The sequence below is a fragment of the Rhineura floridana genome, chromosome 3, assembly GCF_030035675.1.
Source record: "Rhineura floridana isolate rRhiFlo1 chromosome 3, rRhiFlo1.hap2, whole genome shotgun sequence".
Taxonomy (NCBI): domain Eukaryota; kingdom Metazoa; phylum Chordata; class Lepidosauria; order Squamata; family Rhineuridae; genus Rhineura; species Rhineura floridana.
The window spans coordinates 230104684-230212442 of NC_084482.1; the positions used below are offsets into that span (position 1 = coordinate 230104684).

At 46.3% G+C, this 107759-nt stretch overlaps 3 protein-coding genes and 1 pseudogene across 4 annotated transcripts; 1 reads left to right on the plus strand and 3 right to left on the minus strand.

Moving 5' to 3' along the window:
* Positions 1–5779: 5779 nt before the first annotated feature.
* On the minus strand, positions 5780–13392 carry LOC133379110 (zinc finger protein 91-like). The gene is made up of 2 exons (XM_061613718.1): positions 13350–13392; positions 5780–8161 (listed from the first exon to the last, which is right to left on the minus strand). Exons 1-2 carry the CDS (start codon positions 13390–13392, stop codon positions 6069–6071), a joined length of 2136 nt encoding a protein of 711 aa, XP_061469702.1. The 3' UTR covers positions 5780–6068.
* Positions 13393–20102: 6710 nt separating this feature from the next.
* On the minus strand, positions 20103–43148 carry LOC133381903 (zinc finger protein 883-like). 2 transcript variants are annotated; one of them, XM_061621479.1, is made up of 2 exons: positions 43050–43148; positions 20103–23150 (listed from the first exon to the last, which is right to left on the minus strand). In XM_061621479.1, exons 1-2 carry the CDS (start codon positions 43090–43092, stop codon positions 21253–21255), a joined length of 1941 nt encoding a protein of 646 aa, XP_061477463.1. In that variant the 5' UTR covers positions 43093–43148; the 3' UTR covers positions 20103–21252. The 2 variants fall into 2 exon arrangements, with proteins under 2 accessions (XP_061477463.1, XP_061477462.1); XM_061621478.1 differs by lacking the exon at positions 43050–43148 and adding an exon at positions 40209–40297.
* Positions 43149–66035: 22887 nt separating this feature from the next.
* Positions 66036–76433, plus strand: LOC133381915 (zinc finger protein 239-like). Its single transcript, XM_061621495.1, has 2 exons — positions 66036–66484; positions 72967–76433. The coding sequence occupies exon 2, from the start codon at positions 73035–73037 to the stop codon at positions 73728–73730; it is 696 nt and encodes a 231-aa protein (XP_061477479.1). The 5' UTR covers positions 66036–66484; positions 72967–73034; the 3' UTR covers positions 73731–76433.
* A 20179-nt stretch (positions 76434–96612) lies between these two features.
* LOC133379111 (basic proline-rich protein-like) overlaps positions 96613–107759 on the minus strand; it is an 18927-nt pseudogene continuing 7780 nt past the window's right edge.

The window sequence follows — 107759 nt, forward strand, 5'->3', positions numbered from 1 at the left end:
TCCACAAATTATTGACACTATGTCAGAATCAACCTATCATCTTTCCCCCATAGAAAAGAGGAACTTGGGAAAATCTCAGAATCAGGGTCAAGCTCAGGTTCAGAAGACAATCTGTCTGAAGCTTCAGAAGAAGAATAAGGGGTTGGAGTGTTGGGCTCTCCCAGAATGGAAAGAGGCTTATATGTCTTCCAGACTCAGAGAGCCTACTGGATCAGAGCACTTATAGGATTATATTCTTTATTATTCCAAGAAGGGAAGGGGATTCAACAGGGTAGGTGAACTCCTAAGATGGTGCTACCCTCCTTGTTGTCTCTTAAATCTTCCTAATTTAAAGCTTTATTGTTTTAGGATAATATGAATAAACAGGCTGAGGATCTTCCTGATTCCAGTGGTGAAGAGACCAGTTGTAACATCACCGACAGAACACTCAATGAGGATATTATCCAGAATGACAATTTAAATCTATTGGCTGAAATAAGAGATAAACCATTCAAAATAGATCAGGGAACTCAAACTGAACCTGTAAAAAGAATTCCATTAGTTCCTATAGGTCCAGTGAGCATAAATGCGTTAAAACCAAAGAAGAAAACTTGACATCGTTGTGACTATAGCTGGTATGCTTTGCAGTGTGCTGTAGAGGCAGTAATAAATAATACCATGAGTTCAGCAGTAGCTGGAATGGTTTATGGTGTACCTCGTACCACCATATGGGCAAGAGCTAGGAACTGGAGACTAAAATATGGGGATGTACCTCCCAGTCAAGTTGAAGTTCCCATTTGTCCATGTTCTCCAGGAAAAGCCTGTCGCAAATGTTTCCAAGTCATGGATCTTTCTGGATGGAATTATCCTCCTGATCAGGATGAAATCGAAATTCTCCGGTTGAACGGAACGTTCAAAAGGGAGGATTGTGGAAGGAATTTTGATTTTATTCCCTCAGGTCAAAATATTTACTCTGTTTAGTTTAATATGGCTAAAATATATTGTTTGCAGTGTTCAATATCATAAATATATTGTTTGCAGTGTTCAATATCATAAATATATTGTTTGCAGTGTTCAATATAATAGGGAAGTTTTTGTTGTCTCAATGTGTTGTAGTCTCAATGTGTTGTTGGACAATGGTGTCAGGAGGAGGGGTTTGGATTTGTAAGGCACTGGGGAACATATCTGGACAAGCCAGGCCTGTACAAAAGGGACGGGACCCTCTTGAACCAGAATAGAACCAGAATGCTGGCACTTAAAATTAAAAAGGTGGCAGAGTAGCTTTTAAACTGACTGAGGGGGAAAACCTGACAGGAGCTAAGGAAGGTTCGGTTCAGAATAAACCTTCCCCCTGGGATAAAGACTACAGAAATGATGAAATTTTAAAAGGGGTGGCCTAGAAGTAGGCATTCTGAGAGCAGGGGCAAAGGATATCAATTCAGAAGGGCAAAGTTACCACAGGCCAAACCAGAAGTGCCAAAGACACTTAAAGAGAGACACTACTTACAAGTGCCTGTACAATAACGCTAGGAGCCTCCGAACCAAGATGGGAGAACTGGAGTGCTTGGTCTTAGAGAAGAGCATTGATATAGTCAGCATAACAGAGACCTGGTGGAATGGAGAAAACCAGTGGGATACAGTTATCCCTGGATATAAACTATTTAAGAAGGACAGGGAAGGACATATTGGTGGCGGTGGCAATCTATATGTGAAAGAAGGCATTGAATCCAGCAAGCTTGAAACCTCAAAAGAGGCAGACCCCTCCACAGAATCATTGTGGGTGGTGATACCATGCCCCAGGAGGGATTTAATACTGGGAATGATCTATCGTCCCCCTGAACAAAATGCTCAGGGAGACCTTGAGATGAGATATGAAATTGAGGAAGCATCCAAACTAGGAAATGTGGTAGTAATGGGTGACTTCAACTACCCGGACATAGACTGGCTGCATATGTGTTCCAGTCATGACAAAGAAGCAAAATTGCAAGATATTCTAAATGACTATTCCCTTGACCAGTTGGTCATGGAACCGACCAGACGGATGGCAACCCTGGACTTAATCCTCACTGGAAACCAGGACCTAGTGCGAGATGTAAGTGTTGTTAAACTGATTGGGAGCAGTGACCGGAGTGCTATTAAATTAAACATACATGTAAATGGCCAATTGCCAAGAAAATCCAACATGGTCACATTTGATTTCAAAAGAGGAAACTTCACAAAAATGAGGGGATTGGTAAAAAGAAAGCTGAAAAGCAAAGTCCAGAGGATCACATCACTCAAAAATGCTTGGAAGTTGTTTAAAAACACTATATTAGAAGCTCAACTGGAGTGCATACCGCAGATCAGAAAAGGTACCGCCAGGGCCAAGAAGATGCCAGCATGGTTAACGAGCAAAGTCAAGGAAGCTCTTAGAGGCAAAAAGTCTTCCTTCAAAAAATGGAAGTCTTGTCCAAATGAAGAAAATAAAAAAGAACACAAACTCTGGCAAAAGAAATGCAAGAAGACAATAAGGGATGCTAAAAAGAATTTAAGGAGCACATTGCTAAGAACATAAAAACCAACAACAAAAAAATATATAAATACATTGAAAGCAGGAGACCATCTAGGGAGGCGATTGGACCCTTGGATGATAAGGGAGTCAAAGGTGTACTAAAGAACGATAAGGAGATTGCAGAGAAGCTAAATGAATTCTTTGCATCTGTCTTCACAGTGGAACATACAGTGCAGATCCCTGAACCTGAACTAACATTTGCAGGAAGGGATTCTGAGGAACTGAGACAAATAGTGGTAACGAGAGAGAAAGTTTAATGGACAATATAAAAACTGAAAAATCACCGGGCCTGGATGACATCCACCTGAGAGTTCTCAAAGAACTCAAATTTGAAATTGCTGATCTGCTAACTAAAATATGTTACTTGTACCTCAGGTCCTCTTCCGTGCCTGAGGACTGGAAAGTGGCAAATGTAACGCCAATCTTCAAAAAGGGATCCAGGGAGGATCCCGGAAATTACAGGCCAGTTAGCTTAACTTCTGTCCCGGGAAAACTGGTAGAAAGTATGATTAAAGCTAGATTAACTAAGCACATAGAAGAGCAAGCTTTGCTGAAGAAGAGCCAGCATGGTTTCTGCAAGGGAAAGTCCTGTCTCAGTAACCTATTAGAATTCTTTGAGAGTGTCAACAAGCATATAGATAGAGGTGATCCAGTGCACATAGTGTACTTAGACTTTCAAAAAGCGTTTGACAAGGTACCTCACCAAAGACTTCTGAGGAAGCTTAGCAGTCATGGAATCAGAGGAGAGGTCCTCTTGTGGATAAGGAATTGGTTAGGAAACAGAAAGCAGAGAGTAGGAATAAACAGACAGTTCTCCCAATGGAGGGCTGTAGAAAGTGGAGTCCCTCAAGGATCGGTATTGGGACCTGTACTTTTCAACTTGTTCATTAATGACCTAGAATTAGGAGTGAGCAGTGAAGTGGCCAAGTTTGCTGACGACACTAAATTGTTCAGGGTTGTTAAAACAAAGAAGGATTGCGAAGAGCTCCAAAAAGATCTCTCCAAACTGAGTGAATGGGCGGAAAAATGGCAAATGCAATTCAATATAAACAAGTGTAAAATTATGCATATTGGAGCAAAAAATCTGAATTTCACATATACGCTCATGGGGTCTGAACTGGCGGTGACTGACCAGGAGAGAGACCTCGGGGTTGTAGTAGACAGCACGATGAAAATGTCGACCCAGTGTGCGGCAGCTGTGAAAAAGGCAAATTCCATGCTAGCGATAATTAGGAAAGGTATTGAAAATGAAACAGCCGATATCATAATGCCGTTGTATAAATCTATGGTGTGGCCACATTTGGAATACTGTGTACAGTTCTGGTCGCCTCATCTCAAAAAGGATATTATAGAGTTGGAAAAGGTTCAGAAGGGGGCAACCAGAATGATCAGGGGGATGGAGCGACTCCCTTATGAGGAAAGGTTGCAGCATTTGGGGCTTTTTAGTTTGCAGAAAGGGTGGTTCAGAGGAGACATGATAGAAGTGTATAAAATTATGCATGGCATTGAGAAAGTGGATAGAGAAAAGTTCTTCTCCCTCTCTCATAATACTAGAACTCGTGGACATTCAAAGAAGCTGAATGTTGGAAGATTCAGGACAGACAAAAGGAAGTACTTCTTTACTCAGCACATAGTTAAACTATGGAATTTGGTCCCACAAGATGCAGTAATGGCCACCAGCTTGGATGGTTTTAAAAGAAGATTAGACCAATTCATGGAGGACAGGGCTATCAATGGCTACTAGCCATGATGGCTGTGCTCTGCCACCCTAGTCAGAGGCAGCATGCTTCTGAAAACCAGTTGCCGGAAGCCTCAGGAGGGGAGAGTGTTCTTGCACTCGGGTCCTGCTTGCAGGCTTCCCCCAAGCACCTGGTTGGCGACTGTGAGAACAGGATGCTGGACTAGATGGGCCACTGGCCTCATTATGTTCTTATGTCTGTTCCATGACCAACTGGTCTAGGGCATAGTCAGTCCAGAAAAAGAGTCGTTCTTAAGGATCAGTCCAGGTCAGCCCCCAGCAGTTCCACAAAGGGTGAGAAAGGCTCCCTCTCTGAAACCCCAGAGTGATGCTGCCATTCAGTGCAGACAAATCAGTCTTCAATGGAAGACAAGTCAGAGCACAGCACAGGTAAAGGTAGGCAAGCCTAGCCAGCTGGAGACCCTCACTCTATCTCCCTTATATTAACAGAAGCATAAGAACAAAAACAGCAGTGGCTCTTGCCCCCCTTCCAGTACTGCTAGCCGTGAGCATGGATTGTCTCCGTAGAGATTTTGATGGCATGGCCCATGTGCACGCCCTGTTCACCACCTTTTCTCTCTTATCCTTCCACGTTAAAGTTAGAGGTTGAAGCCTTGTGGAAGTACTGATGTGTATTAATTGAGGCTGTTAGAAGATTGCATTCATAGGTCAAAGAGGCCTTTCCAGAGCCCCTCATGGAGCCTGGTCATCCCACTCTCCCTGGGGATTGGTGGCAAGGTCCATATCTACTGATGCTGATGGCCCGTTCTGCCTGCAAGGTGCAAACAACTGCACAAGTGTCACAGCGCAGGAACGGAGCTGAGCTGAACCAGCTGTGACTTTGACCCATGAAACAATTTCCCTGTTGACCTTGTATCTTCCACACTCATTGTGGCTGGATTCCCAGGCACCTTAGACACCGCAAGGAAGAGGTGTTCTGGTGCCACAGTGGAATTTGGCTCGTGTTTCTCACCCTAAAACTCCTGCTGGATCGAGGAAGATAAGTGACAATGAAATCTTGAAGCGTTGCCAAAATAATAATGGAAAATGGGGAAAGGGGGGTGTTTCTTATATACATGTTGGTCTCTTTCACTCTAGTGTGAGTAACTGTTGGATATGCTCCCTACTCCCTATCCATGGGGAGGGAGGTGTTGCCCTTGTACCAATCCCTTTGAATGAAGAGAACCTCACCAATACGGCCCCCATTTTTATGCCTATGGAATGGAAATGGTTCAGCGCAAATCCAACCTCGGACTTAGCCCCTGTGGCCCAATAAAATGGGGTTTGGTATGTCCTGTCAAGATTGGGTGAGTTCTGCTTTTTGGGAAACAAGACCAAAGGAAAGAAAGGCACAGAGGTTGGTGTAAGTAAATGCAAACATTATTTCACCCTTGAAGGGGACTGGAGAACTAACCACACCCAGAATCCCACTTTCTGCCAAGATTATCATGATTTTCATGCTTCCTGTAACTATTCTATTAAAATATTAATTTTATTTTGAAGTCGGACTACTGACTCCACCCAAAATTGCTTCCGACTCCCACTCCCTGATTCCAACTCCACAGCCCTGGATGAAGGGAAGTGGAACAGTCTGTGGTTAAGGTAAGAGAAGGACACTGTCGGGGGTCTGAAACTCCCATAAAAATCTTGTTTGAAGCCCGGCTTCCCCGTATGGATGCAGAGAAAGAGCAGAACTCTGCTTAAAGTTCTTTCCACTTCAAAGCATTTATACATCTCTTCCCTTAAAAGGATCTTTTGATGTGACTGAAGGTAGCCATTCTGACAAAAGGTCTTTCAACACTACAAGCACGTATAAGGTTTATTCCCTGTATGCGTTCTGTGATGCAAAGTAAGGTGGCCACTCTGACTGAAGCTCTTTCCACACTCCAAGCATTTATAAGGTTTGTCCCCTGTGTGAGTTCTTTGATGCGAAGAAAGGCCGCTACTGTCACTGAAGCTTTTTCCACACTCAAAGCATTTATAAGGTTTGTCCCCTGTGTGAGTTCTTTGATGCGAAGAAAGGCTGCTACTGACACTGAAGCTTTTTCCACACTCAAAGCATTTATAAGGTTTCTCTCCTGTATGAGTTCTGTGATGCAAATTAAGGTGGCTACCCCGACTGAAGCTCTTTCCGCACTGAAAGCATTGATAAGGTTTGTCTCCTGTGTGAGTTCTGTGATGCAAAGTAAGGGCACTACTCCGACTGAAGCTCTTTCCACATTCCAAGCATTTATGAGGTTTGTCCCCTGTATGAGTTCTTTTATGACTACTAAAGGCACTACTGTCACTGAAGCTCTTTCCACACTCCAAGCATTCATAAGGTTTGCTCCCTGTATGTGTTCTGTGATGCAAAGTAAGGTGGCCACTCTGACTGAAGCTCTTTCCACACTCCAAGCATAGATAAGGTTTGTTCCCTGTGTGAGTTCTTTGATGCACTGTAAGGGTGTATCTGTTACTGAAGCTTTTTCCACACTCCAAGCATTTATAAGTTTTGTCCCCTGTGTGAGTTCTGTGATGCGAAGTAAGGGCGCTACTCTGACTGAAGCTCTTTCCACACTCCAAACATTTATAAGGTTTGTCCCCTGTGTGAGTTCTGCGATGCGAAATAAGGTTGCTACTCTGACTGAAGCTCTTTCCACACTCCAAACATTTATAAGGTTTGTCCCCTGTGTGAGTTCTTTGATGAGAAGAAAGGTTGCTACTCTGACTGAAGCTCTTTCCACACTCCAAGCATTTATAAGGTTTCTCCCCTGTATGAGTTTTGTGATGCAAATTAAGGTGGCTATCCCGACTGAAGCTCTTTCCGCACTGAAAGCATTGATAAGGTTTGTCCCCTGTGTGACTTCTTTGATGGAAAGTAAGGGTGCTACTCTGACTAAAGCTCTTTCCACACTCCAAGCATTTATAAGGTTTGTCCCCTGTATGAGTTCTTTGATGAGAAGTAAGGGCGCTACGGTCACTGAAGCCCTTTCCACACTCCATGCATTTAAAAGGTTTTTCCCCTGTATGAGTTCTTTGATGAGAAGTAAGGGTGCTATGGTCAATGAAGCCCTTTCCACACTCCAAGCATTTAAAAGGTTTTTCCCCTGTGTGAGTTCTGTGATGCAAAGTAAGGGTGCTACTCTGACTGAAGCTCTTTCCACACTCCAAGCATTTATAAGGTTTGTCTCCTGTGTGAGTTCTTTGATGCGAAGTAAGGCTGTCACTCCGACTGAAGCTCTTTCCACATTCCAAGCATTTATAAGGTTTCTCTCCTGTGTGAGTTCTTTGATGCGAAGTACGGATGCTACTCCAACTGAAGCTCTTTCCACACTCCAAGCATTTATAAGGTTTCTCTCCTGTGTGAGTTCTTTGATGTGAAGTAAGGGTGCTACTCCAAGTGAAGCTCTTTCCATACTCCAAGCATTTATAAGGTTTCTCTCCTGTGTGAGTTCTTTGATGCGAAGTAAGGCTGTCACTCCGACTGAACCTCTTTCCACATTCCAAGCATTGATAAGGTTTGTCCCCTGTGTGAGTTCTTTGATGCGAAGTAAGGCTGTCACTCTGACTGAACCTCTTTCCACATTCCAAGCATTTATAAGGTTTGTCTCCTGTGTGAGTTTTTTGATGCGAAGTAAGGCTGTCACTCCGACTGAAGCTCTTTCCACACTCGAAGCACTTATAAGGTTTGTCTCCTGTGTAACATCTCTGATGCCTAGTAAGGGTGCTACTCCGACTGAAGTTCTTTCCACACTCCAAGCATATATGAGGTTTGTCCCTTGTGTGAGCCTGTCTCTCTTCTTGTCTCTTTACTCCATCTTGACTCCTCAGTTTCTGCTCCTGCATCTGCTCCTCAGCTTTTTCCAGTGATACTTCAGATGGTTTTCCCTCAGCCTTGGACCCCCAGATGTATCCTGATGGAATGAAACAGAAAGGAGATAAAATGCTGTGGAGAAATCCTGTGAATATATTATGATTTGTACTTCTGGGAGCTCTGTTGATATCAGAGTTTAACTGTCAAAGCTCGAGGCCTTGTACGGAGCTAGTTTAGTAGTAGGTGCTTGGTAACAGGTTTTCAAAAGAGACCAGAGAGAGACAACTGTAACAAAAATGTGCTCCCTTGTACCTCCATTTAAGGTGGACAGCCCAGTACTTATGCACAGCTGGAATTTACAAACATAGGATGTATCCTGTCTTACAGGAACATGGCCCTTTCCACTGCCTAGAGGGCAACTCGCATCCCCTCCCTCCCTCACAAAATGTTACCTGCAACACGACACTCTATTTGTTTAATCTATATGTAGAACATATTATATAGAAAGCTGGATTGGAAGAAGATGCAGGAAGTGTGAAAACTGGAGGGAGAAATATCAATAATTGAAGATATGCGGGGTTACCCTTGAAAATGGTCTGGAAGCTGCAACTGGTACAGAATATGGCAGCCCGCCTGATTAAAGGCAGCCGCCAGCGAGATCACATTACTCCAGTGTTAAAGGAGTTACACCGTTTACCAGTTATTTTCCAGGCCCAATTCACGGTGTTGGTTTTAACCTTTAAAACCCTGCATGGTTTCAGCCCAGTCTATTTGAAAGAGTGCCTCCATCATCATTAGAGATGCCGCTCAACAAGATCAACCTCAAAAGGCCTTCTCTCCATCCCACCAGTTAAAACAGGTAAAGTGGTGAAGACTAGGGAGAGGGCTTTTTCAATTGTGGCCCCCACATTGTGGAATTCCCTCCCAAATGATCTGCGTCATGCCCCCACTATGATGAGCTTCCGCCGGGCGTTGAAGACCTGGCTCTTCAGGCAGGCTTTTGGGGTGGGCTAGGTTTTACTATTACTGTTGAGATTTTAATGTTTTAATGTAATTACACGTTTTTATTTTGTATGTCGCCCAGAGTGGCTGGACAACCAGCCAGATGGGCAACTAATAAATCTAATAAATAAATAAATAAATGCAGACGATACCATACTCTTAGCAGAAACCAGTAATGATTTGAACTGAATGCTGATGAAAGTTAAAGAGGAAAGCACAAAAGCAGGACTACAGCTGAACATCAAGAACACTAAACTATTGACAACAGAAGAGATATGTAACTTTAAAGTTGGCAATGAGGACATTGAACTTGTCAAGGATTATCAATACCTCAGCACAGTCATTACCCAAATTGGAGACAACAGTCAAGAAATCAGAATAAGTCTTGGACTGGGAAGGGAAGCTATCAGAAAAGATCCTCATATGCAAAAATGGATCACCGAACACCAAAGTTAAGATCTTTCAGACCATGGTATTCCTGATCTCTATGTATGGATGTGAAAGTTGGACAGTGAAAAGAAAAATCAACTCATTTGGAATGTGGTGTTGGAGTAGAGCTTTGCGGGTACTATGGACTGTGAAAAAGACAAATAATTAGGTGTTTAGAACAAATTAAACCAGAACTGTCACTAGAAGCTAAAATGATGAAACTGAAGTTATCATACTTTGGACACACCATGAGAAGACATGATTCACTAGAAAAGACAATAATGCTGAGAAAAACAGGAGTAGAAAAAGCGGAAGGCCAACAAGAGATGGATTGTTGCCATAAAAGAAGCAACAGACTTGAACTTACAAGATCTGAACAGGGAGGTTTGGGATAGATGCTACTGGAGGTCACTGATTCTGAGGGTCGACATAAGTCATAGTCGACTTTAAGGCACATAACACACACACACCTATACTATGTGAATTCAGCTTTAATTGATCCGAGAGAGCCCAGTGCCCAGCAAACCTCTGTGGGAAGAAATATCCTTAAAAGGTGGCCTGTGATATGCAGCCTTTGTGCCTCATCCACCATCAGGAAAAAGTCTGCAGTGGACCAGCCAAACAGCTTTATACCTGAGAGGACCAATATCCTGGAGGTAAGGAGTGACTTAGGATCAGGTAGATACTTGGCTGGGAAGCGCAGGGTGTGCTGTCCCTAGGACCACAGAATCATAAGTACTAAATTGGCCTCCCAGAGTCCTCCTGTCTGGGAAAAGGGGGTGTAGGAAATGATGGCAGCTCTACAGGATAATCTGAAAAGCATAGTGGGTCAGATTTGTGAAGCAGGGGTGGCAGAAAGGGAGTAAGAACGCTGTGCTTAACCTCTCCTAATTCTAACAGAACAGATCACCATCTCCTGAATCTCCCACATGAGGGCTGGCAGAATGGCAGTACTGAATGAAGAGCCTCACTATTCAACTCTCACAGCTGAACCAAAGGACAGGGGCATTACTAGGGCGGTGCGCCAGGTGCGGGCCGCACTGGGTGACACCACGAGATGGGGTGACACCACGAGCCAGCGCCCCCCCCCCGCCCTAGGCACCGCCACTGGGAAGCGGCAGGCGCAGCCAAGGAGGAGAGAGAGAGATCAGGAGCGAGCACGGGGACTGCCCTCTTCCCTCAGCGCCCGCCCTGCCGCCTCACAGGCTGGCTCCTTCGCACTCCCGCATTCTAGATCTGCTCTCAAGTTGAGTGACGAATGTGAGAGCGAGCGGATCCTCCGGTGGAGGAAAAGGTCAATGGAACTCTAATGGTTAATGGGCCAAAGGGGTAGGGTGGTCCTTAGACTCCGGAACACTTCCGGTTCCCAAACGAGAGCAGCAATGTGGAAGGGTGCCGGTCCAAAGAAACGCAAGGAGGGGGGATGAAAGAGGTACACGGCAATGAAACCAGTTCCAGCCTCCGAATGAGGACCGGAAGGCTGCATGTCTTCCACCCCTTTTCTGAGTCTGTGGTCGTTGCACCTCCCTGTTCCGGCCTGGTCAGTTTCCTTCGCAAAGAAGGAAGGGAAAGCGGGATGGAGGAGGGGGGAATAAACTCCCAGGCTCCACCCCTTTGAAGAACCTGAGGGCTTCTCCATGCAATCAACTCCAATCCAATGTCATGCAAAACAGAGCCCAAACTCCATTGCTTCCATTGCCTGGTTTTCTTGCAACCTCCAGATTTTTTGGGGGGGGGGCTGTCCTGGTGCAGAGTAAGCCGCCTTGCATGGGGCAGGAGGAAACAGCGGCTGCACTTTGGGATGCCCAAGAGGGTTGGACTTGATGGTCTTATAGGCCCCTTCCAACTGTACTATTCTATGATTCTATGCCTGCCAACTTGGATGGCTTTCAAAGCGGGTTGCACACGTTTCTAGAGGCTCAATGGCTGCTGACCACGATGGCTGTGTTGCTCCCTCCGCTGTCGGAGGCAGGAAATGTCTCTGAATACCAGTTGCTGGGAATGTCATTTGGGGGTGAGTGTTGCTGTTGCCCTCGAGGCCTGCTTTCACGCTTCCCAGTGGGGCCTCTGGTTGGCCACTGAGGGCACGATGCTGGGCTCTTGGCCTGACCCAGCAGCCAGGCTCCTCTGATGTTATGAGAGGGGTTGGTCTAGGGCTGGCAACAGACTTTTGGGGGGCTGTGAGCCCAGGGCCAGTAATGGGCCCCACGAACACCTGCCTCCAACAAGGCCAAGGTCCGCCCTTTCTCTGCCCCCGCTTTGACATCGAGGCTGCTCACCCCCTTCCACCCCCTGGATACACTTCAGCAGTGGACAGGTGGTGGCTCTTTTGAAGGGGGGCTCACCATTTGGGGAACGAAACGAAGCTCATTAGAAGAGCATCTCCTTGGATGCAGAAGGGCCAGGTTCGATCACCGACATTTCTGGGAAAGAGCCCCTGCCTGGAATCTTGGAGAGCTGCTGCCAGTCAGGGCAGACAATACTGAACTAGATGAACCAATGATCCTCAGTCTAAAGCAGCTTCCTGCGTTTCAAGGTTTTTGTTGTTATGTGCCTTCAAGTCGATTATGACTTATGGCAACCCTTTGAATAAGCAACCTCCAGTAACATCTGTTGTGAACCGCCCTGTTCAGACCTTGTAAGTTCAGGTCTGCGGCTTCCTTTATGGAATCAAGCCGTCTCTTGCTTGTTCTTCCTCTTTTTTTACTCCCTGCTGTTTTTCCCAGCATTATTGTCTTTTCTAGTGAATCATGTCTTCTCATGATGTGTCCAAAGTATGACAGCCTCAGTTTCATCATTTTAGCTTCTAGTGATAGTTCTGGTTTAATATGTTCTAACACCCAATTATTTGTCTTTTTCGCAGGTCAGTGTCCTCATTGTCAACTTTAAAGTAGGGAAGGGCTAAGCTGGCATTGAGGGAGGGGGATTTGCTGCTCCCCCCACCTTGCAATCCTGTGCATGTTTACTCAGAAGTAAATCCCACCCTGTTGAATGGGGCTTACCCACTAGGACTGGCGTCAGCATTGCACCTGCACCCTTTGCCCACTCACTTCTCCCTGCCTCCCATCACATCTGTGGCTCCCACTGGCCCTCAGAATTATCCCCAGGCCAGCAGAACAGTGAGTGCTTTTCTACCCTATATCTCAGTGGTAGGCTGAGCATGTTCTTTGCGTGCAGAAGGTCCTGGGTTCAATCTTTTGCATGTCCTTGTGAAAGGGAAAAAATGTTCTAGGCTGTTTTTGTGATGATCCCACAGCTGGCTCTGTGTGTGTGTGTGCTATTACATTCAGTGATATACGGGAATTACAATTTACGAGTAACATTAGTACAAAAAACATTACTAGGTTCTAGGTTGCTTGTGTGACGATCCCACAGCTGGCTCTGTGTGTGTGTGTGTGTGTGTGTGTGTGTGTGTGTGTGTGTGTGTGTGTGTGTGCTATTACATTCAGTGATATACGGGAATTACAATTTACGAGTAACATTGGTACAAAAAACATTACTAAGGATTCTGTCTGGTCTGGTACGCGAGGACGTCCATGGGGGTGACACCATGAGTTACCGCACCGGGTGACACCAACCCTAGTGACGCCACCGCCAAAGGACAAATGAGACACAACTGTCATCTCCTTAGCTCTGTTCCGACTATGGGGCGCCTCCATCTCCAAGCTGAAGGCCACGAATTTCATCCGCAGATGTTCCAAGGGATGCTTCGATCCGGCCCCCCACAGCCAGCCCAGCCCAGGGGAGAGGCGGACGGGACGGGGCAGAGCTGCAGCCTCCGATCGGGAGGGTCTGTGGGGCGCTTCAGGGGGGGTGTCTCCCCCTCTCCCACCCTCCCCTCCGCCCCCATTGCCTACCTTTGGCTCCAGGCTCCCCCCACGCAGCTCGGCTCGCCAGCATCGCTGCGCGCACGAAGAGAGCTCGGAGCTTCCAGCCTGCAGTTCTCGCAGGCAGGCGGGGCAGGAAAGGGACGTTTGCGCTCCTTCCTTCGGCTCTGTCGTCGTTTGTTAACCCTTCAAGAGCAAAGCGGCTGAAACTCCACTGCTGCTTCACAGGTGGCAATGCCTTCCTTCTGGGACTCTCGTGTTACCTGTGAGCACCGACAGAGCACTCCTAAGACCTGCGAACAGCCTGCAAGCAAATCAGGAGGAATGCTCCCTTGTGGCCGCATCACCCACCCATAAAGAAATCCGAGCAAAAGCTACACCAGGATGTTCCAGGTTACCATGTTACCATTTCAAGAGGATTAAACTATCCCCCAGCTGAGATACAAAAGAATACAGAACTCATTTATAGCTCATGCAACTGGAGTTCTTTGCATGGATTCCTGTTGGCGCTGAAGGAGAGCAGGACTCCCATGCCTTTCACAGCTGAGTGGCAGGCAGATGTTAAACAGAGTGCGCCTTTTCTAATCCAGAACTAACATGGTGGGGAAAGGTTCACCTGTTCGATATTGTATGTGTAAGGCATCTTGTTACTTGTGTGTGACCCCCGATTGATCTTTGGGCTCCCCCCCTCCATCTGCAAAAGAGGGTGCACATTTGCTCATGACGTGAAGGGCATGTACCTTTGTGTCATTGTCTGTGAGTTCAGCAGAGGGTGCGATCCACATACCGTGGACCGGGCCCAGAAAATCCTCTTGGCAGTTTGGCACCCCTGGTTACCCCAGGGAAAGATGTAGGAGTGGTGGGAGTCCAGGCCTTGAGGGAGGAATCCCAAGCGAGTGAGGAGTGGAGGAGGCCAGCGCCAGACCAGAATGAGAAGACCTGCAAGGCTGAGTCACAGGAAGCAGAGAAAAGCTGTGTCAGAAGGGGCTTGAAGATTGGAGGAGGTGCTCAGGAGAAGCAGAACCTGATCTCTATTTCCTCATCCCCAACATAAGAGAAAAGATGAACCACTCTCATTCTGCCTGATGCAAGGCAAAGGAGGAGCTGCGGCTGAGAATTCTCACATGTAGCCCGTGCATGCAGTAATTCTAAAAAGTTCTACACTCAGGAAAAAGACACCAAATGCACAGTTATAAGATGGGGGATACCTGGCTCAGCAATATGACATGTGAGAAGGATCCTGGAATTGTCGTTGATCACAAGCTGAATATGAGCCAACAGTGTGATGTGGCTGCCAAAAAGGCAAATGCTATATTAGGCTGCATTAACAGAAGTATAGTCCTCTTCTCCCAGGCATTTTACCTTGAGATTTTAAATCGCCTTTTAAAAATATGTTTTTAAATGTGTATATTTGTTTTTAATGTTTTTAATTGTTGTAAACTGCCCAGAGAGCTTCGGCTATGGGGTGGTATACAAATGCAACAAATAAATAAATAAATAAAATTGCGTGAAGTACTAGTTCCCCTCTATTCAGCACTGGTTAGGCCTCATCTTGAATACTGCGTCCAGTTCTGGTCTCCGCACTTCAAGAAGGATGCAGACAAACTGGAACGGGTTCAGAGGAGGGCAACAAGGATGATCAGGGGACTGGAAACAAAGCCCTATGAGGAGAGACTGAAAGAACTGGGCATGTTTAGCCTGGAGAAGAGAAGACTGAGGGGAGATACGATAGCACTCTTCAAGTTCATGAAAGGTTGTCACATAGAGGAGGGCAGGGATCTCTTCTCGATCGTCCCAGAGTGCAGGACACGGAATAATGGGCTCAAGTTGCAGGAAGCCAGATTTCGACTGGACATCAGGAAAAACTTCCTAACTGTTAGAGCCATATGACAATGGAACCAATGACCTAGGGAGGAGGTGGGCTCTCCGACACTGGAGGCCTTCAAGAGGCAGCTGGACAAGGTGTCTCCTCTCTCTCGGACAGTCAAAGAAGAGAGGAAGGAAAGGGGGGAAGGAGGAGAGGCAGATCAGCAGTCTTAGGAGGAAGGATGTCAGTCAGAGCATGACAGGTAAAGGTAATCCAGCCTATCCATCTGGAGGAGCCTCACTCTATCTCCCTTCTGGAACATCAACAAAAGAACAAAACAGGAGTTGGTCTTGCGCCACTTCCAACGTTTCATAGCTATAACATCAGTATCTTATCTGTATGCAACCTGTATTTATCTATTTAACAAAATCTATATACTGCTTACTTGACAGAAAGCCTCTAAGTGTTTCACAAAGAACAATTTAAAATACGCATTAAAAAAAAGAGAAATTAAAAGAGAAATCTAACAGGTAAAGGAAACAGGGTTTAGGCTCACCTAAGCTGTTCCCTCAAAACCTTTCTTAAAAATGTGCATGGCATTTTTATTTTTAATGTGCAAAAGGGTCACCAGCCAGAAAGGGGCTTCCCTCTCCCCTCGCTCTCCCTGCGAAGCAGCCAAGCAGCTTCAGCCACTTTGCTCTTTAAGGGTTAACCAGTGAGGACAGACCCAAAGGAAAGAGCCCAAACGAGGGACTTCCCTTTCCTGCCCCGCCTCTCTTCAAGAAATGCGGGTGGAAGCGTGGAGCACCTCTTAGTGCGCAGCGATGTTGGAGAGCGGAGTTGCACTGGGGGCCCCTCAAAACAAAGGTATGCAATGGGGTGCAGAGGAGAGGGTGGGAGAGGGCGAGGACCCCCTTAAGCCCCCCTCCCTGCAGACCCTCCAGATCGGAGGCTGCAGCTCTGCCCCATCCCGTCTGCCTCTCCCCTCAGCTGGGCTGGCTGTGTTGGAGCTGGATCGAAGCATCCCCCGGGAACATCATGACACTGGATTTTGTTCCTAATTCCCAGTTCCAGTTTTGCTCGAAAGTTCAAAACACTAAAAAGAAGAAAAGTTGACAGCTACAGCAACTTCAAGCCAAAGTTAATATGTCTCTGAACCCCAAAATATATGTTGGGGTACCCTGTATGATATATCACTGCGATCGGGGGACTCCCCCGTCAACTATAACAATACATTTATGTGATCAAAATCATCAGGCTTCTGATATGATTATAAATTCATAATGATATCATAAAACCAAAAAAAATAAGTAACTGATGGTGCCCACTTGAAAATCTGCTCTGGGCCAGGACAAATCATGCACCCCAGGAAAGGGGAGGGTGTCCTCTAGGAGATGCCAGTGCATCCCATCCACCCCAGAGGTTCTGCCGGCCACAGGGCACGGATGAGGGCATCTTCGCAAAACCAAAATAGACAAAAACAGAAAGGGCAAAATAAGTAACTGGGAGTGCCCACCCAAAATCTCCCCTGGGCCAGGACAAATCATACACCCCAGGAAAGGGGAGGGTGTCCTCTCTAACATAACAGTGTGTATAAAAAAGAAGTAACTGGGGGTCTACAAGAAAAACCTTTCGAGGCAGGAGGCAGTGGCATCTCTCAGAGAACAATATCCACTTCTCTGCAGTGAATGATTTTTCATAGCCCACAGCAGATTTTGCGTGGTCACCGCAAATTACGTATTTTCCCCTATTTTCATAATTTTAGCTGGGAAAGACTGGCATATAGAATACACCCTCCGTTTTCCTGGGGCATATGATTTGTCCTGGCCCAGAGAAGAGTTTGGGGTGGGCATCCCAATTACTAATTCTTTATGCTTTTATGACATCATTATGCATTTATGATATGCATTCCGGAGCCCCCAGCAGAGAGAGGCTTCTTCATGGGTGGGGCTGGGGAGTTATCAGGTTTGCTCTGGAGCCCCGAGCCCTGTGCGGTCTGTCAGCGCCTGACTCTGGGCAGGGGACCCTTCCCTTGAGGCGCTCTTACGGTGGGCTGAACGAATCGTCCTTGGCCCAGCAGTGGCGGCCACCCCTGCTTTTCTCCTCTTTTTCTCGGGAGGTCGCTCTGGGTCCCGCAGCAGAGGGAGGTGCCAAGAAATGGGTGCAGAGATGAGTGGAGCTCTTCAGGGCAGGGGAACTTTTGCTGCTGTATGTTCCTCCCTCCGATCCCAGCTACGTTGCTCCCCCTTCCCCCCAGTAGCCTCCAAGACCAGCATCTCCTTTCCACTCCACCCACCACCCAGTCATTTCCTCCCTCCCTTCCCAGAGGGATCAGCCTTTCCAGCACTTGTCTGCCTTTGCAGAGGTCTGATGGCAGCTGCAGGGATTGCAGGAGGCATCAACTGAGACGCTGCTTAGAAAGATGGGAGCAATGGAGGATTCAGCTGCTTGGGGAAAAATCCCACCACACTGGATTCATTGGAAAAAACCAAGCCTGGTTTTCTGGCCACTGTTCCGTCCCCAAGCGGTGGCCTCCACATTCATTCTGCCCCACAAAGCTGGCTCTAACATTGACACAGTTGTGACTGGAGCAGCAGGAACTGGGCAGCCCTGGGTTCGATTGTGCACATCTTGTATGGCCTGCCTCTGTTCTTCTGAGCGAAGCTGGATAGGAGCAGTGGGGCAGTGTGTGGGGGGGGAACAGAAGCAGAGGTGGAGGGGGCCATATCAGGAGCCTGTGCCTTCAATCTCCTGAGTAAGGCCTCTGCCAAAACTTCAGTGGGCTGCTTATGGAACTGATCCATATTTTCTCCCAGATTTCTAAGCGTGGACCAAAGCTGATTACGGAGGGGATCCCCAAAACTCACCAGTTCATTCCCCTGTCGGGTCTGAGTAGGGTCATTACTTTGGTGGGAGGGAGACAAGTTGCCGTGATTGCTGCTGCAGTTATTGAACCCAAGTCTCCTGTCTCTCCCCCCCCACTGATGTGAAATTACCCCGATTGGAACCAGGGGACAAGAGAGGGTGGCAAGTTCCTCTCCCCTGGGGTCCCCAATTTGCATTGGGTACAACAGATGAATGAGGCCCTTGATTGGTCTGTGTGACACTTTGAATTGGCTCGAGCTGAACCTTCTTCTGTGTAGTGGCGGCTTTCCCCCCTCCAACCTGTCGAAGGAGCTCAGAGACTTGCGAAATAGCCACACTCAACTCCTGCCAAGTAACACCTTCGAGATCCATCCTCCCTATTGCTAACTTCGTTTGAGCATTTAACCCCATGTGCACGGCTTCCAGAAAGTCTCTGTTATACTCACACTGGCCATCTTCCTGACGTCTCACATGGCCTGATAAACATGCAAGGAATTTCTTCCAATTTGCACAATATCTTGCCACCTGCATTCGATCTCGAGCATCAGCAGTAGAATACATTTCATCTCCCTAGTTAACCAAGTCCAAACTGTGTCCTTATTCAAAGAACCCAAAATATCAGCCACTGCCTTTGCCTTGGGAGGGGACCAACATACAATCTCTTGGACAATTTTATAACGAGCTGGCCCCAACCCAGTGGTTTCCACCACATTTTTCATTATAATGAGTGTCTTAACGAAAAAGCCCACCTGATTTTTCTCCTACCATATTCATTTGTTCAAGGCCAAAATTATCAGTCGTTTCTCCATCCTTCATTCAAATCTACCAGTTCCTTCAAACTCCTTCACTCTTTGGCATAAACCTCTTTCCTTAACAAAGGCCTCCTCTGCCTGCGCCAACTTACTCCTTGACTCCTTTCAAAGATCTGACAAATCCTGACATGCATTATAAAATCCCCAAGCTGCTGCAGCATTTTCCTTTCATTTGGAAGGCTTGTATTCTTGGCAATATTCCTCATAGGCCCCATTCATGATTTGCATGGGGTTCTCTCTTTTAAAACAACTATTACCCCACATGCACCTTCCCTTATTCATCAATGATTTCTCTATTTTCGTTAGGCGCTCTACTGGATTCATAAAGCATTTGGTTCCCTCCATGGCTGCCACTTTTGCCATAGCTTAGAAATCTCCAACACCAAAAGCCAAATGCAAAGAGTTCAACAATGCAGACACAAAACAACCAAACCTAGTTTCAAAATAAGTTCAGGGATGAGCCAACTTCAAATGCCACATTCCCAGGTCAAGTCACTCATGAGGAAAGCTGTTGCCCACCAGCTTTTTCTCCCAGATTGGCTCTCAAAAGGAAAAACAAGACGGGGGTTTCTAAAGGGACAGGAACCAGTTGGGAGTCTCTGCCAGCCAGAGCCCTGAACCTTCTCAGTGCAAATCTCATTTCCACTTTTCCCAAGTGCCTAGCACCACCGGCTCAAGCCACTTGCAAGGCTTCGTTCCCCAGGATTTTGCGGAAGGGGGTGGAGACACAAGTGTTATCAAGGGCTTTCAAAATGGATGGGACCCAGTTTAGGGAACCCCCTTAGTAGCTTCTGGCCACTCGTGGGTTAACCTTCTCTATCCAGTATCAACTTTGGCCAAACACTGTGCCACAATTGCTGCCACTGTTCGCCAAAGCTTTGTTGCCAGGGACAGAAGAGGAGAGAGATAACCATGTGCCAGGCAATTTCTATACCTTAACCTCTAAATTACCACAGCATTTAAAGGACATTTCCCCACTTATTTTAAACCAAGAGACAGCGAAACATAAAAATAAAGGAAAAGAAAATCACACCCATTCCAGACACATTCAGAACTTGGCTACCTGTATCCCTGGATTGCAGGACTGTTCACACGTTCCTTTATTTCCTACAACCCTTGCTGCCCACTAGTCTCCGCCAGTCTGTTACATTTGCTCTTGGGAACCTGAGTGTGTGAACACACCTCCTTGAGAGGAGGGGGATCTCTTGCCAGAGATAAGAACAAGCGCTTTGCCCTGAAGTGTGCCTAAATGGTGCGTATATATATATTTAACCCAAGAAATGCAGGTACACACCAGACTAAAGCAAAGCTTGATTTTATTGAGAAAAAGAGTAGAACAGCGTTACAGAATTACTTGGGTGCGTGGCAGCATTAATCATTGATATCCTAACCCATTCATAACTTTAAACTAAAGAGATTAAAGGACCCTATTACTATTAAAAGTAGGAATGATTACCTCTCCTAGGCCCTGAGTGGGCGGCTGAATACAGCTGAAGCTATGTGGAAGAGCTCTGGTCCAAAACCAGGAAGGAATCTCTTGGTCTCAAGGGTTTGCACCAAGACCCAGAGTCTCCCCGGTTCTGTCCCTGCAGTCCCTCCATGCATTCCTTGACAGCGTAGTACACAGGTTGGAGTTCGGATCTCTCTGGCCCCCCTTCTCCTTCTCTCTCTAGATTCAAGCCTCATTTTTAAAAGACTTTTTCCACTCTCCCCCTCCTGCAAAGGAGGGGACTGGGAATCTGCTGGTTTTGTGCGTGTGTGTGTGCCTGCATGAGAGTTTCTTACTGACCCTGAAAAACTAAGGCTCCTTATAATGAACAATGGAGGATTGTACGGTGAGTGAGGGAAGTCTGCCAAAGAAGAAGATAACATTTATGCCGTAGCTTTTGGTTAATTCTGTTTCTTAACGCTGCCCTTGTTGTTCTTCGCACAACACCTATGGAACTCATAACCAGCCATACCAGCGGGGCAGGGGTGTGAGAGGTGGGGGTGGGAGTTATAGTTCCTGGCCCTGCACCTCCTGGGTTCCACTTGAACCAAAATGGGGTTAGCCAAGCAATCGTAACACTTCTTTGATGAGAAGTAAGGTAGCTACTCTGAATGAATCTCTTTCCACACTCCAAGCATCGATAACATTTGTCCCTTGTGAGTTCTTTGATGTTGTGTAAAGGAGCTACTCCACCTGAAGGTCTTTCCACACTCCAAACATTTATAAGTTTGTCCTCTGTGTGAGATCTGTGATGCGAAGTAAGTTGGTCACCCTGACTGAAGGTCTTTCCACACTCTAGGCATTTATAAGGTTTGTCCCCTGCATGACTTCTTTGATGCGAAGTAAGATTTCCACCCTGACTGAAGGTCTTTCCACACTCCAGGCATTTACAAGGTTTGTCCCCTGTGAGTTCTTTGATGCAAAGTAAGGTTTCCACCCTGACTGAAGGTCTTTCCACACTCAAAGCATTGGTTTGTCTCCTGTGTGAGTTCTTTGATGCGAAGTAAGGGTTCTACCGTCACTGAAGCCCTTTCCACACTCAAAGCATTTATGACGTTTGTCCCCTGTGTGACTTCTTTGATGACTGAAGCTCTTTCCACACTCGAAGCATTTATAAGGTTTGTCTCTTGTGTGAGTTTTGTGATGCAAAATAAGGTGGCCACTCCGACTGAAGCTCTTTCCACATTCCAAGCATTTATGAGGTTTTCCCCCTGTGTGAGTTCTTTGATGCGAAGTAAGGGCGCTACTCTGACTGAAGCTCTTTCCACACTCCAAGCATTTATAAGGTTTGTCCCCCGTGTGACATCTTTGATGCGAAGTAAGGCTGTCACTCCGACTGAAGCTCTTTCCACATTCCAAGCATTTATGAGGTTTTACCCCTGTGTGAGTTCTTTGATGAGAAGTAAGGACGCTACTCTGACTGAAGCTCTTTCCACACTCCAAGCATTTATGAGGTTTTTCCCCTGTGTGAGTTCTTTGATGCGAAGTAAGCGCGCTACTCTGACTGAAGCTGTTTCCACACTCGAAGCATTTATAAGGTTTGTCTCCCGTGTGAGTTCTTTGATGCGAAGTAAGGTTGCTACTATGACTGAAGCTCTTTCCACACTCCAAGCATTTATAAGGTTTTTCTCCTGTGTGAGTTCTTTGATGAGAAGTAAGGGTGCAACTCTGACTGAAGCTCTTTCCACACTCCAAGCATTTATGAGGTTTTTCCCCTATGTGAGTTCTTTGATGCGAAGTAAGGGCGCTACTCTGACTGAAGCTCTTTCCACACTCCAAGCATTTATAAGGTTTGTCCTCTGTGTGAGATCTGTGATGCGAAGTAAGTTGGTCACCCCGACTGAAGGTCTTTCCACACTCCAGGCATTTATAAGGTTTGTCCCCTGTGTGACTTCTTTGATGCAAAGTAAGGCTTCCACCCTGACTGAAGGTCTTTCCACACTCCAGGCATTTATAAGGTTTGTCCCCTGTGTGACTTCTTTGATGCAAAGTAAGGTTTCCACCCTGACTGAAGCTCTTTCCACACTCGAAGCATTTATGAGGTTTTTCCCCTGTGTGACTTCTTTGATGAGAAGCAAGGGTGCTACTCTGACTGAAGCTCTTTCCACACTCAAAGCATTTATGAGGTTTTCCCCCTGTGTGAGTCCTTTGATGTGAAGTAAGGGTGCTACTCTGACTGAAGCTCTTTCCACACTCCAAGCATTTATGAGGTTTTTCCCCTGTGTGAGTTCTTTGATGCGAAGTAAGGTTGCTACTATGTCTGAAGCTCTTTCCACACTCCAAGCATTTATAAGGTTTGTCCCCTGTGTGACATCTTTGATGAGAAGTAAGGCTGTCACTCCGACTGAAGCTCTTTCCACACTCCAAGCATTTATGAGGTTTGTCCCCTGTGTGACATCTCTGATGAGAAGTAAGGGCGCTACTCTGACTGAAGCTCTTTCCACACTCCAAGCATTTATAAGGTTTGTCTCCTGTGTGAGTTCTTTGATGAGAAGTAAGGGCGCTACTCTGACTGAAGCTCTTTCCACACTCGAAGCATTTATAAGGTTTGTCCCCTGTGTGACATCTTTGATGCAAAGTAAGGCTGTCACTCCGACTGAAGCTCTTTCCACATTCCAAGCATTTATGAGGTTTTTCCCCTGTGTGAGTTCTTTGATGTGTGTTAAAGATGTTACTGTGGTTGAAGCTCTTTCCACACTCCAAGCATTTATGACGTTTGTCCCCTGTGTGCGTTTGTCGCTCATCTTGTCTCTTTGCTTCATCTTGACTCCTCAGTTTCTGCTCCTGCATCTGCTCCTCAGCTTTCTCCAGTGATACTTCAGATGGTTCTCCCTCAGTCTTGACTCCCCAGATGTATCCTGATGGAATGAAAAGGAAAGGAGATAAAATGATGTGGATAAATCCTGTGAATATATTATGATTTGTTCTTTGAAAACATATTTCTGGGAGTTCTGTTGACATCAGAGTTTAACTGTCGAAGTTCGATGCCTTGTATGGAGTTATTTTAGCAGTAGGTGCTTGGACGTATAGTGAAAGCGGGGAGGGCAACTCCCACCCACTGTCACTATAGTGAAAGGCTTGAGCCCACCAGCTGTCTGCCTTCACCATCCCAGGAGTCAATCCCCAGCTTTGGGCAATTGATCCCAGCAAGTCCTGCTTTGACAAGGTTGTGCATGCTCACACCAACCCTGCAAGGTAGTCACTGCCACCACCCTTCTAGGTGGTTAGCACTCTGGGGCGAAGGGAATTGCAGAGCCCAGTTAAAACACCAGAGCTTCTCAGGAGAAGAGTATGGATGCACTCCTTGTGCCTTCTAAAGTCTCAGGTAAAACATTCCTCTGTTACACAGGAGTTGTAGTCGAATGGCAAGGACTGAAGTTAGGAACTAAAACCCCTCTCTGGAGTGAACACACGTTGGTTAAGATAATTAAAATTTATTAAAAAGAAAATAAGAAAAGCATAAAAGTTTTACAAATAACAAAGAGGTACACACAATAAATTTTAGTAGCAATTTAGATACTGTTACCATATGCCCAAAAAGTTAAGGTTTAAAAAGGAATACTGTAAGAGACTTTTGGCACAGATTAAAATAAGAAAAGCTTCCTAGCCTAAGCTATACTTACAGACCATAAGATCTGCAGATGAATAGCCTTCCTCCCCTCAGGGAACTTGCGTGAAAGGATGAAAATGGAGCCACAACAGAACATCAACTGTGCAAGAGGCTGATCCTCTGAAGTGGGACAAACCCAAAGTTCTGAGCCCCTTGTTAAGGAAGAAATCTTGGCTCAGCCGGAGACAATTAACCAATTGACATTTTCATCAAAAGGATGAAAAAACTATGTTCCCACAGCACCTGGCGCCTCTTCTTGGTTTCCCTTAACAAACTCAAGGAGTTTTACAGCCTTGACGGAACCAGATCCCGTCTGCTGATCAGGAGGTGCTAAGCTAACTTTCACCCAATAGCGCTGTGTTGTAAAATCACCAAGTCACAGTGATGGGGGGAACCAAATGTTTAACTGCTTGCCAGCAGGTTAACAAAACAGATGTCAAGGGGAAAAATCCCCACAAGGCTTTGGTGTTCAGCCATTTTAAATGCAGGCCAGGGTAAAGCTGGCAAACTAGCATGACAGAACACAGGTTGTGAAAAGAGATGCAGAGAGAGACGACTGTAATAAAAATCTGCTCTCTTGTTCCTCCATTTAAGGTGAACAGCCCAGTACTTATAATGGGGAAATATTATATATCCATATGATGGGGAATAAAATATACATAAGCAAGATATATTCTTCTATAAAACTACTTGTATTCAAAAAGGTTCATAACATATTAATAGTTTTGTAGCAAGCAAGTCTCTTTTCTTCTTTTAGAGCAGTCTTCCCTAACTGTGCTGGTTTGTCCTTTAGATAGTTTGGTAGACAGTGCTGGGAAGGAGTCAGTGGTCGTGGTGCACGTTGGCACCAACGACATGGGGAAATGCAGCCGTGAGGTCCTGGAAGCAAAATTTAGGTTGCTAGGTAGGATGCTGAAAGCCAGGACCTCCAAGGTGGCTTTCTCTGAAATGCTACCGGTTCCACGCACAGGACCAGCCAGACAGGCACAGCTTTGCAGTCTCAATGCGTGGATGAGACGATGGTGTCGGGTGGAAGGGTTTGGATTTGTTAGGCACTGGGGAACATTTTGGGAGAAGCCGGGCCTGTACAAAAGGGACGGGTTCCACTTGAACCAGAATGGAACCAGACTGCTGGCACTTAAAATTAAAAAGGTGGCAGAGCAGCTTTTAAACTGACTGAGGGGTGAAACCCGACAGGAGCTGAGGAAGGTCTGATTCGGAATAAACCTCCCCCCTGGGATAAAGACCAAAGAATTCATAACATTTTAAAAGGAGTAGGCCTAGAAGTAGGCATTGTGAGAGCATAAATAAAAAAGAACACAAAATCTGGCAAAAGAAATGCAAGAAGACAATAAGGGATGCTAAAAAAGAATTTGAGGAGCACATTGCTAAGAACATAAAAACCAACAACAAAAAATTCTACAAATACATTCAAAGCAGGAGACCATCTAGGGAGGCGACTGGACCCTTGGATGATAAGGGAGTCAAAGGTGTACTAAAGAACGATAAGGAGATTGCAGAGAAGCTAAATGAATTCTTTGCATCTGTCTTCACAGTGGAAGATTTGCAGGAAGGCATTCTGAGGAACTGAGACAATAGTGGTAACGAGAGAGGAAGCTCTAAGCTTAATGGACAATATAAAAACTGACAAATCACCGGGCCCAGATGGCATCCACCCGAGAGTTCTCAAAGAACTCAAATGTGAAATTTCTGATCTGCTTACTAAAATATGTAACTTGTCCCTTGGGTCCTCCTCCGTGCCCGAGGACTGGAAAGTGGCAAATGTAACGCCAATCTTCAAAAAGGGATCCAGAGGGGATCCCGGAAATTACAGGCCAGTTAGCTTAACTTCTGTCCCTGGAAAACTGGTAGAAAGTATGATTAATGCTAGATTAACTAAGCACAGAGAAGAACAAGCCTTGCTGAAGCAGAGCCAGCATGGCTTCTGCAAGGGAAAGTCCTGTCTCAGTAACCTATTAGAATTCTTTGAGAGTGTCAACAAGCATATAGATAGAGGTGATCCAGTGCACATAGTGTACTTAGACTTTCAAAAAGCGTTTGACAAGGTACCTCACCAAAGACTTCTGAGGAAGCTTAGCAGTCATGGAATCAGAGGAGAGGTCCTCTTGTGGATAAGGAATTGGTTAGGAAACAGAAAGCAGAGAGTAGGAATAAACAGACAGTTCTCCCAATGGAGGGCTGTAGAAAGTGGAGTCCCTCAAGGATCGGTATTGGGACCTGTACTTTTCAACTTGTTCATTAATGACCTAGAATTAGGAGTGAGCAGTGAAGTGGCCAAGTTTGCTGACGACACTAAATTGTTCAGGGTTGTTAAAACAAAAAGGGATTGCGAAGAGCTCCGAAAAGACCTCTCCAAACTGAGTGAATGGGTGGGAAAATGGCAAATGCAATTCAATATAAACAAGTGTAAAATTATGCATATCAGAGCAAAAAATCTGAATTTCACATATACACTCATGCGGTCTGAACTGGCGGTGACCGACCAGGAGAGAGACCTCGGGGTTGTAGTGGACAGCACAATGAAAATGTCGACCCAGTGTGCGGCAGCTGTGAAAAAGGCAAATTCCATGCTAGCGATAATTAGGAAAGGTATTGAAAATAAAACAGCCGATATCATAATGCCGTTGCATAAATCTATGGTGCGGCCGCACTTGGAATACTGTGTACAGTTCCGGTCGCCTCATCTCAAAAAGGATATTACAGAGTTGGAAACGGTTCAGAAGAGGGCAACCAGAATGATCAAGGGGATGGAGCGACTCCTTTACGAGGAAAGGTTGCAGCATTTGGGGCTTTTTAGTTTAGAGAAAAGGCGGGTCAGAGGAGACATGATAGAAGTGTATAAAATTATGCATGGCATTGAGAAAGTGAATAGAGAAAAGTTCTTCTCCCTCTCTCATAATACTAGAACTCATGGACATTCAAAGAAGCTGAATGTTGGAAGATTCAGGACAGACAAAAGGAAGTACTCAGCGCATAGTTGCCGGAAGCCTCAGGAGGGGAGAGTGTTCTTGCATTCGGGTCCTGCTTGTGGGCTTCCCTCAGGCACCTGGTTGGCCACTGTGAGAACAGGATGCTAGACAAGATGGGCTACTGGCCTGATCCAGGAGGCTCTTCTTATGTTCGGAACTACTTGAATTCAAAACAAGTGATAACATTGTAAAAATGGGTAAGATGTAAAAAAAGGATTGCAGTAAAATGCTTAGCTAAATTTCTTTACTCATTTGCTGGAGCACTCAGCTCATGGTGAAAGGGTACTTTCATGTGAAGCACTGTACGTTGCCAAATTCACTAGAACATTTTGCAGAAAGCACAGTACCTAGGCAAGTACCAACGCATTGCCTATGCAAATAACTGTGCAATACTATAATGCCTATGTCATCCTGTGTCATACTGATTTGTTAAATCCTGATTGGTAGGTGCTAAAGTCTTTGTCCTGAAATGTATAAAAAACCCAGGCAAACAGTCCCAAGTTGCAGTCCTCCACCCACTAGGTGGGAGACTGACCAAGTGTACACTTGTCATCAAAGAAAGGCCTACCGTTTTGCTCCAAGTCTCTGTCTTCAATTTTTATAGACAAGGACCCCCAGCAAAAGATCCCAATGGAGGAAAATTTCTCCAACAGTTATGCACAGCTGCAATTTACAAACTTAGGATGTATCCTGTCTGACAGGAACATGGCCCTTTCCACTGCCCAGAGGGCAGCTCACATCCCCTCTCTCCCTCCCTCCCAAAATGTTATCCCCCTGTTACCTACAACACAAGATAGTGCTGGAAGATGAGATCCCCAGGACAGATGGCACTCTGTGAGCTACTGGGGAAGAACAACGGACAAGTACGAGTAGTGCTATGACTAAGGATGCAGCTGGGTCATGGCCGAAAGGATGCAGCTGGGTCATGGCCGAAAGGAAGCCCAGAGGCTGATGCACACAATGTGAAAAAAGAGTCCAGAGTTGTGCAACATACACAATAGCAACACGGCATGTGAGAAACATAAACCAGGGAAAGATAGAAATTCTCAAGCAAGACACGGAACACATCAACATTACAATAGTTGGTGTGACTGAATTGAAATGGATGGGAAAGGGACATTTTCAGGCAACTATACAATATTTTATGTAGGAAATGATAAATTAAGAAAAAACAGGGTTGCTTTAATAGTGAGAAGTGACGTAGAAAAAGCAATTAGGAGCTATAATGCAAAGGCTGAGTGAGTAATATCAATGAGATTTAATGGGAAACCTATCAATGTAACCAGCATCTACGTCTATGCTCCAACATCAAACAGAGAAGAGGAGGAAACTGAGAGATTTGATGCAGAAGTACAGGAAGAAATTAAAGGGAAATTTAGGCCAAGAGTAGGGATGTTGAATAATCAACAGGGGAACACACTGACTGACTGAGATAAAATAAAAGGAAGATGGAAGCAATACACTGAAGAACTCTATAAAAGAGATGCCAAGATGACAGATTCTTTCATGGAGGAACCATATGATGAAGAACCAGAAATTTTAGAATCTGAGGTGAAAGCTGCTCTTAAAACACTTGGAAGAAACAGATCACCAGGAATAGATGGCATACCAGTATAGTTGTTACAAGCTACTGAGACTGAATCTGTCCAAATTTTGAGAAAACTTTGTCAACAAATATGGAAAAGAAAACAATGGTCCACAGACTGGAAGCGTTCAGTAGATATCCCAACACCAAAGAAAGGGGATCCCAGGGGCTGTAGTAGTTTTTGAACATAGTGGACATAGTGTACTTGGACTTTCAAAAAGCGTTTGACAAGGTACCTCACCAAAAGCTTCTGAGGAAGCTTAGCAGTCATGGAATAAGAGGAGAGGTCCTCTTGTGGATAAGGAATTGGTTAAGAAGCAGAAAGCAGAGAGTAGGAATCAACGGACAGTTCTCCCAATGGAGGGCTGTAGAAAGTGGAGTCCCTCAAGGATCGGTATTGGGACCTGTACTTTTTAACTTGTTCATTAATGACCTAGAATTAGGAGTGAGCAGTGAAGTGGCCAAGTTTGCTGACGACACTAAATTATTCAGGGTTGTTAAAACAAAAAGGGATTGTGAAGAGCTCCAAAAAGACCTCTCCAAACTGAGTGAATGGGCGGAAAAATGGCAAATGCAATTCAATATAAACAAGTGTAAAATTATGCATATCGGAGCAAAAAATCTTAATTTCACATATACGCTCATGGGGTCTGAACTGGCGGTGACCGACCAGGAGAGAGACCTCGGGGTTGTAGTGGACAGCACGATGAAAATGTTGACCCAGTGTGCAGCAGCTGTGAGAAAGGCGAATTCCATGCTAGGGATAATTAGGAAAGGTATTGAAAATAAAACAGCCGATATCATAATGCCGTTGTATAAATCTATGGTGCGGCCGCATTTGGAATACTGTGTACAGTTCTGGTCGCCTCATCTCAAAAAGGATATTATAGAGTTGGAAAAGGTTCAGAAGAGGGCAACCAGAATGATCAAGGGGATGGAGCGACTCCCTTACGAGGAAAGGTTGCAGCATTTGGGGCTTTTTAGTTTAGAGAAAAGGCGGGTCAGAGGAGACATGATAGAAGTGTATAAAATGATGCATGGCCTTGAGAAAGTGGATAGAGAAAAGTTCTTCTCCCTCTCTAATAGTACTAGAACTCGTGGACATTCCAAGAAGCTGAATGTTGGAAGATTCAGGACAGACAAAAGGAAGTACTTCTTTACTCAGCGCATAGTTAAACTATGGAATTTGCTCCCACAAGATGCAGTAATGGCCACCAGCTTGGATGGCTTTAAAAGAAGATGAGACAAATTCATGGAGGACAGGGCTATCAATGGCTACTAGCCGTGATGGCTGTGCTCTGCCACCCTAGTCAGAGGCAGCATGCTTCTGAAAACCAGTTGCTGGAAGCCTCAGGAGGGGAGAGTGTTCTTGCACTTGGGTCCTGCTTGCGGGCTTCCCCCAGGCACCCGGTTGGCCACTGTGAGAACAGGATGCTGGACTAGAGGGGCCACTGGCCTGATCCAGCAGGCTCTTCTTATGTTCTTATGTTCTTATGTCCAGCTAAGGTTGGAGCCCCATATTTATTTATTTATTTATTTATTTATACCCCGCCTTTCCTTCCAGGAGGAGCCCAGGGCAGCAAACAGAAACACGGAAAACACTTTAAAACACCATAAAAAGACCTTAAAATACATTAAAACAAAACAGTGTTAAAAACATTTTTAGAAAAACAACTTTAAAAAAGAGTTAAAAACATTATTAAAAAAAAACATATTAAACAATTCCAAGACAGACGCAGGCTTGTTGAAAGAGGAAAGTCTTCAAAAGGCACTGAAAAGATTGCAGAGATGGCGCCTGCCTAATATTCAAGGGGAGGCAATTCCACAGGGTAGGTGCCCCCACACTAAAGGTCCGCTTCCTATATTGTGCAGAATGGACCTCCTGATAAGACGGTATCTGCAGGAGGCCATCATCTGCAGAGTGCACTGATCAGCTGGGTATATAAGGGGTAAGACGGTCTTTCAGGTACCCTGGTCCCAAGCTGTGTAGGGCTTTGTACACCAAGACTAGACCTTGAACTTGGCCTAGTAGCAAATGCGCAGCTAGTGCAATTCTTTCAGCAGCAGCAGGAGCGACATGTCGGGGATATCCTGCCCCACTGAGCAGTCTCGCTGCTGCGTTTTGCACCAGCTGCAGCTTCCGGACCAACCTCAAGAGCCTGATGCTGAACTGCCTAGTCCTTTCCCCAGAGCTTGGAAGTAACTAGTTAGAAGTAACAAATTACTTGTAATATATTACTTTATTTGAGGAACGAGTGGGTAACTTCATTACATTTTGCTGGTAATAGAACAAGTAGTGACTTCATTACTTTTGAGGCATAATTGTAATGTTTCCAGCATTACTTTTGGGCATTACTTGGGATTCTTCTGCTTCTCTGATTTGTGAATAAAAATCATGTGCTTCAAATTGGGCTTCTGTACAGTGTTGTTCTTCCTTCATGCTCTTTTGGTGCTTAGGAGGCAACAAGGGAGGAGGTGGAGAGCGAGACAGGGTGGAGAAAACAATTGTTTTAAAATTGATGGGAGTGGAAGGAGAAAAGTGCTGGAGGCAATATATCTACACAAAAAAATATGTGTGTTGGGGTATCATCATTGCTGGGGGTGGGGTGAGGGGATGTGAGTCTGTTATGCCATTCTGTTAATCTTATGGATAAAAAATATATTCTACTACCCTCTCTCTGTGTGTGCTGATTTTTAATGTTGTTTTAGGCTACTTAGATGTGCAACAGCCAAGCCAGCACCTTGTAGGCAATTTTTTTAAAGTAACTAAAATGTAATTGTAGCAATTACTTCTGAGTAAAAGTAAAGTAATCAGTTACTTTCAGAGCGATTGTAATTGCAATGGTCATTACTACTTTTGGGGGGCCATGTAACGGTACCTGTAATTGATTACTTTTTAAAAGTAATCTTCTAAGCTCTGCCTTTCCCTCAGGCACAGCTCCCCTCCCCCAATGCAGGCCCTGGAGCCTCCAGTCCAAAGTGGAAGACCGGCATATTATTAAAAGACGTATTAAAAGCAATTCTAACCATTTACTTATGGCAAACTCCCCAGCAACAGGCCAGCACCAATTAACCAATCAGGAAATTTCTTCAAGGCCCAGCAATCACTGGCCAAATGGAACATCCTTCCTAAAACTTCAAGGGATTTACGACCTTGATGGAGCCCGGCTTCTCCTGACAAGGGGGTGTTAGGGTGGGCCTCTGACTACCCCAAGCTGGGAAATAAAGCTGCCAACTCATAGCTCTAATACAGAAGCCAAATGTTAACCTGTTAAGATCCCACACTAACAAAACACAATTCTTTGCTACACAACCATCTTAAATTCAGGTTTTGAAAGTGCAGGAGTCCCCAAGAATTCATGCAATAAACGTGAAGGACTTGTCACTTCGTGGTTAAGCCCAGGCACCCTTTCTTTCTTTCTTTCTTTCTTTCTTTCTTTCTTTCTTTCTTTCTTTCTTTCTTTCTTTCTTTCTTTCTTTCTTTCTTTCTTTCTTTCTTTCTTTCAGTTGTATGCTGCCCCATAGCCAAAGCTCCTGAGCGGTTTACATTAGGGAAGCCATGGGGATGATGGTGACTTTGAGTGGGGAAAATGCCGAGGCAGTGAAGAAGAGGGCTGGACTGGGGCTGCCCAGTGACTGACATTATTCCTCTGGGGAATAGGTGTGGTGGACAAACCCAACCACAAGCGATGATTTGAGCTGACTAGGGAAGACGACGCCCGCCACCCACTCTCCCGCCTTCCCACCTTAACCCACTGAAGACTGAGGCAGGGCCCTCTAGGGTGAGGTGGGATATGCAGTCCAGGACCAGGGTGCAGGGAAGGGGGAGCCTTGTCAGCCTTTCCTAAAGCTACTGAGGACCAGCCAGCCACTATCTCTCACCTTCAGAGGAATAGAAAAGGCAAACTACTTCAGAATACCTTTTACCACAAAAACCCACTTACAAAGTTTGTATTTTACCAATCAAGACGGAAATTAAACACACCAGGACATCTAAAAAATGAGAGTTAAAACACAAAGTTTCTCTCATTCCTACTTTGATAATGTTACAAAGTTTCGCACTGGTTGGAACCATTGCTTCTACAAAATAAAGAATAAAATACATATGATTGCCAACTATTTCACTAATAATTAATTGCTCAGGATCAGTTTAAAATATCAATCAGGAGTTACATGCTCATTTGCTTCTGAACGATATACTCATTAATTTAAGTTAATTACACACACAGGCCTGTTTGCTTCATTTCATGAGTTGAGAAGTTCAAGCTGAACTTGCTTCTCTATGAGACTGGATTGTAGGGTCTCATAGGACTGTGGGCCTTTTTGCTTAGTTCCTTGTGATTTTATTATATTTCATAAACATATGCCTTCTATGTTTATATGTGTGGATATATAAAATTCTTCATTATAACCACACCAAGAATCCCACTTTCTGCCAACATTATCATGATTTTCATGCTTCCTGTAACTATTCTATTGATGACATGATCTATCGACCATAGTATCCTTCTGGAGAGGCTGGCGGATTTGGGAGTTTGAGGTACTGCTTGGCAGTGGTTCCGCTCCTATCTGGAGGTCGTCTCCAGAAAGTAGTGCTTGGGGAGCACTCCTCGATACCCTGGGCGCTCCAATATGGAGTCCCGCAGGGATTAGTTCTGTCCCCCATGCTCTTTAACATCTATATGAAGCTACTGGGGATGGTCATCAGGAGTTTTGGAGTGCGTTCTCATCAGTATGCTGATGATATGCAGCGCTACTTCTCCTTTTCATCTTCTTCAGGTGAGGCTGTCAAGGTCCTAAACCGGTGCTTGGCCGTGATAATGGACTGGATGAGAGCGAACAAATTGAAGCTCAATCCAGACAAGACTGAGATGCTGTTAGTAAATGGATCCCCTGACCAGTTGGATGTTTGGCCTGTTCTGGATGAGGTTACACTCCCTCTGAAGGAGCAGATGCATAGCTTGGGAGTCCTTCTGGACCCGTCCTTGTCACTTGAGGCGCAGGTGGCCTCGGTGGCACGGAGTGCTTTTTACCAACTTAGGCTGCTGGCCCAGCTACGCCCGTATCTGGACAGGGAACATCTTGCTTCAGTTGTCCATGCTCTCATAACCTCAAGGTTCGACTACTGCAATGCACTATATGTGGGGCTGCCCTTGAACACAGTTCAGAAACTGCACCTAGTGCAGAATGCAGCGGCCAGATTAATAACCGGGATCAAGCGATCAAGGTAACTGAGCGAGTGGTGGCCAGACAGTTACAGACCCACTTGGAGGAAACGGATTATTTAGATCCATTCCAATCGGGTTTCAGGAGTGGACATGGAACTGAAACAGACTTGGTCGCTCTGGTGGATGATATGAGGAGGGCGTTGGATAGGGGAGAATATTCCTCATCCTCCTAGATCTCTCAGCGGCTTTCGATACCGTTGACCACGGTATCCTGTTGGATCGCCTAGGGGGATTAGGAATAGGGGGCACTGTTTTACAGTGGTTCCATTCCTATCTCTCAGATAGGCACCAACGGGTAGCTTTGGGAGTTGAGGTATCAGACCCTTGGCCTCTTAATTGTGGGGTGCCACAGGGCTCTATCCTCTCTCCCATGCTGTTTAACATCTATGTGAAACCGCTGGGGGCCAACATCAGGAGTTTTGGGCTGAAGTGTCACCAATATGCGGATGACACTTAGCTCTATCTCTCATTTAAGTCCTCACCAGAGTTGGCTGTGGATACCATGTCCAAGTGCCTGGAATCCATAAGTGGATGGATGGGAGAGAACAGGCTGAATCTGAATCCCAACAAGACCGAGTTGTTGCTTGTGGGAGACAGAGGAAGGCTGGGTATTATGGACCTGATGCTTAATGGGGTGAGATTACCCCTGAAGGACCAGATCTGCAGCCTCGGGGTCATTCTTGACTCCAGGCTGTCCATGGAGGCTCAGGTCTTGGCAGTGAGTCGGGCAGCTTGGTATCAGTTACATCTGATATGGAGGCTGCGACCCTACCTTCCTGTTCATCTGCTCCCACGGGTGATACATGCCCTGGTCTCCTCACGCTTAGACTACTGTAATGCGCTCTACGTGGGGATACCCTTGAACACGGTCCGGAAGTTACAGCTGGTACAGAATGCGGCGGCACACTTGATTAAGCACAGCCGTCGCTGTGACCATATCACACCAGTGTTAATAGATCTTCACTGGTTACCAGTTGTTTACCGGGCCCAATTCAAGGTGTTGGTGCTGACCTTTAAAACCCTATACGGTTTCGGCCCAGTCTATCTGAAGGAGTGCCTACAGAATCACCAATTATGCCGCCTGAGAAGATCAGCCACACAAGACCTTCTCTCGGTCCCACCGGTGAAACCAGCTCGGCTGGTGCGGACCAGAGAGAGGGCCTTCTCGGTCGTGGCCCCCACCCTCTGGAACTCGCTTCCTTTTGACCTCCGACATGCTCCCTCCCTGATGGGTTTTCGCCAAGCCTTAAAAACCTGGCTATTCAGGCGGGCCTATGGGATTGGGGAGGATTGATTTTATAAGGTTTTAAATAGAAATTGGTTTTAAATGGATTATGATTGTGTTTGCTTGTATTTTATTTTGTATTATGTACTGCTTTCTATTATTGTAAGTCGCCTAGGGTGTCCACTAACCTGGACAGATAGGCGACCAACAAATAAAATTTATTATTATTATTATTATTATTATTATTATTATTATTATTATGTCCTACTAGAGCTTTCCATGGGCCTTTGTGGAAGGGGGAAAGACCATGTTTTCCATGGCTGAACTTACTAGCTTTGGTAGTAGGGTCAGCTATTCCCCACAAGGGACACCACCACCTGGATCATGAGGGTTGCTAGTCCTGTTCCAAAAACACGCTCCCCAGTTCTTGAGGTATTTACAGTCCCATGATTGACGACCACCAGAATTGGTAAAGGCAGAACAATATTTATTTATTTATTTATTTATTTAATTCCATTTTTATACCGCCCATAGGAAGCTCTCTGGGCGGTTTACAACCAAAGAAAATATACAATTACATTTCAATATTTAAAACACCTAATCCTCGAAACAACAGTAGACAAACAGATGAAACATATAACTAACATAGCAACATTAAATACAAATACAAAAATACAAAAATACAAGATATTAAAAATATTAAAAATATTAAAATGCCTGGGCAAGGAGGAAGGTTTTCACCTGGCGCTGAAAGGATAGTAAAGTAGGCGCCAGGTGTACCTCATCAGGAAAGGTGTTCTGTAGTTCGGGGGCCGCTACCGAGAAGGCCCTTTTTGTTGTATTCGCCTTCCGGGCATCTTTCTGAGTAGGCACCCGGAGGAGAGCCTTCGATGTTGAGCGTAGTGCCCGGGTAGGTTCATATCGGGAGAGACGTTCCACCAGGTATTGTGGGCCCATGCCGTGTAAGGCTTTAAAGGTCAAAACCAGCACCTTCAATTGGGCCCGGAAACATATAGGCAGCCAGTGGAAACTGGGCGGAAGTAATTCAGCTCTTGGGTAACCAAGGAGGGTTTTTTAAGATGGGCTTTATCACCGCCTCCTTGAGGGCTGATGGCATTGCACCCTCTTTCAAGGATGCATTTACCACTGCCTTGATCCCTTCGCTCAGTCTCTCTATGCAACTCGTGATGAGCCATGAAGGGCAAGGATCAAGCAGACAGGTGGTTGGCTTCACAGTACTGAGCACCTTGTCCACTTCCTCAGAGGGAAGAGGCTGAAACTGATCCCACCGGACCGGAATGCAACTGGCCGACCCTGGCCTACTACCTGTATCCACGGCGAATGGAATCATGCTCTTCAGGCACTCAATTTTACCAGCAAAGTGTTTAGCAAAAATGTCACAGGAGATTTTAGATTGCTCCATGGGTTCCTGAGCAACTGGACCGAACAGGCTTCGGACTACCTGGAACAATCTCCTGGGACAACACTCTGCTAACACAATAGAGGCAGCAAAGAATTCCCTCTTTGTTGCCTTTGTTGCCACCTGGTAGGCAGCTATTGCCGCTCTAACCAGTGTCCGATCGTCTTCAGTGCGAGATTTCCACCACCAGCGCTCAAGTCATCTCACCTCCTGTCTCAGACCCCGCAATCGTGGTGTATACCAGGGTGCTGTCTGAGTTCTATTCAAGGGGAGAGGATGTTTCGGAGCCACCCTATCCAAAGCCCCAGTGATCTCCCTGTTCCACTCCATCACCAGGGCTTTGGCCAGCATCCTTCAGTCAGCTCCAAATCACCCAGCGCATTCAGGAATCCCTGTGCTTCCATCAGGCGTCTGGGGCAGACCATCTTAATAGGTCCTTGTCCCCTGCGGAGGGTGTGCGGCATCGAGAGATCTATATTCACCAGATAGTGATCTGACCATGACACAGGGTTAGAAGAAAGAGCCCCCATTTTCAGAACACTTTCCCCCCTCCTGAGACAAACACATGGTCAATAGCATGACCAGCTACATGGGTGGGCCCCGTATTACTAAGGTGCAGATCCCAAGAAGTCATGGTTTCAATTGGGTCTGTGGAGATAAAGCCTATAAAGTATTGCCAAAATATTGGATTGGCTCCTGCTATGTTGCCTGCCCCCCTGTAAGACGCACACCTTAACATGGGGAGGGGGTTTGAGCATGTTGAAGAAGCTGAAAGCAATGCCATCAGGAGTCTAGACCAAGAGGCTAGACTCCTAGCAGGGCCACTCAAGGCAGAATGCTCAAAGCTGAGACACCAGACGAAGATGCATCCAAACTCAGAGGAATCTCTTACCACGAAAACCCTATGAACAGAGTATCCAAAATGCAACCTGAGATAGTGCTGGAAGATGAAACCCCCAGGTCAGAAGGCACTCAACGAGCTACTGGGGAAGAACAACGGACAAGTACAAGTAGAGCTGTGACTAATGACGCAGCTGGGTCAAAGACAAAAGGAAGCCCAGAGGCTGATGCTCTCAGATGTGAAAGGAGAGTCCAGAGGTGGACGACACACAAAATAGGAACATGGAATGTGAGAAGCATAAACCAAGGGAAGTTTGAAATTGTCAAGCAAGAAATGGAACGTACCAACATTACAATACTTGGCATGAGTGAATTAAAATGGACGGGAATGGGACATTTCCAATCAGGCAACTACAAAATATTTTATGCAGGAAATGAGGAATTAAGAAGAAACGGGGTGCTTTAATAGTGAGAAGTGTTGTAGCAAAAGCAATTAGGAGCTACAACGCAAGGTCTGAGTGAGTGATATCAGTGAGATTAAATGGGAAACCTATTCACATAACCATCATCCAAATCTACGCTCCATCGTCAAATGCAGAAGAAGAAGAATTGGAGAGTTTTTACGCAGAAGTACAGGAGGAAATTGATCACTCACCAAAACAAGATATGTTGATAATCAAGGGGGAATGGGATGCAAAAGTAGGGAACAGAGAAGAACTAGGAATTGTGGGGAAATGGAGCTTAGGAGACAGAAATGAAGCAGGAGAAAGACTGACTGAATTCTGTGAAGCCAATAATTTGTTTCTTGCCAACACAGTTTTTGAGCAACCGAAATGATGACTGTACACATGGACATCACCAGCTGGTCATTATAGGAATCAAATGGATTATATAATTGGTAGCACAAGATGGAGAAGTTCCACACTTTCTGCGAAAACAAGACCAGGAGCAGACTGCTGTACAGATCATGAACTGGTTGTATCAAAAATCAGAGTAAAGCTAAAGGCTAGGACTGGGGAGGGCAGCTATGAGAGAACTAGAAAAGGTCCTCAAATGGAAAGATGCATCACTGAACACCAAAGTCAGGATCATTCAGTCCATGGTATTCCCAATTTCTAAATATGGATGTGAAAGTTGGACAGTGAAAAAGGTGGGTAAGACAAAAATCAACTCATCTGAAAGGTGGTGTTGGAGCAGAGCTTTGCGGATACCATGGACTGCGACAAAGACAAATAATTGGGTGTTAGAACAAATTAAACCAGAACTGTCACTAGAAGCTAAAATGATGAAATTGAGGTTCTCATACTTTGGACACACCATGAGGACATGATTCATTAGAAAAGATAATAATGCTGGGGAAAACAGAAGGCAGTAGAAAAAGAGGAAGGCCAAACAAGACATGGACTGATTCCTTAAAGGAAGCCACAGACCTGAACTTACAAGATCTGAACAGGGTGGTTCATGACAGATGCTCTTGGAGGTCACTGATTCATAGGGTCACCATAAGTCATAATTGACTTGAAGGCACATAAGAAAAACAAAGTTGGCAATGAGGACATTGAACTTGTCAAGGATTATCAATACCTTGGCACAGTCATTAACCAAACTGGAGACAATAGTCAAGAAATCTTGGACTGGCAAGGGTAGGTACAAGAAAAGTTCCTCAAATGCAAAGATGCATTCAGGATGTTCCTGTATGTGAATGTAATGTAAATATGGTAAGTGCAGGTTTACTATAGGAAATATGGTAAGTGGAGTGAGTGAGAAGGGGGAGTACATGGGCTGTAGAATGCTGGAGGATGATTGGCTGTGTGTTTGAATGGCTGAAGATATAAATGAGAGGATGACAGTTGAGTCACGGTGGTGGGGGTTGGACAGGGTGGTTGTAGACAGGGAGGTTGATGTGGAGAGTAAGAGGTGGCTGTTGAGAGATTGGATTAGGAGTTCTGAAGCGAATATTAGGAATTAGGAACATAAGAGAAACATATATGAAACCATATCCTTGTCAACGAAATCTATAAGTAATCTTGTTATTCCTAGTGTTATCAATATACATTTTCTTGGTTTACTTAAAGCCTGATTCCTTAGCAGGGGTGTACAGACCAGGGGCGGAGGCAGAGTAACCAAGGCTGAAGAAGAAATGGTATCGAATGGTGGCAGCAGCAAAGGAAGAGATATTGTATTAACATCCAGTACCACAGAGCAACCCAGAGCTGTGAACTTCATAGGCAAGAGGCTTCAGGGGGGTTGGGAATTACCGATACACACAGACAAAGGGTATCAAAATAGCCAGGAAGAGACTAAGGCACAGTCTAGAGCAGTGTTTCTCAAACATTTTGTTGTTGTTGTTGTTGCTGGACTACAACTCCCATCAGCCCCAGTCAGCATGGCCAATGGTCAGGAATTATGGGAACTGTAGTCCAGCAACAAAAAAATAAAAAAGGTTGAGAAACACTGGTCTAGAGGCTATATTGGGTACACAGAGTGTTGGGTAGTGTGGCCTAGCAGGGGGATCTTTTGAGATCTGTGCTAGAGCGGAGAGAGGTAAAAGAAACATGACGATCCTGATCAGGGTGGCCAGAGGTAGGCTACATATCATAAGGTGGGCCTGACAGAGGTGAGACATCACTAGTGGTCACAGAGAAAGGAGGGAACATCACAGCATCACCGATCACCAAAGTCAAGATCTTTCAGACCATGGTATTCCTGTTCTCTATGTATGGATTTGAAAGTTGGACAGTGAAAAGAAAAATCAACTCATTTGAAATGTGGTATTGGAGGAGAGCTTTGTGTATATCATGGACCGTGAAAAAGACAAATAATTGGGTGTTAGAACAAATTAAATCAGAACTACTATTAGAAGCTAAAATGATGAAACTGGGGTTATCATACTTTGGACAAATCATGAGAACAGCTGATTCACTAGAAAAGACAATAATGCTGGGGAAAACAGAAGGAAGTAGAAAAAGAGGAAGGCCAAACAAGCAATGGATTGATTCCATAAAGGAAGCCACAGACCTGAACTTAGAAGATCTGAACAGGGTGGTTCTCGACAGATGCTGTTGGAGATCATGGGTTCATCCGGTTGCCATAAGTTGTACTCGACGTGAAGGCACATATCAACAACAACAAGGGTGGGCCTCTGATTACCCGCAGCTGGGAAATAAAACTGCCAACTCATAGCTCTAATACAGAAACCAAACGTTAACCTGTTAAGATCCCACATTAACAAATGAAACCCCACAATTCTTTGCTACACAACCATCTTGAATTCAAGTTTCCATGACACTTTGGACACATAATCAGAAGACATGCTCACTAGAAAAGATGAGAAAGTTGGGAAAAACAGAAGGGAGTAGAAAAAGAGGAAGGCCAAACAAGAGATGGATTGATTCCATAAAGGAAGCCATAGACCTGAACTTACAAGATCTGAACAGGATGGTTCATGACAGATTCTATTGGAGGCCACTGATTCATAAGGTCGCCATAAGTTGTAACTGACTTAAAGGCACATAACACACACACACATACATACACTATGTGAGTTCGGCTTTAATTGATCCAAGAGAGCCCAGTATGCCACAAACTTACCTAGGAGGAAATATCTTTAAAAGATGGGCTGAGATATGCAGCCTTTGTCCCTCATCCACCATCAGGAAAAAGCCTGCAGTGGACCAGCCAAACAGCTTTACACCTGACAGGACCAATATCCTGGAGGTAAGGAGTGACTTAGGATCAGGTAGATACTTGGGCTAAAATGTGGGTTCCCCACTTCCGAGTAAAAGGATTTTGAGGTGCTAAAGAAAAGCTGACTCTTTAGACTGGTGGCAGCAAAAGAGGGAGAGTGTTGGTTGTAGGCCTTGCAGAGTAAGTTAAAGAGGACTCTGGCTGGGAAGCACAAGGGGTGCTGTCTTAGGATCCCAGAATTATCAGTACTAATTGGCATCCCAGAGCCTTCCTGTCTGTGAAAAGGGGGTGTAGGAAATGATGGCAGCTCCAACGGATAATCTGAAATGCATTGTGGGTCAGATTTGCGAAGCAGGGGTGCCAGGGAGGGACTAAGAAGGCTATCCTTAACCTCTCCTAATTCTAACAGCATAAATCGCCATCTCATTAATCTCCTGCATGATCTCCTTGTACAGAGCTCTCTAGTCTGGATCCAGCTGAGCCCGTTCCTCCTGGGTGAAGTGCAAGGACCCTTCCTCAAAGATCACCAATCCCTGGAAGAAGAAAACCATTGCATTCTTCATTGATACTCCCAGGCAAGGCATGGACATTATCTGCCCTCCACTCATGCTCTGAAGAGAACTGGGGCAAGCAGGAACTTTTCCTTTAGAGTTCACAAATCACCTCAGGTCCAGATGGCATCTGATCTTCTAACAAAAATATGTACGTTCTCTCGAAGACTTGCTACCATATGGACTGGTATCAGGGAAATCAGAGGCCTAGTAGCTGTTCCGGGGAAAATAGTGGAAAATATTATTAAAGACAAAATTACCAAACATGGAGTGGAACTCAGCAATCATGGGATATCGGGAAATATGCTCTCATGCATCAGGAATTGTTTAAAGATCAGGAAGGAGAAAGTCGGAATAAATGAACAGTTCTCCCAATGGAGGGATGTAAGAAGTGCCCCCCCGCCTATCATCAGGATTAGGACCTGTGCTTTTAAACTTGTTGCTAAATGACATGGATTTACTGTTGATATCAAGTTCAGGGTGATTAAATAAAGAGGAACTCCAAAAGGAACTCTCCAAAGAGCAAATGCAGTTAAATGAAAGCAAGTGTAAAGTGATGCACAGAAGTAAAAAAATTCAAACTGAACCGGTGGTGACTGACAGGACAGAGACCTTGAGGTCATAGCGGATGCCTCAGTTATGTTATATCTATGAAATCGATGAATTCCATGTAAAGGATTATTAAGACACAGATTGGAAATAAAACTGCCAATATCTTAACGCCATTATACACATCGAAGATGTGATCCTACTTGGAATGTTGTCTTCTGTTCTGGTTGCCTGATCGCAAAAATAGCATTCTAGAGGTGGAAGAGGTAGAGAAATGGGCAGCCAAAGTGATCAAGGATTGCAACATTTGGGGATTTTTGCCATAGAAAAATAGCTTAGAGGAGACATGATGGAAGTATATGATCACATCAGACCTTTAAAGCACATTCAACACAAATGTAAAGCACATGGCTTCCCCCAACGAATCCTGGATAATAGTTTTTCCTCACTGCACTACATCTCCAGCACCCTTCATAAACTACAACTCCCAGGACTCTTTGGAGGAAGCCAGATGCTTTCAATGTACAGTGTGGATGTGCCATAAAGAAGCGTGGTGTGGAGAAACTGGATAACACCCTCTGATTTAGTAGGGAACTTACACCTGGAGTGTAGGAAGAGAGAGCAGGAAGTAGCTTCCACGACTTTGCACCCATTTCAGGAAAAACGTCACTCGCTAAGTAGTCTGTCTGCCAGGCTACCCCAGAACAAGGAGGGCAGGGCCACCTTTCTGCTTTCCTGAATTAAATGGCGACCTTAATTCTAACAGAACAGGAAACTGGGGAGGGCTGGCAGAATGGAATTAATGGCGGAATAACCTCACTATTCAACTATCCCAGCTGAACCAAAGGAGAAAGGAGGACACATGAAGAAGCGGCACATTTAGTGCACTGGTGTCTCCTTAGCTCTGTTCTAACGATCAAGCTTCCACATCTGCAAAGCTTAAGGCCCTGAAATCCATCACCAGACCCACAGATGTTCCCCGGGCAGAGCTGCATCCTCCGATCTGGAGGGTCTGTGGGGAGGGGTGCTTAAGGGGGTCCTCGCCCTCTTCCACCCTCCCCAACTTGCCTACCTTTGTCTCCAGGCTCCCCCCGCGCAACCCCGCTGGCCAACATCGCTGCGCACGAAGAGGGGCTCCTCCGGCGCTCCCAGCCTCCGTTTCTCGCAGAGAGGCGAGGCAGGAAAGGGACGTCCCTCCTTTGCGCTCCTTCCTCCGGCTCTGTCGTCACTTGTTAACCCTTCAAGAGCTCCCGGCAGAGAGAGGCTTCTTAACGGGTGGGCCTGGGGAAGTGATTAGGCTCCACTCCGGACCCCGAGCCCTGTGCGGTTGGCCAGCCGCTGGCTCTGGACAGGTGAACCTTCTCTTGAGGCTGCTCTTCCAGCGGGCTGAACGGATCGTCCTTGCCCAGCAGTGGAGGCCACTCCTGCTCAGAGCTTGGAAAAGTTACTTTTGGGAACTACAACTCCCATCAGCCCAATCCAGTGGCCATGCTCCTGCTCTTATCCCACCAGTGAGCTGCCTGCCTGGGCCGGGTTGTCAAGGCTTTCTCCGGGAGGTCGCTCTAGGTCCCACAGGAGAGGGAGCGCGCCAAGAAACAGGCGCAGGGATGAGTGGAGCTATTCGGAGTGGGAAACTTTGGCTGCCATAAGTGCCTCCCTCCAATCCCAGCTATGCTGCTCCCCCTTCCTGCCTGCAGCCTCCAAGCCCAGGATCTCCTCTCCTCCACCTGCCACCCAGTCATTTTCAACTCCCTCCCCAGAGGGATCAGCCTTTCCAGCACGTGTCTGCCAGAGCAGAGGTCTGAGGCCAGCTGCAGGGATCGCAGCAGGCATCAACTGGGATGCCGCTTAGAAAGCTGGGAGCAGCGGAGGTTTCAGCTCCTGGGACACCTTCTGGGAAAACCCGGAGTGGATTTCACTGCCCCACTAACTGGCAGGTTTTGTTTGCCCATCCTGGGGGGGACCCTGCCTCACCACTCTTTTGGAGACCCACTTTTGTCCTGTTGCAAAGCTTGTTATTCTGCCCCCTTTCCCACCAAGTATCCTTAGAACCATAGAGTTGGAAGGGGCCTGAAAGGCCATCCAGTCCAGCCCCCTGCTCAAGGCAAGTATCCAAATTAAAGCATTCCTGAACGGTGACTGTCCAGCTGCCTCCTGAATGCCACCAAAAGACATATTCATCTAGTCTCCCTCTCCCTCAGCATGAAGTCTTACACCGCAATGGTAGCTAGTTCGTTAGAGATAGACCATGTTCCCATCAAGCATGCGCATCCAACAATAAAGAACCTTTCTTCTTGTCTTAAGTCTCAGTGTGACTTTATCCAGGAAAAGGTCAGCTACTTCACATCAATATTCACACACAGAGCTCAACGCATCTGCTGTTTCTGCTGCTCGGCTAACACATATAACCAGTCCTCTCCAGTTGTGGCCGTTGTTTTTAAGATTCTTTCCAAAATACAAAGAAGGAAACCCAAAATAATCAGAATTACATCTTGCTAATTAATAATAGAAGGTAGAGCATTTAAGATATGTTTTCTGCTTATGTGCAGGTCAGCATATATGCAAGATCCACTGGAAACGAGGTGATTTTCTGTGTATTCCATCCTAATATTACTGCTGAGGAAAGGCTTGGATAAATGTTACTGAAGATATGTTTTAGTTCTGCCTTTACCTCATTTCAGGTGGTCATTTTCTTTTATTTTTGGCAGATCAAACTATGCATGTTACACCAGCATTAGCTCTTTTAACATTTTTGGGAGGAATAAAATGAGAAAAGTGACATATCTATATCAATGGCTGCTTGCAGGGTCCTAATAATAACCAAACCCCAGAAAATGGAGATTTCAGGATGAGGCCCCCTCATTTGGTGACAAACAGGGCATGGCCTTTTCTGTGGTGGTGCCTACCATGACAATACACATACAGAAATAAGGCAGGGGCTGAGTTTTCTGTACCTCTCATGGCACTAGAACTCATGGACATGGAAAGATGCTGGATGTTGGGAGATTCAAGAGAGAGAAAAGAAAATTCTTCACACAGCATATAGTTAAATTAATTTTTAGGGAAGAAAGCTGTTTAAAGACAACAGAGGGCGGCAGTGGCGTCATTAGGGTTGGTGTCACCCGGTGCGGTAACTCATGGTGTCACCCCAATGGAACTCCTCCTGTACCAGACCATACAGAATCCTTAGTAGTGTTTTTTGTACTAATGTTACTCGTAAATGGTAATTCCCGTATATCACTGAACGTAATGGCAATAGTAGTGACATAAACTAGCAAAATTAAAATTACACCTTTAAATTACAATATTATACGCACATCTCAAATTCTTGCTCTTATTACTAATGGGAGTTAATTATCTTGCATATGCCCATAGTAAATTTTCAGATACTTTCAGACCCTCAGCAATTTTCAAGTGGTCTATGTAGAAGAAAAGTTTGGGAACCCCTGGAATAAGACACCTGCTTATGTCCCAATGCTGCTCCCACCCCTCATTTAGGTGCCTGGGATGCATGCGTGTGGACACACCTCCTTACAGTTATGGAAAGTGATTCTTAATCATAAGTCTCCAGACACAAAGTTACATAGGTATTTATCAGTTATTTAGTAGAAAATTCAGAGCTGCAGGGTCCCTTCATGATAGTTACAGCCATGTACACCCTTTTTTGCTCCTGGATTAAGAATGAGATCTTTGTTAAAGCATTCTCTCACAAACATCTCTAGGAGCCAATCAGCATGAAAGTGGAGAGCGTTAGCAACTGAGAAGAGTCTTCTCAGTGGCTGACTCACCTCCTTTCACTCTGATTGGCTCCAATCTGCTGAAAAGGCAAGGAAGCCTATTAGAAGTCTCTCCTCAGTGACTAACACACTCCCTTTTACTACTAATAATAATATATTTAATTTATATGTCGCCTATCTGGCCAATGGCCACTCTAGGCGACGTACAAGTAGGCAATTAAAACATAATACAAAAATACAATAATATGATATACAACAATACAGCAGCGAGAACAGTAATAATAGCAGGTACGAGGCATTGCAATCATAGCAGTTAACCCTCCCCGGAAATCCCGAAGGCCTGTTGAAAGAGCCAGGTCTTTAAGGCTTTACGGAATACATATAGGGAAGAGGCGTGCCGTAGATCTTGTGGGAGGGAGTTCCAAAAGGTGGGGGCCGCCACTGAGAATGCCCTCTCTCTAGTACCCGCCAATCTAGCTGTTTTTGTCAGCGGGATTGAGAGAAGGACCTGTGTGGCTGATCGTGTTGAGCGGCATAATTGGTGGTGTTGAAGGCGCTCCTTTAGATAAACTGGACCGAAACCGTATAGGGATTTAAAGGTTAATACCAACACCTTGAATTGGGCCCGGAAAACAATTGGAAGCCAGTGTAGATCGAACAACACAGGCGTGATGTGATCCCGGCGGCGGCTATTCGTGAGTAATTGAGCCGCCGCGTTTTGTATCAGATGTAATTTCCGGACCGTTTTCAGGGGTAACCCCACGTAGAGCGCATTACAGTAATCTAATTGAGAGGTGACCAGGGCGTGTACCACCAGTGGGAGCTGATAAGCAGGAAGCTAGGGTTGCAGCCTTCGTATGAGGTGTAGTTGATACCAGGCTGCCCGGCTCACTGCCGAGATCTGAGCCTCCATGGACAGCCTGGAATCAAGTACAACCCCGAGGCTGCGGACCTGGTCCTTCAGGGGTAAACTCACCCCATTGAACTTCAGGTCAACATCTCCCAACCTTCTCTTGTCCCCCACGAGTAGCACCTTGGTCTTATCGGGATTCAGCTTCAGCCTATTCCTTCCCATCCATCCACTCACGGATTCCAGGCACTTGGACAAGGTCTCCACAGCCAACTCTGGTGAAGATTTAAACGAGAGGTAGAGCTGAGTGTCATCCGCATATTGGTGACACTGCAGCCCAAATCTCCTGATGATTGCCCCCAGCGGCTTCATATAGATATTAAATAGCATGGGAGAGAGGATAGAACCCTGTGGCACACCACAATTGAGAGGCCAAGGGTCTGAAACCTCCTCCCCAATGCTACCTGTTGAAACCTATCGGACAGGAAGGAACGGAACCACTGCAATACAGTACCTCCAATTCCCAATCCCTCCAGGCGATGTAAAAGGATACTGTGGTCGACAGTATCAAAAGCCGCTGAGAGATCGAGGAGGACAAGAAAGGTGAATTCTCCCCTATCTATTGCCCTCCTCAAATCATCTACCAGAGCGACCAAGGCTGTTTCCGTTCTGTGACCAGTCCTGAAACCCGATTGGTATGGATCCAAATAATCCGTTTCATCCAAGTGTGTCGACAACTGGTTGGCCACCACTCGCTCAATTATCTTGCCCAAGAATGGGAGGTTCGAAACTGGGCGAAAGTTATTAAAAACTTGGGGATCCAAGGAGGGCTTCTTTAAGATGGGCTTTACAATTGCCTCCTTGAAGGCTGATGGCATCACACCCTCTTGCAAGGATGCGTTTACCACCGCTTTAATCCCCATGCCCAGCTTCTCTTTGCAGCTCACAAGGAGCCATGATGGGCAAGGATCAGTTAGGCAAGTGGTAGGCCTCACAGTCGAAAGCACCTTGTCCACATCCTCAGAAGGAAGAAGCCGAAACCGATCCCAACTTACCGCCCTGCAACTGGCCAACTCTGGTTCATCTACTGTATACACGATGCACGGGATCGAGCTCCGTAAGTGTTTGATTTTATCGGCGAAGTGCTTTGCCAATCTGTCACAGGATGCCTTTGACTGTTCCAAGGGTTCCTGGGCAACTGGACCGACCAGGCTTCGGACCACCTGGAATAACCTCCTGGGGCAGCACTCCACAGATGAAATAGAGGCAGTAAAGAAAGCCTTATTTCCTGCCCTTATTTATTTATTTATTTATTTATTATTTATTTATTTTATTCAGCTTATATCCCGCCCGACTAGCAAACAGCTCTCTGGGTGGCAAACATAGAAACATATACAATAATAAAATTACAAGATCAATATAACAAATATAAAAGTACATCTAAAATACCAATTACAACATTTACATAAATAACTTAGATTAAACTGTCTCAGAGAAGAGAAAGGTTTTAACTTGGCGCCGAAAAGATAATAGTGTCGGCGCCAGGCGTACCTCCTCGGGGAGACTATTCCACAATTCGGGGGCCACCACTGAGAAGGCCCTAGATCTTGTTACTACCCTCCAGGCCTCCCTATGGGTCGGGACCCGGAGGAGGGCCTTCGTAGTAGACCGTGGTGTACGAGCCGGTTCATAATGGGAGAGGCGTTCCTGCAGGTATCGTGGTCCCGCGCCGTATAAGGCTTTATAGGTTAATACCAACACTTTGAATCTGGCCCGGTAGCATATTGGAATCCAGTGCAGGCGAGCCAGAACAGGTGTTATATGCTCAGACCGCTTAGTTCTTGTTAGCAGTCATGCTACATGGGCCTCGAGTGATAGGGAAGAGTCTAAAACGACTCCCAAACTACGAACCTGATCCTTTAGGGGGAATGTAACCCCGTCCAGGACAGGGTATGTATCCACCATCTGACCAGAGAAACCATCCACCAACAGCATCTCAGTCTTATCCAGATTGAGTCTCAGTTTGTTAGTTCTCATCCAGTCCATTGTCGCGTCCAGACAACAGTTCAGCACATCGACCGCCTCACCTGAAGAAGATGAAAAGGAGAAGTAGAGCTGCGTGTCATCAGCGTACTGATGACAACGCACTCCAAAACTCCGGATGACTGCACCCAACGGCTTCATATAGATATTAAAGAGCATGGGAGACAAGATCAAACCCTGCGGGACCCCATATTGGAGAACCCACGGGGTCGAGCAATGTTCCCCAAGTATTATCTTCTGGAGACGGCCCGCCAAGTAGGAGCGGAACCACTGCCAAGCAGTGCCTCCAACACCCAACTCCGCAAGTCTCTCCAGAAGGATACCATGGTCGATGGTATCAAAAGCTGCTGAGAGATCAAGGAGAATCAACAGAGTTACACTCCCTCTGTCTCTCTCCCGATATAGGTCATCACACAGGGCGACCAAGGCCGCCTCAGTGCCAAAACCAGGTCTGAAACCCGACTGAAATGGATCTAGATAATCGGTTTCATCCAATAGCGCCTGGAGCTGGTCAGCAACCACTCGTTCCAAGACCTTGCCCAAGAATGGAACATTTGCCACTGGTCTATAGTTGTTAAAGTCCTCTGGGTCCAAGGAAGGTTTTTTCAGGAGTGCCATTTGGTACTCAGGAGTGCTTATTGCCATTTGGTAGGCAGCTACTGCTGCTCTAACCTGTGTCCGGACATCTAAGGAGCGGGATTTCCGCCACCGGCGTTATAGTCGTCTCACCTCCTGTCTCAGAGAACGCAACCTTGGTGTATACCACGGTGCTAACTGAGTTCTATTCAGGGAGAGAGGACGTTTCGGAGCCACCCAGTCTAATGCCCTGGTGATCCCATCATTCCACTCCCTCACCATGGTTTCGACTGGGCGACCTTCAGCAGGTTCCAATTCCCCAAGCGCAGTTAGGAATCCATCTGGATCCATCAGGCGCCTGGGGCGGACCATTCTAATAGGTCCTTCTGTTGGGCTGTGACCCATAGGCATTACTGTCTCTAATTGTTTTCTATAAAGCCTGCAAGTTTGGAGAAGTAATTGTTATCTCCTGGCCTGAGAGTGAGCAGACCTCCAAGACCAGCGGTTGTCATGGTAACGTGAGATAGCAACTGGGAAAGTTCTAACAGAGTCTGTAAGTTGTGTCTTCTGAATATTGCCTCTGAACTGTGAGGCTGGTCTTCTGTGTATTGCCTCTGAACTGAGAGGTTGTCTTCTTTTTCTTTTTACCTTTGGAGAGAGATGTACCAGAAGGGGGGTAACTGAAGAAACTCTACATGTATTTACTCTTAAGCCTTTGGCCATAATGTCTTAATAAAGACTCTTAACATGATCTAATACTCTGAAGAAGTTTCTTGCTCAACTTAACTCCAACGTAATGTATGCTGTTTCACGCAACAACGCACACACGTCAACAGGGGTTATGGGCCCAGATCCACAGCGCATTACACGGGAGTAAGTTGCTGGTCTGAAAGGCAGACGGAGTTCCAGAGGGCAGCTTGATTGATTGTACCAGACGGAGGTGAGAAACATGGCTGTAAACCTGTCTGGGGGAGTGTGATGTTCCTATATTAATGTATATATGGTAAGTGTTGTTGTTTTAGAAGATACATGGTAAGTGGAGTGAAAGAGGAGGGGGAGTGAATGGGCAGTAGAATGCGAGATGATTGGCTGAGTGTTTAAAATGGCTGAATGTATAAAAGGAAGAGTGAGAGTGGAATAGGGGAGAGAAGAGAAAGAGTGGATTGCTTGGTGGGGTTTGAGAGAGTTGTTTGCCAGGAGAGAGTGTTTACCAGGAGGGGGGTGGAGTTCAGATTAGTATTGAGTAAAACCATATGCTTATGTGCCTTAAGAAGAAATCTTGTTAATCTTGTTAGCTTTGTTATCTGTAATAAATACTTAATTTGGTTTACCAAAGGCCTGATCCTTGGCTGGGGATTCACAGACCAGAAGGGAGGGTAAGGTAATGACCAAGGCTGAAGGGGAACTGTAACAAATGGTGGCAGCGGTGAAGAGAATAACAATACCAGTATTCAGAGTCTCTGGAAATACTAGTATTGGGACGTTACTGGTGGTTGCCTAGCAGGGGGATCTGTTGAGATCTGTGCTAGAGCAGATAGGTAAACCATAAGAGAGAGCGGTCCGGACTGGTGGAGTCCCTGGTGGTGCCTAGTGACAGGCAGTAGCCACGTGCAGGTAGGAACCTGACAGGGAGAGCCAGGGAAGGATGCATCACATGTGGTGGCAGTAGCGGTGGGATACGAACAACAGAGAATCCAGATATGAATACTAGAGAATCCAGAACAGTGGTGTGGCAAACAGAAATAACAAAACAAGATTTCTTGTGAGAGTGACTGGCAAAGAGTGTGTGGCAAAGAGTGAGTGAACTCAAACACCATGGCTGAATACATAAAAATGAAAAGAGAGGAGCTGGTGGAGAAGTGCATAACATTCAATTTACCTCACGAGGGTAAAGGGGTAGATGAATTGAGGGTAGCACTTATAGGATTTGCAACTGCCCAGCAAAAACAACCTGTCAGGGAAGAGACCCCAGAAGGATATTTAAGCAATCCTGCTTATATAGAGTACTTGAGAGAGAAGTTAAGATGGGAGGCTGAGGAAAAAGACAAGCAGAGGGAGTTGGAAGCTGAGAGATTGAAGATGGAAGCTGAGACATTGAGGATGGAAGGTGCAGAGAAGGAAAAACAGAGGGCTTTATTTCTTGTTGTGAGCTGCCTTGGTTTCCAACCCTACTTCACAGGGTTGTTGGAAAGAATACACAAACACACTGCAGATGTATAAATACATACAGCCCATATAATAATTTATTGTCAAACCAGGTGGTCATTGCAGAAAAATCAGTATTAGTTTAAAAAAAATCAGTATTCGTTACCTACGGAATAAAAACTGTAATACCTAAGTAAGCCCTGCCTACTTGCTTTAAGATAGGACTGGAGGAAGGGTGAACTAAAAGACAACACAAACAGAATTCTTTTTTACATTCACTCCAAAGTCCCATTGATTTTCAGCACATTCATAACCTTGTCTACTCAAAAGTAAATCCTATTGAATTCAGTGGGATTTACTCTGGAGATATGGGATTAGCAATGTTTTTACCTCCACAAAAGCAGGTATTGGGAAGGTTTTCAAAACACTGCCCAGGATCTGACTCCTACACACAAGAGGGGGAAAAACTGAAATGTATATACTTACCCAATTTATGAGTTTTTCAGATAAACGGGGGGGGGCACCATTTTCTGGCCTTGCAATGAGGTTTGCTAAACACTGCCACAGGTCAAACAAACTCTTCTTTGATTGGCTGCAATCCTGAACAGGCGGGGTTAAAGCTACGAAGTGCTATACAGTAGTTTAAAAAAGATTTAATGGGGGCAGCTGACATTTTTATGTTTATCTTGAGAATCGGACCACCTAGAAACTTATTTTTTTTAATTAAAGCTGAGAATCACCTCCCTCTGAAGGTGTCACCTCTTGCGGTCCCCCCCCCGCACCCTCCCTAGTGACGCCACTGTTTAAGGGAAGGTTCTATGCCAACATTGTTGAAGAAGGCTGTGATAAGACCTTTTCAAAAAAAGCCTTCGTTAGACCCTGCGGATCTTAACAACTTCCGCCCAGTCTCTACTCTCCCCTTTCTGGGCAAGGTGATTGAGAGGGTAGTGGCTGCTCAGCTCCAAGTTTTCCTGGACGAATCGGACTATCTAGACCAGCCTTTCCCAACCAGTGTGCCTGCAGATGTTGTTGGACCACAACTCCCACGCTGACAAAACTGAGGTACTGTTCGTGGGAGACAAGGGAAGGTTAGGGGATTTGGACCTGGTCCTCAATGGGGTACAATTGCCCCTAAAAGACCAGGTCTGTAGCCTCGGGGTCTGTGATTAAAGGCACACAGATGCTGGCACACTCGCATTTCAACATCTGCTGTTACTATGCTGCTGTTGTGTTGCTTTAAACAAAATTAAGCACACACAAATACACACAGTGCAACAGGCACAATGAAGGCACTGAAAGAAGAGCCTCACTCTTCAACTATCACAGCTGAACCAGAGGACAAATGAGGACACATGAAGAACCGGCCCATTCAGCGCGCTGTTGTCTCCTTAGCTCGATTCCAACTATGAGGCGCCTCCATCTCCAAGCTGAAGGCCCTGAAATTCATCACCAGAACCACAAATGTTCCGAGGGATGCTTCGATCTGGCCCCAACACAGCCAGCTCATCTCAGGGGAGAGGCAGACAGCCTCCGATCTGGAGGGTCTGCTGGGAGGGGGCACTTCAGGGGCGTCCTCGCCCTCACCCACCCTCCCCTCTGCCCCAGTTGCATACCTTTGTTTCCAGGCTCCCCTTGCATTTCTTGCAGAGAGGTGGGGCGGGAAGGGGAAGTCCCTCCTTTGGGCTCTTCCTTTTGGGTCTGTCCTCACTGGTTAACCCTTAAAGAGCAAAGTGGCTGAAGCTTCACATGGACAGGGAGGGGAGAGGGAAGCCCTTTTCTGGCCGGTGACCCTTCTCCACATTAAAAATAAAAACACCATGCACATTTTTAAAAAAGGTTTTGAGGGCACAGCTTAGGTGAGCCTGAACCCAGTTTCCTTTACCTGTTAGATTTCTCTTTTAATTTCTCCTTGTTTAAATGCATATTTTAAATTGTTCTTTGTGAACCACTTAGAGGCTTTCTGTCGAGTAAGCAGTATATAGATTTTGTTAAATAAATAAATACAGGATGCATTTCAACAGACTTAAAACAGTCCTTGTTGAACAAGGGCTCCATTTTGCAAGTTGGATTTCTGCATGATTACTCAGAAGAAAGAATCTTGTGGAACTTACTCCTAAGTTAATTATACATAGGATTGCAATTGTAGAATCAAAATGTATTGTTGGGAATTGCTGGCAGTCAGGCAACCCTTAAAAATCATTGGAATATACAGTAGGGCCCCACTCAAATAGCATGTTAGGTTCCAGACCCCCACCGGAAAGCGAAAACCACCGAAAAGTGGATCAGCTGTAGCACGAGGGTTTGGAACCTAACCCACTGACTGCACCAGAAGAGGAGAAGATCAGCTGTAGTGAGCTGATCAACACGTTCAGTTGCAGTGCAGGGAGCTCCAGCCCCCCTCCAGCTGATCACCCCACTGGCGCCGTATTAACGGAATGCCAAAAAGTGGTGCACCGAGAAGCGGGGCCCTACTGTTGTGGATTTCTCCTATCCACCCCCTTTGAAACAGAAATCCTTTATTCTGTATTTTCTTCTTTAAATAAACTTTTTGGGCTCGTGGGTGTGTGAAATTCTGGCAATCGATGTAAACAGCTTTGGCTCAAGGAGGCTTTTGAAGGAGTAAACAAATCCCTGTCCTGCAGCCCCTGCCAAGAGTTTGGTTTCCATTGTGAAATCCGATTAAAAATAAAGCAAAGTCCCTTTTTGCTTTTCTGAACCCCAACGACAGACAGCTAGAGTGATCTGACCCATAACAGTGCCTCGAGTCCACCCTCCTGCCCCACAGGACCATTTCAGCCTTCACAACCAAAGGTCTGCTGCTGTAGAGAAACTCCGAGGAGGGAAATATTGTGAGATGTTGGATGAAGAGGAGAAAGGAGGGAAAAGCGGCCAGGAGAAACTGTGCCCTGACGGGTCCGTCTGTTCGGATGATATTACACAGGTGAGGGTGAGAGGGGAGAAGCTTCAGCTCCTCAAAGGGCCCCACGACACAGCTAAGCATGTGGGCTCTTGCTGAGAGGAAGGGCAGGATATAAATTAAATAATAAATAAGTAAATCTACCTGCTGAGATCTCCTCCTCTTCTTTGGGTTCCTGCATCACTGGATCTTCTCCTTCTTCCCAACAGGAAATGAGGTCTGGTTCATTAAAAAAAAAAGGAAATAGGCAAGATTAGTTATTTTTGACCACAATGTATTTGGCAATTCCAAATGAAATCTGAACGCTCAAAACATTTTGAACGAGAGCAAAGGGGTGAAGCCTTGCCAACAGCACGCAACTCGGGCCATGTGTCTTGCGCACTGTGGAGCCAGTTCTTTGGAGTTCTCTTCCCTTTGAAGTGAAACAAGCCCAGATGTTGGCACACTTTCCAAGTTTATTGAAAGCTTTTTGTCCCTCCCAAGAATTCTTAATTACTGTTTTTATGATTCTTTGTCGTCGTTGTTATGTGCCTTCAAGTCGATTATGACTTATGGCGACCCTATAAATCAGCGACCTCCAAGAGCATCTGTCTTGAACCACCCTGTTCAGATCTTGTAGGTTTTATGATCCTTATTAGGTCTTATATTCTGTTTTATATATATATATATCATTTTACCAGTGACGAATCTACAATGGGGGGGGAGGTTTGAGGAGATCCCAAGAAGAGGCAACATTCATTTGTGGGAGAGGGTAAGCACTGAGCTGGGGGTTCGACTGGATGGTCTTACAGGTCCCTCCCAACTCTATCATTCTACAAAAAGCGTGTTTCCTCCCAGGAACTACCGCAATGCAGAAATGGGCTCACAGAAACCGTGGACAGAATGGACAAGAAAACAGCCCCAGTTTGGATGTGGGGAAAATATTGCTTACTTATTCGCTTGCTTACCCTTTTTTTATCTGCTTTCTTCTCCAAGGCGTTTGGGGGGAGGGGACACCTGCTCCTGCTCCCCTTTTGTCCTCACACAGCAGCCCAGCGAGGTAGGCCGGCTTTCTCAGCCCCGGCACCCGGGGGGTCTCCTCTGCACCAGGGTGTCTCTTCCCACCCCCACTCCTGGGGCAGAGGGCGCTCCAAAGAGGATCGTGCAATGGAAGCGCTGCAGCTGTTCGGCCCCCAATGTTGCCCCTAGGTTGCATGCATGCGACTGCCCCCCATGAATTCCGGTGGAGATGTGTGGGGAGGCTCTCCCCCTCTTTCCACCCCCCAAAGGCAAACTCCTGACCCTTCCTCACCCCCACTGCTGCACGTCTTCCTTTCTCTTGCGATTGGCCATGATCCAGCCTTCCTCCTCCTCTTCCTCCTCTTAGGAAATTAATCAAGCCTGTTTGTTTCCTTGCTTCGCTATTGTCTACCTCCCTCCCATTTGCATGACCACATCCTGCCTCTCTAGAAAAAGAGCGCAGATCCTTTCCCCTCTAGAGGACTGAATGCCAGGCGCGCTCTGGGCAAACTTCTCGCAGGCTCTGCCCCTTGTGCAAATCCAGGGCGTGAAGGCAAATAACAACAACATGGGTGGGCCTCTGCTTACCCACAGCTGGGAAATAAAACTGCCAACTCAGAGCTCTAACACAGAAGCCAAATGTTAAACTGTTAAGATCCCACTTTAACAAATGAACCCCCACAATTCTTTGCTACACAACCATCTTGAATTCAGGTTTTCATGATGCTTTGGACACATCATGAGAAGACATGACTCACTCCAAAAGACAAGAGGAAGGCCAAAGAAGAGATGGATTGATTTCATAAAGGAAGCCGTAGACTTGAACTTGCAAAATCTGAACAGGGCGGTTCATGACAGATGCTCTTGGAGGGCGCTGATTTATAGGGTTGCCATAAGTCGTAATCGACTTGAAGGCACATAACCAGGGCCGGTTCTAAAGGATGGCCAGGTTGGGCACTGGCCTGAGGGCCCCAGAGCTTCAGGAGCCCCTGAGGGGCCCTCTGCTCTAGGGTTGCCAGGTCTCCAGCTTTCTGCCGGAGTCTCCGGCAAAAGGGGGAAGTCTCTGGCCTCCGGCAATACTTTATTTAAAAAGGTGGATCTCCGGTTTTTCACTGGCCCCCTCAGCCACGCATGCGTGATTGAAGCACGCATACGTTGGACTGTGGAGGGCCGCCTTCCTGGCGTTTCTGCCCTTTGTCAGGCAGGCTCAGGCAGGCCGCACGCCACCGCCATCTCCTAGCAACCGCTGCCGAGACGGGGGCCACGCGGCCTGTCAGTCTCAGCAGGAGCCGTGGAGGGCAGGCCAGGCTGGCTCCTTCTTAGCCCCAGAGCCGGTTCTCCTGCTCTGGAAAGGGCAGCCGGCGGCTTCACCCCTCCTGCTGTGGGTGCCACTGGGTGGCAGCGGCCGCGATAGGGCTCGCTCAGCAGTCTCGGGCTGGGGGGGCATCACAGCCGCTGCCGCCCAGTGGCGCCCACAGCAGGAGGGGTGAAGCAGCCGGCCGTCCTTCTTGGAGCACTGCAGGGGAACCAGCTCCGGGGCTAAGAAGGAGCCGGCCTGGCCTGCCCTCCATGGCTTCTCCTGTCAGCCTCAGCAGGAACCGTGGAGGGCCAGCCGCCGGGCCGGCTCCTTCTTAGCCCCAGAGCCGGTTCTCCTGCTCTGGAAAGGGCGGCTGGCGGCTTCCCCCCCCCGCTGTGGGCGCCGCTGGGCAGCAGCTGCCGCGATGGGGCTCGCTCAGCAGTCTGTTTTAATATGTTTTTAAGAATGTTTTGTTTAATGTATTTTAAAGTATGTTTTTATGAAGTTTTAGAGTGTTTTATTGCTTTTATTTGTCTCCTCGGCTCCTACTGGGCGGAAGGGCAGGATCTAAATCTAATAAATAAATAGTAAATAAATAAAAGATGTCCCGCAAATGTTACAGCAGTGGTTGTTTTCCATACATTCATCTCATTGTGGTGTTTTAATTTTTGAAGACATGCCATGGAGTTTCAGCTCACATGGGTCTCTACCATCCACATGTCACCCATGTTGTTCATGTGGATCTGCATGATTGGCCCTGCCCATGTAGTGATAGGGTTTTCAGTGCTGCAGCACTGCCATGGATGAATACAGGGTAAATCGGCTCTCATTCTCTTACTGGAATCACCAAGCTACTGAGTTAAAGAGCTTGGAAAAGTTACTTTTTTTGAACTACAACTCCCATCAGCCCCAGCCAGCTGGCTGGGGCTGATGGGAGTTGTAGTTCAAAAAAGTAACTTTTCCAAGCTCTGGTTAAACCACGATGTTATGTCCTAGTGCAGATATTTGTCACAGCAAGGAGTAAAGAGGAAGTTGTTTTGCTGGGATCTTTGAATTATTACACTACTCATTGGCCTCCTTGTATGCCTTCTGATGTGTCACAGGGACCTTCAGCTTAGTGACTCATTGCAGCGTTGAGGCCCCCCACTTGGCTGACTGCAGGTGGCTGTTGGTTATAATCCCAAAATAGATATTCACCTCCCCCACCAAACCAAATATGGGGGGGGAGTGAGAAGAAATACACATAAGAAATAAGGCCTTTAAAAAGTTGTGGATACAAATCTGGTGCAGCTGCATTTGGAATACTGCACACAGTTCTGGTTGCCTCACCTCAATTTATCATGCATAATGACATCACTAGGGCCCGCCCCGTGACATCACTAGGGCCCACCCCGTGACATCACTAGGGCCCGCCCCGTGATATCACTAGGGCCTGCCCCGTGACATCACTAGGGCCCACCCCGTGATGTCACTAGGGCCCGCCCCGTGATGTCACTAGGGCCCACCCCCATTTTCTCAGGTTTTTGAATGGCTCTGACCTGGCAACCCTACTCTGCTCCCCTTCCTTGATCCGCACCCCCCCACGCCCCCCACTTACCTTTCAGGTGGCCTTCTATCATTGCCCTTAATGAAGATGGCAGCTGCAGCTTCCTGAAATTACTGAAGCCGCTGCCACCATCTTAGTTGATGGCAGATATGTGCCCACATAGCACGCATTTGGGTTGATTGACAGTTATACCTGCCTGCTTTATACTTATTTGTACATCTCTTCTAGAAATAGTGTACTTTCAATCCCCCGGGCGGGGCCTGAGCTGCCTCTTGAAACAACAGAGAACATAGTCATGCTGTGAGGACCGGATGTTAGCCTTCAACCCAGGGATGGGGAACATCTGGCCCTGAGGGCGGGGGCAAATGTGGCCCTCCAGACCTTTCTATCTGGCCCTTGGAACTCGATTCACTAGAAAAAAAATAATGCTGGGAAAAACAGAAGGGAGTAGGAAAAGAGGAAGGCCAAACAAGAGATGGATTGATTCCATAAAGGAAGCCACAGACCTGAACTTGCAAGATCTGAACAGGGTGGTTCATGACAGATGCTCTTGGAGGTCACTGATTCTGGGGGTCGCCATAAGTTGAGAGAAGGTGAGAGAAACCCAGCAGAACCTACACCTTGCTGCTGTGGCCTCCTGCACAACTCCATCTGCAGGCTTCCTCAGGTGTCGACTGCAACTCCCTGCAAGCCCTTGGGACAGCTAAAGCCAGTTGGGGCTCACAAGGGAGAAGACAACTGCCAGAGGGTGGGGAAATGAGCTCCCCCTCATAAGAGCCACCTCTAGCCAAGGCTCCCCTACCCCAAAGTCAGGCTTCTTTTAACATGTGCCAGGGTAGGAGTAGTCAGAGGCCTGCCATTGAGGTAATATTGGGCAGGGTATCAAAGGTGCTGTGGACTTTGAAGAAGCACAAATACAGGGCAAATGGGAGTAGTCAGGGGCCTGCCATTATTGGGCAGGGGATGTAATAGTGGAAGGCAGACTGGCCATCCCAGGGGAAGGGATATAAGACACCTTTGTGCTTGCATCCCTTCCGGTCCCCCTTCCAACCCTCCAGACACTGGTAGCTATGCTGGGAACTCCCTGGATCTTATTGTCCTGCTGATGAATGCAAGGTCAGTGACTAAGGAAACCACTTTCATTCAGGACTTAATCCTGGATGAATGTGCTGACCTTGCCTGTATTACCGAAACCTGGCTAAATGTCCAAGGCGGAGTAGGTTTCTCTGCACACCAGGTTTTGTGGCACTCCAGCAGCCTAGATCCATGGGACGGGGAGGTGGGGTCACAATTGTCTGCAGGGAATCTATGTCCTCTGCCAGGTACCCTGTCCCTAACATTTCCAGCTGTGAGTGTATGTGCCTGGCGTTGGGTCAGGGAGACAGAGTGGGGATTCTGTTGGAGTACCAGCCACCCCACTGCCCAAAAGTCTCCCTCCCTGAGCTGGTCTTGGCGTTGGAGTTGCGGTCCCCCAGGTTGATGGTCCTTGGCGACATCAACATACATGTTTAGGTTAGACTCACAGGTCCAGTCAGGGCTTCATGGCTGCCAAGAAAACCATGGGGCTGTCTCTAATATCAGTGTGCAACCTTGCATCGGTAGCAATCTCAGTAAGGGGTCGGGATTGCAGTTCAAGATTGATAAGGAGATAGTCAGGAAATACCTAGTTAACCTAAATGAGTTCAAATCTCCAGGGCCTGATGAACTGCATCCCAGAGTATTGAAGGGACTTGCGGATGTGCTCTCGGAACCTCTTGCCATCATCTTTGAGAAATCCTGGAGAACGGGAGAGGTGCCGGAGGATTGGAGACGGGCAAACGTCGTCCCGCTCTTTAAAAAGCATAAAAAAGAAGATCCGGGGAATTACAGGCCAGTCAGTCTGACTTCAATACCGGGAAAGATATTAGAACGGATAATAACAGTCCATCGGCAACTATCTAGATGACAATGCTGTGATTAGTAGGAGCCAGCATGGGTTTAGAACATAAGAACATAAGAAGAGCCTGCTGGATCAGGCCAGTGGCCCATCTAGTCCAGCATCCTGTTCTCACAGTGGCCAACCAGGTGCCTGGGGGAAGCCCGCAAGCAGGACCCGAGTGCAAGAACACTCTCCCCTCCTGAGGCTTCCGGCAACTGGTTTTCAGAAGCATGCTGCCTCTGACTAGGGTGGCACAGCACAGCCATCATGGCTAGTAGCCATTGATAGCCCTGTCCTCCATGAATTGGTCTAATCTTCTTTTAAAGCCATCCAAGCTGGTGGCCATTACTGCATCTTGTGGGAGCAAATTCCATAGTTTAACTATGCGCTGAGTAAAGAAGTACTTCCTTTTGTCTGTCCTGAATCTTCCAACATTCAGCTTCTTCGAATGTCCACGAGTTCTAGTATTATGAGAGAGGGAGAAGAACTTTTCTCTATCCACTTTCTCAATGCCATGCATAATTTTATACACTTCTATCATGTCTCCTCTGACCCACCTTTTCTCTAAACTAAAAAGCCCCAAATGCTGCAACCTTTCCTCGTAAGGGGGTTTGTCAAGAAAAAATCCTGTCAGACTAATGTCATCTCTTTTTTTGATGGGGTCACTAGCTTAGTAGATGGTGGAAATGCTGTAGATGTCATCTATCTAGATTTCAGCAAAGCGTTTGACACAGTCCCCCACGACCTTTTGATTAGCAAACTAGTCAAATGTGGACTAGATGGAAATACTGTCAGGTGGATTCACAACTGGTTGGAAAACCGTACTCAAAGAGTGGTCGTCGGTGGCTCTGCTTCGGACTGGAAGGAGGTTTCGAAAGGAGTGCCACAGGGTTCTGTCCTGGGGCCGATACTCTTCAACATTTTTATCAATGACTTAGATGATGGAGTGGAGGGAAGCCTTATGAAGTTTGCGGATGATAGGAAACTGGGAGGGATAGCTAACACAATGGAAGACAGGAATAAAATCCAAAGGGACCTGGATAGACTAGAAAATTGGGCTGAAATTAATAAAATGACATTCAATAAAGACAAATGCAGGATTCTGCATTTAGGCCACAAAAACAAAATGCACGGGTACAGGATGGGAAATACCCGGCTTAGCAGTAGTGCATGTGAGAAGGACCTTGGAATTGTAGTGGATCGTAAGTTGAACATGACCCAGCAGTGTGATGCTGCGGCAAAAAAGGCAAACGCGGTTTTGGGATGCATAAACAGAGCTATGGTTTCCAGGTCGAGGGAAGTAATAGACCCAGTATATTCTGCATTAGTCAGGCCTCATTTTAAGAAAGATATAGACAAGTTGGAGCGGGTTCAGAAGAGGGCGACGAGGATGATAGCCGGTATGGAGAACAAGCCTTATGAGGAAAGGTTGAAGGAACTTGGCATGTTGACTCTGGTGAAGAGAAGGCTGAGGGGTGACATGATTGCACTCTTTAAGTACCTGAAGGGCTGTCACATAGAGGAGGGTACAGATTTGTTCTCTGCTGCCCCAGAGGGTAGGACAAGGTCTAATGGTTTTAAGTTGCAGGAGCGTAGATTCAGATTGGGCATTAGAAGGAACTTCTTGACAGTAAGGGCAGTTTGGCAATGGAACCGACTGCCTAGGGAGGTGGTGGGATCCCCTTTGCTGGATGTCTTCAAGCAGAGGCTGGACAGCTGTCTGCGGGAGATGCTGTAGCTGTGGATTTCCTGCTGTGAGCAGGGGTTGGACTCGATGGCCTCCAAGGCCCCTTCCAACTCTCTGATTCTATGATTCTAGCTGCTTCGGAGACATAATGGAGGTACACTGATCTGCAACATGACTTTTTTTTTTGCTAAAAAAACACCCAACCACCCAAATCGAGTGCATGTCACTTCCAGTGCCTCTATCTTCTTTATCCTTTTGGGAAATAACAATACTGAATGAAATAAAAGAAATGATACTTTTTTTGTCATTCAAATTTTCTGAACTAAAGGTGGTAATTTGTACTGTGAGGACCAAAGCAAGACATGTGTGTATGTTGATATACTCATTGCATGCCCCCAAGAGATAAGGTGACATATTTTTCCAGGGATGTGCAATGAACTCTATCGACTTTCCCACCCTACATGCGGTTGTCTGAGAGGCAACTTCCTGTTTTCCCCTCATGCTATTTCCACTCCTAGGAAGCAATGGAGGCATCGAGCATTTTAGTGTCCCATTGATTATGCAATAGCCAGTCCACTCAGGGGAAAAAAAGGTAGCGCCACAGGAATTCAAATTCTTTATAACGCAAGTCTTGCTGCACGTGAAAACAACAATGCGTGTATAGGCATCAAACATTTTTTAAAAATCCCTACTAATACCTATGCCCATTCCCATAGACTGATTGGATGTATGTGTGGCCGAGGGAAATAGTGGCTTACAACAGCCCTGCAATGTAGTCCACTCTGTTGACATTGCAGGTTAGAGGCAGGGCTGAGGCTGCTTTGGATTTGCAGCCCGAAATTCCCCATTTTGGGTTGCACCAAATGTTGTTAAATTGCCCCTCGAGCCTTCCAGCCCACATCCGCTTCTCAGCTGTGTACAGCAGCAATGCTTCTAGTGGCTTGCACATAGGAGTGCTGAGGCTTTAAACTGTTTTCAATTCTCGGCCCCAAAATGGCCTGAGTTAAAACAGAAGGTGCACACATGTTGGGAGGGCATGAAACTTGAAACGTTTTCCTTGCCAATTGTGCCCCCCCCATGGTCTCCAGGCTTAATGTGCAATCAGGGAAAGAAAACAGTGATACTAACCTTTCAAGAGGAATGAATTGAAAGTTTAAAACACCGAATTGGAAGCTGGGGAGTGTGAACCTAGCAAATCTATTGCAATGGGAAAAGGTACATACAGTGGCATCATGAGGGTTGGTGTGACCCGGTGCGGAAACTCATGGTGTCACCCCCATGGACCTCCTGCCGTACAAGGTATGATAGCATTCTTCAGGTACTTGAAAGGTGGGCTGGGATGTCTTCTCGATCGTCCCAGAGTCCAGGACAATGGGCTCAAGTTGCAGGAAGCCAGATGCCAACTGAACGTGAGGAAAAACATCTTAACTGTTAGAGCGACGTGACAATGGGACCAATGAACTGGGGAGGTGGTGGGCTCTCCAACCTTGGAGGCCTTCAAGAGGGCAGTTGGACAGGGACCTGTCAGGGATGCTTTAATCCGGATCCCTGCATTGAGCAGGGGGTTGGACTCGATGGCCTTATAAGGCCCTCCCAACTCTCTACCATCCTATGATTCTATGAAATTTACACCTTGGAAAGGGGACAGTTCCAAAAACATCCATTTCGTAAACAAAAGTCATAACTCATGTGCTAGAAGTAAACGATTTCTGACATACACTTTCATCCGTTTTGGAAATACAGGCTGTTCCCTGCAACAGGACAGGGGAGGTCTGTGGTTCTCCAGATGTTGCCAGACCCCCAACTCCCATCAGCCCCAGCCAGCATGGCCAATGGTCAGAGAGGGCCCAAATCCGTCCCTGCCCAATGGCAAAGCGCCTCGGGCCCCCTTGGAAATTTATGCTGAAAGGCGCTCCTTTGTCCCTGCAGATATTCCTGGACTTCAACCCCTATTAGCCTCAGCAAGCACAACCCATGGCCACGGATGATGGGAGGTTCCCCATAGCAGTCCCAAGGTTTAGATGCAGTCAGTTTCCTTGCAATTTCCACCCATTGCCTCTACTCCTGTCCTCTTGAGTGACAAAGGACATGCTCCATCTTCTACATCACAGCCCTTGAAGACAACTGTCACATCTCCCTTTAACAGTCTCTTCTCCAGGCTAAACATATTGAGATATTTCCATTGTTTCTCAACAGTTGCAAATAAGAGCAGGCCAGGTAGCTTTTTTAGTTAGTTGTCAATCCTGGCTAAGGTTGAGGATTAGTTCTGCATTCTAGTGTTTCTCAAACTACTCCTTGTCTCTGGAAAGCCATATCTGAAATGCTCTTCTGATTTACAATATATGTCACTCAAGAGATTTAGCAAGCTAGTCTTAATCATCATTTTCTGAAACATTTTCACAGAGAGGAATAAAACAACAACAGGCAACTGGCAAGTTCTTCACCACTGGATGACAGAATCTGGAAAAATGTCCAAGTCATTAATTACATGTGGGAAAATGAAATAAATGGGGAGGGGAGATGAATCTAAAACCTGTGCAATTGTTGCAACAAGCGCTGTTAAACAGAATGTAAATAGTCCTTCATCAAATTAAAACCATAAACTGGCAATCATAGGGCTGTTAAAAAAATTAGATCTAACAGGAAAAGATTTACTTCATCTGTCTTTTCCCGAACCCCTTTCCAAATTCTTCTGCCACCAACTTACATTGTTGTTGCTCAGTCATCGCACATGGAAATGCACTTCAGAAGAGTGAGATGTTGTTTTATTAAGCAGTCTGAGCTCATGTGTATTAAAATCAATGTTGCTTCCAGGAAGACTCTAGTTTTATTCCCCAAGTGGAGAAGAATGTAGGGGTCCTGGCCCACCACTCTAACCACTACCCCACACAGTCTCTGTGCATCCTGCAGTCCACATCCCTTAGCTACCCCACTCTTATCTAGGACGAGACAGGTACCCCCTCTTCTCGCCCCTTGCTTTTGTCCTCACCTTCGGCACACCACACTCCAGCAGAGCTCCCTGTCCAGCTAAGCTCCCTCCTTACAACCCCTTGACTCATAGACTGCCTTTCTACAGATGCACACCAGGCGGTTTGGAATTTTAAAAATACACTAAAAATGAACTATTTTTAAGAACACCAGAGAGAACTGTCTAGGGCCTTTGGTGCTGAGGAGCTAATTAGTGTGATGCAGCTTTGCTGTCTCTATGATCTGGTGAACTCCCTTGGGAAATGTTTATACCGACTGAAAATGAAAGCCAGGGAGCTGGCAACAAAATGTTGCAGTGTGAAGTGCTTCTCTTCCGGATGCTCCATTCCATCCCCTTTTCCCTGCCCCAACCCTGTTCTGCAGCCACTGAGCACCCACAGTCCTCCTTGGGCTGGTGGGTGGGTAGGTGGGAACCTCTTTAAATCACCCACCCCAAAAATATTTTTGTACTTCTCCAAACTTTGGGGTTTCCCTGAGCCTGCGAATATCTCCCTGTTGCATGAGGATGTTGCCGCGCTCACCTCTGAGCATCGGGAACAGAGGGAGTCACAAATATGGAGGCAGAGATGTCCGTATTCAGAGTGACAGATTCATCTTCGCCTGGATGCACAGTATTAAGTATCCATGGTTTCAAACTCGGGCACTCAGCTTGGCTTGGTGACCTTGGGTCGGTTAGTCCCTCAGTCACTCTGTATGTCTCTCAGGCTAACCTACTTTATCCTACACACTCCTCCCATAGAACTCAACCCGACTGCATATCAGACAGGCGCCATCTCTTGTTATCTTTTTGCCACCAACTGAAGACCTTCCTATTTCAGCAAGCCTTTTAAATAGAGACTTTATGCCAGTCTGTCTCTGTGTTGGAATGGCCATTTAAGATGTTTGTAGAGCTTTTCTCTTTTTTAAAAAAGGATGTTTTGTTTTAATGTGTTTTTGAAGTCTGTTTTTAAGATGTGGTAGAGCCTTTTCAGTGTTTTGTTTGCCGCCCTGGGCTCCTCCTTCTGGGAGGAACTTAATGCCTAAATAAATAAATATGGAATCGCGCTGTAAGGAGAAGCAGCAGCAGTAGCCTCAATTTAGGCTACTTGTATACTTTCCCCCGCCCCATATAAAACGAACCGCTTCAAGAGATGATCCAGCGCCTGTCCCGCTATCTCCACACCTCCAAAATAAGAAAGGACTTCTCCGAAGGGAGGGCGGGGATATTTTGGGCAGGGGAGAAAGCTGCGTCACCCGCCCCTCCTCCCTACATCCCCATCTCTGCCGTGGGGCAAGAAGACGGGGAGGGGAACGGGAAAGCCGGCCTGGGGGGGGGAAGGCCAGGACAACGATTGACCACGCGGTGCGTGAGAGGCGATGATGGGGCCGGTAGGCGAGCGGGGGGCCGGCCGGGCAGATGTGCAGAAGAAGGAAGCGGCTCCTCTGGCGGACTCTCCAAGGTCCACGTGCCCAGAGCCAGCCTCTGGCCGACCGCGCAGGGCTCGGGTTCCGGAGCAGAGCCGGATTGCTCCCCAGCCCCGCCCGTGAAGAAGCCTCTCTCGGCTGGCAGCTCCGGGAGAGCGCAGCGCAAGCGAGGACGGAGCGCCTCCCCTCCCTCTCCGTGGGAAGCAGCCGAGGAGCTCCAGCCACTTTCAGGGTTAACAAAGGACAACGGAGCGGAAGGAAAGAGCGCAAAGGAGGGAGGGACGTCCCTTTCCTGCCCCGCCTCTCGGCGAGAAAAGCAGGTGGAAGCGCCGGAGGAGCCCCTCTTTGCGCGCAGCGATGATGGCGAGCGGGGCTGCGCGGGGGGAGCCTCGAGACAAAGGTAGGCAATGCGGGTGGAGGGGAGAGGGAGGGTGGACCCCCCCTTAAGCGCCCCCCCAGCAGACCCTCCAGATCGGAGGCTGCAGCTCTGCCCCTTCCCGTCTGCCCTTCCCCTGAGCTGGGCTGGCTGTGGTGGGGCCGGATGGAAGCATCCCTCGGAACATCTGCGGTTCTGAAAGAGCTTGGAAAAGTTACTTTTTTGAACCGCAACTCCCATCAGCCTGATGGGAGTTGTAGTTCGAAAAAGTAACTTTTCCAAGCTCTGGGTTCTGATGATGAATTTCGTGGCAATCAGCTTGGAGATGGAGGCGCCTCATAGTTGGAACCGAGCTAAGGAGACACCAGTGCGCTAAATGGGCCACTTCTGCATGTGTCCTCGTTTGTCCTTTGGTTCAGCAGTGAAGCTCTTCTTTCAATACTGCCATTCTGCCAGCCCTCCCCAGTTTCATATCCTGTTACAATTAAGGTCGCCATTTAATTTAATAAAGCTAAAACGTGGCCCTGCCCTCCTTGTTTTAGGGTAGCTTGGCAGACAAACGGTTTAGCAAGTGAAACAGATGCAAATTGGTGGGAGCTACTTCCCTCCCTCTTCCTACACCAGGTGTAAGTTCCCTACTAAATCAGAGGATGTTATCCAGTTTCTCCACACCAAGCACCTTTATGGCACATCCACACTGTACATTGAAAGCACATGGCTTCTTCCAGAGTCCTGGGAGTTATAGTTTATGAAGGGTGCTGGGAATGTAGTGCAGAAATGATTTGATACGAATGTTGATCAAAGTTAGAGGAAAGCACAAAATCTGAGGGGGGCATTGGGCCCAAAAAGATTTTGCAAAGGGGCATTGGGTCAAAAAAAAAAGGTTGGGTAACGCTGATTTAGACCATGATATTTCCGATCTCTATGTATGGATGTGAAAGTTGGACAGTAAAAAAAGCTGATAAGAGAAAAATCAACTCATTTGAAATGTGTTGATGGAGAAGAGCTTTGCAGATACCATGGACTGCAAAAAAGACAAATAATTGGGTGTTAGAACAAATTAAACCACAACTGTCACTAGAAGCTAAAATGATGAAACTGAGGTTATCATACTTTGGACACATAATGAGAAGACATGATTCACTAGAAAAGGCAATAATGCAGGGAAAAACAGCAGGGAGTAGAAAAAGAGGAAGGCCAAACAAGAGATGGATTCATCCCATAAAGGAAGCCACAGACCTCAGCTGACAGGATCTGCACAGGGCGGTTCATGACAGATGCTCTTGGAGGTCGCTGGTTCATAGGGTTGCCATAAGTCAATCCACTTGGAGGCACATAACAACCACAACACAGGGATATAGAAAGCAGTAGTTCCAAACCCACCAAGGGCAATTCTCCCCCTCCCAATTTAATATGCATGATGGAATTGTTGGACTGGAGATTTTCCTACTCCTTAATGATTTTCTTATTTGTCCTTATTTGCCTTGTTACATTTTTTATGACATTTGAATTGAAAAATAACAAAACAACTATAAAAGGGCACCGATTTATAATTTGCAGGGAGGTGCCAAACACGCCAGCGCTGGCCCTGCTCAGGGTCTCTCCTGTCAGTCACCACCGGCTCAGTTCGGATTTTTCACTTCTGTGCATCACTTCACACTTGCTTACATTTAATTGCATTTGGTCTTCAATACCCAAGCCTGCTCGGAGAGTTCCTTTTGGAGTTCCTCACAATCCTTTTTATTTTAATCACCCTGAATTTGATATCAACAGTAAAGTTGATTACCTCACTCCTCACACAAAATCCATGTCGTTTAGAAACAAGTTTAAAAGCACAGGTCCTAATCCTGATGATTGGTGGCATGGGGGCACTTCTTACATCCCTCCATTGGGAGAACTGTTCATTTATTCCTCCTTTCTCCTTCCTGATCTTTAAACACTTAATGATGTATGAGAGCATATTTCCCCGTATCCCATGATTGCTGTGTTCCACTCCATGTTTGGAAATTCTGTCTTTAATAATATTTTCCACTACTTTTCCCGGAACAGCTAATAGGCGAATGATGCCCCAGATAGCTTCTGTGTCCTTTTGGCTTTCAAACTGTAATACATTTGCCAGTCCATATGGTAGCAAGTCTTCGTCGAAGGTACCTATTTTTGTTAGAAGATCAGCAATGTCACATTTGGGATGTTTTAAGACCTCTCAGATAGATGCCATCTGGACCTGAGATGATTTGTGAACACTAAAGGAAGGTTGCTGATCCTAAGGGTTGCCATAAGTCGCAGTCGACTTGGAGGCACATAACAACAACAACGACAAAGGAAAAGATCCGGCTTGTCACATCTCTCTTTAGATTGCTAGTGGAGGGCAGATGATGTCCACGCCTTGCCTGGGAGTATTAATGAGGAAGGCAATGGTTTTCTTCTTGGGAACTGCAACACCAACGCCAAGACCAGCTCCACCAGCTCAGGGAGGGAGACTTTTGGGCAGTGGGGTGGCCGGTACTCCAACAGAATCCCCACTCTGTCTCCCTGACCCAACGCCAGGCACATACACTCACAGCTGGAGGTGTTAGGGACACGGTACCTGGCAGAGGAGATAGATTCCCTGCAGACAAGTGCGACCCCACCTCCCCGTCCCCTGGATCTACGCTGCTGGAGTGCCACAAAACCTGGTGTGCAGAGAAACCTACTCCGCCTTGGACATTTAGCCAGGTTTCGGTAATACAGGCAAGGTCAGCACATTCATCCAGGATTAAGTCCTGAATGAAAGTGGTTTCCTTAGTCACTGACCTTGCATTCATCAGCAGGACAATAAGATCCAGGGAGTTCCCAGCATAGCTACCAGTGTCCGGAGGGTTGGAAGGGGGACCGGAAGGGATGCAAGCACAAAGGTGTCTTATATCCCTTCCCCTGGTCTGCCTCCCACCACTATTACATCCCCTGCCCAACAATGGCAGGCTCCCATTTGCCCTGTATTTGTGCTTCTTCAAAGTCCACAGCACCTTTGATACCCTGCCCAATATTACCTCAATGGCAGGCCTCTGACTACTCCTACCCCGACACATGTTAAAAGAACCCTGACACTGGGGGGGGGATCCTTGGCTAGAGGTGGCTCTTATGAGGGGAAGCTCTCTTCCCCACCCTCTCCCTTGTGAGCCCTAACTGGCTTCAGCTGTCCCAAGGCCTTGCAGGGAGTAGCAGCTGACACCTGAGGAAGCCTGCAGATGGAGTTGTGCAGAAGGCCACAGCAGCAAGGTGTAGGTTCTGCTGGGTTTCTCTCACCTTCTCTCAACTTGTGGCAACCCTCAAAATCAGCGACCTCCAAGAGCATCTGTCATGAACCATTCTGTTCAGATCTTGCAAGTTCAGGTCTGTGGCTTCCTTTATGGAATCAATCCATCTCTTGTTTGGCTTTCCTCTTGTCTTTTGGAGTGAGTCATGTCTTCTCATTATGTGTCCAAAGTGTCATGGAAACCTGAATTCAAGATGGTTGTGTAGCAAAGAATTGTGGGGTTTCATTTGTTAATGTGGGATCTTAACAGGTTAACATTTCACTTCTGTATTAGAGCTCTGAGTAGGCAGTTTTATTTCCCAGCTGTGGATACTCAGAGGCCCACCCTAACACCCCCTTATCCGTAGAAGCCAGGCTCCATCAAGGTCGTAAAGCCCTTGAAGTTTTAGGGAGGATGTTCCATTGGGCCATTGATTGATGGGCCCTTATGCCATGAATAAATTTCCTGATTGGTTAATTGGATCCGGGCTGTTGCTGGGCAGCTTGCCATAAGTATGGGGCTCAAACCGTGGCTTTCGTTCCTCTCCTGGGTCCCATCATGCCTACTTGATGTTGCCTGCTGAGCTTCCATTTTGCATCAACTCTCCTGCCTGTTCCTCTCTCTGAGGAGAGGGGGCTGTGCAACTGTCTACCTGTGTGTAAGTACAGACTAGGACAGATGGCTTTCTTGCTTTCTGTTGGGACTAAACTCCGTATGCATGTAATCCTTGGCAAGTTTTCTGGGCTCAGAGTTTCCCCTTGGCTCAGGGTGGTTAACAGTCTTGTACCCTGCAGGGCTGTTGTGAGCGGGCACAGCCTTGGAAGAGAAGGCTATTTTGCCAGAGCCAATTGTCCTACGTGAGGAATTGGCTTCTGGGATGGTGGAGGGTGTCCCAAAAGAGCCCCCCTCCCTCAAACAAAAAGTATGATAACCTCAGTTTCAGCATTTTAGCTTCTAATGATAGTTCTGGTTTAACTTCTTCTGACACCTAATTATTTGTCTTTTTCACGGTCCATCGTACCCGAAAAGCTCTACTCCAACACCACATTTCAAATGAGTTGATTTTTCTTTTCACTGTCCAACTTTCACATCCATATACAGAGATCGGGAATACCACAGTCTGAAAGATTTTGACTTTGGTGTTCAGTGATGCATCTTTGCATTTGAGGACCTTTTCTAGTTCTCTCACAGCTGCCCTCCCCAGTCTTAGCCTTCTTCTGATTTCTTGACTGTTGTCTCCATCTTGGTTAAGGACTGTGCCAAGGTATTGATAATTCTTGACAAGTTCAATGCCCACATTGTTAACTGTAAAGTTACATAAATCTTCTGTTGTCATTACTTTAGTCTTCTTGACGTTGAGCTGTAGTCCTGGTTTTGCACTTTCCTCTTTAACTTTCAACAGCATTCATTTCAAATCATTACTGGTTTCTGCTAGTAGTATGGTATTGTCTGCATATCTTAAATTATTGGTATTTCTCCCTCCAATTTTCACACCTTCATATTGGTCCAATCCTGATTTCTGCATATAGATTAAACAAATAGGGTGATAAAATACACCCCTGTCTCACACCCTTTCCGATGGGGAACTAATTGGATTCTCCATATTCTGTTCTTACAGTAGCCTCTTGTCCAGAGTACAGGTTGTGCATCAGGACAATCAGATGCTGTGGCACCCCCATTTCTTTTAAAGCATTTCATAGTTTTTCATAATCTACAGAGTGAAAGGCTTTGCTGTAATCTATAAAGCACAGGGTGATTTTCTTCTGAAATTCCTTGCTCCGTTCCATTATCCAACGTATGTTTGCGATATGATCTCTGGTGCCTCTTCCCTTTCTAAATCCAGCTTGGACGTCTGGCATTTCTCACTCCATATATGGTAAGAGACTTTGTTGTAGAATCTTGAGCATTACTTTACTTGCATGGGATATTAAGGTAATCGTTCAATAATCGCTGCATTCCCTGGGATCCCCTTTCTTTGGAATTGGGATGTACATTGAACACTTCCAGTCTGTGGGCCATTGTTTTCTTTTCCATATTTGTTGACAAATTTTTCTCAAACTTTGGGCTGATTCAGTCTCAGTAGCTTGTAGCAATTCTGTTGGTGTGCCATCTGTTCCTGGTGATCTGTTTCTTAGAATTATTTTAAGAGCAGCTTTCACCTCACATTCTAAAATTTCTGGTTCTTCATCATATGGTTACTCTGTGAATGAATCTGTCATCCTTGCATCTCTTTTATAGAGTTCTTCAGTGTATTGCTTCCATCTTCCTTTTATTTCATCTCAGTCAGTCAGTGTATTCCCCTTTTGATTATTCAACATCCCTACTCTTGGTCTAAATTTCTGCATAAAATCTCTTTATTTCCTCTTGTTCTGTGTTTTCCATTGGAGCATAGCCTTAGATGATGGTTATGTTGATTGGTTCCCCATTAAATCTCATTGATATCACCCACTTAGGCTTGGCATTATAACTCCTAATATCTTTTGTTACGTCACTTCTCACTGTTAGAGCAACCCCATTTCTTCTTAATTTCTCATTTCCTGCATAAAATATTTTGTAGTTGCCTGAAAATGGCCCATTCCCATACTTTTTAATTCACTCACGCCAACTATTGTAATATTCATACGTTCCATTTCTTCCTTGACAATTTCTAATTTTTCCTGGTTCATGCTTCTCACATTCCATGTTCCTATTGTGTGCGTTGTACAACTCCGCACCCTCGTTTCCCATCTGTATACATCAGCAACTGGGCTTCCTTTTGACTTTGACCCAGCTGCGTCAATAGACACAGCGCTACTCGTACTTATCCTTTGTTCTTCCCCAGTAGCCATCCGTACTGGGGGTCTCATCTTCCAGCACTGTCTCATGTTGCAGGGGTTAACATTTTGGGAAGAAGGGAGGAAGGGAGGGGATGCAAGCTGCCTTCTGGGCAGTGGAAAGGGCCATGTACCTGTAAGACAGGATCCATCCTAGGTTTATAAATTCCAGCTGTGCATAAGTAGTGGGCTGTCCAGCTTAAATGGAGGAACAAGAGAGCAGATTTTCACTAGAATTCTCTGTGTGTGTGTCTCTTTTCACAACCTGCTAAACTAACTCCGTACAAGGCCTCAAGCTTTGACAGGTAAACTCTGATATCAACAGAACTCCCAGAAATATGTTTTCAAAGTACAAATCATAATATATTCACAGGATTTCTCCACAGCATTTTATCTCCTTTCCTTTTCATTCCATCAGGATACATCTGGGGAGTCAAGGCTGAGGGAGAACCATCCGAAGTATCACTGGAAAAAGATGAGGAGTAGATGCAGGAGCAGAAATTGAGGAGTCAAGATGGAGCAAAGAGACAGGAGGAGAGACAGACTCACACAGGGGACAAACATAAATGCCAGGAGTGTGGAAAGAGTTTCTGGTGGAGTAGTGCCCTTACGGTTCATCAAAGAAGTCACACAGGAGACAAACCTTATCAATGCTTGGAGTGTGGAAAGAGCTTCAGTCGGAGTAGCACCCTTATCTTGCATCACAAAACTCATACAGGGGACAAACCTTATACATGCGTCAAGTGTGGAAAGAGCTTTAGTCAGAGTGGCAACCTTACTTTGCATCAAAGATGTCACACAGGGAACAAACCTTATCAATGTTTGGAGTGTGGAAAGAGCTTCAGCCGGAGTAGTGCCTTTACTTCGCATCAAACAACTCACACAGGGGACAAACCTTATCAATGCTTCGAATGTGGAAAGAGCTTCAGTCGGAGTAGCAACCTTTCTTCGCATCAAAGAACTCATACAGGGGACAAACCTTATACATGTTGCGAGTGTGGAAAGACCTTCAGTGGGAGTAGCAACCTTAGTAAACATGAAAGAACTCACTCAGGAGACAAACCTTATCAATGCTTGGAGTGTGGAAAGAGCTTCAGTCGGAGTAGCCACCTTACTTTGCATCACAGAACTCACACGAGACAAACGTTACAAATGCTTGCAGTGGGGAAAGAGCTTCAGTGACAGTAGCCAACTTAGTTCGCATCTCAAAAGTCATATAAGAGACAAACCTTATAAATGCTTCAGCTATGGAAAAAGGTTCAGTTGGAGTAGCCCGCTTACTTCGCATGTTAGGCTGACTGGTTTGTAGTTCCCCGGTTCCTCCTTCTTGCCGTTTTTGAAGATAGGGACAACATTAGCTCTTCTCCAGTCATCCGGCACTTCACCGGTCCTCCATGATTTCGCAAAGATAATAGAGAGCGGTACTGAGAGTTCTTCTGCCAGTTCCTTCAATACTCTAGGATGCAGTTTATCGGGCCCTGCTGATTTGAACTTGTTCAAAGTGATTAGGTATTCCTTGACCATTTCCTGACCCTTCTACTTCATGTTTCCCGGGAGGCTCATAGGCCCTTTTTTGGGAGAAGACTGAGACAAAGTAGGAATTGAGTACTTCTGCCTTTTCTTTGTCATCATTTTGCCATCCTCATTGAGTAGCTGTACCACCTTTTCTTTTCTCTGTCTTTTACTATGGACGTACCTGGAGAAAGCTTTTTTGTTGCTTTTAGCATCCCTCGCTAGCCTCAGCTCATTCTCAGCTTTACCCTTCCTGACACCATCCTGGCAATTCTGTGATAGCTGCCTGTACTCTGCGGCCTGGCCTTCTTTCCACTTCCTGTCTGTGTCCTCTTTTGTTTCCAGGTAATCTCTAAGCTTTTGGTGAAGCCACATTGGCTTCTTCTGCTGTTTCCCCCATTTTTCCTTGTTGGAATTCCTTGCCATTGTCCTTTTAGAATTTCCGTTTTAGAAACTCCCACCCATCTTGGACTCCTTTTCTCATTAGGGTGGCTTGCCATGGCACGGTAGTGACAATTGTTCTGAGTTTATTAAAATCAGCTTTCCTGAAGTCCAGGGTGCACATATGGATACTCTCAGCTTTTGCTTCTGTTAAAATCAAGAATTCAAGTATGGTGTGGTCACTTTCCTCCAGAGTTCCCGTAACTGCCACTTCATCCACCAAATCATCTCTATTGGTTAGAATCAAATCCAGGATAGCTGATCCTCTGGTTGCTCCCTCCACTTTCTGTAGGAGGAAGTCATCTCCAACACAAGTCTCAGTGCTTGTAGCATTGAAAGACCTTTCATCAGAATGGCTACCTTCAGGTGCATCAAAGGATCTGTACAAGGGAAGAGATTTATCAATGCTTTGGAAAGTTTGTTGTTGTTATGTGCCTTCAAGTGACCCTATGTATCAGCGACCTCCGAGAGCATCTGTCGTGAACAGATCTTGTAAGTTCAGGTTTGTGGCTTCCTTGATGGAGTCAATCCATCTCTTATTTGGCCTTCGTCTTTTTCTACTTCCTTCTGTTTTTCCCAGCATTATGGTCTTTTCTAGTGAATCAGATCTTCTCATTATGTGCCCAAAGTATGATAACCTCAATTTCATCATTTTCGCTTCTAGTGATAGTTCTGGTTTAATTTGTTCTAACACCCAATTACTTTTGTTTTTTGGAGTCCATGGTTAAATAAAGTAGTTATTTCTTATTTTTAAAGCTTAAAGTCTCTGTCTGACTAATTTGTAGGGAAAGTGCAATCTTTAGCAAAGATTCAAATGCACAAAGCTCACTCAGACACTCAAATACCTAATTTTGCTACTCTGCAACAGATATTTTGGCTGCAAAGGGGAGGATCGCTCTGCCCTCGGCTGTCCTGCCCTGGGGGAGGGTCCTGGGGGCTTTTTAATAGGGCACCATTGGCAGTTACTTAAAAGCCACTTTGGAATGGTTTATATCCTGAACACCGAGATACAGCCTTGGTCGCTGTTGGAAATGGGGCAAGAGCAACTCCTGTTTTGTTCTTTTGTCTGTGTTCCAGAAGGGAGGTAGAGTTTGGGTCCTCCAGATGGAGAGGCTTGTTTACCTTTACCTGTGTTGCTCTGACTGACTTCCTTCCGGCGACTAGGATGTTACGTCTTTAATGAAGCTTACCTGCCCCTCCTCCTTCTGCCTTCCCACTTATTTATTTAATTTATTAGTCGCCCATCTGGCTGGTTGTCCAGTCACTTGGTGACTTACAGAATAAAAGCATACAGAAACATTAAAACAGTAAAATCTCAACCAATAATAATAAAGCCTAACCCAGCCCACTTTCTTCTCCGACTGTCCGAGAAAAAGGAGACACCTTTGTCTCTGCTCTCTTCCACCTTAGCTAGTTAGTTAGAACTAGGGATGCCTTTCTATCTACTATGTATTTCTATAAATAAACTAGCTTTTATTTTGTTTCTTATTTTACTAAGTCTCAAGTCTCAGTGATCCTGATGCAGGCTAAAAGCTGGCACACTCGCATTTCAACATCTGCTGTTACTCTCTGCTGCCGTTGTGCTGCTTTAAGCAAATTAAGCACACAGCGCAACAAGGGTTGTGGGGCCCAGCAAACTAAGTGGAGTGCAAGGGCCCAGGGCCTGCAGGAGGAAGGAGACCATCGCCGTCCTGGGAAGGAGAGCCGTTGCTGCTGCCGTCTGCCAGCCTGCCTGCTTGCTTGCTGCTCCTGCCGCCGCTCGGCTACCACCGCCACCCTCCCTGTTGGACTTCTGCTTGGAAGGTGTCACATCTTGCAGGACCAGGCCCCAGATTTTAAATTAATTGGTGGGGGGTGGGTTTTTTGGGTAGTTTTCTGGTGGTTTTAAGGGTGGGTGGCCTGCCTGAGTTGTGGAAGCCAGTGTCAGGGGCATGTGTCAATCAGAGGGGAGTGATGGGGGAGGGGGGAGGCCAATATAGGCAGATGCTGGAGGAGTGCTAAGGGCAGGCCACGTCAGGTAAGAGGAACTAAGGAGAGATGCGTAATATCTGTCCCCTTTTCCGGGCCTGTCCAGAGCCGAAAGATAGCTGGGGGATGCTTGACTCCATACTCTGGCCTTCGACTGCTGCTGTGCAATGCCAGGTCTGTTGCCCAAAAAACAACCCTCATCCATGATACGATATTGGATGAGGGCGCAGACCTGGCATGTATTATGGAAACCTGATTACAGGCTGAAACGCGTTGGGCTTCTTTGAAAAATATTCTGCAATAAAACCAGTTTGGGCTTCCTTGAAAAAAATCTCGCAATAAAACCAGTTTTCTATAAAATACTTCAGCGTTCTGGTCTTTGACCCCCTTTTTTCTACATATCGAATTGGATGCTCACCACTCTTTATCTGCTCCTCTCTGTGAGACCAAGGTTGTTGACTGCATGTGCTGGAGGTTGGGCCCAAAGGGCAGTCTAGGGATTCTGCTGTCATACTGTCCACCCCGCTGCACAAGACTCCCTGGCTGAGGTGCTGGAGGTGGTCTCGGATGTGCATGCACAGTCCCCAAACTTGTTGGTATTGGGAGACTTCAATGTACATTCGGAGGTCATCCTCACAGGGGCGCCTCAGGACTTCATGGAAGCCATGGCTTCCTGGGAGCTGCACCTGAGTCCAACAGGGCCCACCCATGTAGCTGGTCATGCACTCGACCTTGTGTTTGTCCTGGGAGAGGAGGGGAGTGATCTGGAAATTGGGGGTACATCCATCACCCCCTTGTCATGGTCAGATCACTACTTGTTCAGGGTGGACTTCTTGGTGTCACAAACCCTCCGTGGGGGTGGAGGACCCATTAGGATGGTCCTCCCCAGACTTCTGATGGATCCAGATGGGTTCTTGAATGCTCTTGGGGATTCTCTGGGGCATGTGCATGGCCACTCGTTTGGGACTCTGGTGGAGGGGTGGAATGCTACAATCACTGGAGCATTAGACCGGGTGGCTCTGAAACGCCCTCTCCCCCTGAATAGAGCTCAGACGGCACCATGTTATACTCCACGGTTGCAAACTCTGAGGCAGCAGGTGAGATGGCTAGAGTGCCGGTGGCGGAAATCTTGCTCTGATGATGATCAGACATGGGTTAGAGCAGCTGCAACAGCCTACCATGTGGCGATAAGGGCAGCAAGAAAGGATTTTTAGGCTGCCTGTACTGCGTCCACAGAGTGCTGTCCCAGGAGGCTCTTCCAAGTGGTCCGGAGTTGCCCCGGAACCAACGGAACATGTTAAGATCTCCTGTGATGAGTTTGCAAAGCACTTTACAGATAAAATTGATCATATTCAGAGTGTTATTCCATGCGTTGTGGACACAGTGAGCGAGCCGGAGGTGGCCAGTGGTGCTCTGGTGGTGTGGGATCAGTTCCAGCTTCTTCCTTCTGATGAAGTGGACAAGGTGCTTTCAACCTTAAAGCCAACCACTTGCTTACTCGACCCTTGAACATCGTGGCTCATTATGAGCTGCAAGGATAGACTGGGCGAGGGGATCGAGGCAGTGGTAAATATGTCCCTGGAAGAGGGAGTTATGCCATCAGCCCTCAAGGAGGCAGTAATAAAACCAATTCTAAAGAAGCCCTCCTTGGATCCCCAAGATCTGAACAACTTTCACCCAGTCTCAAATCTGCCATTCCTGGCAAGGCGGTTGAGCGGGTGGTGGCGAAGCAGTTGCAAGTGCATTTGGAGGAAGTGGATTATCTGGATCCATTTCAATCAGGCTTCAGCCCTGGACATGGGACTCAAATGGCCTTGGTCGCCTTGGTAGATGATATGAGGACAGCGCTGGATAGGGGCGAATGCACCTTCCTTGTCCTCCTGGATCTCTCAACGGCTTTCAATACTGTTGACCACGTTATCCTTCTGGACCACCTGGACAGGTTAGGCATAGGGGACACTGTATTGCAGTAGTTCCGTTCCTTCCTCTTTGGTAGGTACCAGACAGTGGAATTGGTGGATGAGGTTTCAGACCCTTGGCCTCTCACTTGTGGGGTGCCACAGGGCTCCATCCTCTCCCCGATGCTGTTCAACATCTATATAAAGCTGCTGGGGGCTATCATCAGGAGATTTGGGCTGCAGTGTCACCAGTATGCGGATGACACACAGCTCTATCAGTCATTCAAATCTTCACCGAGGTTGGCTGTAGAAACCGTGTCGAAGTGCCTGGAGTCGGTGAGTGGCTGGATGGGAAGGAATAAGCTGAAACTGAACTCTGACAAAACTGAGGTACTGTTTGTGGGAGACAAGGGAAGGTTGGGGGATGTGGACCTGGTGCTCATTGGGGTACAATTGCCCCTGAAAGACAAGGTCCGCAGCCTGGGGGTCATTCTTGACTCCCAGCTGTCCATGGAGGCTCAGGTCTCGGCTGTGAGCCAGGCGGTGCTGTATCAACTCCATCTGATACGGAGGCTGTGCCTCTACCTTCCCAACCATCTGCCATTTTAATGTTTTTAATTGTGGTAAACCACCCAGGGAGCATTGGCTATGGGGAGGTATATAAATGCAATAAATAAATAAATAAATTGGCCATAACAGCAACCACAACTACATTGGACGTAACGGCAAAGATGTGTCACATACCCAAATACTCACACCATCACCCAAAGTGAACACCAGCCCCAAATGAACAAAATCGGACTCAGCTCCCACCTCCAGAGGATGTCTCAGTAATCTGGAAGGGCTCTTCATGAACCTTTACTTACTCTCAACAAGCACCATCCTGAAAGCCCCTTCCTTCTGGACAAAATAAACATTCTACTTTTCTTTGTTGCAAATTTGGGTAGAGACACACTTACTGTTGTGCCAGTTCCAGTGTGTCTACCTCTCTTTTCTCAAAATGGGGGCATATGATGCTTAATTTCTTTTTAAATTCAGCTTCAGGGAGATTTCACAACTGATTGGTAGACCAACCCCTTTCTGTTCCAGGTGCGGCCAATGGAAAAGCTTTGCTGCAGGCTCAGACAGAGATGGTGATTGGCTGCTTTGGTGTGGGATGTCCTGAAAGTTCTGAAGGAAGCAGTGGGGAAGGAAGCTGTGTCCAGCTGAGGGCAGAGTCTCTTCAATACGCAGGCAGAAACATCATTCTGGCTGCTTTTAAAATGACTCATGGGCCCACAGCCTTAGCCCCATGTTCTTCCTCATAATCCAAATGATAACTAGCCAGATATACTAAAGGCACTTTGCCTTTATAAACCTCTTGGACACTTTCCTTCCAAATCTGTTACAATCCCAGGTTGGCTGCTGGGGGTGGCAGCTTGGAAGGGGTGGGTCTCACCACCTCCCTCTTTATCAGACTCACAAATTTTCTTTCCTTTTTTGGCTACTTGTTGTTATGTGCTTCCAAGTCGACTACGACTTATGGCGACCCTATGAATCGGCAACCTCTAAGAGCATCTGTCATGAACCACCCTGTTCAGATCTTGTAAGTTCAGGTCTGTGGCTTCCTTTATGGAATCAATCCATCTCTTGTTTGGCCTTCCTCTTTTTCTACTTCATTCTGTTTTTCCCATAACTAGCCAAATATACTAAAGGCACTTTGCCTTTATAAACCTCTTGGGCACTCTTCTTCCGCATCTGTTTCGGTCCCAGGTTGGCTGCTGGGGGTGGTGGCTCGGAAGGGGTGGGTCTTACCACCTCCCTCTCTATCAGACTCAAAATATTTCCTTTCTTTTTTTGGCCACCTATCCTATTTTTTGGCCAAATGCTGCAAGTCTGCAGCTCCCACTTTCTGCATTATTGTGGGGCTGGGTGGAGGGCAGAAATCCACAGCCATCTCCCCAGACACTGTGGATGAGCCAAGTTTCCGGGGACAGACCTGGTCCCCCTTTCTCTGCTGACTGTCTGTTGTTATTTGTGAATTGCTCTATAAATATCCAGCTATTTTAGAACAACAACTAACAGCCCTCTGACTGTGGGCTACCCCTGACCCACCTCAATCTAGTGGCAAATTCACAGCCTTGACATGGTTTCTTCTGAGTTGTACCAATAAAGATTTTTACAACCACCCTCTGTTGTCTTGAAACAGTTTTCTTCCCTAAAACTTAATTTAACTATATGCTATGTGAAGCTTCTTTTCTCTCTCCTGAATCTCCCAACATCCAGCATCTTTCCATGTCCATGAGTTCTAGTGCCATGAGAGGTACTGAAAACTCAGCAGAGTTGGCCCCTGCCTTATTTCTGTGCATGTGTATTGTCATGGTAGGCACCACTACAGGAAAAGCCCTGCCGTGTTTGTCACCAGATGAACTACCACAGACTGTGGCACAACCAGGAGGGCCTCATCCTGAAATCTCCATTTTGTGGGGTTTGGTTATTATTATGACCCTGCAAGCAGCCACTGATATAGACATGTCATCGGACAGAAGAACCACCCACCAGCAGCATCTCAGTCTTGTCTGGATTGAGCCTCAGTTTATTAGCCCTCATCAAGTCCATTGTTGCAGCCAGGCACTGGTTCAGCACACTGGAAGGGATTTTGGCTGCATCCTCTGCCTGCCTGCCTGCCTCCAAAGTAGCTGCAGGGCAGTGGTGCCCGGGAGTGGCCTTGGTGGAGCGGAGGAGCCCCCTTGGAACCTCAGCAAATGAGGAAGCACCCTGGCGATGACCAGCCTGTTGTTGGGTGAAACTCCCTGGGCGGGAGCCTCACCAGGAGATGGAGAGAAATCTGGAGGATGGGGGGATTTAATGGGGAGAGAGATATATATGAGGGGGTGAGCTGCAGGGAAAGGGTGCCCATTGGGTCTGGCCTCTTATCCAAGGGCAGCTCCATCAGGGAAGGGGATTCCACTCTGGGGGGTCTCCCCAGTCACCAGCTCCGTGCATTGGGCAGCAGGAGCTGGGAGGCGGTTCACTTGCTGTTATTTTCCCGGGGGGGGGAGCTCCTCCTTCGGTTCCCAACTTCAAACAAGATGCCTCTTTTGGAGGGCGCAGGGCCCCCCCAGCTGACTGTGATTCTCCTCTGGCAACTGGAGGAGGAGGGGGGCAGTAAAGCCCAGTGACACAGTGGGGGGATCTGACTCCTTCTTGGGGAGGGGGCTGTTCCTGAAGGTGCCCCAGGTCTCGACACGACCCCCACAATGTTCTTTTTCTAAGACACAGCAGAGGAAGGTGGAGGGGTGATGTGTGTTGAGGGTCCCCCGGGGTTGGAGAATTGATAAAGGGTCCTGGGTCGCAGTCTTGTGTGTCTGTGGGGTGGGGATGCTCTTCTCTGGTGTGCAGCAACCCCACAGCTGCCAGAGAGTTGCTCCTTACTTGCTCCAACAGCCCCCCAAGTCACTTAGCATGGAGTGGAACAACCCCCCACTCAAATACTCTTACTCTTTACAGATCGTTTATTGCATCAGGTGTTCAGGGTGGTAACATATTTATCAACATGAAATAAAAGATGAAATGCATCAGAACAAGACATGACACACACACACACCCCGCAGATCCGGGAATGGCAGAGAGATCAGAGAGAAATCTCGATTTTGCCCCTTTACTCCACAAGTGCCTGAGCAAGACATTCTTGGGACTCTCCTACCTGGCAACCAATGACACCACCTCAGATTGGAGCCCCATTGGTTCCTGCCCAATCACCAGGGTGAAGAGGCAGAGTTTGGGCAGATGTTCTCCCAGGGCTGAGCGGCGTAAGTCCCACTCCATAGTCGGCTGTAGGGCAGAGGAGAGGGAGGGGGAGGGGGAGATAGGATGCAGAGCTCTTCCACAGTGGACTTGGGGGTCCTCCTGGGGATCGCGGTGGTGCTGGTCTCCCCTCCAGAGGTGCAAGGGCATAGAGCAGCCTCCAGGTGAGCAGAGATCCCCCCAAACATCAGTGGGGCAGCAGCAAAGGGGGATTCTGCTGGGGTGAGAAGGGGAAAAATGGGAGCAGCATCCTCCCCCCAGTCAGAAATAGTAGCTCAGGCTTTTCTGGGGTGGGAAGGAGAGTTATTTGTTTGCTCATTTATAGCAATTAATTTATATCTTTGTGTTCAGGATATAAATCCTTCCAAAGCAGCTTTCAAGTAATCCCCAATGTTACCCTATTAAAAAAAACCCAGGAACTGTTGATCAGTAATGCAGGCTATGAGACACACAGACAGGATGAGAGAAGGAAACCTGAAGCAAAAGAGTTAATAAGAGCAGAACAGAGTGCCAGGTTTGTCAAGGTCAGCAGCTGGTTGACAAGGGCAACCGGGTAGATAAGAAGAGAACTCACAGAAGCTCAGGTGTGGGGGAATGTCGTTTGTGTTTAATGCTTTTTGTCAGTAAAGACTCTTACAAGATACTTGCCTGGCCTGGCTTATTTTACTGGATCTATCCGGCACCAGAATTTCTTACTTGTACGATATCTATACGCATGCACCGACAGGGGTTATGGGCCCAGCTTATCATACAAAGTAACGGGTTCAAGTGTCGTTTACGTGACTTTGCTGTGGAGAAAAGAAAGTGCAAGAGGCAAGTAAAGAGTGGACAACATGGCTGTAAACCTGTCATCTGGGATGCCGATGGAGAGACTGAAGGCTGTAAACTACTCCAGCTGGAAATGGAGAATGAGAGCAGTTCTGATTAAAGAAGATTTGAATGATGTTGTAGAAAACCCCCTTCCGGCAGCTCCTTCAGCAGCGTGGACGAAGAAAGACGAGAAAGCGAAGGCTTTTATTACTCTGGGGCTGTCTGATTCTCAACTGTTGCTGGTGAGTAATGAGCCGACAGCTAATCAAATGTGGGAGAAGCTAAGAGCCGCTCATGTGCAGCAAACCGCAGGGAGCCGGCTGTGTTTAGCGCGGAAGCTTTATCAGATGCGTTTTACAGATGAAGTGACTATGACAGAGCATCTGGCTGAATTTCGTAGATTATTTGCTGAACTTCAAGATAGAGGAGTACATCATAGTGACATTCAGATGGTCTATATACTGTTATCTTCATTTGATCAAAAATGGGATGTACTGGTCTCTAGTTTGGAGACTTTACCAGACGGAACTTTATCTCTGGACTTTGTAGAGCAGAAACTTCAACAAGAATGGAATAGGAGACAAGAGAGTAAGAGGACTGAGATAAAAGAGACTGAGGCTGTACAACAACAACAATATCAAAGAAACAGGCAAGAGAATAAAATATGTTATTTTTGTGGGTCCCGGGGACATATACAGAGACATTGTTTAAGTAAGAAGAGAAATAACAGGGACTTTGGACATCGGAAACCAAGCGTGAACTTTATTGCTAAGGTGGATAATAAACTAATTAACTCTAAATGGCTTCTGGACAGCGGAGCGTCTAATTGCCTGATCACAGACTAGTTTATTTTACACATCAAAGCCAGTGCAAGAGAAGATCTACCTGGCTGACGGATCAACTCAGAATGCAATTGCAAGAGGCACGATCAGGTTAAGTAATTTGGGAACTATATTGACAGATGTGTTATTAGTTTCTGGTTTAAAATATAACATACTATCGGTGAGAAAACTAGCTCAAATAGGTTGTAAAATTACATTTGAAGGGAATAGATGTTTTGTGAGAAAAGATGGTGAAATCTGTATGCAAGGGAAATTACAGAACCAAATGTATATGGTAGAGAGCAAGCTTGATGAACCCACATGTGCCTGGATAGGAGTAAATAAAAACATACATGAGAACTGTATACATGAATGGCACAGAAAATTAGGGCACGCACATTTTGAGAAAGTGAAAAATACCCCAAAGCATAGTCAAGATTTGGAACTAACACATTGTGAGCATGTGGATGAATGTGAGGTATGCTATAAAACAAAAATGACAGTGACTCCAATTAATCAGAGCATAGAAAGTACTATAGAAAGTACGCCCTGAGAGCGTATTGCTATAGGGCGGTCTAAAAATGTAATAAAATAAATAAAATAAATAAATAAATAAATACTACCACGAAACCTTATCAGCTGATACATGTGGATTTGGCTGGACCTTTCCAGTGTTCAAAAGGTGGGGCAAGATTTTATTTAGTGATTGTAGATGATTTTTCCAGATTTACACATGTATTCTTATTGAAAAAAGAAAAGTGAAGCAGAAGATAAATTAAAGGCATTTATACAGAGGACAGAGACACAATATGGGGTTGTTATCAAAAATATCAAATCAGATCAAGGAGGAGAATTCACCAGTAATTCGTTTAAAACATATTTGGAAAAGAAGGGAATAATACAAAGTCTCACTGCTCCCTTCAGCCCATTTTCTAATGGGACTGCAGAGAGGAGGAACCGGTCGCTGCAAGATTCAATGAGAGCCATGCTGGCTGATGCAGACATGAATAACACCTATTTGGGGGAATGTATTCTGTACACTGCTTACATTCAGAACCGCCTTCTGCACAGAATAATAGGCATGTCTCCATATGAGAAATTGACAGGAAGAAAACCCAGGGTAAAACACATAGAGCGTTTTGGAGCAAAATGCTGGGTGCATGTTTCAAAGCAGAAAAGACATGGTAAATTAGCCCCAAGAGCTCAGGCAGGTCGCATTTTGGGATTTCAGAATTCATATTATAGAATTTGGTTGCCTGAGAAACAACAATTAGTGTTAAGTAGAAGCATAAAGGTGATAGATAAACCTTGGAAAGACAGTCAAACAGTAATACTTGATGATGAAAGCAAGCAGGAAGCAGCAGATGTTCCTTTTGGGCATCAAATACCATTAAGAACCGCATTGACTGACTTAATTCAAAGTGGCAAACGTACTGTGAAAAGACTGAGGAGTGAAGACATGGCAATGCAAGATAAAGAGGCGCCAGGTACAAGTGCAGGAACAAGTGCAGACACAGGTGCAGGGCCAAGTAAAATTGAGAGTGAGGAAGAAATGGAAATAGATACTGTTAGACGGTCAGAAAGAAAAATGAAAGGAAAACCACCTCATAGATTTACATTTAACGTTACACAAAAGAATGATGAGACAGATGAATATCCTGTAGAATGGGAAAAAGAAGGTCCAATAGACAAAGAAACAATGGATCTCATGTGGAAATACTGTATTGAAGAATGAAATATAAATGAGTGTTATCAAATAAAAGTGAACAAAATGCTGTATAACATGTATGAATAAAGAAACAAAACTGAAATGGAAATAGAGACTGTAAAGAGAAACAAAATAATGTGTATATATATGTGTATTGAACTTGTAATGTATGACTGTAAAATAAGATAAATGTAGTTTTGTGATCTGTGAGTCTCAGGTGGGGGCTGTTGATCAGTAATGCAGGCTATGAGACACACAGACAGGGTGAGAGAAGGAAACCTGAAACAGAAGAGTTAACAAGAGCAGAACAGAGTGCCAGGTTTGTCAAGGTCAGCAGCTGGTTGACAAGGGCAACGGGGTAGATAAGAAGAGAACTCACAGAAGCTCAGGTGTGGGGGAAAGTCGTTTGTGTTTAATGCTTTTTGTCAGTAAAGACTCTTACAAGATACTTGCCTGGCCTGGCTTATTTTACTGGATCTATCCGGCACCAGAATTTCTTACTTGTACGATATCTATACGCACGCACTGACAGGAACCTCCCCCAGGACAGGACAGAGAAGGGCAGAGCAATCCGCAAATTAGTCAGACAGAGATTTTCAGCTTTAAAAATAAGAAATAACTACTTTATTTAACCATGGACTGCAAAAAAGACAAATAATTGGGTGTTAGATCAAATTAAACCAGAACTGTCACTAGAAGCTAAAACGATGAAACTTAGGTTATCATACTTTGGACATATCATAAGAAGACACGATTCACTAGAAAAGACAATAATGCTGGGGAAAGCAGAAGGGAGTAGAAAAAGAGGAAGGCCAAATGAGAGATGGATTGATCCCATAAACGAAGCCACAGACCTGACCTTACCAGATCTGAACAGGGTGGTTCATGACAGATGCTCTTGGAGGTCGCTGATTCATAGGGTCACCATAAGTTGAGAGAAGGTGAGAGAAACCCAGCAGAACCAGCTTCTGGATTTTCAAGCGCCATCCTGTGCCACTGCAGTCCAGAGCCCTGAGAAGGAGCTGCTTTGCTGCCAGGTGTGCAGACTCAGGCATTACCGTCCTTGTCCTAGAGGTCCACTGAGCACGTGTAAACCTGCAAAGCTGAGCTTTGTCACAGAGAAAGTAAGAAGGAGCCAAAGAACATCAGAAGCGCCCGGCTGCTGGACCAGGCCAACGTTGTGACTTGTAGCCATGGGCAGCCTTTATCCTCTATGAAGTTGCCCAGACCCCGTTTAAAGCCACCCAAGTTGTTGGCCGTCACTGCCTCACATGGGAGCAAACGCCCTAGTCTAACTTTGGGCTGTATGAAGGACTTTCTTTCCGGGCTCCCCACGTGGCCTCCCCTGACCCCATGGACAAGGGGAAGCAGAGCTGGGCGACTTCAGCATACCGCTGGGACTGAGCGTCAGGGTGGAGGATGTGTGGGGCTCTGGAGGGGGCAGGTGAGCAGGGAAAGTGGCTTTATCTCTGCAAAGGGCCTTCTCCATCCCCTCCCTCGCCTCCAAAAGTCTGCATCTTCAGAGCCAGGACAGGCCGATACTGGGGGGGGAGGTGCTTCTCCTCCACATCAGGGGATCTCAAGGGAGCAGCAAAGTCTAACTGATGAGTGCTGGAGGCAGAGAGAGAGAGAGAGAGAGAGGGAGAGAGAGAGAGAGAGAGAGAGAGAGAGAGAGAGAGAGAGAGAGAGAGAGAGGAACCCATCAATTAGGGGGTGAGGAAGGAGGACAATCCCTGCCAGACTTCAGGGCACTTCCTGTTGGAAGTGGGACAAGAGCATCTCCTGGTTTGTTCTTTTGTTTGTGCTCCAGAGGGGAGACAGAGCGAGGGTCCTCCAGATGGAGAGGCTGGATTACCTTTACCTGGGATACTCTGACTGACTTCCTTCCGTCACTAGACTGTGACATCTTTAGAGAAGCTTACCTGCCCCTCCTCCTTCTGCCCTTTCCACTCCTTTGTCCTCCGGCTGCCCAGGAGAGAGGAGACATCCCTTTGTCTCTCTCTCTCCAAACATAGGGCTAACTCTGACACCTGGGAGTTATGCCTCTAACTTAGCTAGTTAGTTAGAACTAGGTATGCCTTTCTATCTACTATGTATTTCTATAGATAAGTTTTTCTTATCTTACTAAGTCTCTAGCCTCAGTGATCTCAATGCAGGGTAAAAGCCAGCTTCTAAGGCAAACGCACACACTGGCTTTAGGTCAAAACCAGCTCTTTGAAATGAGCCCGGAAACTAATTGGTAGCCAGTGCAGAGGTCCTGGCCCTCTCTTTGTTGGTCTGCACCTCACCTTTGGTCCAGCAGCTGTGGCTTGTGCAAAAGGCCACACTTTGCCTGCTGGCTGGAGCCACCAGCTGCAGACATGTCATACCATAGCTCCAAGAGCCACACCACTTGCTGTCAATCCATTACCAGCCCTGAGGGCCAAGTTCTCTTGGTGGCCCAGAAAGTCCTCAACAAGTTGGGACCTGGTTGCCCGAAGGTGTCCTTTTGTCCATATAACCAGATGTCCATCTGGAGACAAATGGGGGCAGGGCCTTTTCTGTTGTGGCACCTACCTGGTGGAAACATCCAACCACATGCCCAAAGTAAGGCTGAGTTCTTAGTGCCTGAATTTACACAACAACTTCATAAGCTCATCAAAACAAATCTGGATGAGGAAGGAGATCCTGGAAGACTAGGGATGCCATAATTATCACTCTTTTCAAGAAGGATGATAGAACAGATTGTGGGAACTACCAAGGCATCTCTCTTCTAGCCACTGCAGGTAAATTCCTTGCTAGGATCCTTGCAAATTGCCTCCTACCTATCTCAGAAGACATCCTCCCTGAATCCCAAAATGGTTTCCGCCCTTCCAGGGGGACAGTGGACATGATCTTCACTGCACGACAGCTTCAAGAAAAATACAGGGAGCAAAACCGACCTCTGTATATGTTGAAATGTACGAGGTTCAACTCCAGCTTGGTGGGTTGAGGCTGCATGGGGTTAAAAGGATAGCTAGGGGGAGGCCTCTTGCTTGCTAGGCTATATCTGTCCTTTGATCCCTTCCTGCTGTCTCTTCCTTCCTGCCAGACTGATATGCAAAGGATGCTGATCCCAGTTCCTTCCCGCCTTCCCAGTTCTTCTTTCTCAAGAGGGGAGCAGACATCTTTGCTTTGTCTCTCCTCTCAAACAGCATGAGGGTGAGTACTGGGACCAGTGCTCGCTGCTCCAGCATAGGCAGTTAGCTAGATGCAAGGACTCTTTCCTATCAAACACGTATTTCCAGAATAAAGTAGTTATTTCTTATTTTAAAGCTTAAAAGTCTCTGACTAATTTGCAGAGAAGGTAGAATCTTAGCAAAGATTCAAACACACCCACGTAAGCTTGCTCAATAATATCCATTCTGCAGCGCATCAATGACACTCTCCGAGAGGTTATGGCCCAGCCATGCAAATGAAGATTTGAGCAATTAATGAGCTTCTTCTGTGTTTCGAATCAAGGGAGCTAGTAGAGACCTTCAGAGTTTTTAGTCAGTGAACAGAGTTAAGCCTTTACTTAAGGATGGCTACCATGGCAGAGTGGCTCAGTCTCGACAGACTCGCCCTTGGAGAGTGGAAGCGGTGGTCATTCTGAATCAGAAATCACCTAAGACAACAAAAGCTGTTGGATGTGATCACAGGATTGGAACCACCAGGAGATGCTTCTCCTCGGGAAGAACAAAGAGTTTGAAAGGAGAAAAACAAAAAGGTACAAGACCTTATTACTAAGTGCTGAACTAACTCCCAAATCTCGTTGATCATGAACTGTAAGAATGCCAGAGAGATGTGGTCTACGCTGGAATCTAATAATCAGCCGAGAGGCCTAGCACATTTAAAGCAATGTTAAGAAGCCTCATTAACTTACAAATGAGGGATGATTCCTTTGAGGGACATTATTATTATTATTATTTATTAAATTTATATACCGCCCGACTAGCAATAGCTCTCTGGGAGGTGAACATAAAATAGCATAAAAATACAATGAATAACAAAATAATACTAAAATACAATCAACAATCCAATACAATAAACATTTTAAAAAGTAAATCAGTGTAACTTAAAATGCTTCAGAGAATAGGAAGGTTTTGACCTGGTGCCGGAAGGAGAGCAGAGTCAGCGCCAGGCGTACTTCCTCGGGGAGACTGTTCCATAGTTCGGGGGCCACCACTGAGAAGGCCCTAGATCTTGTCATCACCCTCCGGGCCTCCCTGTGAGTTGGAACCCGGAGGAGGGCCTTCGTAGCAGAACGTAGTGTATGGGCCGGTTCATATCAGAAGAGGCGTTCCTGTGAGGTATCGTGGTCCCGCACCGTATAAGGCTTTATAGGTTAATACCAACACTTTGAATCTAGCCCGGAAACATATTGGCAACCAGTGCAAGCTGGCCAGAACAGGTGTTATATGCTCGGACCACTTGGTCCTTGTCAGCAATCTGGCCGCCGCATTTTGCACTAGTTGTAGCTTCCAAACTGTCTTCAAAGGTAGCCCTACATAAAGCGCATTACAGTAATCCAAATGTGAGGTTACCAGAGCATGTACCACTGATGTAAGGTCCTCTTTACTCAAATAGGGACGTAGCTGGGCTACCAACCGAAGTTGGTAAAACACATTCCTAACCACCGAGGCTACTTGAGCCTCAAGTGAGAGGGAAGAGTCTAAAAAGACTCCCAGACTACGAACCCGGTCCTTTAGGGGAAGTGTAACCCCGTCCAGGACAGGGTATATATCCACCATCCGATCAGAGAACCCGTCCACCAACAGCATCTCAGTCTTGTCTGGATTGAGCTTCAGTTTGTTAACTCTCATCCAGTCTATTGTCACGGCCAGGCAACGGTTCAGCAAATCGACAGCCTCACCTGAAGAAGATGAATAGGAGAAGTAGAGCTGCGTGTCATCAGCATACTGATGACAACGCACTCCAAAACTCCTTGACCTCTCCCAATGGCTTCATTTAGATATTAAAAGCAGGGGGCACAAAACTGACCCCTGCGGGACCCCATATTGGAGAGCCCGCGGTGTCGAGCAATGTTCCCCAAGCACTACCTTCTGGAGACAACCCGCCAAGTAGAAGCGGAACCACTGCCAAGCAGTACCTCCAACTCCCAACTCCGCGAGCCTCTCCAGAAGGATACCATGGTCGATGGTATCAAAAGCCGCTGAGAGATCAAGGAGAATCAACAGAGTTACACTCCCTCTGTCTCTTTCCCGACATAGGTCATCGTACAGGGCGACCAAGGCTGTCCCGGTGCCAAAACTGGGCCTAAAACCCGATTGAAATGGATCTAGATAATCAGTTTCATCCAATAGCGCCTGGAGCTGGCCAGCAACCACTTGTTCCAAGACCTTGCCCAGGAATGGAACATTCACCACTGGCCTATAGCTGTTAAAATTGTCTGGGTCCAAGGAAGGCTTTTTCAGGAGTGGTCTCACCACTGCCTCTTTCAGACAGCCCGGGACCACTCCCTCTCGTAAAGAGGCATTTATCACTTCCTTGGCCCAGCTACCTGTTCCATTCCTGCTAGTTTTTATCAGCCAGGAGGGGCAAGGATCCAGTACCGAAGTGGTTGCACATACCTGTCCAAGCACCTTGTCCACGTCCTCGAGTTGAACCAACTGAAGCTCATCCAACAAAACAGGACAAGACTGTGCTCCAGACATCTCACTAGGACATCTTACTAAATTCATGGTGTTAATGCAAGGGATAGAGGAAGCAAGCACAGTTTTGGATGGACCTGTTCAAATTGCTTTGTTTCTAGATTCTCTACCCAAAACAATGGAAACTTTTGTACTTATACTGCAACAACAAACAAAACTTTAAACGAGATTATCTCAGAAGTGAGAGAGCATTTGTCTCAGGAGGCAGCGAAGAAAAAGGACAGCGCATCCTCTTTCCTAAGCAAACAAGCTGGTAAACAAGCTTCTGGCCCACAGCCAGACAGATGCAGATTTGAGGAACAAAAATTTTCCAAAGGTGTGAAAACCAATGTTTTTAACTTTTTAAAAAAAAGTCTTGAAAGCTTTTAAAAAATGTTTTTAAAGATGTTTTGTTTTAATGTATTTTAAAGTCTGTTTTTATGATGTTTGAAGTGTTTTTAGTGCTTTTGTTTGCCGCCCTGGGCTCTTGTTGGAAGGAAGGGCGGGATATAAATCAAATAATAAATAAATAAATATTTGCTAATGAAATGCCTGAGGTACGCTCATGTGCTATCTACTTTGTGGTTTTCCAGAAAGTCAAACATCAACAGTTTTCTGGGAACATTCTGTAACACACTCTGTACATGCACTCTGCAACATTTCCCCGTCATCTTACACATCATTCCCTTTGTCTCTGCAAGGTTCAGACCAAAGTTCTGAGGCTCATAGAATTTTAATTCCACAACAGGTAAAATAGTAAGGAGTCAGTATGTTTCCTAATTGCCCAGTAACAATCTAAAACCTGCTCCCACTTCCAAATGTCCTGCCTCAACAGCAAAACCACTAACAGGATTTTAAAATGTTTTAGAGTAATTTTTATTCATCTCCAAGTGTGGCTGAGCTTCATATACAGTCAGGCCCTTAATGGGGCCATGAGGGAGAAATGGTGAGGGGTCCCTCTGAGAAAGATGGGGGGGTTCAGAAAAGGAACTGGTTGTTGTGGTGGTGGGGATTCGGCAGGAGTTTTCGGGGTCTCTCTCTCCCTCCTTCATTGGAAGACTTTCCCTTCACTCCTCTCCCTCTCTCCCCTTCTGACCCCCTCCACAATCTTCTCTGTCCCCCTTTCAGTCCAGCCCAAGGTGGTGATCACCCCCACAGAGGATGACTCCCCATCACACAATGCTTTGCTGATTTGCACCATGGCTGGCTTTTACCCCACAAAGATTGAGATCAAGTGATTCAGAAACGGGAAGGAGGAGAGTGTGGACCACAGGCCCCACCCGGAATGGGGACTGGACCTTTCAGATCGAGGTGATGCTGGAGACACAGCCAAAGTGTAGAGACGTCTATGCCTGCCAGGTGGAGCATGCGAGCTTTGAGAGCCCCATCACCGTGTAGTGGGGTATGAGATTTGGGTTCCTCCCACACCTTCCCAGCCCTGGTCCGTCTCCCCAATCGCCTGCTGAAAAGGGGGAGCATCCTGGGACTGGTCCCAGGCCTGCCTCTTCTCCCTCTAGGCCTTTCCTGAGGCGCAGCCGATATCATAATGGCGTTGTATAAATCTATGGTGCGGCCGCATTTGGAATACTGTGTACAGTTCTGGTCGCCTCATCTCAAAAAGGATATTATAGAGTTGGAAAAGGTTCAGAAGAGGGCAACCAGAATGATCAAGGGGATGGAGCGACTCCCTTACGAGGAAAGGTTGCAGCATTTGGGGCTTTTTAGTTTAGAGAAAAGGCGGGTCAGAGGAGACATGATAGAAGTGTATAAAATGATGCATGGCCTTGAGAAAGTGGATAGAGAAAAGTTCTTCTCCCTCTCTCATAATACCAGAACTCGTGGACATTCCAAGAAGCTGAATGTTGGAAGATTCAGGACAGACAAAAGGAAGTACTTCTTTACTCAGCGCATAGTTAAACTATGGAATTTGCTCCCACAAGATGCAGTAATGGCCACCAGCTTGGACGGCTTTAAAAGAAGATTAGACCAATTCATGGAGGACAGGGCTATCAATGGCTACTAGCTGTGATGGCTGTGCTCTGCCACCCTAGTCAGAGGCAGCATGCTTCTGAAACCCAGTTGCCGGAAGCCTCAGGAGGGGAGAGTGTTCTTGCACTCGGGTCCTGCTTGCGGGCTTCCCCCAGGCACCTGGTTGGCCACTGTGAGAACAGGATGCTGGACTAGATGGGCCACTGGCCTGATCCAGCAGGCTCTTCTTATGTTCTTATGTTCTTAAGATGTGGATGGGGATTGTGGGGCTGGTCTTTGTGGCACCTGGACTCTTCCTCTGCATGAAGAACAAGAAAGGTGATGGGGCAGTGCCAGGGGAGGTGGAGGGTGTGGTGGGGAATTGGACCTGCCCAGAGACTCTCCTCCTCTCCCTGGCAGACGCTCTGAGGGCCCCACTTTGAGAGAGAGGGCCCAGTGTCCCGGAGGGAGATGCCATTGCACTTTGGAACATTTAGGGGGCTAAATTGTCCCCAGACTAGAAATATACGCCTCACACCTTGCTTCTCGCACTTTGTAGGAATGTTGTTGTTGTATTTGGAAATAAAAGGTGTTTGATATAAATGTAATATCGGTTTATTTCCTTATGACCTGCTTTTAACCTTCCAGTGGCTCTGATAATAAAAGCCTATTCAAACTGGATTATGCCTTTCCGATCATATATTTTATGCATAGTTGCTGTAATGGCCCATATACTGTTGCCATCCTGTATTACAAAGACATTCCTTCTTACTTGCTATCTTAAAGAAGCTATATAATCTTTGTCTTTTCAATAAACCGGGTTTCCATTCCCGAAGGCATCTTGCTTGAAGGTATTGGGTCCCCTTTGCAAAGGTAATCTTGTGTTGTGTTGTATAATTCTTATCCTCTGGTAGTGGATAATTGCGCACCTTCCCGGGTGTACGTGAGCTGAGAAGGCAGTGACGGCTTGCGTGTTGGGTTTGGACCTAACATTGTCATCTGCTTTGGGGAACTGGGAACCCTTTCTTTAAAAGAGCATTTTACCCAGACTTTTTTGTTTGCTCCTTTGTGGGTGGTGCTGAACAGGTCCATGGGTCACCCATGGAGGGGATTCCATCATCCTTAATGCACATTTGAGCAGGAAGAAATTGCACTGATGAAGAATCCCATGTGAGGGAAGGCCCCCCACACCTTAAACAAACATCCAGGCTGGGCCTCTCAGACTTATAAAAAACTCCTCCTTATAACTAGTGATATCAACCACCTCCCAATATTCAAATCGGGGGGGGGGTCCCAGATGAAGAGGCTCCATTTGGAACCCAGAGCTCTGCTGCACAGAGAACAGAAGACCACTGCTGTTGTTTGTTTCTGTGCCAAAAAAGGCACCCAAGGCGGCTCACAAAGGGTGGCAAAGTGGAACACAGTCGTATGCTGAGTCAGACCATTGGTCAATTCAGCTCAATACTGTCCGCACTGACTGGCATGTTGCGCTGTGTGTAGTTGTGCTGCTTAATTTCATTTAAAAGCAGCACCACAGCAAGCAGAGAGTAACAGCAGATGTTGAAATGCGAGTGTGCCAGCGCGTGCGTGCGTTTGCCTAAGAGAGCAGGCTTTTACCCTGCATCAGCTTCACTGAGATTGGAGAGTTAGTAAAATAAGAAAAGCTACTTTATTTATAGAAATACATAGTAGATAGAAAAGGCATATCTAGTTCTAACTAACCAACTTAGTTGGAGGCATAATGCCCAGGTGTGGGAGTTAGCCCCATGCTTGGAGAGAGACAAAGGGATGTCTCCTGTCTCCCAGACAGTCGGAGGACAAAGGAGTGGAAAGGGCGGAAGGAGGAGGGGCAGGTAAGCTTCCCTTCTGGAGCACAAACAAAAGAACAGACCAGGAGTTGCTCTGGCCCCACTTCCAACACCCCTTCTCAACGAGCGTTTGGTTCAGCCCACGAGGTTCATCTTGTCTCGCAGTTTGCAATGTCTGACTTTGCCCAGCGCCTTCGTGAGAGCGTCTGCAGTTATGTCTTCTGTTGGACAATGCTCCACCTTGAGTAGTCCTCTGCGGTAGGTATCTCTAATGAAATGGTGCTTCACGTCTATGTGCTTGGCCTGTGAACTCACCCCTTCTGACTCCATGAGTCTGATGCATGCTTGGTTGTCCTCATGCATCACAACAGGCCCAGGTATAGAGATGCCTAAATCTTTGAACAGTTCAAGCAGCCACATCAGTTGTCTGCTTGCTTCAGAAGCTGACACATACTCTGCTTCTGTGGGAGAGAGTGCTACAGTCTCGATCTGTAGTGACTTCAGCCCAATCAGCATCTGCATATCCCTCTAGCCTGGGATCTCGGGTGGCTGACAACTTTAGTTTCATTGCTGCAGTGCCCTTTAGACATCTCACCACTCTCTTTATTTATTCCCAGGCCTTTTTGGTTGGCGAGCTGGTTTTCCTGCACAAGTATCCCACTGCTAACACCAGAAGGATCCATCACCCTCTCTTTCAATTTGCATTCCAAGGTAGTGAGTGACATCACCCAGGCACTTCACTTCAAACTCCTTGTTGAGATGATTTACTACCTGTTGCTTGTCCATTGGATTTTGATAAGCCAACAGCAGATCATCAACATAAATCAGTAAGTAAGTCCATCTATTGTCTCTGGCTCTGGAAGTTCATCTCTTATGCGGTAAGCAAGTCTCTCTGATAGTACACCTCTGTTGGTGAGTTCAGAGCATCTGGGTGCTGGCGCTTTGGCTGCCCCTTCTGGCTCTGTTGCCTCTTCTGGCTCAGCTTCTTCCATTTTGCTGTCATCTGTTTGGTGTGGCACCTCTTCTGGTCGGTGTGTGCACTTTTTTTCATCAAAATGGACAGCTCTGCATCCTTCAACTTTGCCAGTTTTGGAATCTATGACTCTGTATCCCTTCTGCATTGGAAAATACCCAATGAGTATTACTTCCTTGGCAGTGTTGTCAAGTTTGGATCCCTTTTGTTTTGGAATGTGCACAAAGGCCTTGCACCCAAATACACAAAGGTGAGACATACTTGGTATCCTACCATGTCACAGTTTAAATGGCGGTTCTGCAGGTAAATAGCAATAGCCACAGCTTCTCCCCAGTACTCATTTGGTAACTGTGCATCATCCAACAAGGAACGAACCATTTGTCCAAGAGTCCTGTTCATTCTCTCCACAACCCCATTCTGCTCTGGGTTGAAGACAACTGTAGTCTGGTGCTCTATGCCTTCCTCATGGAGAAAGCCTTGCATAGCCATAGACACATGTTCCCCTCCATTATCAGATCTTATGATCTGTGGCTTTCTGTCAAATTTGTTGGACACAATCCTAACAGAGTCCTTCAGTTTTTGAAATATTTAAACGATTTGTCCAGTGTGAATTCTTTCATGCACCGTAAGGGCGCATCTTTCACTGAAGCTTTTTCCACACTTGAAGTATATATAAGGTTTGTCCCCTGTGTGAGTTCTGTGATGCGAAGTAAGGTGGCCTCACTGACTGAAGCTCGTTCCAAACTCCAAGCATTGATAAGGTCCGTCCCCGGTGTGATGTCTTTCATGTAAAGTAAGGGTGGTACTCTGACTGAATGTCTTTCCACACTCAAACCATTTATAAGGTTTGTCCCCTGTATGAGTTTTGTGATGAGAAGTAAAGGTGCTACTGTCACTGAAGCTCTTTCCACACTCCAAGTATTTATAAGCTTTGTCCCATGTGAGTTTTTTGATGTTGAGTAAAGGCAATACTCCACCTGAAGCTTTTCCACACTCAAATCATTTATAAGGTTTGTCCTCTGTGTGAGTTCTTTGATGCGAAGTAAAGGTGCTACTCTGACTGAAGCTCTTTCCACACTCCAAGCATTGATAAGGTTTGTCTCCTGTGTGAAATCTTTGATGTGAAGTAAGGGTGCCACTCTGACTGAAGCTATTTCCAAACTTGAAGCATTTATAAGGTTTGACCCCTGTGTGAGTTCTTTGATGCAAAGTAAGGTTGCTACTCCAACAGAAGCTCTTTCCACACTGCAAGCATGTATAAGGTTTGTCCCCTGTGTGAGTTCTTTGATGTGAAGTAAGGGTGCTACTCCGACTGAAGCTCTTTCCACACTCAAAGCATTTATAAGGTTTATCCCCTGTGTGAGTTCTTTGATGTGAAGTAAGGGTGCTACTCTGACTGAAGCTCTTTCCACACTCCAAGCATGTATAAGATTTGTCCCCTGTGTGAGTTCTTCGATGTTCAATAAAGGCGCTTCTCCACCTGAAGCTCTTTCCACACACCAAGCATGTATAAAATTTGTCTCCTGTGTGAATTGTTTGATGCACAATAAGGGTGCTACTGTCACTAAAGCTCTTTCCACACTCCAAGCATTGATACGGTTTATACCCTGTATGAGTTCTTTGATGCAAAGTAAGGTGGCCACTCTGACAGAAGCCCTTTCCACATTCCAAGCATTGATAAGGTTTATCCCTTGTGTGAGTTCTTTGATGTGAAGTAAGGGTGCTACTGTCACTGAAGCTCTTTCCACACTCCAAGCATTTATAAGGTTGGTTCCCTGTGTGACATCTCTGATGCCTAGTAAGGTGGCTATTGCACCTGAAGCTCTTTCCACACTCCAAGCATTTATAAGATTTGTCCCCTGTGTGAGTTCTTTGATGCACCATAAGTTCGTTACTCCACCTGAAACTTCTTCCACACTCCAAGCATTTATGAGGTTTGTCCCCTGTATTAGTTTTGTGATGCAAAGTAAGGTGGCTACTCTGACTGAAGCTCTTTCCACACTCCAAGCATTGATAAGGTTTGTCTCTTGTGTGACATCTCTGATGCCTAGTAAGGTGGCTACTCCACCTGAAGCTCTTTCCACACTCCAAGCATTCATAAGGTTTGTCCCCTGTGTGAGTCTGTCTCTCCTCCTGTCTCTTTGCTCCATCTTGACTCCTCACTTTCTGCCCCTGCACCTGCTCCTCGGCTTTTTCCAGTGATACTTCGGATGGTTCTCCCTCAGCCTTGACCCCCAGATGTATCCTGATGGATGAAAAGGAAAGGAGATAAAATGCTGTGGAGAAATCCTGTGAATATATTATGATTTGTACTTTGAAAACATATTTCTGGGAGCTCTGTTGGTATCAGAGTTTAACTGTCAAAGCTGAAGGCCTTGTATGGAGTTAGTTTAGCAGTAGTTGCTTGGTAGCAGGTTGTGAAAACAGACGCAGACAGAGATAATTTTTACAAAAATCTGCTCTCATGTTGCTCCATCTAAGGTGGACAGCCCAGTACTTATGCACAGATGGAATTTACAAGCCTAGGGTGGATCCTGCCTGAAAGGAACATGGCCATTTCCACTGCCAGAGGGCATCTCGCATACCCTCCCTGCCTCCCAAAAAGGTTAACCCCCAGTTACCTGCAACACGGGACAGTGCTGGAAGATGAGACCCACAGGTGAGATGGCACTCTGTGAGCTACTGGGGAAGAACAAAGGACAAGTATGAATAGCTCTGTGACTAATGGCTCTGCTGGGTCAAAAGCCTAAAGGAAGCCCAGAGGCTGATGTGCACAGATGCAAAAGGAGAGTCCAGAGCTGTACGATGCACACAATAGGAACATGGAATGTGAGAAGCATGAACCAGGGAATGTTAGAAATTGTCAAGCAAGAAATAGAACGCATCAACATTACAAAACGTGGCGTGAGTGAATCAAAATGGACAGGAAGGGGACATTTCCAGTCAGGCAACTACAAAATATTTTATGCAGGAAATGAGAAATTAAGAAGAAACGGGGTTGCTTTAATAGTGAGAAGTGATGTAGCAAAAGCAACTAGGAGCTATTATGCAAAGTCTGAGTGAGTGATATCAATGAGATTTATTGGGAAACCTATCAACAGAACCAAGTCTATGCTCCAATGAGAAGGACATGCAAGTAAAGCCAAGGCTCTTACCACGTATGGAGTGAGAAGTGCCAGATTACAGCAAAGCCTTTGACTGTGTAGATCATGAAGAACTATGGAATGCTTTAAAAGCAATGACGGTGCCACAGCATCTGATTGTCCTGATGCACAACCTATACTCTGCACAAGAGGCTACTGTAAGGACAGAATATGGAGAAACTGATTGGTTCCCAGTTGCAAAGGGTGTCAGACAGGTGTCTATTTTATCACCCTATTTGTTTAATCTATATGCAGAACATATACAGAAAGAGGGATTGGACCAAGATGAAGGAGGTGGAAAATTGGAGGGAGAAATATCAAAAATTGAAGATATGCAGATGATACCATACTATAACCCTAAAATAACGAGAAAAGAAGAGTTATGTAACTTTAAAGTTGGCAACAAGGACACTGAATTTGTAAAAGATTATCAATGCCTCGGCACAGTCATTAACCAAACTGGAGACAATAGTGAAGAAATCAGAAGAAGTCTTGGACTCTGGAGGGTAGCTATGGGAAAAGATCCTGAAATGCAAAGATGCATCACTGAACACCAAAGTCAAGATCTTGGAGACCATGGTATTCCCGATCTCTATATATGGATGGGAAAGTTGGACAATGAATAGAAAAATCCACTCATTTGCAATGTGGTGTTGGAGTAGAGCTTTGTGGGTATCATGGATGGTGAATAAGACAAATAATTGGGTGTTAGAACAAATTTTACCAGAACTATCAGTAGAAGCTAAAATGCTGAAACTGAGATTATCATACTTGTTGGGTGAGGGAGGGGGACTCTCCCAGACACCCTCCACCGTCCCAGAAGCCAATTCTCCACCCATGGCAATTGACTCTGACAAAATATCTTTCTCTGCCAAGGCTGTGCCCGCTCACAACAGCCCTGCAGGGTAGTAGACTGTCACCACCCTTTATACACCCTGAGCCAAGGGGAAACTTTGAGCCCAGAAAATTTGCCAAGGATTACAGACAGCAAGAGCCAAATAGGCACTCCTTTCTCTGAAGCCCTTAAACAAAACACCCAATTCACACAGTAGTCGTGGTCAGTGGCCAAGGTACTGGCTCAGAGCCAACCCTCTCCTGCATGAACACACACTGGTAAATAGAAATAACTTTATGAAAGAATGAAAGAGGCGCACAGTTACAGCAGCAAAATAGTCCCTTAATATCAACACCCAAAAGGGGCAAGGTAAGACAGAGGGAGTTCAATATCAACAGAAAAGAAGAAAGCTATTTAGCCTAGTCCGTACTTACACACAGGTAGACAGTTGCACACACCCCTCTCCTCAGAGGGAGCAACAGTCAGGAGAGTTGATGCAAAATGGAACCTCAGCAGGCAACATCAAGGAGGCATGATGGGACCCAGAAGTGTCCTGCCCAGAGTAGGAATCGTGAAATGGAGGTGAAACTGGAATTAATTCTTGTTTTATTAAAGTAACATCAAAGGCAAGGTGTCTCATAGATTTTGCTAACTAACTCACTGTAATCCCTAACTACTCAGGCTTACTCTGCAGCGTGTATGGGAAGTTGATTCAGCACCCACTACCTGAGGGTGCGGGTTTAAATTGGGAAGGCTTTTGCTCACAACCTCTGACTCCTGCGCAGCGCTTCCTTCTGACCAAGTCTCTTTCCTTGGTGGCGCACACAGGGTGATAGAGGGCATGTAGACGTCTGATCATCGAACAGTCTAGACTCCTCAGGTGCCAATTTCAATGAAGGGGAAGGAGGCGTTATTGTGGGGAGATGTTTGAAGGGCCCACCAAGGACCTCTGGGGGGGTGGAGTTGCTGCGTGCGTGAGGTCTTGCTCCAATGGCTCTCCTGGGATGCTTGGTAAGGGAGAGGTCTCCATGTGAGGAGGCGACATTCCCATGGTAATCAGAGAGCGGTCAGGCATGTCTCCTTCCCCTAGATTTTCAGGAGCATCCTCCACATCTGTCATCTCTCCCATCTGCGGAGCTGGGGGTGTGAACTCCCCTCCAGAGTCCCTCTGCTCTAGAATGGGGTTCTGAGGCTCCCCCAACTCTCAATCCAGGCCCCCCTGCATCCCCAGGGTCTCGACAAAGAGGAACGCAAGCTAAGGTTTGAGCCCCATACTTATGGCAAACTCCCCAGCAACAAGCCAGATCCAATTAACCAATCTGGAAATTTCTTCATGGAAAAAGGGCCCATCAAAAACCTGGCCAAATGGAACATCCTCCCTAAAACTTCAAGGGCTTTACGACCGTGATAGAGCCCGGCTTCTACAGATAAGAGGGTGTTAGGGTGGGCCTCTGATTACCCGCAGCTGGGAAATAAAACTGCCAACTCAGAGCTCTAATACAGAAGCCAAATGTTAACCTGCTAAGATCCCACACTAACAAATGAAACCCCACAATTCTTTGCTACACAACCATCTTGAATTCAGGTTCTCATGACGTTCCCCTTTTTTGAAAGATGACATTAGAGGTTCAACACCTCTGATTTCATCACTGCTCCAAGTGAAGATGGTCAGTAAGCAGACTAACAAAACTTTCTCCAGCAAATTATTAAACGTAAATCCCCAAGTGTGATATGTTACTTCTAACCTACGTGTTCTAAAAAGATAAAATTCAAAAATCTTTTCTAAAACAAGGAAACAACTATTAAAATGCCATAGGAATAAAAGGTTCCTAAAAAGTAATCAAACTGGGCATAAAAGTGAATAAAAGCATGAGGAAAAACAGACACTTCCAAAAATCAGGTCCAACTCCAGGCATAAGTCATAAAACTATAAACATCCACATCACAGGAATTTTTAGAACCAAGTTAAAATAAGAAATAACTACTTTATTTAACCACGGACTGCACAAAAGACAAGTAATTGGGTGTTATAACGAATTAAACCAGAACTACCACTAGAAGCTAAAATGATGAAACTCAGGTTATCCTACTTTGGACACATCATGAGAAGACATGATTCACTAGAAAAGATAATAATGCTGGGAAAAACAGAAGGGAGTAGAAAAAGAGGAAGACCAAACAAGAGATGGATTGATTCCATAAAGGAAGCCAGAGACCTAAACTATGGATAAGAAGGTGTTAGGGTGGGCCTCTGATTATCCGCAGCTGGGAAATAAAACTGCCTACTCAGAGCTCTAATAAAGAAGCCAAATGTTAACCTGTTAAGATCCCACATTAACAAATGAACCCCACAATTATTTGCTACACAACCATCTTGAATTCAGCTTTCCATGACACTTTGGACACATAATGAGAAGACATGACTCACTCCAAAAGACAAGAGGAAGACCAAACAAGAGATGGATTGATTCCATCAAGGAAGCCGCAGACCTGAACTTGCAAGATCTGAACAGGGTGGTTCATGACAGATGCTGTTAGAGGTCACTGATTCAAAGGGTCGCCGTAAGTTGAGAGAAGGTGAGAGAAACCCAGCAGAACCTACACCTTGCTGCTGTGGCCTCCTGCACAACTCCATCTGCAGGCTTCCTCAGGTGTCAACTGCTACTCCCTGCAAGGCCTTGGGAGAGCTGTAGCCAGTTGGGGCTCACAAGGGAGAAGACAACTGCCAGAGGGTGGGGAAGAGAGCTCCCCCTCACTAGCTAAGGCTCCCCCCCCCAGTGTCAGGCTTCTTTTAACATGTGCCGGGGTAGGAGTAGGCGGGAGCCTGCCATTGAGGTACTATTGGACAGGGGACATAATAGCAGTGGGAGGAGACTGGCCGTTCCAGGGGAAGGGATGTAAGACATCTTCATCCTTGCATCCCTTCTGGTCTCCCTTCCAACCCTTGGGACACTGGTGGCTATGCTGGGAACTCCCTGGATCTTACTGTCCTGCTGATGAATGCAAAGTCAGTGACTCAGAAAACCACTTTCATTCAGGACTTAATCCTGGAGAAATGCATTGACCTTGTTTGTATTACCGAAACCTGGCAAAATGACCAAAGTGGAGGAGGTCTCTCCCAGCTCTGCCCACTAGGTTTCTAGATTCAGGGGACAGAGAGGTGGGGTCACAATTGTCTGCAGGGAATCTATCTCCCCAGTCAGGTACCCTGTCCCTAACATTTCCAGCTCTGGTGTTGGGTCAGGGAGACAGGGTGGGATTCTGTTGCTGTACTGTCCACCCTGCTGCCCAACAGTCTCCCTCCCTGAGCTGGTGGAGCTGGTCTCGGTGTTGGTGTTGCGGTTTCCCAGGTTGATGATCCTGGGTGACTTCAACATATATGCTGAGGTTAGACTCATAAGTCCAGCTCAGGACTTCATGGCTGCCAAGAAAACCATGGGGCTGTCTCTAATATCATCTGGACTAATGCATATGGCAGGACACACACTTGGTCTTGTGTTATGTTAGGGACAGGAAGAAGGTGATCTGAGGGTGGAGGGGTTCTTAGTGACTCCGTTGTCACGGACAGATCACCACCTGACAAGGTTTAACCTTTGCAGGGGTGAAGGCCCGATTAAGAGACTCATGGATCCAGATGGTTTCTGAAATGCTCTGGGGGATGTTCCCAGCATGGTTGGCAACAATGGTGAAGCCCTGGTCAATCTCTGGAATACGGAGGTGACCCGGGTGGTGGACACTATTGCTCCAAAGCACCCTCTCCCACCAGGGAAGGACCATAATACACCTTGGTTTACTCAAACCTTGGGCCTGATGAACCGGCAGGGACGACAGCTAGAGCGACGATGGAGAAGAACTCCGTCCGCTTCTGATCGAACACAGGCTAGAGCTCCTTTTTGAGCCTATCATGTGGCTGTGATGGCAGCGAGGAAAGTGCACTTCTCTGCCACCATTGCATCTGCTCAGTGTCGTCCGGTGATGCTTTTCTGAGTGGTCCATGGTCTTTGGGGCTCTGGCCCTACATTAGACTCTGAACCCTCAGTCAGTCACTGTGACATGTTTTCGACGCACTTTGCAGATAAAATTGCTCCCATTCGGACTGACTTGGAATCTTCATTAACTGCAGTTGAGCCAGATGTCCCTGAAGCTTCCTCTGGTCATTTTTCCATGGATACTTTTCAGCTTGTGAAAAGTAGTGGAAAATATTATTAAAAAATTACCAAACATGGAGTGCAACACAGCAATCATGGGATATGGGAAAATGTGCTCTCATGCATCAGTGATTGTTTAAAGATCAGGAAGGAGAAAGCAGGAATAAATGAACAGTTCTCCCAATGGAGGGATGTAAGAAGTGCCCCCCCGCCAATCATCAGGATTCAGACCTGTGTTTTTAAACTTGTTTCCAAATGACATGGATTTGGGGTGAGAAGTGAGGTAACCATTGATATCAAGTTCAGGGTGATTAAAATAAAGAGGGATTGTGAGGAACTCCTAAAGGAACTCTCCAAGCAGGCTGGGGTATTAAAGCGCAAATGCAATTAAATGTAAGCAAGTGTGAAGTGATGCACAGAAGTGAAAAATTCAAAGCAGGAGACCATCTAGGGAGACAATTGGACCCTTGGATGATAAGGGAGTCAAAGGTGCCCTAAAGAACGATAAGGAGATTGCAGAGAAGCTAAATGAATTCTTTGCATCTGTCTTCACAGTGGAAGATATAGGGCAGATCCCTGAACCTGAACTAACATTTGCAGGAAGGGATTCTGAGGAACTGAGACAAATAGTGGTAACGAGAGAGGAAGTTCTAAGCTTAATGGACAATATAAAAACTGACAAATCACCGGGCACGATGGCATCCACCCGAGAGTTCTCAAAGAACTCAAAGGTGAAATTGCTGATCTGCTAACTCAAATATATAACTTGTCCCTTGGGTCCTCCTCCGTGCCTGAGGACTGGAAAGTGGCAAATGTAACGCCAATCTTCAAAAAGGGATCCAGAGGGGATCCCGGAAATTACAGGCCAGTTAGCTTAACTTCTGTCCCTGGAAAACTGGTAGAAAGTATGATTAAAGCTAGATTAACTAAGCACATAGAAGAACAAGCCTTGCTGAAGCAGAGCCAGCATGGCTTCTGCAAGGGAATGTCCTGTCTCAGTAACCTATTAGAATTCTTTGAGAGTGTCAACAAGCATATAGATAGAGGTGATCCAGTGGACATAGTGTACTTAGACTTTCAAAAAGCGTTTGACAAGGTACCTCACCAAAGGCTTCTGAGGAAGCTTAGCAGTCATGGAATAAGAGGAGAGGTCCTCTTGTGGATAAGGAATTGGTTAAGAAGCAGAAAGCAGAGAATAGGAATCAACGGACAGTTCTCCCAATGGAGGGCTGTAGAAAGTGGAGTCCCTCAAGGATCGGTATTGGGACCTGTACTTTTCAACTTGTTCATTAATGACCTAGAATTAGGAGTGAGCAGTGAAGTGGCCAAGTTTGCTGACCACACTAAATTGTTCAGGGTTGTTAAAACAAAAAGGGATTGCGAAGAGCTCCAAAAAGACCTCTCCAAACTGAGTGAATGGGCGGAAAAATGGCAAATGCAATTCAATATAAACAAGTGTAAAATTATGCATATTGGAGCAAAAAATCTGAATTTCACATATACGCTCATGGGGTCTGAAGTGGCGGTGACCAACCAGGAGAGAGACCTCGGGGTTGTAGTGGACAGCACGATGAAAATGTCGACCCAGTGTGCGGCAGCTGTGAAAAAGGCAAATTCCATGCTAGCGATAATTAGGAAAGGTATTGAAAATAAAACAGCCGATATCATAATGCCGTTGTATAAATCTATGGTGCGGCCGCATTTGGAATACTGTGTACAGTTCTGGTCGCCTCATCTCAAAAAGGATATTATAGAGTTGGAAAAGGTTCAGAAGAGGGCAACCAGAATGGTTGCAGCATTTGGGGCTTTTTAGTTTAGAGAAAAGGCGGGTCAGAGGAGACATGATAGAAGTGTATAAAATTATGCATGGCATTGAGAAAGTGGATAGAGAAAAGTTCTTCTCCCTCTCTCATAATACTAGAACTCGTGGACATTCAAAGAAGCTGAATGTTGGAAGATTCAGGACAGACAAAAGGAAGTACTTCTTTACTCAGCGCATAGTTAAACTATGGAATTTGCTCCCACAAGATGCAGTAATGGCCACCAGCTTGGATGGCTTTAAAAGAAGATTAGACCAATTCATGGAGGACAGGGCTATCAATGGCTACTAGCCATGATGGCTGTGCTGTGCCACCCTAGTCAGAGGCAGCATGCTTCTGAAAACCAGTTGCCGGAAGCCTCAGGAGGGGAGAGTGTTCTTGCACTGGGGTCCTGCTTGCGGGCTTCCCGCAGGCACCTGGTTGGCCACTGTGAGAACAGGATGCTGGACTAGATGGGCCACTGGCCTGATCCAGCAGGCTCTTCTTATGTTCTTATGAAAAATCCTAACTGATCCGGTGGTGACTGACAAGAGAGAGACCTTGAGGTCATAGTGGACACCTCAATTAATATGCTGATGTTATAGCTATGAAATTTGTGGATTCTGTGTGAGGGATCATTAAGACACAGTTTGAAAATAAAACTGCCAATATCATAACGACATTGTACACATCTAAGATGTGATCCTACTTGGAATGGTGTCTTCAGTTCTGGTTGCCTCACCGCAAAAATAGTATTCTAGAGGTGAAAAAGGCAGAGAAATAGGCAATCAAACTACTCAAGGGTGGCAACATTTGGGGATTTTTGCTGCAGAAAAAAGCTAAGAGGAGACAAGATAGAAGTGTATGATCACACCAGTCATTTAAAGCACATTCAACACAAATGTAAAGCACACGGCTTCCCCCAACAAATCCTGGTTAATAGTTTTTCCTCACTGCGCTACATTCCCAGCACCCTTCATAAACTACAACTCCCAGGACTCTTTGGAGGAAGCCACATGCTTTTAATGTACACTGTGGATGTGCCATAAAGGTGCATGGTGTGGAGAAACTGGCTAATACCCTCTGATTCAGTAGGGAACGTACAGCTGGCGTGTAGGAAGACGGAGCAGGAACTACCTCCCACCAATTTGCATCAATTTCAGGAAAAACGTCAATCGCTAAACAGTTTGTCTGCCGGGCTACCCTGAAACAGGGAAGGCAGGGCCACGTTTCTGCTTTCCTGAATTAAACAGTGACCTTAAATCTAACAAAATAGGAAACTGTGGAGGGCTGGCAGAATGATGGCACTGAAAGAAGAGCCTCACTATTCAACCATCACAGCTGAACCAAAGGACAAATGAGGACACAAGAAGAAGCGGCCCATTTAGCGCACTGTTGTCTCCTTAGCTCTGTTCCGACTATGAGGCGCCTCCATCTGCAAGCTGATTGCCACGAAATTCATCACCAGAACCGCAGATGTTCCGAGGGATGCTCCGATCCGGCCCCAACACAGCCAGCCCAGCTCAGGGGAGAGACAGAGGGGACATGGGCAGAGCTGCATCCTCTAATCTGGAGGCTCTGCGGGGAGGGGGCACTTAAAGGGGGTCATCACCCTCTTCCACCCTCCCCTCTGCCCCCGATTGCATACCTTTGTTTCAAGGATGCCCCCCACGCAACCCCGCTCACCAACATCGCTGCGCATGAAGAGGGATCCTCGCTTCCAGCCTGCTTTTCTTGTAGAGAGGCGGGGCAGGAAAGGGAAGTCCCCTGTTTGCACTCTTTCCTTTCTTGCTATTTGTTAACCCTTGAAGAGCAAAGTGGCTGAAGCTGCTCGGCTGCTTCAGAGGGAGAGCGAGGGGAGAGGGAAGCCCCTTTCTGGCCGGTGACCCTTCTCCACATTAAAAATAAAAATGCCAGGCACATTTAAAAAAAAGATTTTGAG

Excerpts from the sequence above, each read along its gene's own strand:
- LOC133379110 (XM_061613718.1), bottom strand. The coding sequence starts at position 13,392 with ATGCTGGCGAGCCGAGCTGCGTGGGGGGAGCCTGGAGCCAAAG. Across the intron at positions 8,162-13,349 it reads GGGGGAGCCTGGAGCCAAAG|GATACATCTGGGGGTCCAAG; the intron begins GTAGGCAATGGG and ends TCATTCCATCAG.
- LOC133381903 (XM_061621478.1), bottom strand. The coding sequence starts at position 40,263 with ATGATCTCCAACAGCATCTGTCGAGAACCACCCTGTTCAGATCTTCTA. Across the intron at positions 23,151-40,208 it reads TTCAGATCTTCTAAGTTCAG|GATACATCTGGGGAGTCAAG; the intron begins GTCTGTGGCTTC and ends TCATTCCATCAG.
- LOC133381915 (XM_061621495.1), top strand. The coding sequence starts at position 73,035 with ATGCAGGAGCAGAAATTGAGGAGTCAAGATGGAGCAAAGAGACAGGAG.